This window comes from Urocitellus parryii, chromosome 16, assembly GCF_045843805.1.
Source record: "Urocitellus parryii isolate mUroPar1 chromosome 16, mUroPar1.hap1, whole genome shotgun sequence".
Taxonomy (NCBI): Eukaryota; Metazoa; Chordata; class Mammalia; order Rodentia; family Sciuridae; genus Urocitellus; species Urocitellus parryii.
Window position 1 is genome coordinate 3505101 of NC_135546.1, and position 143603 is coordinate 3648703.

A 143603-nucleotide genomic window follows, 5' to 3' on the forward strand; every position below is an offset into this window, starting at 1 on the left:
CGCGTCCCAGGCTGCTAGGGGAGACCTGGGCGTCCACTCCGCCGCGTCATTAAACACACCCCCGCACCCGGCGTCTCCTGCCCTCCCACGGCCCCGGGTGGCCGGCCATGAGCAGCGTCTCCATTTGCAGATGAGGAAGAATGGACGTGGACTCTCTGCCAGGGTCAGGGCCAGAACGCGGCACGGCCACGGTTAGACTCCAGGCCCGACCGCGAGTCCAGTACAAGCGTCAGATCCCACCTGGGCTGGGCCCGCGCTTGTCCCCTTGACCCACAGAAAAGGGTGGCTTTGGCTTCTGCCTGCAGCCCCTTCCTCCAAAGACTCAGGGTCAATGTGGGGGTGCAGGGAGGACTGACCCTGGACCTGAACCTCCCTGAGCCAGAGCTGGGAGGGGACCGGCACCTCTCACCATCAAGTGGCCACTGTCATGATCCGTGGTCCGCCAGGCACAGCCTCGCTGACCCTGGGACAGCTGAGATGAAGAGGGCTCCGTCTCAGCAGACAGGAGCCGGCCCCTTCCCTCATTTGTTCTGTGACCTTGGGTAAGGCAGCTCACCTCTTGGAACCTCAGACTCTTCTTCATCTCAAGGAGAGGGTTGGGGTGATAGTTGGCGCTCTGTACTCTGATTACAAATCGATGCCCTGACCGTCAGAATCGGGACTCAGACTCCAAACCCTGCAGCTAAAGATACCGTGACTGCGTACCCCGCACACATGGGCTACGTATCCATGCCAGTGAAGTTGATGGTAGAGGCAGCTTCCAACTGGTTCCAGAAGTTTCCAGAAGCATCTGGGAAACAGACAGATGGGCCCTGGAAGTTTTCCCCTCCAGTGCCCAGGGGTCCACCTCGGGCCCCACCGGGCAGGCAGGTGTGATCTGTGGCCTGCCAGGGGTCCCGGGGTGCTCTCCATGGAGGGGTGGCTGGGGGCAGGGCTGGACAGTGGCCTATGGGGGGATGGGCAGGCCTCTGGACACCGTGCTGGCCATGGGGAGCCTTTTTCTTCCCAGGCTTGTCACTCAGCAGGGTGGCCCTGAGAGCTGGCCCTCTTCCTCGGAAGCAGGAAATGGCCGGTCTGTGGTCAGCAGGAGAGGAACAGGCTTCTGGGCCCTCGGGCCTGCAAATGAAGGGCTGCTGCTGCCACGGCCATCCCCCCCACCGCCCTCAGCCCTCAAGGGTGTCACCACTGCCCGGCATGTTTCCAAAGACACAGGGGCTTCACAGGGCTGCCCAGCAGGCGGGAAGGCAGCCCCTGGGCACTCGGCCCCGTCAGGGGCACTGGCCAGCCCTGCCCCACCCCGCCACTCCCAGGAGGGTCACAGGTGAGACACTTCCGGTCCTCTGTAGAGCGATTGTCACCGGGAGCCCTGCCCCCAGACCAGGATGCCCTGTGCCACCCCTTCCTCCGCAAGAAGTGGACTCCTGCCTCTGTCCCTCTGCATTCCTGGCCAGGCCAGTCCCCAGAGTGCCCGCAGCCCCGGCTGGACTCCCCACCCCAGCTCCTCGGCATTCCCCCACCGCGCTCCCACACTGTCCTCCACCAGCTTTAGGTGACCACCAGGGACAGCCCAGGTGCTGGGCCCCAGGGGAGCCGTGATGAGGCCGCGCCCCAGGCCCCAGGCTCTCCGGAGAAGCTTACGTGAGGTCTAAACCCAGGCTGCAAGAGGAGGCCGTCACGGACAGGCAGGGTCACCCGACAGGGGCCGCGTGGCCTGCTTTGCTGGTGGTCTGCCATCAGGGCCACCTTAAAGAGGAGGGCGGGAGGACCCCAGCCTCACCGTGCCCGTGTCGGCAGAGCAGCCCCGGGGTGGGAAGGGGTCAGGGCCCCCTCTGCCAGGAACACGGCCCTCCAGTGGAAGGCAGCCCTGCCCTCTGAGGTGGACAGTGCTCCCCAGCCTCAGGGACCCAGGTCTCTCCCTGCTGGACTCCGGCCAGTGCTGCTGGTACCCAGAGCCCCCGGGAGCCCCTGCCCCAGGGAGAGCCTCCGCCCAGGGGACGGGGAGAGACACCTCCCTGCCCAGCCTTCCCGCCAACCCTGCCCCAGGAGCCAGCCGGAAGGAGCAGAGGCCCAGCAGGCGGGTCCAGGACACCAGGCCCTGGGGAAGGAGCCCAGAGGGCTGGCTGCTGGGCAGGCGGAAGCCCCAGAGCAGGGCTGGGGGAGGTGGGGACAGGACGTCCTGAAGTGGGCAGGCAGCCAAGGAGAGGGTGTGGCCGTGGGGGGGCAGGGGCGTGTGGACGGGGTGTGACTGTGAGTGTGTGTGGTGGGAGGGGGGGGAGGGTATGTGGTGGGCACCAGGGCAGGGCCAGGAGGAGGAGGCAGCCTGGGCCTTGCTCTAGCCAGAGGGAGGGGAGGAGGAGGGAGAGGAGGGAGGGAGAGGAGGGAGGGGAGGAGGAGGGAGGGGAGGGAGAGGAGGAGGAGGAGGGAGAGGAGGGGGAGGGAGAGGAGGGGGAGGGAGAAGAGGAGGAGGGAGGGGAGGGAGGGAGAGGAGGTGGAGGGAGAGGAGGAGGAGGGAGGGGAGGGAGGGAGAGGAGGGAGGGGAGGAGAGGGAGGGGAGGGAGAGGAGGAGGAGGAGAGAGAGGAGGGGGAGGGAGAGGAGGGAGGGGAGGAGGAGGGAGGGGAGGAGGAGGGAGGGGAGGGAGAGGAGGAGGAGGAGGGAGAGGAGGGGGAGGGAGAGGAGGGAGGGGAGGAGGAGGGAGGGGAGGAGGGAGGGAGGGGAGGAGGAGGGAGGAGGAGGGAGGAGGGGAGGGAGGGGAGGAGGAGGGAGGGGAGGAGGAGGGAGGGAGGGAGGGGAGGGGAGGGAGGGAATGGGGAGGGGGAGGAGGGAAGAGGGAGGTGGGGGAGGGGGAGGAAGGAGGAGGAAGCGAGGCCAGTCTCCCCAGTCCCCTTGCCCCTCTCTACTGGCAGTGGGCACCCAGTTGGGTGGCAGCCTGCCCTGTGTCTCCTTGCTGGGGGCAACAAGGTGGGTGGGCAGCAGGGCCCTATGTCTCCTGGCTGGGGGCACCCAGTGGGTGGCAGCGTGTCCCGTGTCTCCTGGCAGGGGGCACCCGGGTGGGTGGGCAATGTGCCCTGTGTCTCCTGCCTTCTGACCCAGCTGACCCGTGGAGTCCCCTGAACTCTCCAGCAGGTCACCCACCTGTCCCCGCCCCATCCTGCCTGATGAATCAGGAGCAGGGCGGCACCCTGAAGGCCGCAAGGCAGGCAGGGCGTGACTTGAGGCTCCTGTGGGAGCCTGTGGGTGCCTGGTGCTGTTGACGAGGTGGGGTGACGGGCTGCTTGTCACAGACGGGCTTTCCAGGGCAGACGGATGGGGGTGGGACTGACCAGGCCAGCGAGGAGGGCGCCTGGGTCATCCCAGCCAGCTCTCTGCTTCGGTGACTTGCTCTCCCAGCAGCCAGAGGCCTCACAGCTGAGCGGTGGCTCCGCTGGCCTTGCCGAGACGGCACCTCTGACCTGGGGCGCGGTGGCCACAGGAGCAGTTTTCCAGGACAGTGGGGTAGTCACACTGCTGCACGCCACCCGCCCCTCCTGCCCGCACAGTGCCCTGGGTGACACTGTGACTTCGGAGCACTGCACCCCCACCACCTTCTGCACACGTGTCCAGGAGGAGCATGGAGTGTGGGCACAGGTGTCCAGGTCAGCACCCACGGTCTGCCTCGCTGGCCTCACACTCCCAAGCCCAACGGCCCTCCCGTCCCCACAGGCCAGCGGTCAGTGACTTTCCCTTCCAGTGACCAGTGACTGGTATACCAAGGAGCCAGTCAGGCATGGGTACCTGTCCCCTAGGCTGCTTGCAGCTACATGAGGGATGGCACCTGGCTGGCCAGGTGACCTCTGACTGGCTCCCTGCCACAGGAGGCCGGCTGGCTGCCCACCTCCTCCAGACCGACCAGCCAGGGAGCTCCCTGGGAAGGACTGTCCTACTGCCCACTGTGGCTGAGTCAGTCGGTGTGCCTGGTCAGTGGACACAGGCTGATGACCGCCTGGGTGACCTGCTGAGCTCTGCCAGTGCTGAGTGACAGTGTCCCCAGGCGCTTGTCGAGGAGCCCGATGGATGGCTGGAGGGCTGCTGCCCCTCAGGGTGCCTGGGTGGCTTCGTGACCCCTGGTCAGCATTTCTGCTCCCGAGGAGGGGCGGCTGGCTGCCTGGGGCTTCTTCGTGGCCGTTCCCGGCAGGGCTGTGGACAGTGGGCTGCCTGGGACTAATGGCCTGTCCACTACAGGCCTACAGAAGGCCTGGCCTCTGCCTTGGTTATTGAAACCTGGCTGTCCACTGCCCAGGTGGACCAGCTGCTGGGAGAGGGCTGGCGCCCTGCGGTGTGAGCGGTGGTTTCTGATGGGACAGCTGTGACGCCTCCCCTGGACGGCGGGTGGAGCGTGCAGACTGATCCAATTGGCTGTGGCGGACTGGTGGCCACGACTGGCTGTTGGCAATGACCACCTGACCCTGCCTTGGCTGATGGACTGATGGTGGGTGGTCTGAGGTGACCAGGTGGCCCGAGACCTGCTAGGCCGTGACTCCAGTGGGGGAGGCTGTGCCTGACCTTAGGTATGAGGTGGCCCCCAGCAGCTCAGTGGGGGGCAGTGCAAGGTCAGAGGAGGTGGCCGGCTGTGGGGGCCCAGTCTGGTCCGTGGGTTAGTCCACCTGGGGATTGGCTGGGTGGTGACTGTGGGCAGTGGGCGGGTGCGGGAGGTGGCCCCTGGGGCTGCCGCTGGGGTTCGCACTTTGTCCCCGGTGAGCGGAGTTCCCTCAGCTCCCTGATGGCTGATGGCCACCTGGGTGACCCTCTGAGCTGCCTTCCTCCTGCACGCCCTCCGCCATGAGGAGACCAACAGGGGCCACCTCGGGCAGAGAACCACGGAGTCGGCCATCGATGGACGAAACCTCTGAAACCAGGAGGGCCAAACTAACTCTCCTTCCTCTAAAATCGGGCTCGTGGGGTCATTCGGTCACTAGAGCAGAGTGCCAGGAAGCTGACCGTAGACGGTGGCTCCACAACAACCCATCAGCCGAGATCAGGGGGCTTCCAGGTGACCCACCACAGCTGTGACTTCCCCTGAGCCTCTGGGGCCCTGACAAGTGTGGCCGTAAGAGCGGCCACTTAACTGACTGGCCGAGCGTGCTGACCGGCTGACCGTGGCTGTGACTCACCTACATGTGGCCACACCATGCTGGGTGGCCCTGGCTGTGTCTGGCAGTCTGACGGGGACAAGGGCAGACGGACTGGCTTTCCCTGGCTGACCGCCTCCCGGTCTCCTTCCCAGAACCATTACAGGGCCCGAGTGGGAGCTGGCCAGCCCGAGGGGACACAGTGGCCTCTGTGGAGTGGCAGGGCAGGAAGGGGGAGGCCGGAGCCGAGGGGAACAGGAATAGGCCCTGCCCAGGGCCGGGCCCAGATGGAAAGTTGTCCGGCTGGCCCGCGGCCGGGCCCTGGCAGGCCTTCTCGGCGGCTGCTGGCCATCTCACTGGGCCTTTGTGGGGGGAAGGTGGGGAGGGGGCGGGGACCCGCCTGCGGTGTGGGAGAGGGCCGCCGGGAGCCGGAACCGTGCGGGTGGGACTGCGTTTATGGGCTTGGACCGGGGCCAGCGCTGTCCTGCAGAACCTGGCAGAGCAAGGGGAATGGGAGGAGCGGACACTCCCTGGCCACCGCCACGCTGTAGCCCAGGGAGCAGAGGCCCGCAGCCCTCAAGGGCCCGGAGGACCCCCCAGACCTGGCCCTCGGGGTGGCCGCAGAGCCCACAGGTGGTGGGCCCCAGGACCCTCTCCGGCTCCAGGCCTGGGGACCCAGGGGACGGCCTTGGCTAGCCCTCTGCCCCTCTGAGCCCGGTTTCCCCACCTGTTGGAGGGACACTGCTGATGGGACGGGCACGCAGCCGTCGAGGGCACGCGCTGAACGGGTGGGCTCCAGCAGGGAGGCTTGACCCTGGTGCCCAGTTTCCTCGTCCACCAGAGGGAGGGGTCGGGGACAGCGCCTCTTGCGTAAGCTCGTTGGGAGGCGAGAAGACACGCTCCAGAGGCCACAGACAACCAGTGACCACTGGCACTGGCCTCTCGGGAGGCGCTCAGGACATACCAAGGCCTCCCAGGCGAGCATCCTGGGGACCCATGACCTCAGCCCCTGGGAGCGGCCAGGCAGCTGGTAGAAGCTGATCAGAGGGCCAGCAGAGCACCCCCAAATGCCCTGCTCCCCCAAAGGACCCCCGCTGCTCCTGCCACTCAGCCACCGAAGCCTGTCCCTGGGACAGAGCAGGAAGCCACAAGGTCATTCCCCAGGGCCCCCTGGGAAGGACCAAAGGCCCTGTGGGGAAGGGGAAGGGGAGGCCCAGGGTCCCTGTCCCTGCAGGGCAGGGGAAAGGCCTGGCTCTTCTCTGGAGCTGATGGGAGGCAGGGAGGTCCAGGAGGAACACTTCCTGTGGGAGGCTGGGAACCTGGACTTGGGATCCCTCACGTCCAAGGGCTGCCCAGGAGGGGGCTCAGGACGGCACCTGCCGCAGGCGGAAAGGCAGCCAGCCGGGTGACGAGCACCCTCAAGGTCAGGGCCAAGGACCGCTGCAGGCCACGGCCACCCGACCCTCCCTCGCTGACCTTCCTGCAGGAGACTGCTAAGTGCTCCCGGCTGCTCCCGGCTACAGGGCAGAGGCTCCGGCCCACCCCACAGGGCACCCCACCTGGGGCACAGCAGAAGCAGGAGACCCCAGCGTGTGAGCCGGCTCAGCCACAGACCAGACCTGCCCAGCTTCTTCCCCTCTGCAGCAGGGACATGGCCTCCCTCCCGTCCACTCCTGCTGCCTCCAGAGCGGGCAGGGCCGGCCGGGGTCGTGAGCAGCCGTGGGCCTCCTCCCCCGGCTCCCCAGGCGCTGTGCAGGTCAGGTAGACCTGACTCCATGGGAGGTCCACGGTGGTCCTGAGGGGCACAGAGAGGGGCTGTGGACAGGCTCCTGGCCTCTCCCCTGCAGGGGGGAAGCAGAGAGGGCAAGAAACTCTGAAATGCGGACGGACACAGCTCAGCGGGGGCACAGGAATGGGGGGCCCAGGAATGGGGGGGCAGGTGCAGAAGGGGAGAGGGTCCCGGGCGGGTCTGAGCCCGCGGGAGCTCCTGGGCAGGGAGCCTTGCTCAGGCCTGGGGCCAGAGAGGGGGAGCATCTAGGGGCACCTTGGACCCAGGAGGATGAGGCCGGAAGAGGGGCCCTGCTCTGGCCTGGGGCGGGGCCAGCGGAGCAGGCGCTCTGGGCTCCCAGGCACCTCCTGGAGACCTTGCCCGGGGCGGGTGCAGCTGCTCAGCCAGCTCTGCAGCCTCAGCTCTGAAGGCCCAGGAGGGAGGGTTTCCCTGCCTCTGCTCCCAGGTGCGGCTCTCCCCAGGTGGCTTTACCCTCTGGCATGGCCCGAGCCAGCTGGTCCTCTGACCTTTGCCACCTCTCACGAGGGTCCTCCGATGGCCTCGTCCCTGGACACAATCTGCTCATCTCAAGATCCTTAACACATCTGCAAAGTCCCTCCAGCCCCGGGGACTTTGCACCAGCTGTCCTCTCTGCCTGCGGGGCCTTTCTCCCTCAGGCCCACACGGCTCCTCCCTTCACCTCCTCAGGATCCAGCCCCATCCCAGTTCTCCTCCTGCCTCTGACAGGGCTTCACTTTCCTGTGCTCCTCTGGTCTCCAGCTGGCATCTTAGAGACTCGCGTCTTGGTTGTGGGTGTCCCCTAGAGTGTGGGTGGCCCCACGTGGGCCCTGTCCTGCGGATCCCAGGGCCCGGCACAGCACCTAGCTCGCAGCAGGAACTCAAGATAGATCAGGGACACAGAGGTGGGGCGAGCTGCCCAGGCCAGCAGCGGAAACCCGGGACCTGCCCTCAGCTGCCCGGTGACCGGGCTGGGGCTGCCCGTCCAGCTGTGGGCACAGCTTGGGGCCTACCCTGCCTCCTGGAGCAGGACGGCGGCCGATGGTCACCTGAGAGCCAGCCGCGGGGTGGCCAGGGCCAGACCCTGCTGTGGCACCCACACTCGTGAGGTCTGAGGGTGGGTGCAGGAGGCCATGCATGGGGACGGGCCATCACGCTCGGGCCGTCTCCACACATCATCCATTCATCACCCGTCCACCCGTCCACCCTTCCATCTCTCTAGCCGTCCATCTGTCAGCACAGTCCTGCGAATTGGGGGGTTGGGGTATGTGGTGGGTCCCTCTCCTGCCCGCTGATCCTAGGGTCTGGGTGAGCAGACTCGGGAACAAGTGGGCATCGGCGATCCCGGTCTTCTGCCCCCAGGTCCTGGCCCCATCCCCGGGCCCCCTGCCCATGGCTTCTGGTGCCCCTGGCCTTAGCAACAGGATCCAGCAATCCTGAGAGGGAGCCCCCTCCTGAGGCACCCACCGCCGTCCAAGCCTGGGGCCGGTGACAGCCACCGCAGCCCTCCCCGCTGCACTGGGCTGGGCAGCCAGGCGGCGGGACAGACGTGCTGTTAGACTCTGGCCAGACGCGTCCTCCCTCCCCCGGAATTTAGAAAACCCAAAGCAGACACTTGGCACGTCTCCCGGCCTCCTCCCTCCACACTGCAGGGCGGACTTGCTGTCCCTCCTTGGGAAGAAAAAGGCCACAGGAAGGCGGGGATCCCTGGCCTCCGTGGCCACCCCTGCAAAGACGGGGCCAGGGGAGAGGCGCCAGGGTCCCGGGCTGGCCGTGGCAGAGGGCAGCTGGTGGCCCTCCACGCCAGAGGAGCCACCGGCCCCAGGGCCAGCTGCCAGGCCCCTCTCCAGGCGAGATGGTCCTGGCCGGGCATGGAGTCATCAGAGTGGCCCCTGCGGTCGCGGTCAAGGGGTCAGGGACCCACAAGGCCAGGCCCCGCGCTCTGCACCTGGACATGGCCCTTCCGTGGGTTCCCTGTGCAGGGAAAGTGGCAGGAGCAGGATCAGGTGGCTCTTGCTAACCTCAGGGCCATAGGACGCCTCTGTCCACTCTGTCCCCTGCAACAGGGCTCTGCAGGCCACCGCGCAGCGGCTCCAGCCCCCGACTGTTTTTATGAAATCTCTTAGGCACTGGCTGCTGCTCATAGCCTGCCCCTGGCACTGAGATACCTGATCCCCATGGACAGGACATCAACCCTTGGACAGACAGCTTGCTGCCCTGTCTGGTCACTGGGTCTCTGCCTGGTGCCCACTGGCACATGGCAGCTGGGCAGATCTCCAGGGACCAAACCCAGCCCCTTCCTCTCTCCTCAGAAACGGCCACCCAGAGAAAGGGACCGGTGACAGCCGCTTGGGAGCCAGCTGACCCGAGGGCCCACTCAGTGTCCCCAGGATGCATCCTCGAGAGGCTGTGGGCTACGGCTGGGCTTCCCTGGGCAGGGCGGCACCGTGGGTCAAGTGTTGAGCAGGGACTCAGATCCCAGGCGCAGTGCCTTGACCGGAGGCCCCCAGAGCAGCACATTCAAGTCCCTGACCTCTGGGACCTCTGTGTGTGGCTTTAGCTGGAGAAGGTCTTTACAAGATGTCATTAAATTAAGGGTCTCAAAAGGCAGTTTCACTGCCCTTGCCCCTGCCCCTGAAGCCAGCTGACCCTGCAGTGTCCCTAGAACCGTGGAGAGGACATCTCCTGGCGGTCAACTGTCCAGTGTGGGCAGCCAGGGAACTCACCTGCCGGGGAAGAGGGAGTTCACCTTTTTCTTCAACCCCACAGGGAAGCTGCTTCCAAGAGTCACGACTTCTCTTCTGGACAGGACAGCAGCCAAGTCCCCTGACCCGGTCTGTGATACCCAGACAGGGTGGTGCCCCCAGGAGGAGCAGGGTGGACATGGAGACCACGGTTTGCATTCCCAGGTGCCACAGGGACCCGCCTTCCCTTGACCGTTGCCCAACCCACCCTCCTTGTCCACTGTGTCCAGGAGATGGGCTCAGTGGATGAAGAGCAGGGCTGGCGTCATGGTTTAGATGTGAGGTGTCCCCCAAAGCCAGTGCACGAGATGGCAAGAAGCCTCAGAGGGGAAGTGGCTGGGCTACGCGAGGCCAGCCCCGTCAGCGGTCAGTCTCCCGGTGGGATCGGCCGGGCGGTGACCAGGGCAGGTCCCTGGGGAGAGCCTGTGGGGCTGATGTTCCGTCAGCTGAGCTTCGTCTCTCTCTGCCTCCTGGTGCCACGTCCTTCCCTCCTAGCCCCTCCCACCAGGATGCCCAGCCTCACCTGGGCCCAGAGCTGACCAGGACTGCTACCGCTGGCACCATGAGCCCCGCAGCAAATGGCTCCTCCTTGAATGTCCCTGTCGGTCCTTTTCGATCACAGTGGCAAAAAAAAGCAGGCAGCCAGAGGATCAATGGTCAGTGTTCTCATTGTCCAGGAGTGGACCAGGTATCAACCTCCTACCTCCAGATCACAGGACTGAGGAGGAGGAGGAGGAGGAGGGTCCCCAGAGGTGAGGTGGCCAGCCCACCAGCAGAGGAGGGTCCCAGTGAGCAGACCCTGGGCACTCTGAGCCTCTCTGCTTCTCCCACTACTCTCCAGTTAGGGTCCCTGAGAAACGTCCAGCCCCCCGTCATGGACAGAGGCAGCAAGGCCCTTGCCCACCATGGCAGGACCAGATGGCCTGTGCATGGCGGGAAGTGCCCTGCACGTCCCTGTCCCTGGTGTGGGTATGGCCATCGGGCTCCTGTGGCCCAGAGTGAAGGTGCGTGGGCAGCACGGGCTTCTCCTGTGCCCCTGGGGCGGGACGTGGACCTTGGTCCCCGGGAGGCGCTCTCTGCACAGCCTCGGATTCCAGGAGGAAGAAGCACCCTTCACCCCCAGGGCCTGGAGCCCAGCTGCCCCGGGTGGCCCAGAGCCACGGGCCAGGCAGGTCCTGGTGCTGGCCACAGCTCCGAGAGCCTGCAGGGCACTGCTGGGGCCTCCTCCCAGGGCCGTGCCAGGTGACCCTTGGACCCTGGAGCTCTGCCTGAGGGACTCTGCCCTTGGTAGCTGGTCATCTCTGAGCGGTGGCCATCTGGGCCTCCTGGGTACCCCCAGGCACCCGCACAGGCACAGTGATTAAACGCAGCAGCCACATTTCCAGTCCCGACAGAGGACGTCCCCAGAGGGGCTTCCGGGACTTTTCTGAAGCCCTGGGATTTGTCCCCCCCCCCCACCTTGTAGGATCTGGACACTGCGTGACCTGAGGCCAGCATTCGTTGACACTGCTCTTAGCTCCGGGGACTGGAGAGAGGCAGGGGAAGGCCCAGGATTGTGCCCGGCACCTGGGAGCCGGGCTTGAATTGGGTTTGATTTTTTTTTTTTTCTGTTAGTTGCTGGGTTTTGTTCCAGGTAAACTCAGGGAGTTGATCCCTTTGATGACATACAAGGAGTGCAAAGAGGCCAGGCGCGGAGGCGCACGCCTGTCATCCCAGCAGCTGGGGAGGCCGAGATAGGAGGATCGTGTGTTCAAAGCCTGCCTCAGTAACAGCGAGGCCCTAAGCAACTCAGTGAGACCCTGTCTCTAAATAAAATACAGAATAGGGCTGGGGGTGGGCTCAATGGTCAAGTGTCCCTAAGTCCAATCTCTGGTAACAACAACAAAAGAAAATACAAGTGTGAAGATTAACAGCCTCTGTCACCCTCAGCTCCTGGGAAGGGCCGTGGCTGGAACAGAACCCAGTCCAGCAGGCGGGGCCCCCGGAGCTCCACGTGAGGCTGGATCTCAAGCCAATGGACAGACCCGCCCAGTCGAGGCTTGCTCAGGCCCTGCCCTTCCTGCCCTGGGAGGTGGCTGCTGCATGCCATCTCGGCTGAGGTGTGTCACACTTGGGGACCCTCCACGAGGTGCCACGTCCCACAGCCAGCTGGGGTGAACCCGGGACCTGAACTTGGCTCTGATTCGAAGCCTGAGCCCTGGGTCCTGCTGAGGCCACACAGCATAGCCCTGGGTCTGTCCACCCCAGTGGACGCCAGGTCATCTTGTAGGTCCTCAGTGTGGGAAGATAAATAGAATGGGGGCCATTATGGAGAATGGAGTCCAGGAAAGCAGAGCAGCACTTGGGGACATGGAAGTGTGAATGTCCCCAAGGCCCAGAGCCCACCCTAAGGAACTGTGAATGAAGCAGCCCCCAGCCAACAGGGAGGTGCTGATCCAAAAGCCGCCCCAGGCCCTTCCTGCCCAGACGACTCCTCCAGGCCATCTGTCCCCCACCTGTTGGGCCTTCCCACCTGCATTCCATCAGGGAAACAGAGGACAGGAGGGTGGGGAAGCTGAAAGAAGACCTTAGCTGTAAAAAGGGAAGACCTCCCCCTTCCACGGATTCCGCCTTTTGGGTCCCCTTCTTCCTCGGGGACAAGTCTTTTCTGCTGTCCTTAATAAAGCTCCTATTTTCCACTGTCCACTCGCTCGGCAAGGACTCGTCCCGGTCAACAGTGGTATCAATCTCAGCCCCAGAGAGCAGCTCGGCCTCCTGACGGCCTGACTCCCTCTCTGCACCTGCTCCAGGGGTGCGGATGACCAGGAGGCTGCTGCCCCTTCAGAGGCCCCCCCTGGCCACATCCGGGAGAGCACAGACCTTCTGCCCTCCTACCAGCTCCTCGGCCAGGGCTTTGGAAGCAGGTGTCCCTCCCCCCAACACCAGGCACTGAGCAAGGAGCTGCAGAGCCTCAGCCCACGCCCAGCGCCACCCGACCACCCCGCTGTGTGGCCTCCGCCCAGGGCCTCGGCTCCCCTGGCTACAAGACGGGCCACAACTGGGCTCAGTGGTTTCCTTGTTCAAACCATTTGGACACTCAGCTGCCAAACAAGGGCTGGACCTGGCCACGCCGTCTCCTCTTCCTCAGCCTCCTCCTGGAGAGCCGGAGGGAACCAGTGACCCTCCGGGCCCCCACCCAGCACAGGAAGGAGGCCCAGAGCTGGCTCTGCTGGGGGGAGGGGCCGGGGGAGGGGCCGGGGGAGGGGCCGGAGGAGGGACGGTGGGAGGGGCTGTGGGAGGGGCTATGGGTGTGTCCGTGGGAGGGACCATGGCTGTGTTGTGGGAGGGACAGTGACAAGATCCGTGGGAGGGGCCGTGGAAGGGACCATGAGAAGGGCCATGAGAAGGGCCAGGAGAGGGGTGGTGCCGTGAGTGGGAGGGACGGTGGTCAGGTGGAGCGCTGGCCCAGGCCCCCAAGGTGGCCTCGTTGGGAGACGGGCTCTTTACCGAAGCAGTTCACAGCAGGTCCTTAGCTGACCTCCAAGCCCATAGGACTGGGGCCCTTACGCCCAGGGGACACCTGAAAAGGCAAGAGGATGTGGGGACTCAGGGCAGAGGGCAGCCACAGCCAGGGCCAGCAGCCTGGAGCAGGTCCTCCCGGCACAGCCCCAGTAGGAAGCCACTTGCCTGAGCCCCGCCCCCCCACACACACCTCCAGCCTTCCGACCCGGGGCCAGGAGCTCCGGCCATCCAGCCGTCGAGCGACAGGCAGCCTGGTGACAAGGATGGCCACAGGAGGCACCTGTTTTCGCTAGCCTTTCCCACCCGATGGCCCACTGGAGCTTCGCCTCCTGCCCCAGGGGCCCAGGCACATGCCCTGCCACCCCGCGAGGCCCCGGGCACGTGAAGTCCACCAGGGAGTCGCTCTGGGGGAAGCTGAGGTCAGACAACCAAAGCCGGGGTTCAACGATGGCTCAGAGACGGGCCTGTGAGGTCCCAGACTAAAGGAGGACAGGGCCTGGAGCCAGGACCCCTCTGTGGCCCAGAGAGGCTGCAGGACCCGGCTGGTGCGGCCAAGATGACGTTTCAAAGAAAGGATGGAGGGATCAGCCTCTACCTGCTGTCCACCGGTCCCTGCACACGGCCATGGACACCGAGGCTCCAGTGGGCCATCCCAGGTCACCGGCACAGGCTGACCACAGGTCCCCGAGCGCTGTTTCCCATCTTCTCAGGACGACTCCTTGAGCCCCCCTATTTGGGGACACAGACCCGAGCGGGCTGAGCACCACCCTCTCCTCGTTCCGGGAGACCCCAGACGCAGCGCACCTCCCCCCGGAAACCACCTCAGACCGCCCACCATCCCGAATGGGGGGCTGCTGCCTTTTCTTTTCCTTCCAGACCAAAGACCCCTATCTTTTCCCCACGTGGTCCTGACTGTGAACCTAAAAGGGTCTCAAGTTCTGGCCCCGCCGCGGGAGTCACAGGGCCGCGGTGGCTGTTCCAACCAGGCCCAGCCGCTTGCTCCAGCTCCAGGGACCGTTGGGCCGCGGGTACCCCTCAGCCTCAGGAGCTGGACAGGCCTGGCCTGGTCCTGCAGGCCTCCAGCGGTGGCCACGCCCCTCCCAGCAGCCGTCTCCCTGCCCCCCAAGCCTCACGTGGGTGCAGAGGGCCCTGGGTCTGTCTGCCTGGCCCCTCCCCCGCCTGCTGGCATCTCACCAGGCTGTCACGACGGTGGCCAGTTCCTGGTGAGGCAGGTCCTTGATGCAGGAGGAGGCCATCCTAGATCTGTGTTCAGAGGACAGGCACATGGCCCCTGGGACTTGCACTTGGTGGGTCAAGATCGTGCTTTCTGCTTTATGTTTTTTAATCTCTGTGCACCAGGGATACCAAGAATCAAGTCTTTCCCTGATGGACGGTCCAGACAGCAGGCGGATCATAAAGTCAATACTAGTAATGATCACGACAAAATGTACCCAGCACGGACCGGGCCGGCACTCAAAGCCCATCATCTCGCTGGATTCCCAAGACACTCCTCTGAGCTGAGATCAGCACTCCGGAAAGATGAAGAAAGCGCAGCGATGGAAAGATTAAGGAACTCGCCCAACATCAGGTGATGGGTAAGACGCCAATCCAGGCAGTCTGGTTCACAGTCTTCTGACCAGGAACACGGAGCAAGCAAAGGAAACGGGAGGGGATGACATCGGTTGAGCCCCTGAATCCAGCCACGCCTGAAGCTATCCCCACATTTCACAGTAAATACAAGCCAATCCATGCCTCACATTGGCTCAAGCTGCTTGATTTCACACCTTCTGCTTGGGCAGAAGATGGGAGAAAAGGATGTTGGTGTTTCCTGGAGTCCACGTAACAGGGCTCTGCCCATGAACACAACATCTCTCCTGTGGTCCTACTACTAATCCTGCCCTAGGAAACTGAGGCTAAAGAGATTAAGCTCCTCATCCAAGACTATGCAGCCAATCAGTGACAGGTGGGCCGGAGTCCCCTCGAATCTGCCTGACCCAATGTCCCTGACCTTGACCTCCTCCATTAGAATCCAGAGCGTCCTTATATCGATTTGTAAGGCACAGCCCAACCTCCCCAAAAATTGGCATCAAGGATTCCCACAGAGGCCCAGAAGCCAGGGCAGCAGATAAAATGGGGCTTTAAAGAGATAATAATAACAGCCGGGTGTGTTGGCTTGAGCCTGTAATCCCAGAGGCTGAGGCAGGAGGCTCACAAGTTCAAAGCCAGCCTCAGCAACATAGTGAGGCCCTAAGCAACTCAGTGAGAGACCCTGTCTCTAAATAAAACACAAAATAGGGCTGGGATGTGGCTTAGCAGTCGAGTGCCCCAGGGTTCAATCCTGTTTACCCCCTGCAAAAAAGAAAATAATAACAGACTTAACCAGTAGGTGATTCACAGATCCTGCAATTCATACATTAAAGTCAATTTGGTGGCTTTTAGTACACCCCAGGGCAGAACCGCGGTCACCCAATCAGCTCACCCTGAACACGCTGCCCCTGAGCAGCTCTGGGCAGCTCTCTCCATTTCTCTTTGACCTCCTCCCCGGCCCCAAGCTACTACCAGCACACTACCATTGACTCTGCCATGGTAGACATCCCACAAAATAAAACCCCGCCGTGTGAACTCTGCATCTGGATTCCTGCAAGTGTAGACACACGGCATTGTCTTGGGGCTTCCTTCTCGTTATGGTCCACCCTGGAAATAATCGGGCAAAGATTTCATTTTATTGACTCATTCATCGGGTTGAGGGAGATCGGAGTTTTCACTTTGGGACCCTCATGAATCAAGTTTTTAGGTTTTCGTCTTTTGGGGTTGCGAATCCCGGAGTTTCTGAGTTCCACGGTAATTCTACGGTGAACTTTTGAGAAAGTCCCCGACTGCCTTCCAGAGTGGCCGGACCATTTTACATGATAGTTTTAATCAGCTTTTTTTCATCAAAATACCCAACGAGAACGATTTAGAGGAGGGAAGGTGTATTTTGGCTCGCGGTAGGTTTCAGAGGTCTCAGTCCATAGACTCCAAGGCCCTGGGCCTGAGTGAGGCAGGACATCATGGCGGGGGGGGGGGCCCAGCTGAAGACAGCTGCTCAGTTCATGGCAGCCAGGAAGCAGAGAGAGAGGGGAAGGGGCCGCAGGAAGATGCACCCTCCAGGGCAGCCCCCAGTGGCCACCTCCTCCAGCCAGGCCCACCTGCCCCCAGCACCACCGGTCCTTCCAGTCACCTGGGGTGGATGGACTGGGTTTCGGCCCTCACAGTCTAGTCCTCTCCCCTCTGCAGATTCCTGCACTCACAGGAGGCTGGGACCACTCTGTCCAGACCACAGCAACCGTCCTTAGCAAGCCAAGTCTCCTCGCTCTGTTGTTCAAGTGCAAAAGCTTTCCATCTTATGGCGTCCGAAGCATTCCCAGTTCCTTAGCTGCCTTTGGCCTCACGTAAGAAAGCTTGCCACCTCAAAGGGACGAAGATACAGCTGCAGGTTTTCTTCTAAGTGTTCTATGTTTGTAGCTCTTGCAGCGAGGTCTTTTGAGTGATTTTGCACTTAGTATGAAGTAGGGGTCTATTTCCATTATTTTGCATGTGGCTCTACTGTGGTCCCAGCAAAATCTGTCAAAAAAAAAAAAAAAAAAAAAGACTTCTTTTCCCTGTTTAATGGCTTTGGCCTCCCTGTCGAAAATCAATGGACCGTGTACGTGAGGATTTATTTCTGGACTTTGGATTCTGTCCCATCGACCCACACGTTGACCCTGATGGCACCATCGTAAGCATCCTGATTACTGCTGTTCTGCATGAGGTTTTCAAACCGGGAAACGTGGACCTTTAACTGCGTTCTTCTTTTTCAAGATTCTTTTGGCTATGCCGGGTCCCTTGCGTTTCCACGTGAATATTAGGATTGCCTGTCAATTTCTGCACAGAGGCCACCTGGAATCCTGACAGGGGTTACACTGAGCCTGCAGATCCGCTGAGGAACATCGGCCATCAGGGAGTCTCTGGCCCGCGAACTCGGGGTGTCTCTGCCTTATTTATTCTGACTACTTTAGGGCAATTCTTTTTCTTAAAATTGTTCCTGTTTTGTTATTTAGGATGCTATTATGGGATGGAATTGTTTTCTAAGTTTCATTTTCCGATGGCTCATTGCAAGCGTACAGAAAGCTGATTGATTTTGTACATTGATCTTTTCGCATGCAAACTTCTGGAACCTGGTCATTGAGACCTGGTTTGGGGAGCAGCATCGTTTGGATTTGCTATAGACAAGATGGCGTCATCTGTAAATGTCACTCTTTCCCTTCTAGGCCACACACCTCTTATCTCATTTTCTGAACTAAGCCCTGGCTGGAGGCCCAGGACCGAGGTGAGGAGGAACAGCGAGGTGGACACGCCTGCCCTGCTCCTGACCGGGAGGTCACACTTGCCCTTCCACCCTGGGTCTGCCATACCCTGCAGGCGCATCCCAGCCAGCTGTTCTGCTGGGTGAACCGCAGTCTTATAAACAGACCTGAGATAAAGGTGAACCTCCCCTACCGCAAAATAACCACAGCTTTGTGGAAAATGGAAGGAGATAAAAAGAACAAGATGGAGAACAGATGGCCCTGACCAGAGAGAGCCCGGTCCTGAGCCAATCTGTGAAAACCAAGAAGAAACCAAATCTTCCAAGAGGCCAGGAACTGATGGCTCTTGTAATTCCAAAAGGGAGGTCAAGGGTGGCCAGGAGAAAGCCAGGATTGGGTGGAAGCTGTCCAAGAAGGAGGCGGCTCTGTGCTCCTGCCCTGTCCTCCCCGCCCACTGCTGGGCAGCTTTACTTACGCCTGGAGAAGCAGCCCTGGGAGGCCTTGAGGCTCCGCACAATGGAGGCCAGACACCCACAGACATTTGCATTTGGGTTCCCGGCTCAGCCCAGCAAATCCTCCAAAGCTGCCCACTTGGGGCTTGGTGTTGGGGCTTCTCCTCCTCCATCCTTCAACAGGAGGTTTCCAGAGACCTGAGCCAAAGCCCAGGGCAGAAACTAACCAGAACCTCAACCATCCCAGGGGCCAGCCCGGGCAAAGACGGCTCCACATAGACACAGCCTCCATTCTCTCAGAGCCACGAGAGAACGTATTGCAGAGAGGAAAGAAAGAAGAGGGTGTAACGCAGAGGAAATGCGCCCAACAGAAAATAGCGTGGGAAAGCCGGAACAGGACAGCAGACATGGGACGCTCAGCCGTGAAAGGCAGAGGTGGCGATCCCCAGAGCTGCCACCACGGGGTGGCTCAACAAGGGACATCCAGCTCAGCGGGTGCAGGGTCCTTCTCGTGGGAGAGAGGGTTTCATCGCTGGGGAAATACCCGAGAAAACAACGTGGAGGAAGAAAGGCTTCCTTTGGCTCACGGCTTCGGAGTCCACGGTTGGCCGGTCCCCCTGTCTGGGGTCAGCGAGGCCGAGCATCATGGCGGAGGCCTGGGGAGGGAGGCCCACTCAGTTCATGGCAGCCAGGAAGCAGAGAGGGGAGGCCAGGTGAGTCACGCCCACCTCCAAGGCCACGCCCACTCCCTCGCCCACGCCCACCTCCAGGGCCACGCCCACTCCCTCGCCCACGCCCGCCTCCCAGGCTCCACCCACCTCCAGCACCAGTGAATCAATCCACCAAGGAGGTCGAAACCCTGTAATCCACTCACCTCCCAAAGCCCCACCTCCCGACAGGCTGCAGCCCTGGGCACTGGGGCCTTTGTGGGACCCTCCAGGTCCATGCCACAGAGTCCCTCCTGCAGGCTCTGACGGGGAGTCCATGCCAGGCCGCCCTCCTGGGGTCTGGGGTGGCTGGTGATGGTGGAGTCCCTGCCCAGACCTCTGCCTTCACCTTCACATAGCAGTCTCCCTGTGCGTGTCCCTGTATCCAGTGTCCCTTATTACGAGGACACAGTCATACCGGATCAGGAGCCACCCTAATAACCTCATCTTAACCTGCTCATCCCAAAGAGCCTATTTCTGAGAAGGGCACGTTCACAGGCCCTGGGGTGAGTATGCCAACATCTTCTGGGGGCACAACTCAAGCCGAATCACAAGGAACTCTCTTTCCAAGAACAAAACCCCCAAGAGATGACAGAGCACCAAAGAGCAGCCACAGGAAGGTGAGAGGAGATGCAACATCTGAATAACGGAGCTGAGATAACCCAGGGAAGGAGGCCAGCCCTGAGCCAGCCCCAGCAGCTGCCCAGAGTCCAAGGCATAGCTATGAAGTACCAGTGTCAGGGCCCCTGACCTGGTGACGCTCTGGCTTCCCAGGGACGCCAAAACCAAAGCCACGCTGTGTTTGGGTCTGTGGTCAGGATGCCCAACCTTCCCGTTCTGCAGCCAGGTCGTGTTTGGTGCCTGAGATTGGCCCCCATCAGTCCCTTGAGGCCCAGGATGCAAAATGAGCTATCACTTTGCAAGCTCCCGGGGTTCCCAAGGGGCCCCTCCAGTGGGAAATGCAGATTGCAGGATACCAGAGTTCCCAAGGGCAAGAAGTTTCTGTGTACAGACCAGGAGGCAGGAATTTATCAGCTCAAAGTCTTACAAATTACCATTCTACAGAGAAAGACATGGGGGTTCAGAGAGGCTCCATGGTTAGCTCAAAATCAGAAACGTCATTCGTACCTAGTAGGCTTCAACTACAAGCCCCTCGCTCTGCTCACTAAAGCCTTGCTCCAAGTCGTATCTGTTGGTAGAAGGTACTCATGTGTCACCACCATAGCAAAGAGGGTCAAGTGAGTCTCTTTCATAGACTTTTCAATCACCGTTCCAATGAAACGATTTGCAGGCATTAAAATCTGAATGTCATATGATTTTCACATACCTATTATTCTTTAAAAATATTTTCAGCCACCCATGCCGGGCACAGTGCACACGCCTGTCATCCCAACAACTTGGCAGGCTGAGGCGGGAGGATTGCAAGTTCGAGGCCAGCCTCAGCGACTCAGCAAGGCCGTAAGCAACTGCTAACAAGAACCTGTCTCAAAAAGGGGTGGGGATGTCGCTCAGTGGTCAAGTGCCCCGGGGTTCAATCCCTGGCACCAAAAAAAAAAAAAAAAAAAAAAAAATTAAATAAATAAAAATTTTCAACCACTTGAAACTGTGAAAGTCCCGTCCGTGCAGCGGGAGGCCTGCTGTCCTCACTGTGGGGTTACATGAGTCGATACATGTAAGGGACCGAGACGGAACCCATCAAAGCTGCCTCCCTTATTGCTAAGGTAAGTCGGGCTCTGGGGACGCCCCTCCGCGTCCCGCAGACCTGTCACAGGGCTGGGAAGGTACAGCGGTCACCGGGAGGTCCTGCACCACTCGGCCCCAACACACCCTCTCTGTGTGGCCCTCTTCCCGTGGGGACATTTCTGCCTCTAGGAGGAACGATGTGCCCGGCTGTCCCCTCTTAGCAGCCCCCAGAAGTGGCCCCCGCCTCTTCCGACTGGTGGCCTGGCGATGGGCCACCTGCTCCAGGGTGAGTGGGGGCCGCCCGGCTCCTCTCCCTCCCATTACCTGATCTGTTCCCAGGCTCCGTGGGTGCTGCCACCGAGATCCCCTGGTCTTCACGGCATCGTGTATCAGCAGGTCTTGCCCCGTGGGGACGTCTCAGACTCGCACGTTTTTCAGACTGTCACCCCTGTGGCCAGTGGGAGGTCTCCGGCCGACCCCTCTAAGTGGGCACACCCCTCCGTGCACAGGCCAGGGGGCGTCCCTTTATAACTGCCTCACTCCACACCTGGGCCACCGTAATGGCAGGATATAGGCTGCACAGGTGCCCCTTGTCCAGCGTCCACTCTGCAGACTGTTGGTGGCTCATCCAGAGGCGGTAGCTCCACCATCTCTTTCCTGGGGGCTTGGGGATTTGTGCAGGGCACGAGAAAATCCTTCTCAATGAACAACAGGGACTATGATTGCTAAGCGTGAACCAAGGCTTGCTAACACTGAAACAGTGGCGGGCGACCAGGGATAATGAGTTCTCCCACCGACTCCATAAACTGTAAAAAATAAGAGAGACAGTAAACATCACTGAAACAGAAAAATGAACTTTTAGTGACGAGAAGAGAAGCCACATTCGTCCCCATGTTGCTTGTAAACGCAGAAACCTCAAGTATCTGTCAAAAATATGACAGGATTGGGCTGGGAGCTGGGACTCAGTGGCACAGCGCTTGCCTGGCCTGTGTGAGGCACTGAGTTCGACTCTCAGCACTGCTTATAGATAAATGAAATAAAGGTCCATCAACAAGTAAAAAACATTAAAAAAAAAAAAAAAAAACCCATGGGATTTCGTTTTGCATGTGGCCCTGAACAGATTTGCTCCTTTCTTTCTCTGGGCCACACAAAATAGTGAAATTAAACAGCCTAAGACAATCCCAAAACGCTTTTCATCCCTGGTGTTATCAATAAAGCACCAGAATCAAAGTGCAGGGGGGCGGAAATGGGAAGAACAGGCTCCAGAGACTGTTAGAGCCACCACCCACTGCGGGGTCCCCAGTCCGGAGCAGAGGCCAGGGACACACTCCTGGGGGCCTGAGGTGGGCCTGGGGCTCCGACCACCTGAACAACATCCCTCTGTGTCCTGTGGTGACTTCTGGGGCCAACAGAGCGGGGGGACAGCCTGGGCAGGGCCTTGTCCACAGGGCCTTGGGGTCTGGGGCTGGGGACTGCCCTTCCAGCCAGTACTGGACGGAGGCCCCTCCACCCTGGCCTTGCTCTGGACAGGAAGCTGAGCTCTTGAGAGTGACTTGACTCCCCTGAGGTCTCCAGGGGCCCCTGGTTTCCAGTGTCCATGACCGAGGACTGCATTCCCAGATTCCTCACGGGCCCCCGCTGTTCGGGTGGGTTCTTCCAGGGCAGGAATGGCTAACTTGTGGCAGGGGCGGGGACAAGTCTGGACTCGGCTGGAAGGGAGCACTCTGCTCCGTGATGCTGGGCACAAGCCCGAGGGTGGACAGGGCCCACGGGTGGACGTTTTATGCCACTTACTGGCCTTGCAGGTCCAGCTCACCAGTCCCTGCCTGCAGGGAGGGCCGTTTGTCCCGCCCCCTGCCCCCTGCACACACCACAGCCACCCTGTGCACTGTACTGGGGCAGCCCTGGAGCATGGCTGGGACCAGGGACACGCTCAAGGGCTGGCTGCCTTCCTGTGCCCAGCCCGGCCCACACCACCCCTGCAGTCCCCCTGACCCAGGTCTGCCCAGCCCCAGCCCCCTCCCGTTTCTGACCATCCTGTGTCCTTTCTGGGAAGTCGGGGCCTTCCCTGCAGTGCCCAGCTGGGCAACACATCTCCCTCCAACCACCAGTGGATGTGCTCCACCTCCAGTCCCACAGGGCAGCTCCAACTCCACCTGGACACCACCTCAAGGCTCTGAGCGGCTCTCTCTGCACTACTGCTGAGAGGTCAGGGCAAGAAGCCCAGGACCTGACGCTGACCCTGCCTCCTGCCCCAGCAGAGGTGGCCAACTCACAGGACCGTGGCAGCAGATGGTTGGCACCGGCCCATGCACACCGCAGCTGGAGAGGGGTCTATCTTTAGTCAGCGTGGCTTCAGCCAGGTCTTTCTGACCATGTCACCTGGCCCCACACCTCAGCAGGGGCCTGGACGCTGGCCCTCAACGCTGGAGCACTAGACCAGAAGCCCAAGGAGCCGGCCCTCTCCTAAGAGGCACACCTGCACCATGGGGGTCCAGCACTGGTGCCAGGCCAGCCTCTGGCAGGAAAGCGAGGGGAGGGCTTACAGATCACCTCTCATCTAAAGCTGGCAGGAGAGCGCTTGTAAGGTTTCCTTCCAACAGAACCTCTGCCACTCAGGAATCCCCATCAGGGTCCCCAGGTGGGCACAGTGGTGGCACACATCTATAATCCCAGCTCCAGAGGCTGGGGAAGGAGGACTGCAAGTTCCAAAGCCAGCTTCAAGAGATTTAGCGGGGTCCTGGGTAACTCACGCCGTCTCAAAAAAAATAAAGGGCTGGGGACATGGGTCAGTGAGTGGTTAGGCGCCCCTGGGTTCGATCCCCAGTACTGAAATGGAACCAACAGGGCAGCAGCCGGTGACCCCGTCCACCCCATCCCCTGGGGCTGGACACCCTTTCTTCCACATTTCCCAGCTCAGCTGCATTTTCACCTGCGTCTCAGAGGCACTGGCCCTGGCCCTGGCGATCCTGCCCGGGCTCACCCCATAGGGGCAGAGGGGAGCCGATCTCCTAAGGGCAGGCGCTCTGCGCGACACAAAAATAAAGATTTCCGATGTAAATTTTTACTATTTTATTTGTGAAAAAACTACAAGCAGAATTCATAAATAGACATTTCTATTTAAAGCAGGAAAATGATAAAGTGGCTTCTAATAACATAGTCGTGCACATGCCAGTAACAGGAATATATTAACATCTTTTATTTGCTAGACAAAGAGCAGTGTCCAATATAAATTTCCCCAAAACATTTAAGACCTGTGAATTTCTGACCAGTTCACAAAACCACCAACTGACACTTTAGCATGAAGAGAAAACAAACCTAACAGACCGTCAGCTCTAGAGACCTTACAGAGCAGAAACTTCCAAAAGCGTTATACAAGCTGTCTTTCTGGGCAAATGGAAAATAGAGCTCGTATAATACATGAACAAAAATTCACAAGGTAAGATTATGTTTTGACATACTTAACAAGCATTCTCTATTTGTCTCCAACAAACAAAGCTAAGGAAATAATGTAACCATCTTTACACAGTAAATTAAGGTTACGAGTCATACACAAGAACAGAACTGCTTGCGCATTAGAAACTGTCCGGCTCCATCGTCCAACTCTAAATGTCGGCTCTTACACCATTTTCGGTTACATACAAGCAAAGGTTATTATATATTCAGCAATTAATAAACTTTCAATAATTTAAGATACGGTAGCTTAAAAAAGTAGACTGAGAATGGTCTCGGTAAGGCAGGTGGAACATCGTATGGAAGGACTCACAGAAGCTCCTGCCGACGTTGTGTTTGAATATCCAGATTGGAACGGAAAGGTTTGGGTTCAAATAGTGGGAGTCGGAGGTCTTGACCTCTGTCTTAACTGCGCGACGCAAGCAGAGCGGACAGGTCAGCTGCCGCCCGCGAGGGAAATCGTGGGAGACCGTGTGGTGTCCAAACAAAGGGAAACTTGCGTTAACACTGTGCTTTTTGTTTTGATTTTTCACCTGCTTTCTGTGCCACTGAATACCGAGTGTTTCTGGTCCCTTCAAGGTACATCCTCATCACCTACGCTAGCTAGTGTTCTAGCTAGTGTTCGGACGCACTGCCTAGGAACCGCAGGGCGGGCCGCAGCCGCGGGAAGTGGGAGGAATCCCATTTCCAGAGATCATGCCTGAGGGATGTCACCAATTTTGGAAATTCAAGGTCTGGGGTACCCACCACCTTGCTGCCCCAGACACGCGGCAGCTTCGGGCTGGTCCTGTGACGTCTGGTGCTTGGACAACCCACCCTTCCGTCTTGCCCCAATGGCAAGCTGGGCCCACTCCTCCTAAAGCCAACCCCCCGCCTTCCTTCACCTCTCCCCATTCTTTAATTGATCACGGAGGCAAAACCAAAAAACCAAGACACTGGCGATGGATCACTGAGCAGCCTCTGAGTAGCTGGATCGTCAGCTTTTCCACTCATTAGGGGTCCAATCACTTTACATGAAACTGATTTGCGAAAGCACACAGTGTTCGTGAACAAAGTGCATGCCAACACTGACTGGTTCCAAAAGCAGTGCAACCCACGAGTTTGGTGGCATTTAATTTTTTTAAAAAAGTTAATTAAAAAACTTAGCAATTCCTTACACCTCTGGAAAATAAATATGGCTGACTAATTTACCCTCCCTGAGACCCGTAATAAAAGGAATATTAAAACTTTTTAGAAGGAATGTCTTTGCAATATCCCACTAATATTAAAACGTGGATTTAAAATTCATAGTCAAATCACTATGTATTATATATTCTGATGCTTATAGAAAGCACCTGATTTCCTTTGGTTCATTAATAAATACTTTAAAAAGGTATTTAAAAAGATAAGCACAGCTTGCATCCCAGATACAAGCATTATTTTAAAAAGAAGGGAACATTGTCCATGCATTTGAGAATAGGACCACAGCAACGAATGGCACTGCTTTATAATCTATACCTTTGAGGACAAAATTTAAATTATGGTACATTGGTGACTACAGCATCGTTTTAATGTAAATGTGAGAGGAACCTTTCCTGCTGGCTACTCAATTCAAGCTGTTAAATTTTTTTTTCCTTTTACTTGTTGCCTCCAGATAGAAATTAGTTCTATTATTAAGGAAACCAGGTTCTTAACACCAAAATGTGGTGCTTCATTACATCACACACCCTCCCGTGAGTCCTTAAAGCAAGATCAAATAAAGGAAGGTTAACATCAAGTTCCCACGCCCGAAATGACTCTGGTGTACTACCAACTCAGTGGATGTGAATGGGAAAGTCGGGGAGAAGAGAGACCCCCAAATCCAAACAAAAGCAAAGCAAAGCAAGCAAAGGCCGTGAATCAGGGAGGATGGTGTCGCTAGATCAGATGAGTGGCTGTTCCTCCCCCCAGGACAGTCAAGAGAGGACAAAGAACTCTGGAGCACGCGCTCTGGCCAGGGGAGGCCCTCGCAGGGCAGGCAGCATGGGCCGACCCTGCGCCTCGGCCACTCAGCGCCAGAGTCCCCGCCCTGGGGGATGGAGCCGGGTCTCCAGCACGGGCTCCGCTGGGGGCCTCTCGTGTGGCCGTGACCTTTGCGGAGGAGAATGAACCACAGTAGGTTTTAAGAAAGAACAGGGAGGGAGTCTCACGTCTGCACCAGCAGGGCGAGGGTCTGAGTGACGGGGACGTGAGGCAACCAAGTCCAACTGTAAAGCCCCCACTGCCAGGCCCCGGAGGTGGAGGCCAGGGTGGGCCTGGAAGATGGGTGGACCCAGGGAGAGCCCGTGAGGCCGGGTGCTTGTGCAGAACAGCAGCGTCAGCGTGTGGCCGTGACTTACGCCAACACGTGGCATTCTGGAGCTCCTTCAGGTACTCCTGGGTGACAGCCCCCCACTGCACCACCTGTGATTTGTCATCACCCCTGCCAATGAAGGCCATCTGGAGCAGTCTTTACCTCTGAGATCACATTGTTTAAAAAATAGAGAATCTTTCTATCGTCAGGACTTGTTAGATGAGACGTCAGGTTCCCACGTGGGTGGGACACACTCCACGCGAGACCGACCGTGACTCAGTCTCAGCACTTTCTGGAAGGGACTGTCCCAGATCTGCACTGTTCCATGTTGTCTTCACAGTGTATCAAGCACCAGCGCTGCCGTGGATTGGTTTCAAATAACCCTTTATATATAATTTTATATTTATATATATATAGTTATATCAAAACTGATAGTACATAGTATAACTGGAAGAAAGAACTAAACTTAAAGGATATGCTGAAAGGATGGAGTTGTGAACACAATAAATAAAAGTTCCCTCCCCCCTCCCAACGCCCCCTCAACAAAACAAAAACAAAAAACCAGTTGTCATGTACATGGAAAATTGTGCACAGCAGATTTTTTTTTTATATAAAAAGTAGATTCAGGAGCACATCCAATTATAAATGATTGTTAGGAAAATCATATAAAACAATGGAATACATAAAAGTGTCACGAGTAACCGTCAGGGTGCGAAATTCCTGGGTGGCCAGATGCCCGTGGCGAGCAGGAAGCATCCTGCAGAGAGGCGGTGGCCGTCCACAGAGACTCCAGGCGCAGGCGCACGGGCAGGTGGCGGGCTGCATCCTATACCCTGATGCGAGGTCCTCACTGCCCCACGTGCGGCCTCAGAAGGACTCGTCCTGCACTGCCGACATGTCGCCCTTTGGCGTGGAGGAGCGGGAGGAGCCCTTGTCTGTGCTCTCTGACCCCGAGCTGCTCTGGTTCTGCTGTTCTGACCCTGCACTGGAGGTCACTGTGGACGAGGACGTTGAAGAGGAGCGAGTCTTTTCTTTAAAGTCTGTGATAATGACGGTGACGTTGCCCACCGTTACTGCCAACTGCTGTGCGGTGCTCCTGTCCACGTTTTTCAGCCGGGGCCTGAAATGCCAGGGGGAAGAGCGGTTAAAAAAGGTGTGGTTTAACAGCAGCTTCCAGCAGAGCGTCACCCCACCAGGACCTGCTGGCACCAGGGCTCCAGGGGCCTGTCACGGATGCCAAAGTGGCCACTGCCGCTGCCTGCCACCCACCCACCCACCACGGGTGCTGTCAGCCAGAGGAGCTCCGCCCATCACAATCCTGTTCCTCTCTGTCCCCACCCAGCTCCTCAGCCCACCCCCAGGGCGGCCCTGGGCTCTGCACTGTGACTAAGGTCAGCGCCTGGCCCTGGCCCCGCCTACCTCGAGGTGTGATTCGCTTCGCTGGTCTTTGCCGTGGCGTTGGCAGACTGTATGCTGTTGGCTTCGCTAGGAGGGTCTTTCAGGATGTCCGACTTTGGTCTGGGGAAGAGGCGGGGCGTTAGCTGTGTGCACCCCAGGGAGCAACCCCAGTGGAGCTGCACCCCCCCACCCCGACTCACTTGGTTTTCTTGTTGGTGTTCTTCTTGGTGACACTAGGACTGATCTCCTTCTCCTTCTCAGGCTTCTCCTTGTCCTGCTTCTCCACCTTCTCCTTCTTCTCCTTCTTCGGGGGTGGTGGAGTGGCATACTGCTGAGCCACCTGTTGTGCCACCAGCTGAGAGTTGATGCGAGGTTTCCTGAAACATTCAAGGAAAGGTGGCGTTCAGTGGTTTTTTTAAGTATTTTAAACGCTCACTTTTGCTTTGCTGCCTTGTTAGGTATTTCATTACAGACATCTGGCGACTCAAAGCCAGATTCTGTGGTGCTGCTTGAACGTTCATTTCCATACAGATAGATGAGGCACAGAATTTCTCCTTGTTCAAAGGAGGTGACACACTCACTGCTGTGTGGCCAATAAAAGAGGACAGTATTCTCAGAGTGCCGAGAACACTACTTCTTTTGAGCTGTCAAGATTATACTGACTGACATCTTTCAAACACTCCTGCAGCACAAGGTTAATCTCGTTTTATTAAATGGACATCAGTAATCCCTTGAAAAGAATGAAATTAGAAGTGTGACATCCACTCCTCCGTCTAACTGCTCCGGTGCTCCCTGCAGCTATGAGTGACAGGGATGACCCACAGGAGCGAGGGGATGCCGCAACTGCAGCTCACACCAGCTCCCAGGGGTGCAGACTGGAAGTCACTATGGGAAAGTCAGACAGTGGCATATTCATCGTGCCATCAGCCGTCACGTCTGTGCCAATCTCCAGCTGACACTGGTGTGCAGCACTATGCTTACAGAATCCGCGTGGTGCGGAGCGCTTTCCAACACGTGACCACTGGGACCCGAGGGAGAGAGGAGCGGACTCCTGTGCAGTTCCTCCTCGGGCGGCCCTCCTCACCTGCCACGAGATATCCCAAGGCTCCCCACGGGTGCCAGAGCCACTCGCTGTGTGGAGATAGACCTGATACCCCCACAACTACCAACTGATCTCAGGCCAAACAGCTCACACAGTGTGGGGATGCTGGACAAAGGGACAACTCGTGTCCAGGTCAGGACAACATGCTATGGTGCAAGTTCTTTGAAAGACTTGGGAAAGTGTGCAACTAAAAATCCATGAAAAGTTTATTTCTGGAATTTTCCACTTGAGTTTTTTTTTTTTTTTTTAAACTGTGGTTGACCACGGGTAACTGAAACTGAAAAGTGAAAGCTGGGGTAAGAGGACTATGTAATACTAATTTCCAAAGACCCCCTCATGGACACAGACATGCCCTGCAGAGAACACGCTCCCCAGGTGCGAGCCAACTGGGCCATCCACAAGCTGAGGGGCTGGGGGCCTCAGACAAGGACCACCCTCCAATCTCGAGCTCCCCTCCATTCCCCAGCACAGACAAGCATGGCTGGCCCAAGAAAGGGGGCGCCTGGACCAGCGTCAGAGTTGGTCTGCGAGGAAAAGAGGAGGCTGGGAAAACCCAGGCGACTCTGCTGTTCTCCCTGGGGTGCAGCTTGTGACGGGGCTCAGTGGTGAGTACACAGCTGCAACCTCTCTGCTGGTGCAACCCAGCCTCCAGGTGTGCTGGCTGGAGAGCAGGCCACAGGGCACCCAGGCCACGGGGCACTACGGCCAGACGCGCGCACTCATGGACCTAGAGGCCCCCAGGAGGGGAGCCAAGGCCCTGCAGACACTAGCCCGTCCTCTAGGCCTCTTCCGTCTCTTCATACAGTCTAACAACTGAAGTGGCAGCTACTCTGACCCATGCCACCATCTTTAGAGGAGGATGGCCTGTTAAGGCTCACAGACGACAGTGACACTGTATGACTCTTCACAGCCTGCGCGGGGATGCGACCTATCACAAGCCTCAGGGAGCACCCCGAGTCCCAGCAGGGTCACAACAAACTGCCATGCTTAAACCAACCCTCAGGTGCTCAAACAAACTGCCTCAGCCCATTCAGTGAAAAAGCGGCTTGAATTTTATGCCAAAGAACCCCTCGAGGGAGATTTTCAATTAAAGCCACCATGGATAGTTTCCTCCAGAGAAAGGCCACTCAAAGATCAGAGGGTGGCCGACCCTGATGCACGGGCTCCCACAAAAGAGAATCAGAGGCCACAGAGAGTCCCCCAGCAGTCACCAGCCTCCCCAGCCCGAGTCCCGAGTCTGAGGGGCTGCTTGAGTTGGGACATTGGGCCATCACAAGCTACGCCTTAACTGCCAAGCCACCATGCACCCCGATGGCAAGGAGTGCACGTGTTCAGCACAGTGCTAGGCCAACCTAGGAGGTAAGTGAGCACGGGACAGAAAGGCAATGTGGGGTGCAGCTCTGGACTGGGAGGAGACCCAGGCACGTGGGGTCACCAGAAGCCAGGGACAGGACAGCAGAAAGAGCACAGAGCTGTCACTGAGCTCTTCCTGAGAAGAGTGGGGCCAGGACTGAGGTGTTCTGCTGCTGAGCGGCAGGCACTGCACAGGCCAGCTCCTGGGTCATGAGTTCCAGAGAGGGACAAGGCCAGGTGAGAGGGGTGTGTAGGGCAAAGAACAGTCCATCTTGGGGAAAGGCTTGGTCCCTTCCAATGAGTCAAGAGGATGGTCCGAAGAGCCTCTCGGCTAGCTGTTCCCACCCATGAAGTGGTAACAGGAGGAGCTGGGTGGGGTGGCGGGCAGCATTTGGGAAAGTTGGAGAAGAGACCTGGAAACCATGGAGATGGGAAGTGGCACCAGGCTTGCTGGGTTGTACGTGGGAGGAGCTGGACATGGAGCAGCAGGAGGCGGCTACCTAGCCCACAAGGCCACAGGGCGCTCTCAGCTCCCCAGGGCTCAGGGCTCGCCCAGCTGCAGCCCGCTGGTGAGCGCTCTGCCTCTGGAGGTGCTGCGCACTGCAGCCAGGAGGCTCCCAGAGTCAGCTCCAGCCCCGCCCAGGTAAACAGTGGCCACAGCCCTGGTCGCAGAGGAGCACAGGGCTGCCAGCCTCGCCCTCCCCGCCCCTGAGACTTCCGACCAGAGCAGTGACAAAGTGCGTGTTCCTTCCTCTGCACACACACCAAAGTTTCCCAAAAAGAAAAGGACCCAAGGCTGTGTGGGATCTGACCATCACCAAGAATGGGGCGTCTGCGGGCCCTCGTGTTGTCTGGAGACTCTCTTGCTCGGGGGTTGTATAAACGTGGCATCCTGTGGGCCCTCTGATGCCCTGACAGCAAAGCACATAGGCACTCACTACTTCTGACCAATTAACTGTCTTCAATCCAGGCGTCCCAGCAAGAGCGACAGTACTTCTAGGATCAGGGGCACTTTCCTAAGAGGAAACCCACCTTTGGGAAGGGGGAGGAAAGCCACCAGTGGGTACGCACTCTCCGAGGAAAGGTGCTCCTGCCCCTCCCTTCTTTCCAGGCCAAGACTCTCCGGGCTGCCAGGAGAGCAGGATGAGCAGCCCTGACGGAGGGAGCCTCAGTCCTCACCCGGCCCTTCAGTCCTGGGGGCCATCCTCCAGACAAGGCATGCCAACTGTGCCCGGGCAGGAGAGGCCATCACAGGGCAGGCACACAATGAACAAGACTGAGCACAGCATGCTCCAGAGAAGGACTGTCCACTTCCTTTTATGAATTCAGAATGCAGGAGGACAATGTTAAACTTGGCCATGGTTCAGTAATGAGGCGTTCAAACCCAGTTCTGCCCGGACTCTCCAGCAACTGCTCTCAAAAAGGTGTCCACAAACTGGCCTGGCACCTGAGACATCCCAGCAGACTGTGTGTGTGTGTGTGTGTGTGTGTGTGTGTCTTGGGTGAGGGGGTGACTTGGGCACAAGGTACTAGGGATGAAAGGCTCTGGTGAAGGCACAATTTAGGCGGACACCTCCCTGAAACCCCGGGACCTCATTAGTTTCCCCTCACCACACTTGGGCAAGAGGGGGCTGCTGGGTTGTCCCTGAAGAAAAGAAAAGGGCGTGGTAAGCTGGCCAGGGTGCATTCCTTGCTTCCTACTGCACTTGGAACATTCCCTTAAGAAATGAATCCCATCCCGACAGTGAACCCTGCTGATCAGTGAGAAATAACTTCTGACCAACCCAGGTTGCTTCATGGAGTCCCCACAAGCGACAAGCTAAGCCGCTGTGTTGACAGGCAGAGCTTCCTCACATCTGTAGCCGACTGCTTCAGAGCCCAGGGCTCCCAGCGCACAGCCAAGCCAGCCCTGTGCAGCCGTCGGCATGGCTGCAGCTCCCAGCATCTCTGCCTCAAACTGAAACCAAACACAGCAACCACAACCACCACCGGCCAAAACCAAAACCACGCGTTTCCCGCATTAAGTGTGGCACAGGCAAGTTTCCGGAATCTTCTTCAAGATGACAACTTCTTATGAAAAAATACCACCTTCTTGAAATTAAAATGTGCTATGAAATTTCAATAACAGGCATCGTGAGGAAAACTCGTCTATTTGTTTGCATTTAAACAACAAATTTTATTTCACAAGAGTCCATTCCATAAAAAGTAAAGCAAATCTTTACTTGGGGACACCCATGATTTCTGAAGCAGCAGCATCCCAGAGAGTGCCCGTGAGCACAGGAAGCCTTTCTGGACGGCCTGGACCTGTGTTTACTCCTGGGTGCACTCAAGTGCCTCTCACAGTTCAGCCACAGGAAGTGACAAGCACAAGGCCACCTTCTGGTGTCAGCAACACAAAGCCAGAATTTTTTCAATGAACTGTCTTCTGTGCATCCTTTACTGAATGCACCTTTCAATGAATGAATGCCACCTTTCAATGAAACTACCTTAAAGGCTCTGGACCCATACCATCAGCTCAACTGCGGGGCGGGCGGGTGGGGGGGTTGTGTGCAGGGGGTGCTTTACCATCCTGAAAACTCACATCTTCACCATCAACCTTGAGTTCTGTGTCCTCCCTGGCACTGGACATTTGTAGTGAAGAATGGTCAGCTAGGAGAGGGCCCTTTCAGAACAGGCACTCTCTTAGCAAGAATAGGTGGCACCCCCCCCGGGGGGGGGGGCACTGTACTGCAAAGGAGCCTCCTCTGGGGACTCTATTCCCTGTGTTCAAATGCTCAGGTCACACCCACACACAGGGTTTGACTAGGACGCATTTGACCATCAACACTAACTGGGTCTTTGTATTACTGACACCCCCAAATCTGTTATATCCCAGCAAGAAACATCCCAAAGCATTCTGTGTACAGTTATTATTCGGTGGCACCTGCTAATGAAAGTATCTTGGGTGAGGGGACAGTAAACCGTGAATTCAGGGAACTGGTAGGCCAAGCAGGAGAACATGCTATCATAAACTGCAAAAGTGTCTTGTTAAAGCCACTCTGGAGCTAAATGAATCCGATCACTGTTGGACTGGCCTACATAATGTTTCCCAAGTTCTAAGTGACCAAATTACAAATACATTCTGGACTACAAACCATTCTTTAAAATGGGCAATTCTTACTTGGACCTCTAAGGCAATCAGGTGTTAACCTAAACGTGCCCGTTCACAACAGCAGCATCCACTAAACACCAATGGCCCACAACTCGTCCTGTCAGTTGAGCCCGCCAGGCTCCTGCGCCACTGCACTTTTAAGTATCAAGGAGGCTCTGTGGCCTGGTGGTTTCATGTCAGCCCAGCCATCATCACCACATGGACAATCTGAAACCTCAAGGGCCACTGAACTTGACTAAGACCACACTCGGTGGGACAGCATTGATGTCTTGGGCTCCCAAACGGTGCCTCTTTTACAGGGCTCTTTCTTTCCTACGCCTTTCCTCTTGCAAGGAAATACTGTCCTCCATGCCTCTACTCCCTGGGCTCATCTTTCAGAAGCCTCCACTGGGTGACCCTGAGAGAACTCAGTCCACTTTAGGCTACTCTTTCCCACAAGTACACATCTCCGAGTGTGCTCTGTATTAGAAATTAAACGTGGACCGGGTACTGCTCACTTGGTAGAGTGCAAAATGCACAAGGCCCCTGGGTTCAACCCCCAGCACCAAAAGAAGGGAGGGAGGAAGGGAAGGGGAAGATGTGGGGAGGAGAGGGGATGGGAGGGGGAATGGAAAGGGGAGGAGGAGGGGGAGGGGAGGGAGAGGAGGGGGGAGGGAGAGGAGAGGGGAGGGAAGGGGGGATCGACCAAATGTCTCAAATTTAAAAGCCCAGGCCACACCCCCCCTTTTTTTTTTTTAACCTCATATCCTTCCTTCTGTTGCAGGCAGAAGGCAGCAGAAAGGGAGAGTGGAGACTGGAGGAGACTGCCCTCTGGACCACCAGACCCTGGACTGAGTGCACACAAGTCCCCTGGCATGGGAATGGGGCTGCACCTCATCTCCCAGGGCTGGAGTTGAGATGAAAGAGGTGACTGGCAGGGCCCCACACCACAGGGCACTCCTGTCAGAGCACATGGAGACATCTGACAAGAGGACTCCTGGTGAGACTAGTATAAGCACTTGAAAGCACTAGTTTCCAGCTGTAGATGTCTACAGCCCTTGCTCAGATCCTGGGAGGCAAATGGAGACACACATCCTTTGGGCATGGCAGTGTCCTGAAGTTAATTAATTGTGCCACTGCAAGGGCAGCGCTGAGGACGCCGCCTCAGCCCAGCTGCCAACCTCCCTGCGTGTTCAGAGAGAATCTTGGTGGTTTGTGGTTCTCCCTTAAACGAGAGTGCCTTCGGGGGAGGCCACCTCAACAACTCTCGTCTATTACAGCCTCATTGGAGGCAGCTGGTCAGAACCAGCGGCTCCAACAGAACTAGCAGGCATCCTAGCAGCAGATCAGTGTTCAACTCTGGATTCAAAACTGTCCCTGTGAATACTGACACCTCTCCTGTGCCCTGAGAACACACTCACTATTTGAGTGCCAGGAAGGGAAGGCGCTGTAACTTTCCTGCAACTCAGAAACACACAGTCACACAGCAAGCATGACGAGTGGATTGGATTATTGGAAACAAAACACCTAGTTCATAAAGCAGTCTGGTAGCCACTCACAAATATCTTAAGTGTGGTGGCTCTCCAAAAAGGGGAAAAAAAAAAAAAATCAGCCTGGTATCTCCTGAGGTCCCCAAGACTTTTCAGAAGGACCTACAAGGTACAAACTACTTTCGCAGTAATTCTAAAATCATGTCTTCTCCCTTTCATTATCTCACAAGTTTACAAGAAGCTTCCCGAAGACTCGGCGACATGAGACAACACCCTGGACAGAGCTCAGCGGGATCTCGGTGCCCATACCTGAGGTGAGAGGCCCCAGCTCTCCCCTCTGCTGTCTGTACTCAACTCTGGTGCCCTCACTCTGTCTTTGAATAACTCACACAGACTCTTCAAACCTGACTCCTCACTGACCTATGGAAGTGAGCTCTAGGATTCTTTTAAGTCAGACACTTGCATTCAATATTTAAGAAAGACAACTTAATATTAATAAAGTTATGTTTATTTTTGTTTTTGTACTTGAAATTGAACCCAGGGGCACTCTTACACTGAGCCACATTCCCAGACCTTTGTATCTTTGGCGAGGTGGAGGGTACCAGGGATTGAACTTGGCCACTGGGTCACAACCCCAGCCCTATTAAACTATTATTAGAGACAGGGCCTCACTGAGTTGCTTAGTACCTTGCTTATGAAGAGGCTGGCTCTGAACTTGAGATACTCCTGTCTCAGCCCCCCACTCCTCTTCAAAGATGGAGAATTACAGGCATGCCCCCAGCTGTACTTTTTGAGATAGTGTCTCCTTAAGTTGCTTGGGGACTTGCTAGTTGCTGAGACTGCCTTTGAACTTGAGGTTCTTCTGCCTCAACCTCCCAAGCTTCTAGGATTACATGCTTGGCCAATATACCCAGCTATGAAGTATTTATTCTTGAGAGTTTGCTGTTCAAGCTAGTAACTTGGTTTGCCTATTTTCAAGTCAAACAAAAATATCGGATGTTACAAACATGCTTCAAACTATGTGCTGTTACAATTATTTGGACATGACCTCTCCTCCTTCCTCCAAATGATACACAAAATTACCTTATGAACCAGGTCAGTGACCAAAATGAATCCTAGAAACTACAAATCTCTAAGCTAACTATAGTTTCAGATGTAGGAGAGTAAAATCAATTCTTTCTCCATGAAATACTCCATTCAAAGCAATTCAATATGGTCTGCAAATTACCTCACAGTTGTCAGTGTTCCCATGTAAAATGTATTCGACCATTTTCAAAGTACAGCTCATGCTACAAATGCATTTGTAAACCACAGAAGAATCACTCAGTAATTCTTAAAAAAAAAAAAAAAAACTATGATAAAGAAATTCAAGCTCTAACAAATACTTAATTAGCTGACCTCAAGTATGCTTCCCCACCCACCTATTAAGTCAAGGGTTGTATGCCTAAGGTAACATAAGGTCTCCTTCAAATCTAAACTTTAAAAGAAAACAAAAGCTTTGGTACTAGAAAATAACAGTTGTAAGAAACAAGTTAATTCCTGACCAAATAAATGCTCAGGTTGGGATGGTTTTCCCACTGCCACCCAGGAAGGACCAGCAGCTCACCTGCACAGCCACTCAATGGCAGCAGGTGACACTCAGGGGCCTTTGTGCTCTGTGGCCTTATCACATGTTCAGCAGCCCTGCAGATGCCGGCAGCACCACCACCCCAGGTTAGAGACAAATGGAGGGGGTGGTAATTGCAGACACAAAACCACACCCAGGTGAGAATCACCTTTCTCATCTTACCCAGGTGAGAATCTACCCCTACCACAGAAGTGCTGCATAAGGGACAGGACTCTGTCCCCCAACCAGACTCCCTGGGTTTCACAGGAAGACACCACAGGGGCTGACTCGGATCAAACTGGGCCACACTCTGCTCAGCCCAGGCCCTGGAGGGCAGGCTACGCCAATCACCCCAATCACCACCAGCTGCACTTCAGACACTCCTGGTCTGCCACAATCTTCACTTCTAGTGAAGGAGGAGACTCTGAGGGCATCTTTACTTCAAATGGTTCAAGAACCAGAGGTGAATGGAGGCCAACACTGCAAAACCCTTCAGACAGACACTAGTACCAAGTTGGGGGGGGGGGGCGCGCACATGTGGCCAGGTAGACAACGGGAACTCACACTTCAATTCAAACAGTGTGATCTTTGTTAACAAGGTCAATCACATTTATTACACATGGGCAAGTTACTTCTCAGAATGATGAAAATAATTACTTGCCTAAAGTACAGAAACCCAAGTCAAGATGGAAACATCAATACGCTCACCATGCATATATTCCAACATGCCCAAGCACACACTAGGCCTCAGCGCCTTAAGAAAGCCACAAGTATGAAGTCCGCTGCAGCTAAAGAAGGCATTTCAGAGAATCTTGTAACCAGCTCCTTTCTAGGCTGTACTGACCCTGAGGGACGACAGGAAGCAGCATTTTAACATTAACAAGTATTTTCTATAGGGGGCTAGGGCAGGAAGATGCCAAGCAAGGCCTGTCTGGGCAACTGCATGGGACTCTCTCTCAAAATAAAAGGGCTAGGATGTAACTCCATGGTAGAGCACTTGCCTGGCACACGTCAGGCCCTGAGTTCAATTCCCAGTGGTTCAAAAAATAATAATAATAAAAAATCTATACAAAAAGTCAATTCTCTGTACCCCCTGCCTTCAAGTACTTTTCTTGCCTAAGCAAAGTTCTCAAAGCAACTTGCCTGCAGTAAATGTAGCAAGCTGATGCCAAATGCCCCTTTCTAGGGTGCTGGCCCGAGTTTTCACACTGGGCACCTGTGCGCCTTTTCTGGCGCACCAACTCTTGCCCTCCTCCTCATTCTGAGCACACAAAGGGGACCACAGAAAAGGCTCTCCAAGGGCTGAGGCTCTAATTCAGTGGTAGAGTGCTAGCCTAGCATGTGTGAGGAACTGGGTTCGATCCTCAGCACCACATGAAAATGAAGATACTGTGTCCACGTATAACTAAAAAATAAATACATATAAAAAAATAATTACCTTAAAAAAAAAAAAAGACTCTTTCCAACGCACCCCACCCTCGTGGTTCTCCTCCATCCTAGAAAGGACCTAGCGGCTTCTTCCACAAGGTCCCTTTTGGTCCCTTTTGATCTTCCATCTGTCTTTCATGCTACCAGATCATGGATCCTAAAAAGAAAAGGTGATCTGATTGCCGAGACCACTGAGGAACACCTCTGTGGCCACTGAGGCTGCCATCTCCATCCCCAGCGTGACATGCTTGGGCTCCTGGGTTTTGCTCAACCACCAGTCTGCACTGGCTAAAAGTCACACTGGACTTCTCCATACCTCTCTCACAAGACACTTCTCGCCACTCGCCGTGTTGCTTGCTTGTCTGCTACTTCTTCCTTTTTTTTTTTTTTTGTTAAGTGTCTCCCTGCATTGCCCAGGCTGGCCTCACACTGCGGTCCTCCTGCCCCTGCCTCCCAAGGCACTGCTACCCTTAGCTTCTTAAACACCCTTCTCCATACTTCACCGGCAACACCTTCACCTCCCAAAGACCACACTTGAATGCCACATCCTTCCCAAACTCTCCTGGGCAAGGAGCAGACTATGGCCAGGTTTTCAGAGTTTCCAAACATCCTGACATCTGTCTACCACTTAACACTTCTCGTTATCATTCACCACTTATGTGTCTATGTCTCCCCTCTAGACTCTGAACATCTCCAAGGCAGCACTGACCCTTCCAATGTTATGCAATATTCCATAAACCTGCTTCAAAATGATGGTTTCCTGACAATAGTAGCTCGGTTAATGCTGGCTGCAAGTATGCATATCCTCTGTATAATGTGGCTGCTGTCTAGCAGATGCCATGTCAGCATGTGGCATAACATCGCAATATAATGCTGTACTTAACTGTTTGGCTGAGCCTCAGAACAGAGCCCTTCAGGGATTTTATACAGCTGCTTCATCTTCTATACTGCCATTCCCTAGCAAAAAGCCTGGGACACAGTAGGCTCTCAACTCCACAGATGAGAAAGGTCAGGGGAGGAGGCACCATGCCGAGTGTCTACACACAGCCTCTTCCTGGAGTTATTAGAGGAAACAAAGGCTGGAGCTCCAATAGGAAATCCAGCACCAGACTGGTCAAAGTTAACTTGAGTTGAACCAAGTTTCTACTCCTTCCATTAAACCACTCTGCCCACCCAGAAAACTGTACCTTGAGAAGGGAAATAAACAGAAGCCCATGAAAGGAAGCGAAGGAGAATGGAGCACCACTTCAGAAAGGAGGGAAGAATGGGAGTGCTCAGAGTGCAACACGGAGGACAGCAGGCCTCGGTTCTGACCTCAAGGCGGGGACTTCTAAACCCTGGCTTTCCTGACCCCTGCACTAGATGAGGAACATGCCCCTTTAGTCCTATCTCCACACCCCAACCTAACGTCCTCCACTTATACTACAGTAAAATGTGAAGAAAGTGACGTCCCTAATCTGCTTTGTATGTCTGCAACTGTGAACACATAGGGCCAAGGAGCCAGGAGAAGACTCTTAGAATGTGATCTTCTGGGAATGCTCTTCACTCCTTTCTATGTCTCATGCAAGTAAGAAAGATCTATGGGGATAGTAAACACAGAGCCTAGCACATGAATACACCTGCTCACACTGTCACCAGTGCAACAACTCTGCCATCAGCTGGGGTTCCCATTATAGACTGCATCTGCCTTTGGCATCAGAGCAATTCTACTTCCATTCCTTGCGAAGCTCTTGGCCATTCCAGGAGTCTGTATTCCTTAATGACTGAGAAGGACTCTTCCCCTTCTTAAATTTCTACAAGTACACTTTCTGCAAAGATTTGCCAAAATTTTAATTTACAAATTTGAGGACAAAATAGATCTTTTCCAAATGCATTTTTTAAAGAATTATCATTATTATTTTTTAGTTGTCAATGGACCTTTAAAATATTTATTTATATGCAGTGCTGAGGAGCGAACCCAGTGCCTCACACGCGCCCGGCAGGCGCTCCACCACTGAGCCCCAGCCCCAGCCCTGGGAGTAGAAATTTTAAATGTTTCATAAACAGCAGAGTTCCCACAACCTCACCCCAGTTCCCGAAGTGTTAGGGGCTTACAGAAACACAGCACAACAAACCACACCAGAATACCTGTCCCATACTGTCACCTAAACTGCAGGCCCTTTTAGGATGTCCCCCGTTTTCTCTCTGAAGTCCTGTCTGTTGCAGGGTCTGGCCTAGGCTGTCACACCACAGGCTACTGCTTTCATTCTTTCAGTGTCCTCCTGTCTGACAGCCTCTCAGTCCTCCCTGGGCTGGTGCCTCTGAAGCCTGCTGTTCAGTCTGTCTGTGTAAAAGCCCCTCCTCGGGGGCCTGGTGTTCTCTTGGGATGGGATAGAGCCACATTTCTAGGGTTCAGTGCTGCTAAGTCTTACTTCTCCACCTTGAAGTTTCTTTCAAATAAACATCTTGGTGGAGATGCGTTTAACTGTACAAAGCACTTTTTCCTTAAACTCTCAGCCACTAATTCTAGCATCCAAATGTGGGCTCCACACAGTGACTACTATTTTTAAGTCAGTGGGTTTCCTTCCTTATTTCCTTCCGTGGTTTACTAGTGATCTTCCAGTTCCCTCTTTCCTTTCACATTCATGACTGCAATTTTTCTTAAGATCCATTTCTTCTCTCCCATGTACTTATTTTATTCTATGGGTCAAAACCCAAAACTATCATTATGTGTTTTCCCCCTCAAACTGTTCGGCTTTGGCTCTGAGGCTTTGGCTTCTCCTTTCTCAGGCTGACCCCTGTGGTCTTCTTTTAGAGAAAACCCCCATCATTGTTTGAGGGCTTAGAAGGCCATTAAGATTTTTTGGATCAAATGATCCTTGCGCTGCGATCCATTCATGAGCAGTGTATTTGAAAACTAATGCAGACCATATAGACAGAAATAAAACATTTTTTAAGCTCGTCAATTCGGCACGGTGGTAAATCATCACTCCATGCAGCCCAGTCCTGACAACAGCACTGTTATCAAAAGCAGGCAGGTGTCTACGTACCTCACTCAGTCCTGGGATATCACAGCCACATCTTCTGAGTTTTTTTTTTTTTAATATTTATTTTTTGTAGTTGTAATTGGACACAATAACTTTATTTTATTTATTTTTATGTGGTGCTGAGGACTGAACGCAGGGCCTTGCAGGTGCAAGGCAAGTGCTCTACCGCTGAGCCATAACCCCAGCCCATCTTTTGAGTTTTTTTTTTTTTTTAAGAGAGAGTGAGAGAGGAGAGAGAGAGAGAGAGAGAGAGAGAGAGAGAGAGAGAGAGAGAGAGAGAGAGAGAGAGATTTTTAATATTTATTTTTTAGTTCTCGGCGGACACAACATCTTTGTTGGTATGTGGTGCTGAGGATCGAACCCAGGTCGCACGCATGCCAGGCGAGCGCGCTACCGCTTGAGCCACCTCCCCAGCCCATCTTTTGAGTTTTAATCTAAGTTACACCACTAATGTAATGCCTCTACTCATGAAAAACTGGTGCTGTGTTAGAAAGACACTTGATCATCAAACAATACGTGGCCAGAAGTAGAGTGCTGAGAGAATCAAGGACAGATTCCAATTACATGAAGTGTTCTCTAAGACGTAAAATACAGTTGAGACACTCGGGAGGAAAAAGAGAAGATCTCAAACTTCAAGAAACTGAACGTGGTCTGGAGAGAGCCAGCAGCCTGCTGTGTGGGAAGCAGAGGAGAGAGAGAGGGCGTGCTCTTCATTCATGCGCAGCCCCTGGGCATCACTAACAGAACTGAGGGTCAAGGGGGCTCCAAATACCCTTCTCTCACCCCTCAGAGGTGCCTCCAAACATGGCCATTCAAACAGAAGCTGAGGGCAAGACCAGCAGGTGCTGCAGTTTACTGACCTGCTTGACTTGGCCCATTTTTATCTAGGATAATTTTTAAAAATTTTTGTTTTACTTAGCCGTACATGACAGCAGAATGCATTTCAATTCTTCATATACAAACGGAGTGCAACATTTCAATTCTCTAGCTGTACATGGCGTAGAGACGCACCACTTGTGCCTAGGACAAATTATAACAGGGTCCAATTTACATGTGCAGGGGATTTTGGGTGTGTTGTTTTGTTTGTGGCAGAAAGGATACAGGGACTTGCCATGTTGCCCTTGAACTCCTAGGCTCAAGCAATCCTCCCGACTCTGACTTCTGAGCAGCTGAAACTACGGACCATGCCTGTACACTGTATGTACACACGTTAAGAAGTTGTTACAACAAATGTATACAGCAGTTGAACCGCCACCCCAGTCCTCCTTTGTGCCCGATCCCAGACAATCCCACTCCAGCTCCAGGAGGACAGTGATCCACTTTCTGTCACTATGAATTAGATTTGTCTCCTCCAACTTCACATGTGAATCGTACACTATATACTATATGCGCTCCTTGTGATGGCTACATTCTCAGAGCACTATGTTCCTGAGATTCATTCATGTTGCGTGTGTTGTTTACTGATAGACGGTTAGGCTTTTTCCAATTTTAAGCAATCATGAATAAAGCTGAGATGAGCATTCAAGTATAAATCTTTGTGTGGACATATGTTTTCATTTCTCTTGGCTAAAAGATCTACGGCAAGTCTATATTCAACTTCTAAGAAACTGCCAAGCTCTTTCAGAGTGATTATGCCATTCTCGTCCCTCCAGCAAAGCCTGAGCATTCTGAAGGCTGCGCTTCCTCAACGGCACTGGGTACTGTCAGTCTTTTCAATCGGAGCCCTGTGAGTGGGCGTGCAGCAGCGACTCGGTGTGCTCTAACTGGCGATTCTCTGGTGACTGGCGATGAGGTGCCACCTCTTGCCTCCATGCAAACAGCACAAGCCTGGCCTCCAGAGCACAGGGCCTGTACGCCATTCATGAACACCAACAAGACCATCTGGACAACGGTCAGGCTAGCCATGAACAGGAGGCTGATACTGTCCAAGTTTCAATTAGATCCATTCTTAAAAGTCAAAAATAAACAGGCCACAAGAAGCCTGATGGACTACAGGCCTAGAGAAATTAATGTCTTACTTCAGAGCTCTAAACAGTTAAAATGACACCTGTCCAAGGGAGGGAGAGAGTAAAAGAATTTAGCATTTCTTGACTTGGGATGAACAGCTTTACAAGAATCTAAGATCGGGCTGGGATGTGGCTCGGTTACAGAGCGCCTGCTTGGCCTACATAAGGAAGCCCTGAGTTCGATCTTTAGCGCCACAAAAACCACCACCACCCTACAATCAACAATGTCTTCAAAATTAACCCACAGAGCAGGGCAAATCACAAGCTCAAGGCCAACCATAGCAATTACCAAGGCCCTGCCTCAGAATTTAAAAAAAAAAAAAAAAAACAAGGCAGGGGAAGGGGGAGACGGACGACGGGGACGGGACTGGGTGTAGCTCAGAGTAGAGTATTTCTGGGTTCCAACCCCAGTACCAGCACCGCCACCCCACTGAGTAAGAACATGTACTTAGACGAAGGTTTGCAAAATCAGTGAGTTAGATGTAGACTCAGTGGACAAGTGACAAGGCTGCAAAAGGATGGCTGGAGGGACACTTAGATACCAGAATCAAACCTGAAGGGCTCGGTGAGCTGGATAATGGATTTGCGATCAGACAATAAGATTTCACAGGACAGCAATATTTATGGAGATGATCTGCTTGCTGTAATTCCCATTCTGAATGTAAATGGTCTACTGGAAAGAGTAATAGGATGTTAAGAAAATGGAGGTTCAGCCCTGGCCTTTCAGCAATCTGCACATGAATTACAACAGGGACCACAGCTTCAGTCTTGGTTTTCCTAGCTGTTAAAAAGAAGAAAACAGCAGTCCTACATTACTCTCACATAGGGTTGAGGATGAAATGTTGGAACTCACAAAATAAATCCTTGAGGGAATACAGAAGGACAATTTTGTTTACCCCATTTTTGGATATATAGTCATGAAACAAATTCAAGTTGAAAAAATCTTTGCTTTTGCTGGTCCTCGTGGCACATACCAGTTATCCCAGCAACTAGGAGGCTGAGACAAGAGGATTTCAAGTTCCAGGCCAGAACCTCTTGGGGGTGGGAGGTTGCTGGTGGTGGAACTCAGTGACAGAGTACCCCTGGGTTCTGCCCACAGTACCACCTAACTACCCCCAACACCCACACACCCCACGTCCCCTCTTGGTTTTAGTGAAACCAAATGAACATTTTCTGCCACACTCAGATAAATAGCTTAAAGGGTTGGTATTGCATAATCAATTCCGTAGCAGGAAAGGGAGGTAGGGAGACAAGCCTAACAGCTAGGCCGGACTTACCAAGCGCCATCGGCCACCACAGTTAATCCACTGCTACTCCAGTACCACAGGGAGCGCCACCGGACCCTTCCCGACGGCCTAGGCTGCTATCCAGCCAGCACAGTCGTACCACTGCTTTCACGGGGTCCAGCTGAGTGCACGGCACAGCTGTGCCACCTCTGTTACACCAGCAGCTGTCCATGGTCCCTGCTGCTATTTTAAAAGTCTTCCACACTGGCACCCAGCCGTCATTCTGGGAGACTGGAATGCATTTAAAACAACATGCTGCTCCTTCAGAAGCAGACCACAGTTTTGTTCCATTTTTCGACCACTAACTCAGCATTTTCTCAAGTGTCTTTTTAAGAGTCTCATTCTCTTCAATGCTAGATTACTGCATTCAATCTATTGCTCATAGAACTCCAGTCAAAACTTTCTTATACTTAAATATTATTAATAAACTAGCCACGGCCATGTTATCTGCGCATGTATCCACATCCCAAACTGAATCTGTTAAGAAACTCAAGAAGAGGCGCACACACATCTAAGTCCTATTCATCTGTAAATGTGAAGTACTATCTCATGAAACCCGCAGGTCACAGCCAACAGGCCCAAACCCTTTCCTTCCTTCAAACAGTAGCGAGGAAACAAGTTCCTGGTTCACAGGGGTGGCAAGCCAGGACCTCTCATGACTACTAAATCTCAACCATAAGCAGGGCGCAGTGGTGCGTGCCTGCAATTCCAGCTAATGCTGGGGGCCGGGTGCTTGAAGCCAGCCTCACCAGAAACCATCAACAAAAACTCATAACCATAGAAGAGGTGGTGTCTATCCAAAGAACTAGAAAATTCACATTCCTAAATCCTTGAAAAGCACAAAATTCAAATTACCATTAAAAACACACAAAAAATGCACACTTAACAACTAATCAACTCTTGGAGAAGATGACAGACCCCTCCAGACTCAAGGGGAAAAATATGGTCATGTTTAAAACACACACAGTGATAAGGAGACAAGCAGTTTAGTTTAGTTGTGGGGGAAAAGGTCAGCAAACAAAAGCCCCCTGCACCCTAATTTTGAGTTGTGATCCACAAGCTACAATAAGTCCAGACAAGAGCTGACAACCAAACTCTCCAATATGCACAACTCCTAAAAAGCCCATCTCTGGATGTTACAGTTTAGATATGAGGTGTTCCCAAAAAGCTCACATGTGAGACATTGCAAGAATGTGCAGGTGAAATGATTAGATCGGGGACGGGGCCTAATCAGTGGGCTGATGTGGTGGTATGGGTTAACTGGGTCATAGCTACAGGCAGGCAGGGAGTGGATGGATGGCATGCGTCTTGGGGTGTGGGGGCTGCTTCTGGGGTACACATGTTGTCCCTGATGAGCAGAGCTCTCTGTTCCTGGCTGCCGTGTCCTCAGCTGCTTTCTTCCTCTGTGCCCTTCCCTGTGCTGCCTCACCTTGGGCCCAGAGCTATGGAGTAGGCTCTCTATGGACTGAGAACTTTGAAAACTGAGCACCAAATAACCTTTCCTTCCTCTAAGTTGTACTTGTCAGGTATCTTAGTCACAGTGACCAAAAAGCTAACTCTTGGGCAGTCAGACCCTGTCTGAAACCTCAGTTCTGCCTGAGCAAAGCAAAGCACCGAGGGGAAATACAAATGGAAGCACCCTCACTTGAGCTCCTTGCCAGGGGTGGGGGCTTCACATTCAGGCTTATTTAAGGATCTCCTAAATATAGAGGCGGCCTGACACTGACACTGCAAGAAAACACAAGATGGGGACTAGTGCAGAGTGCAGTGGTGAACATCAAAAGAACACAAACTGGACCAAAATCTCAAGCAAAGTGTAAAACACGTCCCGTCGGGACAATGAAAGCCAGCTTGGAGTTTCAAGTGGACTGTAAGGAACTGCACAATCTGCAAACCTCTGAAAACGAGCTTAGCCTTGTGGCCATAAGGTGACTCACAGAAAACCAGCCATCTCCAGTAGTGCTTGGTGAGGTGTGGAAAGGTGACGTGTCTTCAAGAAGGAAATCTGAGGGTCGTCTGTCACAGAGCCCTCTGTAAGGTTCAGTGTCCAGTGAGCACTGAAGGCTGAAAAGCGCTCCTCCATGACATCTGCAAGACTGTTCTCACCCAATGAGCCTGCACCCGTGTGCTCGGGCCTTCCTCCGTCTAGTTCCCCTGTTGTGCAGGCTGATGCTCTGTTGGCTTTCTGTGGGACAGTGGTGGTATTCCCTACTACCCTGAAGACTTGGGGTTCTTTGTTTTCCCCTTTTCCAGTAATCAAAGTTCATCAAAGGTACCCAGCTGGGTGAGGAGTTTACAGCACCCCACTCCCAGGACAGGACTGCTAAGTGCCACTCAGGAGGGACGCACCTGCAGCGCTGCCTCCAGGACACTGGAGGTGTTCCCTCCTGTGCTGTCACTTCCTAATTCTCAAGAACTCGCCCATCTACAGAGGAGTGGACAGGCTGAGAGAGAGCCAGTGATTTTCACAAGAGCCTCAGCTTTAACCTGCTATACACTATTAACCAGCAAACAGGCGAAGCACCTCATCAGGACTCCCCACATTTTTGCCAGTTTAGAACAGAAGGGGCAAAGCCTAAATGGAATCCTTGGTTCCTCTATCTAAGCTGCATCTGATGTCCCATCTTCTTAAACTTCCCAAATGTCAAAGGGAAGTTTTTACACAATTACTTCACACTCCTACTTTCTACGTCTGACTCTGGTGCCAACCATTTTAACATGTCACAATTTCAGAATGGTGGAATGTGGAAATGACATTTCAAATGGGGGGATGCTCTACTTGTGTGGATCACTCTGCACTTAGTTACCACTGCAAAATATGACAAATTAATTTTAAAAGACCGGTACAGTCATTTCCCCTTACCCAGTTTTGCTTCCCAAGGTTTAGTTAACCGGTCATGACCTGAAAATATTATATAGAAAGTTCCAGGAATAAATAATACCCAAGCTTTAAATTCTTTTTATTCCATCAGACTGTTACAATTTTTCTAAAACTGTATTATCCATGCTTTCAGGCAACAATTGGACAGTTGTGGAACATGCTCTTTAAAGATATGGGGGACCAACGTATTGAGTCAGATGGATTTCTTTGTTTAAAATAGTTTACTTTTCCTACCATTTAATCCAACCCTTTAGGAAGTCACCATGTCTATCACAAAACAAAGAACTTCTTAAATTATCCTAGAAAAATAACTCCTGGGCAGGGGCTGAGGCTCAGCAGTAGAGCTCTTGCCTACCATGTATGAGGCACTGGGTTCAATCTTCAGCACCATATTTAAAAAAAAAAAAAAAAAGAGTGAAGGCATTATGTCCATCTACAACTAAGAATATTTTACAAAAATAAACAACTCCCTTAATATGTGCTGCATTTAATTCTGATGTTCCAGGCTTACACAAGTAGAAACAAGAGGCAAAAATACAGGTTTCTGGGGGAAAATATGGGGCATCTACAGTTATCTTTCCAGAAAAAGATCAGGCTTGTGTCCCTGGGAAACATGTATTCACGGTGCTAAGTGCTGAGAATATAGATGAACACAATCTATATCACAAATAAAATCTTCACTGGTCTTGATTTGGGGGCTGGGTGAGGTCTCTTCTAAAAGCCTTTGTGCATAAGATGAAAAGAGTGCACCACAAGTTGGCTCCTGAAAAGATTCTCAGGATCTGGGGGTTCCAGGTCACGAATCTAAGGTCCAGTGGACACAAGTTTACATAAAAAACAAGCAGAAAACAGGTTAAGACTCCATGTGGGATCTGCGGAATCTCACTATGTGACATTCAAGATGTCTGATTTTTCTCAGTTTTTCAACTCTGAGAACTACAAAACGTGGTAAATTAAAATGACTGAAAATGGCCACACACAAACATCATCCTACCTCTTTCCTAGAGACCTTCATATCTGTTATGTGCCCAACAGCTGAGGAACAACTTAATATGTACATCCAAGAATCATGCCCACCCTCCCTCTCAACCTCTGGCCCATCACTGCTTTTGATTACAGAAGGATTAACAGAGAGAGAGGGAGGTTTTCTAACTCCTGAACTGAGTTTGCACTTGACCATTAAATTTCTCTCAATTTTGCATACCCCACAATCAAGGACTGTAGTTTTCCCTTTTTACCATTAAGACCTGCACCTCTGTAACAAAGACCTTGAAGACAAGAAGATATCAACGCCCACTATTAAAGAATCAAGAGCTGTCTTTCTTTCCTCCTCGAGGACCTTGAACAACACTGATAAATGGAAAGCCCGTACTATAAAGTGTTCCCAGGACACAGATGCTCTGGAATGTGCTCCAACAGGAAAAAATAACTCTTGGTATATCACTAGTCTCCTTCCTAACTGAATTTATTGGGCCCACCTTGAGAATGTGAAGCTTAAGACAGTCTGGAGATATCTCACGCACATCCTTGAGTTGATGACAAGTCGACTAAAATGGTGACTTGGGTAACATTAATTCCACAGGTCTGTATAGCACAGTCCACAGATCTGTGTCATGTAGGGAATTCACAGATGTGTGTTGGTACAAATACGTGTGGGTAATAAATTAATTCCAGTTATAGCAAAAGTAAAGGTAAAGGAAGTTTCCAAAAGCAGGTGTGGCCTCCCAAGAGGGTCTCCAAATGAAATGTCCACCTGCCTGGTGATAGTGAGGAGCTACCCCTTTCCCACCAACCAGCCTTCCTCCCACAGGACAGAGCACCCAGCGTGACTCTGCACCAACCTCAGACATACTAGTACACACTCCCTCAAACACACATCCCTGCTCACGCCTGTGAGCAACCCCAAAACACACTCCACACAAGTGTGCCCCTCAAATATACCTACCCTTCAGGCATACACACCAAGACCAACAAAATACACACAATCCACCACTGCATAAACCAGTGTCCCTAATGTCACCTAAAACACAGATGCTCCAGCAGCCCTCTCCCGGCCTTCAGCTGCTGACCATACAACATGCAACACAACCCACCTTTAATCCACACACTTTCCAGCTGGTGCTCCAACTACGCTTAGGCTGCCACCCCAGGGAAGCAGACTGCCACAGCCTTTAAGTTTGTCCATAGAGTCTTTGGTACACCTCCCTCTGGGAAAAGAAAAGTTCAGGAGCCAAAGTCTCTCCTCCTCTGCTGTGGGCCACACTTAGTGACTCTCACCTAACAGAACAGGAGCTGGCCCAGTAACTACACTTTAAAAGGAACGCTGGCTCTCCCCCTGCTCTCTCTTGGATCACTGGGGGCCAGAGTCTCATCAAAAGAAGAACACTCACAACACCTATGGAGAGGCCACCCAGTGAGCAACAAGACCCTCCAAGGGCCAGTGCAGCTCTGAGGACTTCAGCAAAGCCTTACACATAAATCAGTCCCAAATCAGTCCCCCTGAAAGCTCCCTGTGGAAGCCACGGGTCAAGCCTTCAGAGACTGCTACAATGTCACTAGCCTGAGCCAGAACCACCCAGCTAAGACACTTCCAGATCGCCAACTCTCCAAAAGTGTCAAGTAATACTTTTTTCCATCGCTAATTTGGACATAATTTATTATACAGCCACAAGCAACTAACATACAGAAAAACACCCACATACCTCAAATATGCAACTCCTTTTGATTAAGGAGAATGCCAGAGAAGAGGGTGCAGGGTCCAGATCATGACCCAGCTATTTCCCCAACCACTCTTTAAAGTTCTATGCACTGAGCAGATCTACTCTAGAGGGAACAATGTTTAATCTGAGAAGCTACAAGTGGACCTTAATATTTCTGCATCACTACATCCTGAGAAACACACCACTAGGCCACTTCATCATTGTGTGAACATGAACGTACAGTGACACAAACACTGCCAGCCTCAACGCTGCACAGGTTGGGTGTGTTGCGTACAGTCTATACTCCTAGGGCCACAACTGGTGAACAATGACTGGAGAAAAGACAGCCTCTTCAACAAATGGTGCTGGGAAAACTGGAAATCCATATGCAGCAAAATGAAATTAAGCCCCTATCTCTCACCATGCACAAACTCAACTCAAAGTAGATCAAAGACCTAGGAATGAGTCCAAAGACCCTGTACCTAAAAAGTAGGCCCAAATCTTCATCATGTCACATTAGGCCTACTTCCTTAACAAGACTCCAAAGAAATAAACATCGAGAATTAATAAGTGGGATGGACTAAAATTGAAAAGCTTCTTCTCGGCAAGAAACAATCAGTGAGGTGAATAGAGAGCCTACAGAATGGGAGCAAATTTTTACCACACGCACAGATACAACACAAATCTCCAGGATAAAGAACTCAAAAAAACCTTACCACCAAAAAAAAAAAACAAATAACCCAATCAATAAAGAACCTAGGAACTGGACAGACACTTCTAAGAAGATATACAATCGACCAACAAATATACGAAAAAACAGTTCAAAATCTCTAGCAATTAGAGAAACGCAAATCAAAACTACTTTCTAAGGTTGCATCTCACTCCAGTTGGAATGGCAATTATTAAGAATACAAGTAATAATAAGTGTTGGTGAGAATGTGGGGGGAAAGGCACACTTACACATTGCTGGTGGGACTACAAATTGGTACAGCCAACATGGAAAGCAGTATGGAGATTCTTTGGAAAACTGGGAATGGAACCACCTTTTGACCCAGCTATCCCACTCCTCGGTCTATACCCAGAGGACTTAAAAACAGCATACTACAGGGACACAGCCACATCAATGTTTATAGCAACACAATGCACAATAGCTAAACTGTGGAGCCAACCTAGATGTCCTTCAATAGATGAATGGATAAAGAAACTGTGGTATATATACACAATGGAATATTACTCAGCAATAAAAGAGGATAAAATCATGGCATTTGCAGGTAAATAAATGGATGGAGCTGGAGAATATCATGCTAAGCAAAGTTAGCCAATCCCCCCCAAAAAACCCAAAGGCCGAAAATTCAGTGGATGCTGATCCATAATGCGGTGGGGGGCATGGGAGGAATGGAGGAACTTTGGACTGGGAAAATGGGAGGGAGGGGACATGGGGGTGGGAAACATGGTGGAATGAGATGGACATCATTACCCTAGGTACATATACGAAGACACAAATGGTGTGACTCTACTTTGTGTACAACCAGAGAAACGAAAACCTGTGCTCCATTTGGGTACTATGAATCAAAATGCATTCTGCTATCATGTATATAAATTAATTAATTAAAACACAACTAGGCATGAGACCCATGGCTACTGCTGGCATAAATAACACAACATATTCTTTTACAGAAAACTATTTTTAATAAAAAGGAGTACACTTACGCACATAAGGCAGTAACACTCATGTGCTGTCTGTTATCAACCGGCCAAGTGTTCTGACCTGAACATAACTGTCTGTGCTGTACTACACATGGTGGCTGTGCCCTGGGTTTGCTTACACCAATATCCCCACAAACACAGCACACTGTACTTCCATAGTTGACACCTAGGATGTCACCAGGCAACAGCAGTTTTTCAGCTGCCTTACAATATTACGAGGCTCTCACTGTGGATTTGGGCCCTTTGCTGACCACAATGACACCAGGCAGCACATGACTGTGTGAGTAACCCAGTTCAGAGTTCACAGTCCAACTTCAGAAAATGAATTGCTTTGTCATCAAAATTTTCTGTATTCCTTTAGATCAGGGATCAAAAGGTTTCTCTGCAACAACTAAACATAACTCCTTTAAACTCTAAAGGACAAGAGACAAAAACCAGAATAGTACGTATACAATTTACATTTTAAGTGCTTGTTACGTAAAAGAAAAAAATTAAAATACGTTCTTGGGCTGTGGACCATAGTTTGTCCTCTAGAGTCCAGACTACAACAAGAATGTGTTCTCTTAGACGGCAGTCCTTAAATGCGCGCTTCCTTCAGCCAGGAAGCTGGGGTCAGGGGACTGCTGCAGTCTAAGGTTTCCTCCCTCCCTAGCCCTAGGGGGAAACCCTACCCCCCAAGCAGTCAAACAGGAGGCAGGACCTTTGGGAAGTGCCTAGGTCATGAAGGCAGAGCCCTCGGGAATGAGGTTAGTCCCTCCCCTTCCAGCATGGAAGGAAAGAGAGGGTACCACTAGTGGGGGAATGGGCCCTCCCCAGGCAATGAATCAATCTGCTGGCACCTTGATCTTGGACTTCCACCTCCAGAACTCTGAGGACTCATTTTTTGTTTGCAAACCACCAAGCCAATGGCATTCTGTGAGAGCAGCACAAAGAGACTGAGACAGGGGTGGAGGTGGTCCTGTTTGCAGCCATGGACCTAGCACCAAGCAAGAGGAGCAAGGCCAACCTACACTGCCACATCCTCTGGAGTTAACCTTTTGTTCATCTGTTTTGCTTTTTGTTTGCGTCAAAGAGCACCGAGCTCTGTAAACTCACTGCATCTGAATCAATGGATGCCTAGAATGAGGTTAATCAGATTACATGAGTTCTTACAGCAGTCAAGTCGGGGAAATGGACAGCCAGCAGCTAGCCCTCTCTCCGTGACTAGTGGGTGACCTTCTGCCCACTCATCTGGTTTCTCCAGGATCCAGGCTTCATGGTGGAGCTCTACTTTACTATATCTGACTCCTTTGATGCCACAAATCCGTGGCCCTAAAATAACTTAATTTTGTCTCCTTAACCGACACTGGGTGGTGAGCAGGTATTCTTATACTAAAAAGGGGCAAGAAAATGAAAAGAATTAAGGCCTAGGAAATGCCATTGTGTTTTGATTTTCACATTAGGACGAGTCTAAGAAACCAGTGAGGTATTTCCAAAGAGAATACCAGGCTCCTTGTTTAATTTGCCTTAGAATTTATTTTGTCTTTGTCTCTAAAATTAGACACCCATTAATCATCTTAACAGAACTCTCTTTCCCCTCAATAAAAGCTTCCCATTACATGTCCCTTTTCAGGTGAAAACATCACTGAAGGCCCTTGAAATCAGTCTGGTGGGCCAACCAATGACCATGAAGACACCCACAGGACAAGAAACAGGAACAGCTACAGCTAGCACAAATGGAGAACCAGGTGCTGGTTGTGAAATCCCATACAGTCTCACATTCACTGGGCTGCAGTCTCCTGCATGGTGGCTTCGAGCACTTGGGGAAGACCGCACTTCCCTCCGGTGTAGCATCTGATAACTAGCACGAGATCAAGATGGTTCCTCGAAGTGCACGGACGTCTTCAGTATTTCAGACATACTCAGCACGAAGTTGTGAATGTATTTAGAAGTCCATACCAAAGTAAAGGTTTTTAAAAACTGAATTATAAGCACCTTAGGAAAACAATACTTTAAGAAAAATCACATTTTCTTAACGTAAAAATGAATTTAGTATTTCAACATGAGTAATCACCTCTCCTCCAATGAATTTATTCTATATATTACTTTAATGAAGCTGAGGAAAGAGAAAAAGAATCTAAACGTATCAAAGAGTGGAAATGAAACTAATATTTAAATGAGCTTATTTGGAACTTAAAATGTAATCCAACCAACATTCCTATCCATTGTTTTACAAAGGATGAAGTGGTTTACACAAACCGACCAACCAAAGAAAGCCTAAAACCAAGAAACTAGGGCTGGAGTCAACATTTCTGCTAAATGTAGTTGAACTTCAAGGTTGGCTGCAGGTAGCTGATGAAAACAGAGACAAAGAGGGGGGGAGCGGGCATTCCTTAATCCAAGAAAAAACTGGTCCTTGCAGACTCAGAATTCTGAGACCCACCAGGCTTTTACACAGCTTCTGCAGAGTCACTTGATCCCCAAGGAAAGAGATCCTTGGGGCAAATGTGCTACATAGCCTCTAATCTTTCTTATCATTTTTGACAATTTTGAAAAAGCTGAATAGAACAATCAGGTGAAAGAAGGAATTTGAGGTCCAAGAGATGGGAAACCAGATACAGAGGCAGGTGCATGAAGGCACTCCAACCAGGCCATTCACCTGCCCATCACGGGGCAGACTGCAGGTGGAACTTCCTTTTTTTTTTTTTTAATTTTATTTGGAGAGTCCACCTTGATGTATGTATAAAAACCACAACCTGGCCACTTAAAATTCTGTATGGCAAATTTTCAGAGCAGTTGCCCACCAGGATCACAGAAAAGCCTTCCAAACCTGGTAGTGGAGGACAGCCCGCTAAATAGGCTCAGGCTTCTTGCAAGGGTAGTCATCAGAGATGAACACTGGCCAATCCCAGGCATTCTGAGCCTGGGGCCATCCACAATTAAAACTGCCAGCCACAATGATCTTTCTCTTGAAGCTGTGAGGTCAGTCTAGACAATAAATAACAAGACAACAAGTGACCATGTTCAGTTGCCTCTTTCTGCTGAAATATATTCAGTGCACTTCTATAAGGAAATGAAATCCAGATGCTCAGTGATTTGTCAAAGGGTTAGCTGATATTTATTGTGTATCAAAACCCTGGTGTTGCTTTTAAATTCCATAATGCTGCTTTTCTTATAACATTCATATAAACATCCTGACATTATGGTCATAGATAAGTGCTAAAGTATCAAAAATCTGTCCTACGACTGATCTGCTATTAATTAGCAAGCATCATATTAATGAACAAGCGGCTTGCCTGGCATTTAGAACTTGGCTTAGCCCTTCCTTCTGGAAAAACAGAGGGAGAAACCCAACCCTAACTAGCTTATGTAAGTCAGGTAAAATCTGTAACAGCAAGCACTGGCTCTCATTTGATAACAATTCCTCTGAAAAATAACTCTTGGTCAACACTGCTTCATTTACTCCACCTCCAGTTTTCATCCCACAGTTGCATCTTTTAACTCATGCCTAACCTGACACCTGCCCATCGAACACCTGCTTTTCTGGCAAGGTCCCTTTACCCAGAACAAACAGATGGGGCTGCCTGATCCTTTTCTGAGGAGCTCCTGCTCACCAACCTGCTAGCCATCACTCCCACTCTGCTCCTGCCCCAGGCCTCTGCACTATGGCTGTGTATATATCAGCAGCCTGCTAGTTCTGTTCTACACACACATGGAGCTGGGTCCAGTAACCTTGCACTTTTCATCAATCAGCATATGCTCTGACTCAAGCACTGTGGAGCTGCCAGAAACACAGACACAGAGGTAAGAACTGGCAGAACCCTGCTCTCAGTAGAGTTGATCTAATAATGGAGCCAAGGAAGCCAGTAATTGCAAGTTCATAGAAGACTGCACCTGAGGAGTGTCCTGAAGGGAAGAGAGAAACACAAGACAACATTCAAAGAAAGTGTTCCCCTCCCCTGTTTAAGCCCAGGTTTAAGGGGGAGGGAAGTATCAAGGATGGGAGATCTGGGGCAAAGGAAATATGGAAATAGGGTCCTGGTAGGAAGGAAAATCACCACCTGTTATTGAACAAAACTCTGAAGTTACTGAAGAAGGAAGCAGACTGGTGGGAAATCCAACAGGATCCCACATTCACCCTTAAGAGAGCAATGGCTTGCAAATCCAACAGCACACATCGGCAGGGATCAGCAGGGGAAGCTTTAGAAGAGCCAGGATGCTCTGGCCCACCCACAGAAATTCTGACTTAATGGGCTGTGAGAGAGGGCACACCTAGAAAAGGGGACTCTCTCTCACACTATCCTGGGGAAGATGGATCTCTGCTCCACACAGCCTCCTAAGCAGGAGCAGCTCAGAAACTGCCTTTTGCTTTTTGCAACACTCCTCACACACCAGGTGTGTTTCCCTCCTCTTCTTCCTGGACTTTGCCCAGCTGCTGGAGTCCCCACACAGGTGAGGAGCCACCCTCACTGTAGTCAAACCCTTCCAGACAAGGACGTTGGTGTCAAAACACAAGCGGGTCTGTGTACTGGGACAGATAATAAAACTACCCTGAAAGTAAGCAGTTTGGCCCTGCATTTTTCCAGCTGAAACCCGGGCTTTTGGGTAAAATCCCTCAAACTGGCATCAAACAAAATGAGTGACATCTGTCCAAGAGACACATCTTTTCATCCCCATCCCCCCCCCCAAAAAAAGAACAAGAGAAAGGAAAGTACTTGGATTAACATGTGCTTGTTATGCCCCAGGCAGAAAGCTCTTGAGGATTTGACAGGCACAAGGTCCCAGGCATCAGGATGGGGAGTGCATTCAGAATCTCTCAAGCTGCAACCATGTCACAGTTACAAGAATCCAAAAAGCAAGTCAAATACAGGTCAACCAATTATTAAAACTGCCAGAATGTAAGTAGAGACTTGAGGACACTAGAGCAAAACATTTATCTACGCAAAAAAAAAAAAAAAAAAAAAAAAAAAACCAGCAGATGCACTGGGTACAAATACATGATAAAAATTTTATCTCATTTCTTGTTTGGGTGTTTAGTATCAAGTTGTTCAATGAAGTGGGAAGTTAAATTACTGGACAGAGTACTTACTTTACCTTCAAAAAAGTATATAACTGCTATTTTACTCAAAAAGTTCAGCTTTCTCAATACAATACCACCACCACCCCATCCAAGTGCTCTCTTTTTAACAGGTGATGTGTATTAGTAAAGTGTGATCCTTCCTAACAGTAAGACCACTTATTCCAAACAACAGAAAAAACTTAAAGGTCTAACTTCTTCAGTAAACAATCAGAACAAAAACAAGGTACTCATTGCTCAAGTAAGCAAGACCAGCTCTGTCTCTGTTGCAAGGTGCAAACCTCTATCAATAACTACTAGCTGCCCACCCTGCTCTGCTTCCTGGAACTGCCTCCTGGGTCACATCGTGGGGCTACTATCTGTATTTGTGGATGGGCTGCTTCCGTTCTCCTCTTTAGGGTTACAGTGGCTACTGTAAAGTTAAAAAAAAAAACACCCCTCAAATGCTTTGCATTGGGCCTGGCTTTTAAAAACATCGATAAATGATTATTATCACACCTCCTGGGATAGATCAAAGTACACCTCACCTGTGCTTACTTATCAGAAAGAGGGGCAAAGTTCATTCTTCCATGGTCACTGATCAGACTCTAACCTCCTTCAAAAGGAAGGTCCCCACAAGCACTTCCAGCCAGACCTCAGGTCCTGGACCTTCACAGTGCAGTGTCGCCGAGAACCATTGGTGCTACAGCCCTCCTTTAAGGGCACCTTTTGCCCAGACCACTCCTTCTGTCAATCTTGTTAATTACATCCTGAAGCCTCTTTTACTGACTCACAGAGATTTACCTCAACACCACTCTGTGCCAAGCTTTATTAGCCCCTAGATACCACTCAATAATTCAAACCTAGGATCTGTGAGGTTTCTCTCTACACTTGACACATCTATTTTGTTTTCTCATTTTCCACACTCCCCCATTTATTTTGAAGAAGTCCTTTCAAAAGGACAATGTCACAAAAGAGAAAACAGCATGAGAGGCTCAAAAATGATGGTGACCTTTTAAGACATCAATCAGCCAGTGAAGATGCAAGCACTCCCAATCAGGTCTGCTGAGAGCTTCATCCCTCCTTCAAAGCTCTCCCACCTGTTTTTTAAACACTGTGCTGGCTTATTCTCTGCAATTATATACACCTAGGTCTTCCACCACTCAGAACATGCTCTAGTGTCTCTGCGCTCCTGTCAGGTGGTGCTCGTGGGTTCAGCTGGTTTGGGCTTGGAGTTAGTGAGGATACAACTATATTCCTCTCCCTGTGAAGGTCTGGGTTCTGGGGGCCCAATACCAAGCTGCCGTTCCAACAGCACAACCTCACTGTACATGCCCGTCCTCAGGCGGCAAGAGCGCACAGGAACCACTCTACTCTCACCCATGTGCGTTAGGTACTGACTATCTAACAAGCCCTGCTCTCCAGGGATGGAGGGGCAGGAATGTGAGGCACTTCTTAAGACATGTATGGGCGACAAAAGAGTTACGTCAGGAGCCTACACAGGGTGTCACAAGAGGGACTCCCAACTTTGTACTGGCAAACAGGACAGGACTTCACAAAGGACCTGACCAGGAAGTCAAGCTCAGTGGCACTCCACTAACGCCATTTCACACATACTTAGCTCTAATGCCTCTTTTTTTTCCCACATGACATAAAAAAGAAAAGCTTTGGTATAGCCAAGCACGTGCTTATAATCCCAGTGGCTCAGGAGGCTGAGACAGGAGGACCGCAAGTTCAAAGTCAGCTTCAGCAACTTAGTGAGGCCCTAAGCAACTCAGTGAGACCCTGTCTCTAAATAAAATACAAAATAGGGCTGGGGATGGGGCTCAGTGGTTAAGTGCCCGAGTTCAAATCCCAGTACAAAAAAAAGGCTTTGTTAAAAATACATCCAGTTGGCCCTTCCTAGTCATAGGTTCTATATTCATGAATTCAGATAACTGCAGATCAACAATGTTTTTATTAAAAAAATCCCATCTGTACAGAACATGTACGCTTTTTTTCTTTAAAAATTATATACCAAATCTAACATGTAAATTAATCTAACATGTATTACATGTATGTATAAAGTGAGGGACCAAAAAGAAACGTGAAAACTCCAAATAATTTGGGTAGGCAAAGCACATTACCATCAGTGAAAGAAAGAACGGTGGTGTTTACTGTGTGGGTCACTAAAAAATGAAAAGCGAGTGGCAGGTAATGTCGCAAGCTCAGCGCTTGTGAACTCACATGAGGACTGACTGGATCAGTGCCTATTTATGGAGTGTCCCAGCCTTTCTCATTTCTCAGCCTGAACCACAGAATACCAAAGGACAGGAGTTGACCCTTTTGTTTTACAGATTAGAAAAAAGCCACAGAAGCTCAGGCAACTTGCTGGTGGACACAGGGTGCTTGGGGCAGAGCCCTCAGAGAGCCCAAGGATCCCCACACTCCCTTGCCAGGTACTATCTGTACCCTCAATTCACTACACTACCTTCAGACAAAAAGTCGGAGGAAGCTGAGGTCTCCCAGGATGATCAGCAACAGCTGATTATGGAGCACCATGGGTGTGCAGGGGCATCGCTTTACACACTTCCCAGCTCAGCACAACTTACCTCCTCTGGGTGCACTGCAGACTCAACTTCTTCAAGTCTGAAACTACATTCAAATTTGTTTACTGTGTCACTGGCCCTGCCTTGGTCAGTGGGAGACCCTGTTACTGTCAGGAGAAATACTCTATGGTGCAAAGGACACCTAATGCAGATGCACCCTAGTATGCATGTAGTAATTTCTTCAAAAAAATTGAAGTTAAATGAAAAATGACTTCAATCTTTAAGCCTTATAAGAACATATTTTATAAATTCAACTTTTTTTTTAGTTGTAGATGGACACAATATCTTTTATTTATTTATTGTTATGTGGTGCTGAGGATCGAACCTAGTGCCTCATATGTGCTACTGCTGAGCCACAATCCCAACCTTTATAAATTCAACATCAATAGCATCTTAAAAATGTTTTTTGGTTATACACAACATCAGGATACTCCCTGGCATAATCACAAAACCATGGAACACAGCCAGCTGCAATTCTACCCCGAGCACTCCCCACTACTCTCCTCCTACTCCACGGATTCTCCTTCAATCCATTTAGTTCAGTTTTGCTTGTTTGTTTGTTTTTTAATTACTATACTGCGGATACACCAGATGCCAGGAGCCCACAGTGCCCTACACCCCGGCACGCGCGCGCACACACACAGAAGTTTGACTGAGTTCATTCCACTGTCTTTCCCTTTGCCTGTCCTCTCTTCCTCCTCCTTAACCCCCCTTCTTCTACTCTACTAATCTTTCCTCTATTTTAATGAAATTCTCTCCCACTTTTTTCCCTGACTTCTTAATAGCATCTCATATCCATTATACCTTTGCTTTACCAAAAGGGATAAAGCAAAGTTTGAATTCACATGGCTCAAGCAAAAAAAAAAAAAAAGAAGTAGTATATTTTCCTATGCTACAGATTTTCACCAGAGTTTCTTACTTCTCTTTTGCTGTGAGCTACTTAGGAATTTTAGTCTATCATAAGCAATACAGACATCTCAGAACACAAATCTAAGCACATTATACACATGGAGAGTGAGTGCTCACCCTTAACAAGGATGACAAATTTTAAACCAAAAATAGCAAAGATTATTGATTTGCCAATTTTTAAATCCATGGCAAGAAGCCATCCCAATGTTAATCGATGGAAAGTAACAAAAAATAGTACCTCCAATATTCCACTGAAACCACCTCCCAGATGACGAGGACCACAAAAGCACCTGAGAAGTCATATGTCTGCAGAAGCCACCGCGAGGCTGGCTGCTCTTCACTCTGCACAGATTACAAAGGGAGCCAACCAGTCCTTGAAAGCTGCACTATTAGTTTCTCAGTGAAGTGTCAATGAAATTCATATTATTTTTCCCCATATCACCAAAGTTTAGATGACTTATACCTTTTAGCTAGGTAAAAAAAAAAAAAAAAAAAAAAAAAACCTGCAGTTTTCCCTACTTTGGGCTTGGGATCAAATCCAGACAGTCTGGGTTCAAACACTGAACTATATCCCTGACCCTTTTTCTTTATTTGGGGGACAGTGTCTTGCTAAATTGTTGAGGCTGGTCTTGAACCAGCTATCCTCCTGCCTCAGCCTCCCAAATAGCTGTGATTATTAGTGTGCACCACATCCCAAGATAAACTTCTTTATAAAATTATCCAGCTTCAGAAATTGTTATAGCAGCACAAACTAAGATAACACCAGAGTTCATACTACCCTGTGCCATCTGGAAGATGATTTCAGACCCCTACAGATTCTCACCTCTTACAGTCAGATTTGCGAATATGGCAGGTGGTCCACATATGTTTACACAATGCTCAAAAGACCAGGACACTTTTGCAAAGACCAGACTGGAAGACGAGAAGACAACTGATGCACAGAAATGCCAAGGAGACAGGAAAAATAATCAAATGCTCTCTTTAGCTTGTTCCTTGTTCTGAAACCCACCAGAGGCTCACTTTAAACTCAGTGTCTCCGTGTTGCCCAGGCAAGTGCAGATGCTGAGAGGGGAAAGAAATCCAGTCAGTCCCCACGCCATAATAAGAGCAGATTTTGTATTCCTTCCTTCAACAGACTTTCTCCTTGTTTTAAATAGTATGTACTCAAGATCTATTTCCCACTTTGATAATTAGTACTAGTGAGCTAAAAGCAAAGTGGGACATCACTGAGATATTCAGCATGAAGGGAGAAAAAAGATGACAAAAATCTGGCAAATCTCATGTCAGATCTACATTGCTGTACTTGATCTTCAGACAGCAATTTCAAAAAAAGAAACTCAAATAGCAACAATATCGTCTTTACTTGGAAGTCTTAAATGGAGAAATTATAGACTTTAAAAAATTTCCTTTGCTATCAGTGTCTGAACAGAGTAAAGATAGAAAACAGACCTCAACGAGACACTGGTAAGTCTACATTTCTAATAACCGGATTGTATTGGCATTAGAATAAATATGTATTACAAACATATTAAATATTGTATAATAATAAATATACTTAGTGTATCTCAATCAAGCTTAATTACTTGCTTACTCTTCATAAAAATGTCCAGAGCGGTCCTAGGCTAAGAATATCACTTTTTCACTATAAGATGATGAAAAAAAAAAAAAAAATCAAACTTTCCACATAAGGTTTATAATATAACTAAAAGGGTCTTGGAGCAAAAAGTAGAGACGTGCAGATTCTTTCTTCATTGTGTGGGTAAGAGAACTAAACACCAAGAAGAGTAAAGGTGATATTCCAACACGGTTTAGAAACAGACTTTTAGAAGGCAATTTAGGTATATATCATTCTTTCCTACCTAAATTTCTTCCTTTAAAAAATGTAGTTCTAGGGCTGGGGCTCAGTGGCAGAGCACTTGCCTAGCACAAGTGAGGCACTGGGTTTGGAACTCAGCACTACATAAAAATAAATAAGGATACTGTGTCCACCTACAACTTCATATATATGTACGTGTGTGTGTGTGTAGTCCTATATAAGGGGGAGAGATTATAACCTGGACTCTGTCTTAGACCCTTCAGGCTACTAGAATAATACCTTAGATTGGGTCACTAGCAATAAAAATGGATAGCTCTCAATTCAGAGGCTAGAAATCCAAGATCCAGCCAGGCTCGAGCGGGCTGGGTCTGGTGAGGGTGGGGCCTTCTGTGCTGGGTGTTCTCACACGAGGAAAGAGGCAATGACCTGCATGGGCACTTGGTAAGGGAGTACACGCGCCACTCATGAGTGGGCCCTCACCACCTCACCTAACTCCTCTAAAGGGCCCCACATGCTTGAATCACAACAGACTCTACCAAAATTAATACCTTTTGCTCTTCAGAAGACACCAACAGGGAAATGAAAAGGCCCATTTGTCTTTAAAGGATGTACATACCAGAAAATAGACAAATTAAAAAAAAAAAAAAAGCCAAATCCTTAAGTGGGCAATAGACCTGAATACAAATTTGACCAAAAAATGATCTACAAGTGTCTACTAAGCACGAGAAAAGATGCTAAATATCCTAATCATTTGAAATATGTATATTAAAACCACAAGGAAGTTTCACAATACACCCACTCAAAAGATTACAATAAAAAACAACACTAGGTATTGGTGAGGAAATGGAAACTGGAACCCTCAGGTGTTGCTGGTGGTCATATAAAATGGAACAACTATTTTGGAAAACTTTTCTTCCTTAAAGGTTAGAAAGTTTCCTAAAAAGTTAAGCCTACAATTATTAAGCTCAGCTATCTACTCCTAGGTATCTACTTAAGAGAAACAAAGACATATGTCCACACAAAGACTGCTACACAAACGTTTACAGCAACATGATTCACAACAGCAATAGATGGGAAAGAACGGTAATATCTAACATCTAGAAGACAAAGAAAATACGGTGGACATCATACAAAAACATGCTACACAGCAATAAAAGGGAAGGAAGTATCAGTAATACAGGCAAATATCAAAACCATGCTGAGTTAAAGAAGCCAGACCAGAAAAAGACTGTATGCTTTGTGGTTCCAACAGAGACTACAAGCCAGTCCCGGGCTGCACAGACAGAAAAGGACTGGCTGCAGACGGACACCAGGAAACCTTCTGGGGAGCTGGAAGGGATTGTGGTGGTGGTTGCACAACTACATAAAATCACTAAAAACCATTAAATTGTGTAGGAAGCAATTTTTATGGAATATAAATATACCAGAATGAAGCTGTTAAATAAAAATTTTAAATTCAATCTTCAATTAATACATAAGCTACTTTAATTTTCAAAATATTCACCCATTTTGTTCTGTACAAGTTTCATTTTCAAGCACGCACTGTAGGTCAGATTAATGAAAATCGAGAGAGTAAGTTTCTCATTTAGAACATAATGATCAGAAATTTCTGACACAATTCATCCTTATCACTAAGGTCTCAGCGGGTGGAGAACCCATGCACTACCCAGTGATTATACAATAAGAGCAGTATAAACGACTCTTATGAAAAGACTATCCTGTATATTGACAAACTGTACAAGACAGTACCCACAGAAACAAGGGCACATACTAAGAGTACAGGTAAAACCAGGAGAAGCTGAAAAAGTCTATGAATTGCATAATGTTCACTTCCTGGATGGCATGCTGTACTACTGTTGAGTAAGACAGCATCACTGAGAAAAACAGTCAACAGTACATGAGAATTTGCTGTAGTATTTCTTACAACCACATATGGATCTACAATTATTTCAAGATTTGTTTTATTTATTTATTTAGGTACCAGGGATTGAACACGAGGATTGGTGCTTAACAACTGAGCCACATTACCAGCCCTTTATTTCTGATACAGGGCCTCAATAAATTGTTTTGGCTGGCTTTGAACTTGTGATTCTCCTGCCTCAGCCTCCCAAGCTACTGGGATTACAGGTGTGCACCACTGTTCCCAAAAGAAAAGAAATGGGAAGGAAGGGAGGGGGGGAGGACAGGAACAGATCAATGAAATGTATTTGCAGTTCTATGGAAGACCAAGACATCCTAAGGTTGAATTATGTTTAAGATCTGCAATACCTTTTTTTTTCTTTTAATGAAACGTTTCTTGAATTGAAACGGATCTAAGAAATGCTGTGACAAAAATCAAACATTATTGATTCCTAAAAGCAGGGGGAAAGTCTGGGGAAAAAATTTAACCCTTAAAACTTTCACACCAAGGTGCATTAACGATCTCTGGAAGTGGATTTACGATGTTCACGGGGGAGCTCCAGTGGTACAACTGGTTAGCATGCTGTACTTGTAAAATGGACACAGAGGACAATAACAATCCCATTGATCCGAAAGGTATTCTCTTTCTAGTGTGGTAAAAAGGGCCATGCCTTCAAGTCCATACACAAACAAACACACCTGTCCTTCTGAATGCCAGACTTAGCAAGCTCACTATCCAACAGGCTTCTAAAGACTTCACATCTAACAAAGGAGATCTGATAGGATACCTTGAGCACCTGAGCATTCTGCTTATAATTCAGACTGTTGGGAGCCTGTAAATCTTAGACTGCAAAGGACAGCCACCAGAACAGGGAACAGAGTGTGGAAGCACTCCTTCTATTCAGAGAAAGGAGCCACTGGAGAAACTGCAACCTCACCTGACAACTTCAACAGAGAGAAAAATAAGAGGAGCTCACACTTCTGTCTTTTGTCCCCTAAACTAAGAGGTAACTAAAAACAAAGGATGAAGGACATAAGAGGAGACACTATGAAATGAGGAAGGAGGGGTTGCTGAAGTTCACATTGGATCTCAGGAAGGATGCTCTAGACAAGTGCACCCCGGCCATGTCCTAATCCCGCAGCTCAACTCAGAAGCATTCCAAAGAGCATAAAAACTGTTTAGCCCCGGGGCTGGGGATGTGGCTCAAGCGGTAGCGCACTCGCCTGGCATGCGTGCGGCCCGGGTTCGATCCTCAGCACCACATACCAACAAAGATGTTGTGTCCGCCGAGAACTAAAAAATAAATATTAAAATTCTCTCTCTCTCTCTCTCTCTCTCTCTCTCTCTTAAAAAAAAAAAAAACTGTTTAGCCTTCTTGGTGAGGGAAGATACATTAGCACAATGAAATACTATTCCCCGCCCTTTAGACCTACCCCCGTGAAATCTGACAGCTTCAATGTTGGTATCTTGTAGGAAAATGGGAATCCCACTGCGGAACAGACACTCTGCGCCATTTGACAAATGGAAGAAGCCCACAGCCTGCAACCAGCACCACCACTTGTAAGTATCTTAGCTGAAAAAATCTGCCGACTGTCAGAGGACATATTTACAAAGGCATACGTAACAGCGTGTTACAGGAAAAGACAACTATGATCTAGCTGAAACAATGGACAAGCTGTGTTTTACCCAATGAAACACTACACAACAATTAAAATGTGCAAACTTGACCTACTGTCAATATGATTACGTCTCAACAGTGCACAGTAAAAAACCAAGATGCCCAGGACCGTGTACAGCACACCATTTAGCAGACTTTCAACATCCACACAACAGGGACATGCTGAGAGTAGGTTCAGAAACACAGGTGTGAAAGATAGGAAGCTATGGGTAACAGGAGTGCAGTGTACCTACTGCAGGGACAGGCCTCCTCAAGACCCTGAGGAGGAAGGAGTCAGAAAGAGGTGGTCGTTGAAAACAGCAGATGATGTGCTCTGTTTAAGAAATTTTAATTAAATTATCAAAAAGTAAATGTGGAAAATGTTAACATTTATTAATATTAGGTGGTAAACAAATGCTCTTAGGTTGCTTCTCTAGGCTTTTCTAGTACTTTGAAGCATTCTGCTTTTTCTCACATTTCTAGAAAGAGTAGCATATTAAAAATCAAGAAAAAAAGATACTAATTCTTACAGACATTTGAAAATGGTAAGGAAGAGATTATGAACAATTCCATATTTACTAAGGCTAACAGGCTGGATTCGATGGGATGCAGCAGAGGTAAAGCACTTGCAGGGTCACCCCAGTTCAAGCCTCAAGCGCTTCAAAAGCAAGCAGTCATCTCAAGTTCTTCCAGAAGACCACAGCTCACTTAACAGCAGATCAAGAAGCCTCCCCAACAAACCAATTAGCACTCCCCCAAATCCTCAGCACTTAAAACATAAGAAAAACATGTGACCCCCTCCCCCCAAGGCCAAGTGACCTGCTTTTAGGAAAAAAGAATTCTACAGGATCTTCAAGAAAAAGGAGGGGTGGAGGAAGGAACTGGGCTTCCAAAAGGAGAAGGATAACTACAAAGCAATCTATCTCAGTGAGATGGATCCAATTTTTAGACTGAGCACCCCTAATCTGAAAAGCTCCAAAATGCACCAACGTAATGTCACAAGTGAACAATTCCTCGCCTACCCTCATGTAACAAGCCACCCATCAGAAGGGAGACCTATTTAAAATATTGTATAAAATAACTTCAGGTGTTTATGAGACATCCAAACTTTGTTCTCATGCTTAGGGACCATCCCCCAGTCATCTCATTATGAGTATGCAAACACTCCATAATCTGAACTCTGAAATGCGTCTTGTCCCAGATACTTTAGATAAGGGATGCTCAACCTACACTTGATACCACATACCACCCCTGTGAGTAGGGAGAGACTCACTATGAAGAAGTCAGTCTGCCATCTTTTGCTGTTCTATCCCATATAATAACCACTAGCGACATCATTGTACCTGAACTTAATTAAAATCAAAGAAACTTTAAAATTCATTTCCTTAATCTCACTAGCCACATTTTAAGTAGTTAACAGTCATGTACAGCAAGTGACTAGGATACAGTGGACAGTGTAAATACAGAGAACACTTCCATCATTACCAGAAGTTCCTTTAGGGGGTGTGGCTTAGTGGTACAGTGCTTACCCAGCATGCCTAAGGCCCTGGGTTCCACCCCCAGAACCACAAAAACAAAACAGAAAGTTCTTTTGGACATTACAGGCTCAGTACAATCCTGTCAAAATCCCAGGAAGTCTCACAGAAACTGACAAGCTAATGAAAATTTACATGAAAAGAAGAGGACTTATTATAGTCAAAATAATTTTGAAGAAAATGAACCAAGGTAAAGTGCTAAAGATATTTAATTTCATGACTTACCTTGATTATTTATTTACAATATTCAAGACAGTGTGATACTGAGAAAAACTCAGGTACAAAGAATAAATGAACAAAACAAGGTCCAGAAATATAGTCACCCATCTGATTTTTGACATGTCAACGTAATTTGATGGAGGAAAAGTCTTTTCAACAAATGGAGCAGAAAACTTAGAATGTCCGATTAAGAACTTCTAACCCTACCTTTTCTCCATTAACCCCAAATGACCACAGAATAAATGTAAAACCTTCAACTTATAAAACTTCAAAGACAATTCAAGGGAAATCTTTATGTCCCTAGTTTAAGGAAAGCTTTCTTGGATAAAACTTTATTACTGGATCTCATAAATATCTAACACTTCTGCCTTTCAAGCGAACTATATTAAGAAAATGAAAAGCCACGGACCAGAAAATATTTACAAAACACATACCAAAATAAGAACTGTCATCCAGAGTATCTGAAAATCTCTAATATCTCAACAACAATGAATGAACATAATTTAAGAACAGGTAAAACAATCTGACGTTACCTCACCAAATATACAATGACTTACACATGCACACAGGAAGACGCCCATTGTTGGTTACAAGGGAAATGGAAAAACTACAGTTACCACTGCACAGGCACTATGATGGCTATTAAAATCTAAAAACGAAAAAAACAACGATCTGGAAATATTAAATACTAAGGAAGATGCAAAGAGATGGAAATTCATACATTACTGGTGACAATATAAAATGGGGCTTTCCAGGAGAACAGAAACAACTATTTCTTGATTAGTGTTTTCAGGATAAGCTCATCAAAATGTACAGACCTGTGAACCTGAAAGAGCTTATCTTACTAGATAGAAATAGCTCAATAAACCTAATTCAAATAATAATAATAAATTCAGTTAAAAGAAAATAAAGGAGAAGAATGGGTTGGGGAAAATTAAAGGACAAAAATTTTTCAGTTTTCCATTTACAAACTCCTCCTGTAATTCCAAATGGTCTTCCAAGAACCTCACATACCTGCATTAACCCTGTACCCTGCAAGGTAAGAAGGCAGGGTGTTCCAAATCAGGCAACCTGCATCTAATGCATGGGAATGTACAGGCAACCAATGAAACTTCACTAAGGATGAGGACTTGTGAGTCCTCCGCTGCTGCCAAAATGCTCCAGATGTTCCACAATCATCTACACAGAAAGACCCCGAAAAGAACCATCAATATGAAGGGCTTCTAAACACAAAGCAAACTTCACCAAGGCAAAGAACCACTGTGGATATGCTACAGATGGTGACCATCCTACATCCATACACACTTCCCACTGGGGGAAATGAGGTGGGCAGAAAAAGAGAAACATATGTCAAGAGAAAATGAGCTCTCCCTCATATCTAACACAAAGCTTTACCTATCCAGCCCAGCCAATCATGGACTTCCTAAAAGAGCACGGAAGAACTCAAGTGTGAGATGGGTCCCACGGTTCAGGCACTGTGAGCTAACCAGAAGTGCCTCACCGCAGCACCCAGCTAGAGAAATGGGAGAGCTGGGAACTGAGAAGACATGTCCCTGTTGTATGATGGAACCTCGTGTCCACCACAGATCTGACAGACAGGGAAAGGCTGGCTCTGGGGGAGGGAAGCCCACTGTTTCCTTCTGTCCTACAATGGTTAGGTGAAATCATCTCCAAGGCCTATGTATAAAGAGATTTTTTTTCCCAAGAAGGGAAGAAATAGTAGTGTAATCAAGGGCAATTTAAAGGATTCTATCTCTTCTTGGCTAGATATGCTATAGCATATTTCTTATTGTAAGTGAGGATTTACAGCATATTATAAAACTCATAGTTATTTTGCAATAGGATGCAAACAAGCTTTAAATAAAAAAGGTAAAATGCTGCTCAACAAACCCCAAGCACAAGAAACACTTAAAAAAAAAAAAAACTTTACTAAGCCTCATTATAACCAAACTGCTAAAAACCAGTGATAAGGGAAAATCTTTTTAAAGCAGAGAAAACAAAACATTTTGTAGAGAAATAAAGAATACAGTGCTGAAATGATGTGACCCTGTCAGGTACTGTGGCACACATCTCCAATCCTAGCTCCTTAATAGGGAGGGTGAAGCAGGAAGATTCCAAGTTCAAAGATAACCTGGGCAAGTCAGAAAGACCTTGCCTCAAAATACAACAGAAAGGACAGGGGATGTACTTCAGTAATAGGGTGCTGGCCTAGCATGGGCAAGGCCCTGGGTTTCAGGGGGAGGGGAGGGGAGGGGAGGGGAGGGGAGAACCAGAAGACAACAGTCAATCTCTGTGATATAATGTGAAAACCTAAAGCTAGAGTTTTTCACCCATTAGAAAAATGTTTTTAACAAGGACAAGAAACTGGAGGCCTCATACACTGTGGGGGAAATAAAATGGTGCAGTTAAAAATAACTAGAACTAGTTAAAAATAACTAGTTAAAAATAACTAGAACAAAACTAGAACTGGAAGGTAGTTCCTCAAAAGGTTGAATATCTACTGCAGGATTCCATTTATATGAAATACCCAATTAGGCCAATCTTCAGAGGTGGAAAGTGTATCAGAGACTCCCTGAAGTCTTGTAGCAGGGTAGGCTGGCAGGCAGCTGATTTCTTGAGTGCATGTGCTGTGGGAGGGGGGTGTAAAATGTGGCCATGGTTTATAACTCTGAATATTTTAACCCCCAATTACAAACTTTTTTTTTTTTTAGTATTTATTTTCTAGTTCTCGGCGGACACAACATCTTTGTTGGTATGTGGTGCTGAGGATCGAACCCGGGCCGCACGCAGGCGAGGCGAGCGCGCTACCGCTTGAGCCACATCCCCAGCCCCCCAATTACAAACTTAAATAGATGAACTGTATGATTATATGAATCATATCTTAATAAAGCTGTTAGCAGAAAGAAGCAAAGTTTAATCCTGATACATTAAACATACACACACACACACACACACACTGAAGAATGACCAGCAGATCTGTACTCTAAGAACTATGGGGAGGTTCCTCAAGCAGAAGTCAAGTACTACCAAGTAGAAACGTGAATCTATGTACAAGGAATGAAGAACCCAGGAAATGGTGAAATGTGGGAAAACATAAAAAAACCTACTGTGTTATATTTTTAAACCTTTAAAAAAGATTGACTTCTTAAAATTTTTAACAACATGGTGGGGATCACAACAGAAGTCGTAAACGTATGACAATAACAGAACGGAGGCCAGGAGGAAAAATGGTTATTCCACTACTACACCTTTACACTGCGTGTGAAATACAGTTACTACTTGAAGATGGACTGCAGTGAGCAAAATGGGGAAGCAACAAATCAAATAAGTAGAGTATAGCTGATAAGGAGAATTATTAAAGGAAACAAACCCCCAGTTAAACCAAAAGAAAGCAAAGTGAAATGTAGAAAAATGTGTGGGAAAACCAGCAAAATAGTAGATTTAAAACCATTCAAATATACACATTAAGTGTAAATTGGCTAAACACTGCAATTAAAAGGCAGAGATTGTGGTATCCGATTAGAAAAGCAAAACCCAACCATATGCTGTCTACCAAAAAAAAATTCAAATATAAGACAAAACTACAGGAAAAAGAATGCCATGCTAACAGGACTGAGAAGAACGCTGGAATGGATAGGTAAACAGAGGACACAATGAATTTCAGAGCAAATAATAATATTACTAGGGATAAAGAGGGTTGTTTCAATTCATCAAGAAGAACCTAACGTTCTAAATATTTAGGAGCCTAATCACAAAACTAAGCATAATTAAATTTAAAAACCAGAAGGGTATATCTGAAAAATCCTCACATCAGTAGAAATCTTTAAAGTTCTTCAACAACCTACCTGACCAAAAAAAAATTTCTTTAATGAAAATAAGAACGTATTTTGTGCTGAATAAAAATGAAAACAATATAGTATAGGGTAACAACTAAATAATTAACAGCAGCAAACATCTGCACTTGGAAAAGAAAGGTCTCCAAATCAAGATCCTCAGCTGACACCTTCAGAAAACACATAGAAAGAAAGTGAAAGCTAAAGATTGTTTAGATCAATGAAATCCTGATGAGCGAGACTCAAAGAGAACACAAATTATCAGTAAAGAATGAGGTAACAGCTGCAGACTCTATAAATAATAGAAAGATAGATGAATATTTTAAACTTTATTTCAATAAAACAGACAAGTTCCTAAATTTCTTGTAAAATATGAACTGCCAAATTCACCCGAGAAAAATCTAAATTTTAAAAAATATATTTACAAAGTAACTCAAATTGTAGTTTATATATAAAGAAAATTCTAGACCCAAATGCCTTCACCTGTATATTCATTAAAAGTTTTAAAGTAGAAACAATTACCAATTCTATACAACCTCTTCTAGAAAAAGGAGAAGGAGGGAACATTTCCCAACTCATTCTATGAAAGTTGTATTACCTTAAATATAAAACCTGACAAATATTTTAGGAGGGAGAAAAAAATTGCAGGCCAATGTTCTCCATGAACACAAATGAGAATACACTGACAATTGAGCTTTGCGCCACTGAATGTCAAATTGGGTTTAAAATTTCAAAATCAACCAATTTAGTACTAAATTCAATTTCTACTCTTTAATAAAAACTCTCAGCAAACTACTATAGAAAGGAGCTTCCTAAACCAGGAGGCAGGGGCCTACAGCAAACAGCATAATTAATGGTTTAAAAACACTACTGCCCAACAGTTTAGACACTGTGTTGGAGTCTTTCTAGTATGAAGGCAGTTAAAAGAAATACAGGGCATCCAAAATGGAAAGGAAGAAGCAGCAGTGTGTTAATTCAAACATGATTGTCAATGGGGCAAACTCTATGGAATCTACCCAAAAAGCTACTGAAATTAGTAGGCAAGTTCAATAATGTTATAGGGTACACAATTAACAAAAATTTGTATTTTCAACAACTAGCAACAAATTTTAAAAATATAAAATACCTAGTGACAAATCTGATGGAAGAGAAGTAAAACTTGTGGAAGAATGAAACCATGAACACTGCTAAGACAAGACCTAAATAAATAGATATACCATGTTCATGGACTGCAATACTCAATCTAATGTTCTGGATCATCAGTTTCCCTCCATCTTATCTAAAGTCAGCAGATACTAATACAAACACTAGCATGCCTTTTATGTAGATACTGACAGACTTTTCAAAAGGCAAAGGATCTAGGATAGCTAAATAATAACAAAAAAGTTGGAGGTCTTACATTTCCGGATTGCAAGATTCACTATAAAGCTACTTAAGACCACAGAACAGACGTTAAAAAAAAAAAAAAATGGAACAATGGAGTCTAGAAACAGACTCACACATATATAGTTCACTGATTTCCATCAAAGATGCCAACCAATTAAAGAAAGAATAATCTTCTTGCCAGGCAGGGAGGCAATCTTAATCTTTAATCTCAGCTACTCTTGAAGGTGAGGCAGGATTCCAAGTCTGAAGACAGCCTGAGCAACTGAAACTTAGTAAGATACTATCTCAAAATAAAAAATAAAAATGTGGGGGATGTCGATCAGGGGTAGACAGAGCACATGTACAAGCCCCTAGGTTAAATCCCCAGTCCCACCCCACCTGCCAAAAAATAAATAAATAAAAAGCACAATGTCACAATTTACTAAAATCCAACTAAAAAATGAGTAATTGGGCTGGGGATGTGGCTCAAGTGGTAGCGCGCTCGCCTGGCATGCGTGCGGCCCGGGTTCGATCCTCAGCACCACATACAGACAAAGACGCTGTGTCCGCCAAATACTGAAAAATAAATATTAAAGTTCTCTCTCTCTCTCTCTCTCTCTCTCTCTCTCTCTCTCCCTCTTTCTCACTCTCTCTCACTCTTTCTTTAAAAAAAATGAGTAATATGAACAGATACTTAAAAGAAAATGCACAGATGGGAAGTAAGCATGTGATACATGTTCAACACTCTTAGTTATTAGGGATGTATACAAGTTAGAACCACAATAAGGGATCAGTAGAAGCCTAAAATCAAAACCATGGACTGACTATAGGAACTTAGGATGCGGAAAAACAACAACTCTCCTACAGTGCTAGCAGGAATTTAAAATGATAGAACCACTTTAAGAAATAGTTTGTGGGCTGGGGATGTGGCTCAAGCGGTAGCACGCTCACCTGGCATGCGTGCGGCCCGGGTTCGATCCTCAGCACCACATACAAACAAAGATATTGTGTCCGCCGAAAACTAAAAAATAAATATTAAAAAAAAAAATTCTCTCTCTCTGTCTCTCTCACTCTCTCTTTTAAAAAAAAGAAAGAAAGAAAGAAAGAAAGAAAGAAAGAAAGAAAGAAAGAAAGAAAGAAAGAAAGAAAGAAATAGTTTGTAAATTTCCTAAAAAGCAAAACCTAGGGCTGGGAATATAGCTCCGTTGGTAGAGTGCTTGCCTTGTATGCACAAGGCCCTGGGTTTAATCCCCAGTACCTCAAAAAATAAAAACAAAAAAAAGCAAAACCTATCTTAGGTAGTTACTCAAAGAGAAATAAAAACATATGTTTCTACACAAAGACTTGTTTGGGAATACATTGCAGCTTTATTTCTAAGAGCCAGAAAATGCAAACAATTCAAATGTCCACCATCTGGTGATTGGTCAGACAACCCTGCAGGTTACCCAGTGGAATACTAATCAACAGTAAGAGGAATAAACAATGATGACCTAAAGACCAGCATGCTGAGGGAAGTCAGGCACCCCACCCCGCAAAGAACACATGCATTCACACAGAACTGAAACAAGGCTGGGTGTGGCTCAGCTTGGAACTCTTGCCAGGCATGTGAGTTCCATACCAAGTTTCCATACCAAGAAAGTGCCAACTGATCTACAGTGAGAGAAAGCAGAGGTACCTGGGGACAGAGAGGAGCAGGAAAGAAAATGTCAGGGGTAATGGTTGTGGTCATTGCATTCACTGTGGTGGTTTTCCAGAGTATATTTATATGTGAAGTTTCTTAATATGCTAATTATACTTTAATGGGGCTGAAAACAATAAAACAAGCAAGGTAAATGCGGCACTTTTACTAACTGCAGTAAAATACTTCTTGATTTCAGTTAGAGACTCAGCAATACTGAAATTGTACATCAATCTACAAAATTTACCTTAGTCAAGTTTTATTATTTGTCACCTTTAAAAGAGTAAAATTTAGTCATTTAGTGCTATTTGAGAATGTATTCTAAAGTCATTACAAATTATTTTTGTATGACAAACCCCACTATCTTGTATCTTCAAAATGCCACAGCAATGTATTCTAACGTTTTGGTCCTTAGTTATCAGGACCCTCATTACCATCCTATGCACACAGGAAACACACCACATACATTCTGAAGTGCATCTTCTCAGAAACAACCCATGCTGCGAGGAATTCACCAAGGAACGAAGTGGTTTAGTGACAGAGGGAAGTGATCCTCAATCTGGCTGTTCACACTGGAGCAGTTTCATGTACTTTGGGGTTCCCATGCTATTTGTCTTGTTTCTACTGATATCCTCACCCCAATATCTGGTTCAAACGTTTTCTATCTACGACGTTATGTCTTGCTTCACATTCTCTGACCTCTTGCGGCCAGTACACAGGGAGGTGTGGCTTCTTTCATTGAGAAGGTTTTTTGGGGGGAATGGGGGGGGGGGTTAACAGGGTCTTGCTAAGCAGCTGAGGCTAGCCAGGAACTTGCATTCCTCTTGCCTTGGCCTCTCCCATCCCTGGGATTGCAGGTGCACACAGGTGTGCACAGTTCAAAAAATTCTGTAGTCCATCTCTTGAAAATCTCTTCCTAAGAGAATTACAACTACTCTGAGTCCTATTCAGCTACAAAACCTCTAAGAAAAAAAACACAGATTGCTTGGTCTGGTTGGTTTTAGTCTACCTTTGCCTTCTTAAGCCACTTTCTGTGTTTCTAAAACCTTCAGCCAAAAAGCAGAGAAGAGAACTTCAGGAGCGCACTCTCTCTCTGAGAGTCTTCCTGAGAGATCATCTTCACTGACTGCTTCACAGAGTCCTCTGTACAACCAACAGGCGTCTCAGCAGAAAGCAGAAAAGCAGGAATGAAGGTGGAAGGGAAACTGATCATGGGAACCATCTTTAGAGTCAAAGCAAAGAGTAAAATTAGAACCTCGAGTGAGGAAGGAACTAGTGGCAGTATTTCCAAGGCATTCAGGTTTTCTAAGTGACCACAACCCATCTGCAGAGAAGGCTAATCAACATCTGCCTTAATTTTAGTTTCTTAAAAAGAGTACTTAAAGAAGAGATCAGAGAAATAGATTGTCCATTATATTGAAGAATACAAAACACAGCACTTCAGTAAGCACTGGAGATTTAGCAAAAATAGGTCACTGTCTCTGTTCCTGAGGGTTTCTGGGGCAGCAAATGTAAACAAGAAATTCCAGGAAGAAATGATTTTCAGGCCATGCTGGAGACAGTGCACCCCTGCCCCCCCCAAAAAAAGTGTTAATGATGAAAGAAGAATCCAAAGACAGTGTAATAAGAGCTGGGTCTTAGAGCAGATGCTGGAGTTTACCTGCAGTTTTCACACAGTTAGACACCTAGGTGGCAAGCAGCATGGTGGCAGAAAAGCACATGTACCCAAGAACATCATCAGCTTGTCCAAAAAGTGCATGCAAAGAAGAGGAAGACCTCACTGAGCAGTGAGGTAGCACCCACAGCAGTTGCACAGACAGGTGACATGATTTACATTTTCTTTAGAGTTATCTCTGGGCAACACAAAAGACTGGACGTGGCAGACCAGGCTCAAGGTTACTGCAACAGGACAGGTCCAGATCTGGGCAACAGAGGCTTAAAATTAATTGAACTGTACTGAAATTAAAAGTGAAATAATGAGGACCTAAAATAAGGTAGTAGCAGCCACAGTATCAGAGGAATAAAAAACAGTGACATTTGGTATCTGCTACAGGTGTCTACAAATTGTTCCACTGTGTGGATGATAATGCCATTATCAGATAAAAAGACTAAATGACACAAGTGATCCTATGAAGATGGAAAAGACCAAGTCAAGTGCAACTCTACTGATCTGGGGTTAGGAATGTGAGCTCCAAATCTCATTTTCTCATCTGTAAAATGGGGACCAAGCCATGCATACCTCATTCTTCTAATGATTAAATGAGAAATGCATGAAACAGTGTCTATTCTGTTAAATGCCCTTAAATGGTGGCCCTTATTAGCGCTGGCCAGGCTGCAAGATCACTGCTGAGGTCTCCATGAACTGTGCCCCACTGTTCTTAATGAGCAGAGCCCCTTCCTAGTCGGCTACACTCACAGCACCTCGGACACCCAGGAAACAGGTTCAATAAATGCTAAGCAAGAAAAACATGTAATGTACACCTGTTCTATTAGAACCAAGCTTTGCTGTGGGCACAATTCAGTATTAACTATTTCAATAATAAAAATTCCTTTCAAAGAAAAATTTATCAGTGTCATTCTTTTAATTAAATAATGTAACAAAGTTCTATATATGCATTGCCTTAGGGCTGCAATCCACCAGTTAATATTTAAAAACACACTTGCCTTCTACACCAGGTTTTTGCTCTGTCGTGACTCCCCCATCTCAGAGATCCTAAAAGACTGAATTTAGCTTTGAGTCAGACCACAATCAGTTAAATTTCTTAGAATGGGAAAATCAAAGACAAGAATTCCAAAAACAAAACATTACCTACAACTATATATTCAGCTACATATAAACTCAACACTACCAAAAATTTTCAGTGATCCCAAAATGCACAAATAAATATCCATTTATACATCACTGGGTGGACTACATTACAAATATATTGGGGGGGGGGGGATGATCAGGAATTGAGTTCAGGGGCACTCAACCACTGAGCCATAGCCCCAGCCCTATTCTGTATTTTACTTAGAGACAGGGTCTCACTGAGATGCTTAGGGCCTCACTTTGGCTGAGGCAGGCTTTGAACTTGTGATCCTCCTGCATCAGCCTCCTGAGCCACTGGGACAGACACGCGCCACCATACCAGGCTACAAATAAATTATTTTTACATGTTTTTACACAAGTAATTTAGCACCATGGTATTTTAAGATTCATTTTACTATAAATTGCCAAAACTGACAAATCTCAGTATTTCAAATCTGGGAAAGACAGAAATCAACCAGTTCTTTTCATTTCAAATTTAAATCCCAACCTAGCATATACCTCTGTACATATAAAAAGTTTCATCTTACAATAGTGGTATTTTAAAGCTTTTATTCACGACTTGACTGCAGTAACAGAAACTGTACATAGTGAAACTTACAAGAAATCTTGAACACGGAGATTCCCGTGTTCAAAAATCTTTGAAACATGATTCCATTATATAAAATTTCTCCCCAAAAGCCCATTGGATAGTCATGTTTCACAGTTCTTATACCCTTTAGTTTAAAAAAAAAAAAAAAAACACAGAATTTAAGATTCAAAAAGATGAGAAATTATGAATTCTTTGTAGAGGATCTTATGGATGCTCCATGTAAGAACTCCAGTTCTCAACCTATAGAAAGGAGAACAGGCAGAAAGGAAGGTGTTGCCAGGCCAATCATATAGATCCAAAAGGGGGTAAATCTGAATACCAAGCATCAAATAACACTCTACCTACCTACCTTCCCTATTATCACTCTCATCCTGAGCATCAAAGTATGATTCCCCTTCTTACAAATATGCTTCTAGGGTGCACACCAAGACTTGCCAACATCGAGCTGTTCACTGACACGCAATGTCCCACGGTACCCAAGAACAAAGTAGACATGCTATGGCTTGCTAAATATTTTAACTGAAGGGCTTGGAAATAAAGCTAGGTCCTGCATACAAAGGAGTGCAGAGCCTTCCTCCTGGAACAGAGAGTCTGAAAGCCAGTGATACCTGCTCCATCTGACTCTGGCACAAGGCACTCCAGCCTGGGCAAAGTCGATCATTCAAAATCACTACTTGCCCAGGAATTTCATGGTGACATGTAATGTTGTTTCAAAAAGTTGTATAATTTTAAAAGTAGTCAAGTGTCGAACAACACTTCAAAGAACCTGATTTAAGACAGTGAGTATATATTCCATATTCTCAGTCTGTGTTTATGGGTAAATCTAAGAAACAGGATGAAAAACCCTGAACTTTATAAAGAGAAACACAGCAAAAAGCAAAATAAGTCAATCTAGACAGCCTCCACTCACTTTATACATTACAAGCGATGCAATTAGGCTAAAAATCTGAGCAAATAACCACTCTACTGGCATTATATTATTGTCCTCCTCTAATTCAAATGGACCTGAAAGAGGGCGATACTTTCTCCCTTGAAACGATAAGGATGGAAGGAAAAGGAGGAGATGAGAACACTGGTAATCAAGCTCCCTTGTCCATTTAATTCAGTCAGTTTTTTCTACTTTACCTAGTAAGAAATCAAAGTTGACACTTCTGAGCCTCCGCTTCTTCCATTTAAAATTAGTAACTACTACCTCTCAGGTGGCTCGGAATATTACACTGGGAGAATACACACAGCTGGCATGCAAAATGTAAAGCACTATGCAAACAAAGCATCTCGGGATGGCCTAACCATCTAAATGCTGAAGGGCCATTCAGTCAAGTCATACTCTACAAGTTAAGGCCCCAAGCTTTACATCTGGAAAATGAGAATTAGGTCATGCACCACACATTTGTGGTACACATTCATGATCCCAGCTACTCAGGAGGCTGAAGCAGGAGGATCCTAATTCCAGGCCAGCCTCAGTAACTTAACAAGATAATGTCTCAAAATAAATTTTGAAAAGACAGGAAGTGTAACTTAACAGTGGAGCACTTGTCCAGCATCATCATGAAGGAGGCCCTCAGTTCACTCACAAAAACAGCAAAAATAAATAAATATGTAAATACGCCAATCGCGCTTCATACTGTTTACAGTATGTATTCTGTGCCAGGTCATATGCTAAGTACACTACAATCATTCAATCTTTCTTTTTTTAGGGGGGGGAGTTACAGAGGAGAGAGTCCAGGGGTGCTTAATCACTGAGCCATATCCTCGGCCCTTTTTTCTTTCTTTCTTTCTTTTTTTTTGAGAGAGAGAGAGAGAGAGAGAGAGAGAGAGAGAGAGAGAGAGAGAGAGAGAGGGGGGGGGAGAGGGGGAGAGGGAGGGAGGGAGGGAGGGAGGGATGGAATTTTTAATATTTATTTTTAAGTTTTCAGCAGACATAATATCTTTATTTGTATGTGGTGCTCGCATGCCAGGCGAGCGCGCTACCGCTTGAGCCACATCCCCAGCCCCTTTCTTTTTTATTTTGAGACAAGGTCTCACTAAGTTGTTTCGGGCCTCATACTTGTTACCCTCCTGCCTCAGCCTCCCAACAAGTCTGGGATTACAGGCATGCCCAGCCTTATTTATCTTTACATAATCCCTACAGAGAAGTTGATGCCCATATTTTATAAATGAAAAATGAAAGAAAAGGCTCAAGTAACCTGACCAAGGCCAGTAGGCCAACAGCAGAGCTACTGTTGTCAAACTGCGGTTGACACCAAAACACCTTTTCTCGACTATTGCTCTTCCTCTCCAATATGGCAGCCACTAGTCAAACATTCCCATTGAACACTTGAGATGCAACCTGTCTGAATTAAGAGCTGTAATTACAAAACATACACCAGATTATGAAGACTTTTATGAAACTATAAAATATGATATTTTTTATTGGTTACAGGTTGAAACGATAACATTCTGGAAATAACTGACTAAACAAAATATATAAATTTCACCTGCTTTGTACTTCCTGCATGTGGCTACTAGAAAGTTCAAAATCATGCATGGTCTGCAATATGTCTACTTGGACAGCACTGATTCAGAACATCATCTACATATCTTGTAACGAAATTTCAAACTCAAATACAACATATTCGATTCATTCAGATACTTTCCAATGTTAATGGTTTATTTCCATGGTACAGGAAGTTAAACCCAGCAGTGCTCTACCACTTAGCTATATCCCTAACTGTTTTTACTTTTTTTGTTGTTATTTTTTTTGTGTGTGGTTTTTTTATTTTGTGTTTTTTTTTTTTTTTTGGGGGGGGGGGTACTGGGGATTGAACCCAAGGGCACTTAACCACTGAGTACCACATCCCCAGCCCTTTTTTCTATTTTATTTAAAGATAGGTTCCGGCTAAATTGCTGAGGCCGGCTCTTTGAACTAGCGATCCTTCTACCTCCTCCTGAGCCACTGGGATTACAGGTGTGCGCCACCATGCCTGGCCTCATTTTTCTGTTTAATTTTTTGAGACAGTGTCTTGGTAAATTTCCAAGTCTGGCCTCAAACTTATGATCCTCCTGCCTCTGCCTCCCAAGTAGCTGGGATTACAAGTGTGCGCCAGCACACCCAGTTTTATAGTTTAATACAGTATAACTGATAAAAACAATTTTAGTCTTCAGGCAGAAACAGTTTCACTTAAATTTCAATGTCTCAAAATAATTTTCTTAAAAATCTCTGATAACTGCTTTCTTCCCAACTACAAAAGTGATACAGACATACCAACAGAAATTATGGGGGGGGGATCACCGTTTCTCTCGATGATAGTTATTATTTTGATCAATCATTCCTAATACAAATATTAGGAATACTAATACTCATATTAGGTTGAATGGTACGAAATATTGAGATTAAAGTGGGACCATAGTTTTATCATTCTGAAACTTGCCTTTTCTAATTATTATACTACAAATACTTGCCTCCATCATTACATATTCTTTCTAAACAGTTTAACTTACTTTGAAATAATCAGACTCACAGTAAGTTACAAAAATAATACAGAAAAGTCTCATGTAACCTCCACCCAGTTTCCTCACCATGTGCACCTTCTGGATTATAGTAAAATGTCAAAACCAGGAAACTGACTATGGTATGTGTGTAAATAATTCTCTGCCATTTTATGTGTGCTTTACCATCTTAAGAATAATTTTAGACCCAATAACTTTACAGACTTATAGGATATGAGGATAATTTGACACCTGTGTGCAATGTACAATGAGCAAGTCAGTGTGATTATACTATTTCCATCGCCTCAAATTATGTCGTTTCTTTACTAAAAACCTCTGAACTCCTCTCTTACACTTCTCTGGAAATAACAGTGGTGAACACCAGTCCCCTACCGTGGTGGACCACCAGAGCTCACGCCTCCCGACTTTACTCAGCTACCTGCATCCAACCTCACAATCCTCCTCACCAACTCAAGCCATTTCTTCACACCTGTATATTCACAAAACCACAACCACAACCAAGACACATATCACGTGAACGCCGGCCTTTTAAACTCATGCCCTCCTCTCCCAGTCCCTCCACCAGCCCGGAGCATTGGGAATTCTGTCATTTCAAGAATGGCAATGGCACCCTACAAAATCTTTGCGACTGGCTCTTTTCACTCTGCAAAAGACCCCTGAGGTCCATCCAAGTTATACTAATAATCAGTACATGTCCCTCGGTATTGCTCAATAGCATTCCACAGCACAGATGTTCTAGTCACCTACTGAAGAACACCTAGGTCACTTCTAGTTTGGGGCTATGACCAAAAAAAAAAAAAAAAAAAAAAAACTGACCAGATTTTGTGTGAACCCAGGCTTTCACTGCTCTGGAATAAACATCCAGGGTTGTGACCACTTGGGTCACGTGGTAAGTACTGTTTGGTTCTAAGACACTGCCAGACTATTTTCCAGAATGTAAAGCATACTGTTCTACATTCTCATCAGCCATGTATGACAAATCTCAAAACATTTTTTAACAGCTGCAAAATATTCTATCATGAATATTCCATATTTTTAACAACTCTGTGCTGATCCTTATTTAGGTAATTTTCAATTTGTTGTTATATACTGAGGAATTTATGTGGTCACACAAATTCCTAGAAATCATTTTTTGTTGGGTCACAGGATACAAATATTTTACAAGCATTTGATACCAACTGCCATACTGGCCTCCAAAAACTTAATCAATTTATGTAGAAGGTGAGAATGCCCATTTCCAAACCTCACTAAAATTATTTTTTAGTCTTTACAATCTGATTGGCCAAAATGTTAATCTTATTTTGTATCTCTCTTAATAATTGGGGAAGTTATATTTTTCTCAAGTTTGTATTTTTTTTCCTAATGATTACTTGTTCAGATTATTTGCCAGATTTTTACTAGAATGTCGGTTTACTAATTATAAAACCTGGTTCCATCTAGAAACAGGATTTGTTAAAAATATATATATAGAGAGGGGGGGGGGAGGGAGAGAGAGAGAGAGAGAGAGAGAGAGAGAGAGAGAGAGAGAGAGAGAATTTATTTATTTATTTTAGTTTTTTTCGGCGGACACAACATCTCTGTTTGTACGTGGTGCTGAGGATCGAACCCAGGCCGCATGTATGCCAGGCGAGCGCGCTACCGCTTGAGCCACATCCCCAGCCCCCCAAAAAATATATTTTATCTGAAATCAAAGTGTTAGTAAAGTAAGGTAACAGTTGACTCTACAATGCAGAAAAGACACCAGGTTAGAACTCATATGGCCCCCCAATTTATATTCCTATACTTTGCACAGAATATTCATTCATTAAGGTATCACCTCCAATGCCAACCTAGGTCAATAATATGGTCCTAAAATGTTGACCACTTAAATAAGTTCACTCTGAAATACCAACACATCATGTTTCCATACAATCAAAACCTTTGCTGGGAATGGTGGCACACACCTGCAATCCCAGCGGCTAGGGAGGCTGAGGTAGGAGGATCACAAATACAAAACCAACCCCAGAAACTTAGCAAGGCCCTAAGCAATTCAGTGAGACCTTGTCTCTCTAAATAAAATATAAAAAGGGCTGGGGATGTGGCTCAGTGGTTAAGTTCCCCTGGGTTCAATCCCCAGTACCAAAAAAATAAACAAGTAAATAAACAAACTTCCCTGGAAAAACCGGCTACTCTTTAGGAGAGCCTAGGGTCATGTAAACCAGTAGTTTCCCAAAGTGCAGAATCAATACTACCTGCAAACTTACTAGAAATGCAAATTCTCAGATCCTACACCAGTAAATTCCAAGGTGACACTCAGCAATGTCTGTTCAACAAGACACTGAAAAGACAGCAAATGATACTGGCAAAACTGTTCATATGCAGAAGAATGAACTAGATCCCTCACATTCTGCACAAAAGTCAACTCAAAATGGTCAAAGACCTAAGAATTAGACTAGAAACTTTGCAACTTTGCAACTGCTAGAAGAAACCAAAGGGTCAACTCTGACAGAGGCACAGGTATCAACTTCCTCAACAGAACTCCTAAAATTCAGGAATTAATACAATAATTGATAAATGGGATGGCATCAAATTAAAAAGCTTCTGACAGCAAAGAAAATGAGCAAAACAAGGGAGAAAATATTTGCCAGCTCCTCTTCCAACAGAGAATATTCAGAATATATAAAGAATTCTAAAACTTACCACACCAAGGGAAGAAAAACCCAATCAATAAATGGGCAAATGAATTAAACAGACCTCTCACAAGAAGAAAATACAAATTGCCAACAAAAATATGAAAAAATGTTCAAAGCAATCAGAGAAATGCAAATCAAAACACTGAGATTTCATCTCAGTCTAGTTAGAATGGAGAACACAGAGAATAATACTGGAGAGGATGTGGGCAAAAAGAATACTCAACTGTTAGAGGGACCATAAATTAGTACAACCACTATGAAAATCAGTATAGAGGTTCCTCAAAAGACTATGAATGGAACCACCATATGACCCAGCTACACCACTCCTCCATATTTAATCCTAAAGAATTAAAGCCATCATACTATTATAGCAATACACGAATATCAATGTTTATAGCAGCACGATTTACAACAACTGTCAATGGAGGAATGGGTAAAGAAAATTCGGTATTCAGAATGGAGTTTTATTTAGCCATACAGAATGAAATTATGTCATTCACGAGGAAATGGATGGAAAACTAAAAGCATTATGTTATGAGAAATAAGCCAAACTCAGAAGGTCAAGCTGTGGATGTTTTCTCTCCAATGTGGAAGAAAGCGAGGAAAAAAAGGGGGGGAGGGGGGTCCTCCTGAAAACAGGAGGAGGACCAATAGAAGAAAGGAGCGGGGAAGAAGGAGGAAGGGAACAGAGAGGTGCAGAGAAGGAAACTGCCCAACTGCACATGTACAAACACATAACAACGAAGCCCAAAGCTTTCAGGTGATTGTGGTGCACATGAAGGTCCCGGAACTAGCACTCTAAACACATCTAGAATGAAAACATTAAATCCGCATACCCAAAATTGTTCTTTAGTGAAGGGTTTGGACAAAATTATTATGCCTTTGAATTAAGAATTTACTATTCAGTTTTCACCCCAAAATGAAACAATCTTGAAAAAAAAATAATTCCTGCTTTGCTCTCTACAAATAAGAAATCCTAAAATTGTAAACTGTTCACAAACTTCTTCTTCCTTAAAGAATCCAGACTGAACCAGATCAGAAGTCTTCAAATCAGACTTAAATTTGTTTCACATCACACATAGCCTGACCCGTCCATTCCCACATGGAATACCTACTGCTTTAGAAACTCAACTGCCATCACTCAGATATTTGTAGTCTCGTGAATAAATAAATTACTCAATAAACAAAAATATTTATCAATGGCAGGATTATGAGTGATGTTTATTTTTTTTTGTTTTGTCCCCATACTTCCTAAAATAAATGTGTTACCTTCATAACCAAAACAAAGGACAAGGAATCATTTACCAAATATAACTACAAAATAAAATGACCTATGGAACATTACCTTCTTTGGGTTCTAACCAGCCTTCACTGATATTTCTTCTTCCTTTACCCATACAATAAAAATATACAAATAGTTCACAAAGATGCCGGGCTGATACAAGATAAATGGAATCCAGCTCCCACCCTGGAGGACCTGCGCTCAGCTGTGGTGGGAATGTCCATCCACCTAGCAAGTGTCCCAGCTCCTTCACCCTGAAGACAAGTAAGGTGGTTTGGTCACAGAATCCCCACCTCTAGGCAACAAAGAGTGACCCAGGGACTGGGCGAGTGACAGCAGACCTGATTCTTGTAGTTCTTCCTTTGATTCCCTGAGTCCAAATGGATATGGACCTCCTCATTACTGGCCATGTGCACCATAAGCTGTCTTGTCTTTTGGCTGAAAGAAGTTGGATTCCTACTTCTTATGACTTTGACCACTCTTGCAGCATTTATGATATTAAATCAGGTTTAGTTTTGTAAAAGCATGAAAAGGGTAGCTATAAACCCTCGTGTGACATCTCATCTCTTCTTAGAAGAAAGCAGTCCCCAGGTTCACTGTCGCCCATGACTAACCACCATGCCCGGTGGAAGACCCAATATGCTGCTGAAACTGGAGGATGCCACTCTTCATTTCTTGCCCCCTCTAAAATCTGCCAAAGTTTCTCTTCGTCTGTATTGCTAGTGCTCTTAAATTGTAGAGAGAAATATTTTGGAAAGTTTTAAGACACTTTTTTTTAAACATATCCCTTCTGCTAGTTTCTCTTCCCAACCACAGGATAATTTAAACAGAGGGAGGAAAGCAGAGGAGATAGTAGCATCAAACTCTCATGATTTCTGAGTAGTACAATGGTACATGTGCATTACCTTTACTCAGAATTCATTTTGGCAACATTTGACTGTTTTTGTCAATTAACTATACGGAAATGAAAATACAGCTAAATAAATGAATGAATTGCACGAGTCAAGACTTCAACTTAACAGAAATAATCCAAATTACTTGACAGATGTCCACAGTGTCCAAGGTCCAACTATCATGCACAAAGGGTCCAGCTGTCAAGTGAAGTTATTAGGGCAGAACAAGAGCATAACATTTCCAACACTACTTAGTATGTTTTGTAAACATTTTTAAGTCCCCTTAAGGTGACAGTTTACAAACATACAACTTCAGGGCTGGGGATGTGGCTCAAGTGGTAGCACGCTCGCCTGGCATGCGTGCGGCCCGGGTTCGATCCTCAGCACCACATACAAAGATGTTGTGTCCGCCGAAAACTAAAAAAAGAATAAACATTAAAATTCTCTCTCTCTCTTAAAAAAAAAAAATTTTAAAAGAAGTTCTTTAAAAAAAAAAAAAACAAACATACAACTTCAGTTCCTTAGTACCCACCAAAATAAGTTTTGTACCACACGATCAATCCCTTGCTTCATTATTACCAACCAGACTTTCCAACGTGATTTCTGGCTACTGACACCACAAACTGGACAACCAGAAATAAGGCTTTTCACAATTAATGTTACTTAGGTAAACATACCAATGATCTGAAGTTCAAAAACCCCACTCCAGGAAGTGAGTTAAATGCACAGTCTACAGCCCCCACATCTGTAATCCTGTTTTAATTTCAAGTACTTGTTTAGAAAACAAAATCAGAAAAACAGGAATACTACCCAGACTTCATAAAGACCACCTGTGCCTAACCCAGTCACATTAAACAAACACACAAGATGACAGCCCTAATATATGATATATAAGAACGTTTAATAGAACTTTTGGGGGATGGGGGGTGAGAGACACAGGGTCTCACTATATTGCCCAAGCAGGGCTCCAATTTGTGAGCTCAATGTGTCCTCCTACCCCAGCCTCCCCAAAAGTTGGGATCGGCGGTACATCCCCCCACAGCATTAGATTTCTTTCTGGAACTCTTTTCTTCCAGTCCTCATTTATTCTGTACAGTATGTATTTACTGAACCCCTACCAAGTGCCAGGCATTGTAATAAACATAGGAAAATAAAGACACAAAAGAAAAGTCCTGCCCTCAAGATAAGACAACACAACAGAAGCACACTGAAGATCCCATAAATATAGTTCAAGTGTTATGACAGAGGTATGCATGACTGCAGGGGAAAGAAAGGCTTCCTGAGGCCTGAGAGAGGACAGAGAGACATCTAGTCAGAACACAAGAAGAAAGGAAAAGGCCAGGCGTGGAGGCACATGCCTGAAATCCCAGGAGCTAGGGAGGCTGAAGCAGGAGGATCTCAAGTTCAAAGCCAGCCTTGGCAAAGGCGAGGCCCTAAGCAACTCAGTGAGACCCCGTCTCTAAATAAAATACAAAATAAGGCTGGGGATGTGGCTCAGTGGTCGAGTGCCCCTGAGTTCAATCCAGGAAGGAAGGAAGGGAGGGAGTGCGTGCGTGCATTTCAAAAGAAACCACAGAAGAGCATGAAGGCATGCAAGTGAGACCCCACAGTCCACACTCAGAACACACCATACTAGGTATGTGGAGGGCAAATGAGGTAGTGGTGGCCTGCTCACAGAAATTCTAAACAAAGACAGAGGAAAGGAACCCAATCCCAAAGCTCTTCGTGATAGTCAGGATTTGAATTCTATCCTAAAGACAATGAGAACCAGGTCATAATTTTAACCAGGAACTGGAATGATCTGGTTGGCATTTGAGAAAACACTTTTACATTAATTCAGCTTTTCAACCTGTGGGGTAAAAACTGTCTTTAAGTGGCCCAAGTAAGAAACCCAGGACGCAGTGGCTTTTCTAACCCTATGTACACAGGCGGAGGTAGTGATGGGTGGATTGTAAGTAGTACCTGGGCAGACACGGGAGAAGTAAAAAGTGTGGATGATGTCATCTGAATAGAGTGATGAAGGTACAGGAGAGGAGTTGGCAAAGAACTATGTAACTTGTATCTGCCTACGGAACAAATCTGACATGCAAGAATCAGGGAGGCCCAAAGTTTCTCTCTGCCCTCTTTCAAAAAGCACTTACTTAAAAAAAAAAAAAAAACACTGTCTGTCTCTATGTTGAACTCAATTCGCTCCACTCTCATCCAGGGTGCTATCCACCACTGGCCATCTTCTTACACACTAACTTTCCAACAAGTTTGTTAAGTTCCCTGAAAGCAGGAGTTTCCCACTTATTTAACCAATGCCTTAAAACTGAAGTGACTGATGAACATACTACTGATGAGAGGCCATGACTGACTCCCTTTATGACCACTGCAAAGTCTTCCATACCAGGCCCCGCTCCTCTCACACTGGGTGCTATGCTGCCAGGAGGTAGGTTAGTGAAGAGGGCGGGTCCTCCCTCTACAATGTGTAAACAAGGGTCTGCATGCCAAGAGTGAGCTTTAAGAGATTCTTAGGGATAAAACTGGGAAAATCAGAACTGCACACAACAGATAGGAGTCTTGCAAACACCACGATGACTGAAAGAAGCCAGAACCACACTGTGTATACTCTTTAAGATTCCATTCAAAGAGAATTCAAACACAAGCAAAGCCTTATCTCCTGTGCTACAAGTCAGGAGAGCAGGGGCAGGTGGCAGAGTATAAGGGCTTCTGGGAATGTTCTCTTTAAGAATCTGATACAGAATCTGGTCCCAGTTATAAACACACAATCACCTTGTGAAAGAGCAGCAAATCTTTTTTTTTTTTTTAAAGAGAGAGTGAGAGGGAGGGAGGGAGAGAGAGAGAGAGAATTTTTAATATTTTATTTTTTAGTTATCGGCGGACACAACATCTTTGTTTGTATGTGGTGCTGAGGATCAAACCCGAGCCGCACGCATGCCAGGCGAGCGCGCTACCACTTGAGCCACATCCCCAGCCCTGAGCAGCAAATCTTTAAACTCACGATACATGCACCTTCAATTCAAACAACTCTTTAAAAAAATAAAAAATAAACTACGGGGCAGGGGTTGTAGCTCTATGGTAGAGCACCTGCCTCACACATGTGAGGCCCTGGATTTGATCTCGGCACCATATAAAAATAAACAAATAAAAACAAAGATATTGTGTCCATCTACAACTTAAAAAAAAAAAAAACAACTACGGTTGCTTGACAATTTTCTAAATCTTAGAGTTTCTTCACACCTACTGAAGTACACAACCCATGTATGCCATGTAAATAATACATAAATGAATCCGTTCACACCCTCCCAACTCAATGACTAATAGAAACTGGTTAGTCTGAGCCTAGTCTACAGCATGTAACTCACTTTAGTAGGTTCTGCACCAATACTGCAGCTCTACGAAATGAGCTAACCTGCACAGGTAAAACTACACCTTAATTATCCTCAAGCATCAAAATAAAAGTAGCCCATTTCCTAACAGTGAAAATGCATACCTCAACACTGGTCCAAAGGAGGCCTCTGCCTGATCTTCCTCACTCCACAGTTCCCAATCCTACCAATTTCTTCACAGCACTTGTGGCCTGCTGAAGTTATCTCATTTTTCTGTCCACTTGCTTTTCTTCTCTTCCTCTCCACAGTATTTCAAATCCCATGAGGATAGAGACCTTGTCTGTCTTTACACCACTATATACCCAGAGCCCAGATGGTGGTATGCTCAATAAAAACATGTCAAATGACCACAACTACCCAGGTAATTTACTTTAAGGTCATCAAGTACACACAGGATCAAGTCAGTACCAATAAATCAGTTAAGTCCAATGCAACAGCAAACACAAAATAAATTATCACTCCATTCCTGGGTAAGGTAATCTTTGAAACTGTACCAGCTTTTGTACCAGCTCTGAGGTTGAAAGGTTTGATAAGGTTTGATGATTTGGAAGACAGAGGCAATTTTTCCATGTATTTTATGGAGTATTTCTGTAAAAGACAAACACAACAAAACCAAGTACCTAAAGTGTAAAGCCACGGTTTGGATCCTCAGGAAGCACTGTTAGCCTGGCCTTCCTCTGTCCCAGTGCAGGTACCTCCTCCTCTTTCGGGGGGTTTCCTTCCTAAAAAGCATCACCAGGTGACACCCTTACAAAGCTTCCAGCAAAAGTCATAACTAAGTTGTGTTTTCCCACAAAAAGTCTGCAACAGTTCATAATCACCTAAGGTGTTTTGAGTTGGCAAGGTATCTGCATTTAAGGGGGGAAGATTCCAAAGGTACAAATGCAAAGAATCAGGGAGTCTAGAACAAGAAAAACCACACACAACACTGCTGCTGCCTCTCCCTGCACTCCAATATCCTGAGTTCCAGCTTTTTCTAAAGCAAATTATTTATTCCCACACCACAGCACTAGCCAAAGTCATTTCTTCGCTTCTACTTGTCTATAAAGGCTCCCAAAACAGTGAACTTTTCAGAGGTGCAGTAGTCAAATGATCAGGAATTAAATAAAGCGTGATTTCGATTCAACATTACAAGAGCAAAGTTCTAAATCTGTGGCAATTAGCCAAAACAAAACTTTTCTAATTTTTCAAGTGAATGCAACATAAACAGCAGTTGAAAACAAAAATTACAGCCCTACTAGCAAAGAAACATTCATTAATAAGAGCATGGAGCAATGTTTTGATAATTTTTATTTTAAAGACAACGCTGCACTCACAGTCATAAGACCACAAAAGCAAAATGCTTCTTCACCAGTCTAGGAAGTGCCTACCAGACACCTGCAAGTGCAACTTAAGAGAACAGTTAGGCAGTTCCCAACATTCAGCTTTGCTTCCCTTCCTCTCTTAAGGCAGCATCTTCTTTTTGTGTGTCTGTCAAAGCAGGAAGAGAAGCACTACTACAGCGATCACATAGGAAGGGATAGGATTCTCTTCCTACCCACCTGCCACCTCTCTTAACACCGAACCCCCCTCTTTATTTTCCATCCAGCAGCACCGCGAAGCAACTCTCTGGCAGCCCCTGACTCCTGCATGCTCCAGGGTCAGAGACTTTCTATCAGAGAACAGGCATAAGGTAACCAGCTTAGGTGATGAAAGGTTCTAAACTACACTGTGGTGATGACATCACAACTCTTTAAAATGACAAAAAAAAAATTAATTGCAGCATTAGCAATGGACGAATGTTATATGTAAATTACACCTTAACAAAAGTTTATGGGTTCGCTGTTGTTGTTTTCTATTGGGGATTGAACTCAAGGGTGCTTTACCACTGAACCACATTCTCAATCCTTTTATCATGAGGCAGCATCCAGCAAAGTTGCTGAGGTTAGCCTCCAACTTGATCCCTTCTGCCTCAGCCTACAGAGTTACTGATGATAGGTGTGCATCACCAAGCAGAACCTCAAAAAAAGATTTTAAAACAAATAATGACCAAGGGCTAGAGAGTGGGATAGTGTGCTTGGGAAAGAATTGCATAAAAGAACCAGAGACCCAACACGTAATTAATAATACATCTAAAACATGTATCTCCATTGCCCCTGAGCCTTCCAAGGGGACTATTACAAATTCCTTAGGACCTTAGCATATTCCTTACCACCTTTTTATCTCCCTTTCATTCTGCTCCCCCGAAAATAAGAAGCCCTCACTCTGAATCACCTTCATGATTATACCTGCAGAATTAAAAACATCTGATGCACATGGCAATAACAGTGTAAAGCTGGCAGGTGATTCTAGAGAAATCAATTCTAGTTGTCCAAAAGAAGTGGGGGGAAGGGAACCATGTGATTGATTCCCCAAGCCAGACTGCTTCAATCCCATTTTTTATTGCCTCTCAGAGTCTTTACAACTTGAATTACAGTCATCTGGATACATGTCTTGCCATCCTTTACACACGTCCCTCTCCTACCCAATGCCTTCAAGAGTATCTTCCACAGCCTAGGAAGAGTGGCAGTATTTTCCTAATCATATTTAGGAACATCAACTCTGTCTTCATAGGGCAAATAGAGTTCTGTTCCCTGCTGGGCTGCCACTAATTCAAAGCTGTTCTTCCAGACTGACTGGTAGATGACAGTGACAATAAAGAAAAGAATGACCAAAAACTTCAAAATAACCATGTAAACTTTTGAGTTTGGCTTAAGTTTCTATTCACCAGTGAGATTCTCAAGTTCTTAGGAGTTTTCTAGTCATTTACTTGACTAGGCTGTTAAAATACAGCTAAAACAATTTCTATGTCAGTCAACAAACTGTTCTAAAATCCCTGATTTTTGCCTATTACCCACTTCCAAAACCGAACAACAGGGCTGGGTTGTAGCTTAGGGGTAGGGCACTTGTCTCGTATGTGCAGGGTCCTGGCTTCAATGCCCCCCAGACTGGAAAAGAAAAAAAAGTTTTGTACGGCTGTCAATACCAAGTCTGATTAATACCAAACAAGACAGAAAACCTCAAGTTCATATCAAACCTGTGAGGTACCAAAAAAAAAAAGACCCAAGAAAAAACAGCGCAGTGGCAAGTATCACAGAGAAATTAACCAAGCTAATGCACAGAAGGACAAGACGAAACCTGTCAAAAACTCACTGTCCACATGACGCCCATCCGTAATTGAGGAAAGCCAAGGTGTTAACTGAATTCTGATGAATGCCTTCTGCAAAGATCTAAAACACTAAAATAGTGATAATTAACCAAAGTCAAAGAAATCTCAGTCAAATAAGAGTATCACAACTTGGTGAGAGTTCAAGTTCTCAGACTTGTGAAATGTATGTTCAAATACTACTCAATGACAGACATCAAAAAAACTGCCTGAGGATCCATAAAGGTACTACACAAGCAACTTTTCCTGAACTTACTCTGAAATACTTCACAGTATTTGTTAAAAAATGAATTTCACTGTCATCATCTGTGGCCCTAAAAAAACCTTATTCTTTAAAGTCAAAACCTTCCACGTGCTTCCAAAAACTTGATGAGTCAGGTTTTTAAAAAACTTTTCTGTAGAAACTGAAATGCATTTCATTATGAGATAATTATTCCCAGCAATAAATCAGATGTAAACTTTTGAGTTTGGCTTAAGTTTCTATTCACCAGTGAGATTCTCAAGTTCTTAGGAGTTTCCTAGTCATTTACTTGAACACCATCTACAGTAACACTCAAAGCAAAACCACAATAGAGAGGTTTGGCCTCTGAGGGATTCTACATGTAAAAAACATTACTCATAAATAATACACAATCACTATTGCTTTAAGTAACAAATATGTTTCTAAAGTTTCATGCCATCTGATGGAATCCCCTATTTTAGATAGCAAAACAAAATCCATGAAACCACGAACAAAGGTTTTGTTTTTTAATTTTAAGTAAGCCTATGATGAATTTTAAGTAAATCTATGATGATACGAAAAGGTGACATGAACTTACTTTTAGGAAAGCTACTTATGGGGAAATATCTTCCTCAAGTTCTATACTATTTTTATTGAGTGGTTTCATTACTTAAGAGTTAGTGGAAATCACAGAATAGTTCTACGGTGATTGGACCAAATAACCCCACTTACATGCTTTTAGGTTGTCCAGTATCCTATTTAATCCCAGGTATAAACACAGCAAGGAACCCTCAACAGGACACATTCAAACAAGTACATCCAGTTGGAGCACTACTACACAGACACATTGGAACACCACCAATCAAAAACAGGTAGCTAGTGCAATGAGACTCCTGGCCACCGACTTTAAGTTCTAAAGCATACACCAAGAACTTAATGTCTTCCTTTGACACACACCCCAACGCCTGTCCATTAAATGATACCAAGAACAGTTTCACTTCAAACACGACTGAAATTCCAGATAAAAGTTTAAGGATGACCGGAAGACCACAAAATCAGTCTTGACATTTCCTCCCAGGGGATCTAGAGTAGTTCAACTCCGTTAGGTAAGTATAGTCTACCACCTTCATTTACATGAAAAGGAATTCTTTCAACCAACATTATTTTCATCACAATGATGCTTAAAACACAAACTTCAAAATAGTCATCCCATTCACTTCACATTTTGCAAAACCCCATCACCACTCTGCATAAGCTAATCATGCAGGGGAAAGAGAAAAAAAAAAAAAAACCTGACAACTCGGCCTTCCAAAACATGCACTTTCTTTATCATGCCCCCAACGTCTATTTTCAAGTGCAAGAAAATAACAGACATTTGCAGCTCCAACAAGAAAAGCACAACCAGCCTTTCTGTACTACCACCATTAAATTTCCCAAAGAGGAGGAAAATAACTCAGGACAGGCAAATTAAAACCATTCTGCACATGGCAGAAATTTTTTAAAAAATTAAAAAAATTTTTTTAAAAAAGGTCTCATGTCCTACAATCCATAGCAAGAGCACTGCTTCCTCTCTTTCCGAGCCAACACCAATAAGCCAAAAGGATACAAGTGTCAGACCCGGCGTCTGTATGAAATAAGACGAAAACCTGGGAAAATTCCTTCCCATAAATCATCCCGCGAACACGAGGCACTGCACCCAACGCCGAAGACACACGACCCCAAACCCGTCGCCCACCCCCAGGGCGCAGGAAAAGCCGCGATCAACAAGTTGGAGCCGGGGCAGAAAAGTACAGCTCGCCGCCCTCCCCCCACCACCCCCCCAAAAAAGATTTTTTTAAAGCCCAGTGCCCGACCCAGGGGGCCGGGCGCCGCGTACCTGGTGGAGGTGCCTTTCCGCACGTCGCAGATGCTGCATTTGAAGGCTTCGGCGCTGTTCCTGAAGGTGCACACGCTGCAGTCCCAGAAGCCCTCGTCCGCGGCGGGCTTGGCTTGCCTCTTCGGCCTGCGCGAGCGGGGACAGGGCACAGCAAAACACAGGCGCGCGTGAGCGGCGCGGTGCCGCAGGAATCCGGCGCCGCAAACTTCGCGGCGCCCCCCGCCCACCCCGCGCGGCCGCCGGCCCGGCCGGGGGCCTCGCGCACCCGCGGCCGACCGGAGGCCGCGGCGGGCGAGCGGCGCGTCCCGGGGGCGCGGGGCGGCGCGGCGGGGCGCGGGCCGCCGCCGCCGCCCGCCCGCCCGCCCGCGCCGCCTCCTCCCCACCTGGGCAAATCTCCTTTGTCTGGGAGGAGCGGCGGCGGCGGAGGGCGGCTGAGGAGGAGCCGCCATGGCTGCGGCGCGCACGGCCCCGGCCCGCGCGGAGCGCCGCCGCCGCCGCCGCCCGCCGGTCTCCATCTTAGCCGCGCCTCCCCGCGCGCGCCGCGCGGGCCTAGTCGCCGCCGGCCCCCGCCGCCCCGGCCTCCCTTCCGCCCGCGGCGCCGAGCAGGTACCTGGTCGGGCTCTTCTTGTCGCCCATGGTCATGGACGGGCTGCGCCCAGCCCCCCCGCCGCCGCCGCCGCCGCCGCCGCCGCCCGCAGGAGAAACGCCGCCCGGGAGTCGTCGCGGACCGGCCCCCCTCCCTCCCCCGCGCCCGCCCGCCCGCCCGCCCTCAGCCGCCGGGGCTCGAGCTCGGCCGCCGCCGCCGCCGCCGCCAGTCTCCGGACGAGACTAGTCCCCGCCAGCGCCGCCTCCGCCGAGTGACTGACGAGGGGCGGGGCCGGCGCCGCGCGTCACGCGCCTGCCGGCCAATGGGAGCGCGGCGGCCGGCGCCGCGGGGGCGGGGGCGGGGCGCGGGGGAGGCGGGGCGTGGCGGACGTGGGCCGGCCGGCGGCGTGCGTGCCCGGGAGCGTGTGCGCGCGGGGGGCGCGCGTGCCTGCCGGGGGCCTGAGCGGCCCGGCGCGGCGGAGCGTGCGAGCCCGGCGGGGCGCACGTGGCCGCGCCCGGGGGCGGGCAACCGGCGGCGGGGCTCTGGCACGGCCGCCCCGCGGGGCAGCCGCCCAGCCCCCGACCCCCCGAGCGGCGCCCGAGAAGTAGTTGTGCGCAGTTTGCGCGCGCCGCGGGGGCTGGCAACAGCCGCGCCGCTCGCAGCGCCTCGAGGCTGGCAGCTCCCCGGCGGCGGGCAGGGCCTCCTCTGGCCCGCGTGCCCGGACGCACTTGTGCTCCTCTGCCACGCGGAGCTCCGGAGCCGCCTCCTCCAAAGTCCCGGCCTCGGGTGGAGACGGCGGCCCCGAGCCCTCCCCGCCGGGTCGCGGGAGGGAACTCTGCCGAGAGGGTGTGGTGCACCCAATGCCCCAGGCCAGACCCCGGGCTGCGGGCCGTCGGCTCCCCCTCCGACTCCCCCGGAGCCTCAATAGGGCGTTTCCCCCGAGAAGTTGCCGTTCCGATCCCGGCGACCACATGCCTGCCTTCCAACCTGGTGCCGCAGCTCCTCGCCTCCAAAATGAGGCTCGCAACCCTCCTCCTACGGAGGTTTCGAAAATTCAGAGACACAATGGGTGGGAAGCGCGCAGAAACGCGCCGGGGCCCTGCCCGTGCACCTCGGGGGGTGGGAACGGGCGTGCCCCTCACTTTGCCCGGCTCCGGATCGCGCCAGCCGGGCCGACGTGACTTGGGAAGGGACGTCTGCCCAGGGGCGCGGGGGAGAGGCTGGGGGCCAGACCCCAGAGGCAGAGGCCGCGCAGGCCGGGCCCAAGCCCCAGGTGGGGGAGACACAGGACGTGCAGGAGGTGGCGGCTGGGTGCGGTGTGGGGGGCAGATAAGACGGGCCTAGGCCCCGTGGACACACCGAGTGGGTCGTTATCAAGCCTGGCCCGCGGAGGGTACGCCGGGGAGCAGGAAGTCCTAGGATCAGTCCAGGGATCAGAAGAGAGAGAATAAAAGAGGGAGGCAGTGTGACCACGATAAGCTTGATCAGCACGCGCTGTCCTCTCCAGGCAGGCACGCCCAGGAGGGCCAGGAGGAGCAGCCTGTTTAACAAGGGTCAGCAACCTCCCGGCCGCCTGCTCAGCGGCCTCCTCAGGAGGAGAGGAGGAAGAGGGAGGCTGGATCCCTTGGGGCAGAGGGGCCACAGAAGCCAAGGAACAGAGCCATGGCCCAGTGCCTGCCGCCCTGGCCTCTGGCGTCTGCCTGGCATGCTCCCAGGACTGTGCCCCTGGTGGGAAGGTACTGGGCATGAGGAAATGCCCTTGGAAGACGAGGAGGCACTTCAGTGGTAGAGGCTGCCTAGGAGTCATGAGGGCCTGGGTTCCATCCCCTGAGCCTCAAAAAAAAGACAGAAACCACTGGAGGAGTGGCCTCGGGGAGAAAACCCAGTTGCTGGGAGTCAATCCTTGGTGGAAAGGAGCATGACTTTGTTATTATTATTTGTAAAGTAAAATACACACGCCGGATGCGGCAGGGCAGGCCGGCGATCCCAGCAAGTTGGGAGGCTGAGCCTGGAAGATGGCAGGTTCCAGGAGACTCAGCAACTTAGCAAGACCCTGCCTCAAAAATAAGAAGGACTGGGGTGGAGTGTCAGTACCAAAAAAAAAGTAAAATACACAAATCATTCTGTGGCCTGGTGCGTATTGTGACACCCGTGAATCCACCATCCAGGGGAAGGTAGAAGCCGTTCTCATCCTCCCGCTGAGCTGCCCACTGTTCCAGCCTCGGCTCCAGAGTGCCGTACCCACGGCTGGCACCTCAAGGTGATATCCATCCTGGCTGTCACCTACATCCGCCATGCGTCCTTCTTTGTTTGCTTAATTAAGTGTGTGGAGTCCCGTTTCAGTTACACCACGATTTACCTGTCCATAGGACGTTGACTTTTTTCAGTCTCCCCTCCTTTGTCTCTGTTAACTTTCCAGAAAATAAATCATCTTTCAAAATATAGACACTAAGGGAAAGAGAGGTTCCAGAATACAGAGCTAGTCACCAGGAACTTATCAGGTCCACAGATCACCCTGCAGCCGGAACTGCAGAGGCCCTGATTGGGTTCAGAGGTTGGAGGTGAATGGTCTCCTCCTAGTTTACCTAGTTACGGGGCCGGCCGATGGGACTCTTCTGAGTGTGTGTGCCACCGAGGATAGCAGAGGACAGCCGTAGGTGTCGGGAATGTCAAGAGGAGCCTGGTGGCAAGTTCAGAGACCCACCAGATTCCCCAGGTTGTCCCAGGGTGTTGCCATGCACCAGTTGGGAGGGGGGGACAAGTAAGAAGTAACAGCTCCTCTGGGCTCCAATCTTGCCTCTCCCTGTCACCTTTCATTTGCTTTTGGTGGGCTATTTGGTGGAGGGGGCATTCTGGGGATGGAGCCCAGGTGCACTGAACCACACTGAGCCAGATCCCAGCCCTTTTTTATTTTATTTTATTTTATTTTTTTTATTTTAGGACAGAAGTCTCCCTAAGTTGCTCAGGGCCTCACTGATTTTACGCTGGCCTCAAAACCTGCGACCCTCCTGCCTCAGCCTCCCCAGTTGCCACAGAGGCCAACCAGATGCCAGAAGAGGGGATGCAGAGGAAGGGAGGGTAGGGCTGTGTTCGTTCCCTGGAAAAGCGAAGGCCGCCCAGGAGAAGACCAGGCCAGAGCTCTGGGCAGCTAAGGCTCATGGCTGTGGCTGAGGCTCGGGAGGAGGGGCCAGGCTGGAGGGGCAGCCCCGGCTAGGCCCTGTGGCAAGAGAAGGAGCCTGAGTTAGGTGGCAGGGCTGTCCCCTGAGTGCCTGGGAACCACTCAGGGCTCACCAAGAGGCACCTCCACCTGGGGCTGAATGCAGAGCTGGGAGAAGGCAGACCCCGGGGGAATACGGGAGATAGGGAGGAGGGTCCTTTGAAATGGCTGGGGAGCTGGGCCAGGAGGGGCAGTGTGGGTGGGCCTCCCTCCTTCCTTTGGCTCAGGAGGGAGCCCTGTGCATGCCAGAGGAAGGGTTTGCAGAGTGTCCAGCTCAGCGGCCTCCTGCCTTCAAATGAACATTGCCACCCCCAGGCAGGAGCCCTGCTCACCCACCACGCCTGAGACTCTGTCCTTAGGACAGAGAAGCTAGCCTTTCTTCAAGTATTTCAGGGCTCACCCTGCCGCACCCCTGCTTCTCCAGAGGGTCTGAGCCCTGCACCGTGCACTAGGCTCTCACTAATTTGCAGCGAAAGGAGGAAAATCAGGAGTGAATAAAGGAATACTTTGACCCAGTAAATCACCAACAACTGATTCCTGGGAAACAGTATTTTTCATTCTGAGGTTATCTCCTTCCAGTTCACAACATCCTGTCTTTAATGGAGAGGTGGCATTAATCACCGCTGTGGTCTGAATGTGTCCCCCACAATCCATGTGCCTCTCTTAAAATGTCCTCAATCCACCAAGTCGGCAGTTGACAGCTGTGCCTTGGTCCTCTCCCCTCACCAACGTCATCCTTGATGTTTCCAGGGGACCAAGATGTCAATGACTTTGAGGGAACTTTCAGAGCCGGTGTGACTGAGGAGAAATCCGGATCTCAGGATGACCAGAGAGGTCACCCACGGAGGGCAGGAGCTGGGGAAGCCAGGCTTTGCACCCTAATTGGTGAGAATTAACGCGCTGCTTTGCGGGAACGCTGCTTCGGTGGTTTAAGAGAGAAAATTGCTTCTTGGAGCATCTAACCACTTGGTTTCCCGAAGGACACACACGGGCTGCCGTGGGTGGACTCTGGAGAGGGATGCTGCAGATAGGAGGGATTCCTAGGGAAGCAAGGAGGCCAGCTTCTGTGACCAGCATGTCAGGGAACCAGTTACAGTGTCACCTGTGCACGTGCTCATCCAGAACGTGCAGTTTTATGGACCTGCCTCTTCCGCAGCAGGAAATATCAATCCAAATTGTCCTGGGCCCCATTGCCCACCATTTGCAAAACTTAAACGACATCATAGACCTAAGTGTTCACCCTTAAAACTTCCAGAAGAAAATATTGAGAGAAAACCTTCATGGGCTTGGGTAGGCAAAGATTTCTTAGGTGCCAGGCACAGGGGCCCACACCTGTCATCCCAACAGCCCGGGAGGCTGAGGCAGGAGGATCGCAAGTTCAAAGCCAGCCTCAGCAACTTAGCAAGGACCTAAGCAACTTAGCAAGACGCTGTCTTAAAATAAAATAAATAAATAAAAAGGGCTGGGGATGTGGCTCGGTGGTTAAGCACCCCTGGGTTCAATACCCAGTGCCCACCCCCTCCAAAAAAAAAAAAGATTTTCTTAAGAATGACACCAAAAAAAAATTGATGCATGAAAAAAAAAAAGTTTAGGCTTCATCAGAACTGAAAACTTCTCTTTGAAAGACAGTGTTAAGAAAATGAAGAGACAAGTCAAAGTCGGGTGTGGGGGGTGTCAGAATATTTACAGGACACGTACCTTACAGAATCCCACTCCTAGGGATCCACCAAGAGAAGTGGAAGCATAGGTCCAAAACGTCAGAAGAACTTGAACTGGACAAGGAGAAGGCAAGCAGCCTCCGGAAACGCAGGCCAAGGTCATGAACGGACATTTCCCCCCAAAGAGAGACGTGTGGCTGGTGACCACATGAAACCAGGCCCGGCGCCCCTGTTGGGTAGGGAGCGCACGCGTACCACCGCGGCGAGGTGGTGTCTCTGCATGTTGGAATGGCTGAAATCAAAAAACCTGTCCGTGCCAAGTGCTGGGGAGGCAGTGGGGCAGCCCTCCCACATGGCGAGGGGGAGTGCAATATGGTACATTTCCTCTGGAAAAGCACTTTGGCAGTTTCTTATCAAGTTAAACATACACTTACCATATGAGCCAGCAATCCCACTCCTAGGATCCACCAAGAGAAGCAGAGGCATATGTTCACGCAGAACCCCGCGGCAGACACTTGCCGTGGCTTTCCTCGTGGGCGCCCAAACTTGGAAACAACCCAGATGCCCTCCGGCTGGCGAACGACAGCACATCGTGGTACATCCACGCCATGGAGTACTACTGAGTGATTAAAAGGAACCGACTGCTGGCCTGGCCCCAGGAGACAAGCACAGATCCCAAATGCCCTCTCTGAAATGAAGGAAGCCAGGCTTTAGAATACAGCGACCCGTGGGACTGATGGCATCGATGTAGATTTCTGGTACAGGAGAAGCGATGGAGATGGAGAAGGGGTCGGGGGGTGCAGAGCTTGGTGTGGGAGGAGGATTTGGGAAGGAGACAGAAATGCAATACATCTCAATTTGAAATTTTGTGTGTGTGTGTGTGTGTGTGTGTGGTACGTGGTACCAGGGATTGAACCCAGGCGCCGTCAACCACTGAACCACATCCCCAGCCCTTTTTCAATATTTTATTTGGAGAAAGGGTCTCACCGAGTTGCTGAGGCTAGCTCTGAACTCACGATCTTTTGGGGGGTCTGGGTTACCGGGGTTTGAACTCAGGGGCACTCGACCACGGAGCCCCATCCCCAGCCCTATTCTGTATTTTATGTAGAGACAGGGTCTCACTGAGGTGCTTAGGGCCTCGCTGTGGCTGAGGCTGGCTTGGAATTGGAGATCCTCCTGCCTCAGCCTCCCGAGCCGCTGGGATAACAGGCGTGTGCAGCAGACTGGATGGTGGAATTCCTTACGAAAGGAAATGGATCAGTCAAAACTGAACCTCGTGCACCAAAAAGGCTAAGTTTTAGTGAACGTGAGTTGGACCTCAATAACTGTCACTTCCAGTCATTCTGGGTCGAGAAGTTCTCCAAACCCGTACCTTCCGTCTCACTTTCCCTCTTAAAGTGGTTGCCCTGAGAACTGGCACTTCGTGGTCTTGCTGTGGGCCTGGCCCTGGGCGACCTGCGCTGTCCCCAGGGCCATCCCAGCCACGGTCCTGGGAGGTGCCCTGGACTCCTCCCTCCCTCCCCCCCCCCCAAGTCCATCTGCACTTGACCTTCAGGGTGCGTCCTGGACCTGGCCCCTTCTCCTGACCTCCGCTGCGGCCACTCCATTCCGAGCGAGGCTCACCTAGCAGCCCCCTGAGTGGCCTCCCCAGGTGCCCTCCTGCTCCCTGCACCTGTTCGATATGCCATGGCGACAGCTTCCAGAACTTTCTGATCGATCTCTGTCGGAAAAGACACGCGCTGCAGGTCGCCGCAGCTCCACCCCGAATCTCCTCACCCTGGGCCCCAGAGCGCTGTGGTCTGAAGGTGTCCCCCAGCACCTTGACCCCCTGAGTCCCAGCCTCCAGGGGCCTGTCCTCGGAGAGGGGTTTCACAGCGGCTGGCAGACAGACCCAGACGGAAGCCAGCGGAGCCACGTCCAGCTGGAACCCAGGGGGTCACTGAGAAGGGGCTCTGGAGGGCCTCCCGAGGGCAGGGAGCAGCTGGGCCTGGAATGAATGGCTTGGTGGGCACAGGGATCTCGGCCTCAAGGTCACAGTCAGCAGGAAGTTCATTCCACGTGTCCACCTGTGCCTCCAAGGTGCAGAGCCAGAAGTATCCGGCCATTAGCTAGTGATGACCACGGTGCTTCAAAGTCTCTTCTGCAAACAGTGGCCAGAGGGATCCTTCAAAAACGTCTATGACCAGAAGGCGCACGGTGGCGCACGCCTGTCATCCCAGCAGCTCGGGAGGCTGAGGCAGGAGGATGGCGAGCTCAAAGCCAGCCTCCGCCACGGTGAGGCCCTAAGCACCTCAGTGAGACCCTGTCTCTCAATAAAACACAAAACAGGGCTGGGGCTGGGGCTCCGTGGTCAAGTGCCCCTAGGGTCGATCCCCAGCACCGAAAGAAAATAATAATAATCACAATGTCTAGGACCAGGAAACTTCCCGGCTCAAAATTCTCCAAGTACTTCTCTGGATACTTAGAGGACCATCTGAAATCTTGACCTGGGCGCTCAGGGGCCACGAATTTCACCCACTTACAGCTTCTGGGCCCCCAACTCAGCTCTAGGCCCATGGGAACTTGCTGTTTCCTGCCAAGCCCGACCCCCACCCCCAGGCCTGCCTACATGTGGAGACTCATCCGCAGGAGGCACTTAGGGTTGGGATCTGTTTAACATGTTATGGACTCAGTCCTGTCCCCTGTAAATCCCTCTGTTGAAGACAGAGTTTCTGCTACTTCAAAAGGTGATTGGGTTTGGAGATGGAGATCTTTAAAGAGGTCATTCAAGTCCCAGAGGCTTGGGAGGCTGAGGCAAGAGGATCGCATGTTCAAAGCCAGCCTCAGCAACTCAGCGAGGCCCCAAGCAACTTGGCGAGACCCTGTCCCTAAATAAAATATAAAAAGGGCTAGGAATGTGTCTCTTGGTTAAGTGCCCCTGGTTGAATCCCTGCTACGGAAAAAAAAAAAAAGAGGTGATTAATGTAAAATGAGCTTCTGGGGTGGGCTGGATCCTCCCAGTGTCCGTTTAAGAAGAAATTTGCCCATACACAGAAACACCCAACGTACCTATGGAAGAGGCAGCCATCTGCAGGCCAGGGAGAGGCTGAGGGGAAACCCAGCCTGCCCACGCCGTGGTCTTGGATTTCCGGCTCCAGGATGGGAGAAAACACATTTCTGCTCTTTAAGCTTCCCCGCCTGGGGTATTTTGTTATAGCAACCCTCGCAAACCAACACTGGTGTCATGAGTCTGTGGGAGCTAAAGGGAGGCTGCCCCGGATAACAGTGACCCCCAGGTCTGGAGTGTTTGCTCAGGCCAGGTGCTAAGCACCTGAGGGGTTCCAACTCAGGGATCACCTTGCGAGATAGACCCTACTTGGGTGTGCTTGGTGTAGATAAAGAAACTAAGACAAAAAGAGAAAGGTCAGTCACTGGTCCAGAGTCACCCATCTGGAAAGCACCTGGGCCAGGACTCGAACCCGGCAGCCTGGGCTCTGGAGCCCTGGCCTGGGGGTAGGAGTGAGCTCAGTACCTAGCACTGTGCCCAGCACCAGAGGAGGCAAGTCGGACCCACAACAGTGCGTCCCACTTCCCGCAGCCGCCAGGTGTAGCAGAACCAGAATTTCAGGTTCTCTGGGCTTCACGACCAACCAAATCCCTGGAACCCGAGAACCCCGCGTGCACTGGAGGAAGGGAGGGAGCCCACCTGGAGAAACTAGAGCCAAACCCCTGGCGGTGCACGCCGTGGTTTGCAGGAGACCCACGTCCCTGACTGGAGAGACGGGGCCACCTGAAGGGTGGGAGGACCTGGTGAGGGGGGGGCGGCATCTGGGAGGGCAAAGAGGAGACCGTGTTGAAGACCATCCTGGCCAGTGCTTCCTCTTCAGGGCCCTCTGCACCCCGCTGCTGCACCAGGACACAGAGAGGGCAAGACACTCGCCCAGGGTCATACAGCTCCAGGGCAGTCTCAGGATCTGCGTCCCGACTCCAGAGTGCATTCCCTTCTGACTTCTGTTTTTAGTTTCGACAGGCACACATGAGGCCCCTACTGTGTACCAGAGGCCAGGAGCGGAAAGGTGCTGGGTACAGGACGCTGCAGGCCTCTGCAACTGGGAGAAGCAGCGTGTGAGCTTATCTGCACTGTCCCCTCCCCTGGGGCAGCTGGGCTGTGCTCTCTGTGTGGAGGAGAGAAGGCCCCGGCTCTCTCCGGTGCTGGAGCTGGACTCCACGTTCCCAGAGGGACACTGCCAGAGGCCAGGCAGAGGAAGGGGAGGCCGGGCTTCTGCAGGCACAGAGAAGACGCCCGGAGCAGGGGGCACAGGGGGCCTCGGCCAGGCAGCAGAGGGGACGGAGGACCTCGGCCGGGGAGCAGGGGGACGGAGGGCCTCGGCCCGGGAGCAGGGAGCCCACCTGGCCACCAGGCCCCGGAGCGGGCGCAGCAGCCTGGCTCCTGTGCCCACAAAGCCCACAGCCACCCCGCGGCTCCACGGGTGTGGGCACTGCCAAGATGGCTCTGGGGCTCAGGGGGCCAAGAAGAATGCCAAGTACGTCTCCATGGCAACTGGTGGGAGACAGATGCCCTGGCCCCAGGTGGACGCCGCCCGCTCTCCGAGGGAGTCGTCGGATCAGGGAAATCAGGAAAGGTACCGTGAGTGGGGGCATCTGGAGCACCTGGGAATCCGCCTGCAAAGGAGGGACCAAGGTGTGCCAGGCGGGCCTGCCAGAGGGCAGCCCAGGGCAGGGGACAGCAGGTCCAGGGACAGGGGAGCCGTGGCCCTCCCAAGGAGAGCCGTGGTCGGGGCTCACCTGCAAGACAGTGGCAGGCGGGTCACGGGTGTCGGGGGAGGGGAGGGACTGGTGATGAATTTAAAAACCTCTGGGACTAGTGTCGATGGCAGTGACTTGGGGTCTGGGTAGGAAAGGGAGACCAAAACCCGCAAAGAAAACCCCAAACAGACGGAACCAGGACGGGACTCAGGGGTGAGCAGAGGGAGGGGTCCAGGAGCAAGCGCAGGTGCTCAGCCTGGACGGGTCACTCAGGTTGCGTTTGGCTGCGGGAGACGGGGCCACCTAACACGTCAACCAAAGCCCTGCACCAGCCGAGGGGGAGGTGCTGTCTAACAGGGTTGAGGATCGCGATCTCCCCTTCAGTGTTCCTGGGGGAATTGGGTCCACTCCTCAGATAATGACTGGACTGGCCAGCCATCAGGAACAGGAAGGACAGTGGGGACACCCCACCCCACCCCTAAGAGACCAGTGTGACCCACGCAACGCAGAGAACTTCTCTGTTTATTTATTTGATACGGAGGACTGAGCCCGAGTCGTATCCCCAGCCCCTTTTTCTCTTTGGAGACAGTCGCTTAGGGCCTCGCTAAATTGCTGATGCTGGCCTCACACTTGCAATCCTCCAGCCCCAGCCTCCAGAGCGGCTGGGATGGCAGGCGCGTCCACTTCCCGTGGTCAGTGGAAAGATGCTGAGAACATCTGGAAAGAAGGACCCAGGGGCAGGTTGGGGCTAGGGAAGCACACAGCCACCTGAGGATGAGCGACGCGGCTACGCTCCTACAGGGGAGGAAGAGGAACCACACAGGGGACTCTGGAGAACGCCTCTGGCCTCTGCTCGCGGAAGGGCCACCACGGAGAAAGGGAAATCAGAGCTGAGGCGCGGAGACCTCGGCTGGGATCCCGAGTCTACCGCTGCTCACTAGCTGCAGGACCTCGCGGGAGCATCTGTCCGTCACTCGGGGTCTTGGTGCCTGGGTTGCCGTGAAGACGCACACTGACCGGCCCCATGGCCTCGCGGTGGCTGTGACAGCCCCAGAGAGCTCAGAAGGAGCGACTGACGGGGAAAGCCAGAGGCGGCGGGGCGGGTGGGGTCATCAAAGCCGCGGGAGACAGCCTCCAGGAGGAAGAGTGGACAGTCATGTCCTCTGCAGAAGGGCCTTGCATTTAGCAATTAGAAGGTCACCGGGACCCTTGTCAGGGCTCTCTGAGTGACACACTGCGGCGGCGGGAGCCAGGGAGCAGGGCCGGCACTCAGGCCCGGGGCCAAGTGGCCCGGCTGCCAGCACGTGCCGGGCCGGGCCTCTGTACGCCAGGAGCTGCTGGTTCTGAGAGTGGCCGGGGACGGTCACAGGGGGACCCCGCCAGGCGCGGCCGAAGCCCCTGTCCTTCAGTCTTCGTCATGAAGCCAAGGTGGCGGTCCCCGTGTTAGAAATAGGTGGCATCTTTTCGTGGGCTTTCTGTTGACGTTGTCGTTTCGTTGCTGTGTGGTTCTTCTTCCTATAACATATTTTGCAGAAATAAAAAAAAAAAAAAAAAAAAAAACCCAAACAACATCTGCGTTTGGCATTCGATGCAAAGGAGAAAAAAAAAAAGAAAGAAATTCGAACCCCACACCCTGCGTGCAGGTTGGAGGCCAAGTCTGCGGCTAGGAAAGTTCTAGAAGAACCGTGCGATTTGGCAGGTCCTCCCTTAGCCAATGAGAGCGGCTGATTTTGAGACTGATCTGGTCCTCCGGATCGGATCGGCCAGGACTGTCATCAAAAGCCTGATGTCTTTCCACAGCAGAAGGTCCCCGGTGAGCCCAGTGTGGGCAGTGGATCAGCACGGTCAATTCAGTGACCTCTGACTCTCCCAACCCCCAGGGGATTGTCCCTCACCCCGGGCAACAACCAGCTGCTACCGTTTCTTGACTCTGGCCAGGAAAGCGGGCCTGGGGCCAGCCCCACCGTCCAGAGTCCCCGTGGAAGATGCTAGAAGGCACCAGTGCACCCCCTCCCACCGGCCGGGACCCGAGTGCGTCCCCTTTGCCCAACATCTGGATTGCGACACGGAGAGTTCAAAGGTCCCCAGCGTGTGTCTGCACCTGGCCCAGCTATTGACACGGAGCTGACCTCGCCCCAAACACGCGGTGGTTCTGCTTTTATTTATGCACAGGGTCCTCCCCTGACAGACAGCAGCGCCTCCCCCACCATGACTAAAGACGCACATCCACCACCTGCTGGGCAGAGAGAGCGGCAGGTCACTCTCAGCCCCCACTGACTTGGTCCCCCAAGCAGGCGGCTCTCCTGTCCACCCACCAGGCTGAGTGGCTGTTGACTTGAATGACATCTCGGCTCCGCAGCTGCCTCTTGCACCTTTGGTCACATCTGGTGGTGGCATGCTGCAGAGGAGGCGTATCCATCACCAGAACAGGCTGGTGACAAAGTGCCTTGTCACCGGCACCTCTCAGGAGTCCGTGCCGGGCCGGGGCAGAGTCAGGGGAGAGCAGGGCCCAGGGAGTTGGAGCGGAGGCCATGGTCCCTCGGCTTGGCAGCTCTGGGTGACCCCTTCTCTTGGGCCAGGGGGTACGGTGCACGTGGCTCAGAGCGGCCAGGACCGGGCAGGGGTGGCAGCACAGGGACAGGTCAGGCCCAAGATCCCTGCCCCTGACCTTGACTTTCTGCTTCTGGAAAAAGGCCTCAAGGTGGAGGCTGATTCGATGGCACAGATGGCAGCGCACATGTCACCTTGATGGGCGTCGACAGAGGATGCTCCGAGTGCTGGGGGACAGGGGACAGCAGGAGGGGCTAAGGGGACACAAGGCCCACGACCTAGAGTCAACACTGCGTGAAAGTGTCAGGTGGGACCTTCTGTCACTCCTTCCCTGACCGCTGCTTACTGCTCCCAGTCCTACCCCAGCACCGAGCCGCGTCCCGGGAAGACAACATCCCTGCCACCACCCAGAGCCCCCTCCCACGGAGCCAGGGGAGGCCTCTTAGAGGCCGTCAGCGTGGAGGAGACCCTCCCACGGGTCACTACTTGGTTTGGTCAGTTTCTTCGTTGCGGTGACCAAAAGACCTGACAGAAACCATTCGAGGAGGGAAGTGGATTTTGCTCCTGGTTTCAGAGGTGTCAGTGCATGGAGGGCCGACGGCACGGCTCTGGGCCCAGGAGAGGCAGGACATCAGGGCCGGAGGGTGTGGAGGGGGGACACGGCACCAGGAAGCAGAGAGCTCTGCTCACCAGGGACAGAACAGAAACCCCAAGGCACCACCCAGGAACCCCTCCCTGCCCCCAGGGGCCACCCAGGAAATCCTGCAAGGGCATCAGTGGCCCTGAGCTGAAGGCCCAGTCAACCCGGCTGTTCCACCTCTAAACTCTCTTGTGTGGTCTCCCAGGAGATTGGGGGGGACACCTCACGTCCAAACCACGACGTGTGCGTGGGACGGTAAGAGGAGGACTCGGTCTAGCTCAACTGGAGCAGCTCTGCTCCCCAGGGACACTCGGCAATGGAGACATCGAGTCTGTCCCACTGGGCAAGGCAGGGGCTGCTGGCCTCCGGTCCTGGAGGCCACCAGTGTCAAGGTCAGAACTTGGCCTGATCGGAGGGTCCACAGTGCTCTGGATGGGAGATCGGGTGGTGGCCGCGCCGGGAACTGGCATCCAGCACCATTTCAGAGGGAATCTCGGGAGGACAGAGGCGTTGGCAGCCCCTGTCCCCAGAGCACAGGGACGGAGGGTGACCCGGAAGAGGAGCAGGGGAGGGTCTCAGATGCTGTGCCATGACGTGGGGGCTCAGCGTGGCGGGCTGGAGGGCACCTGACCCCTGGTGGTCTTCTGCCTCCTGCACGTGTCCGCCCTGAGGGACGGTGCCATTTGCATTTAGCAAATCCACCCGACAGCAGCGCAGCGCAGCGAGGCTGGGCCAGGTTCCCGTTCACAGTCTAGAAGTGACAAATGGGGGCTGCCGCGGGGACACAGGAAGCAGCAGCCGCATCCTGAGAATAAAGTTTTGCGCGTGGTGATTAATGGCACGCCGGGGACAAGGGACTCCGTGGCACGACGCTGAGGTTTCTGGCGGAGGGAAAGGGCCGGCAGAGAAGGCACGTGTAGGACCCGGGTGGGGGCGGCCCCCGGGAACCCGCATCCGCGCTGAAGGTCGGCCTTGGGGGTGAGGATGGGAGGTCACCGCGGCCCCGGAGGGTCACCAGTCTTGGACATGCAGGCAGCAGTCACAGGAAGTGTCCAGCCAGAGACAGGAAGGCACAGGGCAGGGGGTCGGGGCTTGTTGCTACTTAGGGAGCCCAAAGAGAAGGGACCCCAGGCAGGGACCAGCAAGGGACAAAGGCAGCAGGAATTCTTGCGGGGGGGGGGGGAGCCCGAGAAGATGGCCGAGGCGTCCAGTGGAGCAGAGGCTGAGCAGGACGAGAACAGGAAGCGGCCGCGTGTGTCAATCAGGAGTTGGTTGGTGACCTTTTCAAGACCAGTTTCACTCTAAGAGTGGAGGGAGGAATTTACTTAAAGCCTCTTGATTATCCCCGTGTAGAGGAAGAAAATGGGAAGGGGATGTCTTCATAACCAGGCAGAATTTGCATACAGTCATTTTCCAGGATCGGCCAAAAGAAAAGGAGAAGGTCAATTAAGTAGCGGAAAAGCTGATTAACAGTAGTTCAAAGCCTGAGAAGAGTCGTGGTGTCCTAAAGAGAAAAGTCTGGAGACAAGCAGCCTCAGAGCTGATTTGGCAGCTTAGCCATATCTTTAAGAACCCGGGTTGGTTCTTATTTTTCCCTTCTGCCATCTTAAATGTGTTGGGGTTTGTCCTCGAACACACATGTCCTCATGGTCACAAAACAGCAGCTGCAGATCCACGCATCACATCCTCACAGGACAGTACCTAAAGCAGGAAGGAAGAAGGTAACTACCAAAAGGAGGCTCATCTCAGGCTCCTCCTCCTTTTATCAGGGCCCATTCTCTCTCGTCTCACGGGACATGACTAATCCACTTGCCTTCCCGGAGGCCAATTAAGGAACTTAAGGAACGGGGAAAGTGAGTCTGTCACAAGTGGCTGGCACTGATCATGACTCCTGCCCTGGGGCTAGGCACAGGGCCGTCAGAACCAAACCCACGCTCTGCTCACGAGGAAGAAGAGAAGCGGCATTGGTAGGGCACCACCAGCGACTGCGTGGAGAATCCAGCCATTCACGGGGTGGTAGCAGCCCTGGGGGAAAGCAGAGGCCTCCCAGAGCCAGAGAGGGCTCTGAAGAGAAGAGTGGGCTTCCGGAGTTGACACGCAGGACAGAACCCTTGTGCCAGTCGGGCGCAGTGGCGCACACCTATAATCTCAGCGGCTCGGGAGGCTGGGGCAGGAGGATCGCAAGTTCAGAGCTAGTAATGACGAGGCCCTAAGCAACTCAGTGAGACTCTGTCTCTAATTAAAATACAAACCAGGCCTGGGGCTGTGGCCCAGTGACCAGGTGCCCCTGGGTCCAATCCCTGGTATCTCACTACCACCCCCACCCCACCCCCAAATAGAAACCCTGTACCCCCCAGCCTCATTGGGCACACGCTCCCCCGCGGGATGTCCTCAGATCTTCCGTCTCTCGCTCAGCAGCACCACAGGCTGCTCATGATCGTGGCAATGGCGCTGGTGATAAGGCGCACGGGACACAGGCTTACGGTTGCCGGGCACTTTACCCTCATCGGCTCAATCCCCAGAACACAGGGAGGTGTCCCTGATGTCCCCATTTGATGTAGAAGAAAGTCAAGGCGCACGGAGGTTCCATAACTTGCCCAGCGTCTCTTGGGCAGCACCAAACCCACAGCTGTCTACACTCCGCGTCTGCGAACACGCGGGCCACGTTCCACCTCCTCGCTGGGACCTTGGGGTTCGGCTGCCGGGGGTCCTCTGTCCTGCCTTTCGATATTTCATTTTCCCACACAAATTTGCGAACACAGCGGCTCCAGCTCTGCACCTTTGTTAACAAGCTGGCCTCTCCAACCCAGTGTCCCTGGGACCCGGAGAAGGAGACTGCTAAGTGTGCTCACAGGTGTCCAATCACCAAGGTCACCAGCCCTCCCGGGAGGCTTTGAGCGGGGCATAGTGGTGCACACCTGTCCTCACAGAGACTCGGGAGGCTGAGGTGGGAGGATTGCAAATTGGAGGCCAGACTCAGCAACGGAGCAAGACCCTGCCTCAAAATTAAAAAAAAAAATAAAAGGACTGAAGATGTGGCTCCGTGGTTAAGTGCCCCTGGGTTCAATTCCCAGTACCAGGGGGGGAAAAAAAAAACCTGAGACTTGGGACTATTTAAGCAATTTGTTTAAGGTCACTCGGTCAGTGAGTGGCAGAGATGAGACTTGCACCCACCCAGCCAGTCCCTCCAGATGGGTCATTTCTAAACAGTGCCCTGTATCACTCAGGTGCCGTCATCCACAAACCTCTCCAGGGACCGCGTGCGCACCCGGATGGATGTTCACTCTATCCCTGGAGAAGCAGGAAGAAGGAGATTCGGAGACTCACAATCTCTCTCTGTCTTTCAAATCCTAATTCTGTTCCAAATCTAGTCCAAAGCATGGATTCCAAATACACCTCGGCTGCATTCCACACGAGCACCATTCAAACCACCGTCGCGTGTTGGGCAGTCCTAGTAAAGAGGCCACAAACAGCCCTGCTCCTCGGCCGGCCGCAGGGCTCTGGGCTGGGTGGAGGCCCTGCCTCCTCCTCACGGAGGAGGCCCGGAGACCAGCCAGGGCTCCCCGGCCACCGCGGTCTTCCCAGTGCGTTTTACCACCAGCTCCCACTTCTTCCCCTGCCATTTCCAAGGTGGGCCCTGCAGGTGGGACGGGGGCCTGTGGCCGGGGAGGGGAGGCCACAGGGAGAACTCCGCCCCGCCAGCTCATGGAAACCCTGTTCTGGGGTGAATGTCCCATGGGAGCGACTTACAGAGTTTGCAGCCATGATCCGCCAGAAGGGGATGACCAGGAGCCGTCCTCAACACGGACGGCGGGGTCAACCTGAAAGGCCGCCCCGGCCCTCAGCACCCAGCACCAGGCCACTGATGAAGTCCGAGGAGTCCGTTCCACGGGGCGGGAGTGATGGAGCCTCCAGGGGTGGAGCCTGCAAGTGTAGACATGCCACTTATTAGGAAGTGGACGTTGGGAAGTGGACAGCTCCAGACGAGAGGCTTCTCATTTCCCAGGCTCAGATTTCCTTTCCTTCTGGGTGCTGGGATAGAACCCAGGGTGCTTCCCCGTTACCACTGAGCTACGTCCTCGGAACTTTTAATTGGTTCTTTTGAGATCCGGGCTCATTATTTTGCTGAGGATGGCCTCAAACCTGCCGTCCTCCTGCCTCGGCCTCCCAAGCACAGGTGTGCCCCACTGTGCCCGCCTTCCCAGGGGCTGTTTAGTTCTGAGTCCTGGTCACTCTTTCTTCAGTGGGTTCCACGGGTCTTCTCCTCTGCTAACCCCCTTCTTCCCTGGACCAGCCATGGCCCCTGCGTCCACCCAGGCCGAGAGTGCGGTCTGCCCTGATTGGACATAGGAAACCACCAAAGGCCATTTAGACCAGTCCCTTTAATCAAATACGTGCCTCTCGACCGCCTGACTGAACGACCCATTTGGTCTCACCGCAACGGTCCTTTGGTCCTTTGGTCCCATGTGACCCTACCGAGCAGAACTGGAGAGTCACGACCTTGTCCTGGAAAGGCCAGGAGGTCATGCGAAGCTGGACCCCGAGAACAGCGCCCCCTGACAGACACCTGCCTGTGGGAGTGGAGTCCCGGCCTTCCCAGGTGGAGGCCGACTGCTTGGAGGCCTGCTTTGTGTTGCTGGGGACACCTGCTTGCTCCTGGGTCTTGGACCTACAGCCAGGGGCACACTTCCACGGTGGCTTAAGGGACACTTGATGTCGGTGCTGAAGACCACAGGGACATCTGCTCAACCTTGCAAGGCCAGCCTCGCCCAGCGGCCTCTGTGAAGCCCAGACGTGTCTGACGCAGGGGCCCTGCAGGTGGTCGTCGGCAGCACTGTGTGGCCTTCGCCAAGGCCCCTGCCCGGCCACCGGGCGAAGCCCTAGGAGGGGGCCGGTGTGTGGAGGACGCGCTCTGCCTGGCTTCAGCTGGCTCCTGGGACCGCTGCGGGGCACAGGGCTCGGAGTGCAGCGGTGCGTGGGGCTCGGTGACGCGTCCCAACAGCCGGCAGAAGCAGGCAGCGGACCCTGGGGCCTGCTCAGCTCGAGGCCAGGCTGCCAGGGCAGGACTGCCTGTCCCAGAGAGCCCGGGAGGCAGAGCAGCCAGCCCTCAGCCCGCGGCTGGACACAGAGGCTCCCAGATCCCCAGCGACGGCTCCTGCAGGGCGAGTGGGGTGGCCCACGGCTCTGAGCAACATCTGCACGGCGGTGGCCGGTGGCCGTGGGAGGAGGGTTCTGGAAACCAGCAGAGGCAGACGCTTGATCAGTCTCCTACTGCAGCCCCGACAACGGCCCAAACTCAGCGTCTGAGAAACAGCAGGCTCTTCAGTTCCGCTGCGCTCCCTGGTTGGGTTGTGTTTTTTTTGTACCAGGGATTGACTCAGGGGCACTCGACCACTGAGCCCCATCCCCAGCCCTGTTCTGTATTTTATTTAGAGACAGGGTCTCACTGAGGTGCTTAGGGCCTCGCTAAGTTGCCGAAGCTGGCTTTGAACTCCCGATCCTCCTGCCTCAGCCTCCGGAGGTTCCGGAGTTAGGGATGGGCCGTAGGACAGAGGACAGAATATCTGGCCCCCCTCCCCAGGTTCTGCCTCCAAGTCACCCTGAGACTTTGAGAAAGTCCCTTCACCCCTTAGAACTTTAGATGGCTCATCCATCAAAGGGGCCCGGGGGTCAGAGATGGCACCACCTGAAGCCTTGGGGTTGTTCCTCGGGGAGGCACAAGACCCCGGAGTCGGGACAGGAATGATTTCTAGTCCTTCAGCCCAGAAAATGCAGGTGGATCCTTCTGAAAGCACCCTGAGTAGCTGTCAGCTGTCACACAGAGAGCATGGGGTGTCCCCGTAACACGGGGCTGGTTGGCAAAGCAGTTAGGGTTCCAGGATCCAGAAGGCGGGCGGGCGGGCGGTTCTGATGGGGAAGAAGTCCCCGCACGGGGACAGACCCAGCACTGGGAGCCTCCCGCACAGGGAAGGAACCACCCAGGGCAGTAGGAGGGCCAGCCAGCCACCGGGCACAGCGCCACCCTCTTCCTCACGTCCTGGTCCTCGAATCACCCTCCGAAAACCTCGGCCTCCCTGTGGCTTCAGCTTTGGCTCCAAGAACACGGACCCCGGCTGTGGAAGGACCCCCTGCCCCGGCCCAAGCTGAAGAAGAAAGGAAACCGGAGGGCAGAGTGCGGAGGTGTGAGCTGCACCCCGGGAGTCTCTCCAGCCTGGAGGAGCAGAGGGTGTCCCTGGGACTCCCCAGGGGACCACCGGGCCCAGAGCCTGGAGGTGTGTCCACCTGTCCTGATCTCACAGGGGCACCACTGAAGAGGGAGGCCGGTCCACGAGAGCTGTTCCTAGGCACCACTGACCAGGGCCCTCCCCAGACAAGGACCCCGGGGCCGCTCGCCGGCACTGCTCTCTGATTTCCAAGGGGAAGGGAGAGGTTCTTCCAAGGGGAAGGGCACAGACGTGCAGGGGCTCTGGAAGACTCTCCCGTCTCATTTAAACACCACCATTCTGCAAGGGGCATGCCATGATTCCCATGTGACGGAGGAGGAAACGGAGGCTCAGAGGCAGCAACAAAAGTCCCCCGGCTCACCCCACTGGACCTCCGATGACCTGGCACGCGGTTCTCAGTTCTTCCAACTCCAAGTCTGACGCACCTAACACTCTGTCTCAGACGCTGCGCTTGCAACCAGTCTCAGACACGGAAGCTGAGCTCCATGGAACCTCATTCCCTCTGTCAGCACAGAAGGGAGGCCCAGCACCTTAGAAGACTGCTTGCACTTCCTGGAAGAAAGTATAACTGGCCCTTAGGGCTCCGGGGTGGCAACGTGACTTTAGGGTCCCGAGTTACCTTTACATATCAGAGGAGGTGGCTTGGCCTCTGACCTCCCTGCTTCAGAGGGGGTCTGGCTCCTAGATGAAGACCCCTGTGAGCCCCCCAAACGGTGCAGTGAATTTCCTATTTCAAACAGCTTTTCACAAACACCACCTTCTAGACACGGGGTGGGTGCAGAGAGGTAGGTACAGGTGAGCAGGCAGAGGAGCCTCATCCTGGGGCTGATGCTCTGGTCGGACGAGCAGCAGGAGAGGCAGTCACAGATGTGACATTGCACATGATAAAAGGGGGCCTTGGGGTGCCCTGGGAGCACACGGGGACCCACGCTCCACAGGCACTCAGGATGCCAGATGGAGGGAATGAAACTCCCTCAGCCTCCGCCTGTAGGGAACTGGAGCCAGACCAGAGCCAGCCAGGCCGTGTCTGTCACCTGGAACCAGAGCGGCCTCCGACCGGAGGAAACACCCCACCAAGCTCCTAATACCTTCCCCGCCAACGGGGCTGACTGCTGTCCTGCTGGCCTCTGCATCTGGGCCAGGAAGCTCTAGGAGCGTCCAGGTCTGCGGCGTGCACACCTGCACACACCTGCGCACACCTGCACACACTCAGGAGACCACCGTGCTTCACAGCCTTCCTCCCTGCAGGTGAGGCCTGCCCTGCCGCCGCCGTTAGAGTAATGGAGTTCGAAGCCGCGTCCCTCCTTCTATTTCCCTCCTCCTTGATCATTTCTTCTTGGTGACTCTTCTTGAGCCCTTTCTGGGTGGCCCTGCCCAGCGTGAGTGAGGCTGGCCTGGGTGACCAGTAGGATATTGCAGAAGGGGACAGCGTGTCCCCTGAGGCTGGGTCACCGGGCACAGGACCCTGCCTCTCGGACCCCTCATTCTGGAGAAGCCAGCTGACATGTCACGGGGACACTCCAATGACCTTACGGAGGGATCTGTGGAGCCAGCGTGCCTGCCCTGTGAACGAGCCACCTGGAGGCCACCTCCAGACCTCTAGAAGATGGTGGCCCCGGGTGGCACCAGGACTCAACCTCAGGAGCAGCTCCAGGCACCCAGCCAGCCACCCCCTACGCGGACCTGCAGAAACCGTGCTGCCAGTCAGTGTGGGGCCCACGTGCTATGCCACCCCCCGTGGGCGGCCCCTGGGCTTCCTGGCCATCTAGGGAGGCTTAGGGACCAGCACGGTGTCACAGAACAAGGAACAGTTCACTCTACGCCAATTTAATTTCCTCCATGATGAAGTGGCCTGGCCTGTGGGCGAGGAAGCAATAAGAGTCTCCACGCCCCGGGAGGGCTTTTAATTTGATACCACATGCCACTCTCTCCCAGGCCCAGGGGGGTGGGGGCTGAGCAGTGTTCATTGATCCGGCCCCTGTGGGGGGGGGGGTGCAGGAGCTTTCCAGGCCTTGAGGGAGGGGAAGAAGAGGACCCTGAGTGACCTGACCATGTCCCCAACAGCTTTTCCTGGACTGGAAAAGCAATCCAGGTGTGGGGAGGCGGATCTTTCTAGAAGGTGTGCAGGCTGTGTCCCGGGAAGGGGCTTGACGTCTGCCCAGTGAACCGGGGCCTTCAAGGTGCCCCATTGGAAGCAGAAACCTGGTCGCGCACCTGCTGGCCCCTTGACGTTGGGCTTCCCAGAACTGAGAAGTGTGAGAACTAAAGTCCTCTTATTTATAAATCACCGGGTTTGTGGTATTTCGTTACAGCCATACAAATGCAGAAAGGCAAATCCCAACACCAGCGTCGTGGCATCCAGAGGTGTCACACTGCACTGACAGTTACGCACCGCCCCGCCCCCTCGGGGAGTCCCGCGGTCTCCCGAGTTCAGCGGGGGGCAGCCTTTCCCTCCATCAACAGAGAACGCGGGGCTGGCCCTGTCTGCACAGCAGCTTCAAAACAGCACTGATTTCCAGAAAGCCGTCCCTTCTCCTGGTCAGTGGGGGCTGCAGCCGCGGTGGCTCTCCCCTGGCCCTCGGCCGTCCCCTGGCTCCCATGTTCCACACGGTCGGTCTCGAGCACAGGGCTTGCTCCCTGGAGTCCCTGTGCACAACTGCAAGGGCCATCACGGTCCTACCGAGCAGGTGAATTGAAACTCAACGTGGCCTCCGGGCTCTTGGCTTCTGGCTTGCCCGGGGCCACCCTGGCTGACCTCTGCTCGGAGGCCACCTCTCCGTCCCTCCCTGCTTCCCACACCTAAGCTCCTCGCTTGGCCACAGCCTCTAACTCCACGTAGACGGGGCCCCTCTGCCTGTTTCCCCCTTTCACACCTGGGTGGCATGTGCCCCCCACCCTGTAAGTCCCAGCCCTCCTGGGGCTCGGCCAGTCCTGCCCTGATTTGGCAGTTGACCACGCTGACTTCCAGGTGCATTTGATTTTGCCCAAGGCCCCGGGTGCGTGGGAACCGTGGGGGATAACTGCAGGTTCCTCCACACAGAAGGCCAGTGAGGGTCAGCTGCAGCTGCCCAGGAGTGTAGGAGGGAGGCCACGGTGGGCACTGAGTCCCTAGAGGGCTGAGAAATAGGGCCGTGCTCGTCGGCCACAGGGCACCTTCCCTGGGTGGCAGGGGACATGCCCTCCTGGGTCATTTCCAACGTGATGATTCATCAGGCAAATGCTGCCGCCGTGGGGTCAGCCCCACCCCACCCCCAGTAGACTTTCGGTTTTCGTTATGATTTGTCACCGAGCTGACACAAACCCGTTTTGATGTCATTTCCCTCCCCACATGCTCTTGACCAGAAAACATCTATTTCTTCATCTAACTGGGATTTTTTTTTTAAAAATTCAGTCCCTATAAAATTATGCTGCAGGTTTGCCAGTTTGTTTCAATATCTTTCCTTTTTTTAAAAAAATCTTTTTTTGATACCAGGGATTGAACCCAGGGTGCTTCACCATTGAACCACATCCCCAGCCATTTTATATATATATATATATTTTTTTTTTTGTTTAGAGACAGGGCCTCGCTAAGTGGCTGAGGCTGGTTTTGAACTCACGACCCTCCTGCCTCAGCCTCCAGTTGCTGAGGCTGGCTTTCAACTTGCAATCCTCCTGCCTCAGCCTCCAGTTGCTGAGGCTGGCTTTCAACTCGCAATCCTCCTGCCTCAGCCTCCTGATCCGCTGGGATGGCGGTGGAGCACCATCCCGTCCAGCTTTTCATCTCTTTAAAGATAGCATCTGTCAGGGTTGTCTTCTGGTCATAAAAATAACATACAAGGTCACTGCAAAAGAACCTGGAAAATAAAGAGAGCCCCAAGTAGAAATTTAAAGTTATATATGTCGTCACAGAGACCAGCCTCAAAGACTATAGTACGTTTTCTCTCCGTTTGTGCATCTATTTTTCATCCCCATTAGACCAAATACTTTCTAAACATCTTCTATTGGGGAGTGGGAAGAAGAAATGAGATTCTGACTTTGTCAGCTGCCGGAAAGTTCTACGCACCCTGTTAAGTGCGAGGGGAGGAGGGATGCTGCCCTTCATTTGCAGCGTCCTATTGAATCTGCACAGAAGCCCCTTGAGGGAGAGGTTAAAACCCATCCCATTTCCCAGATGTGGACCCCAAGGCTCTGAGAACATGGCCGAGGACAGTGAGGTCATCGGGCGGCCAAGATGGATTTGAACTAAGAGTCCTTACCCCACAGTTTGGGGTACTGATCTCCATAGTACACGTGGAATTTGGTTTAGGGACAGTGTCTCCACTAGAGATGCCACCGTGTTACAATGGGATTTGATTTAAAGCAGGGTCCTGCTACGTTGCCTGGGCGGATCCTGAACACGCGGGTTCCAGTGATTCTCCCGCCGTGGCCTTTGGAATAGCTGGCTCTACAGGCATGCACCACCCGCTAGGCTGGGTGGGAGTAGGAATCCCACCAGGACAGACTCAGGGAACACACTTCACACTTCTGCATTCTGACCCTTGCGCCGCGCGCGTTTGGCTTTTTAGAAACACAGGGAAAGCCAGCGACTCGGGAGCCTGAGGCGGGAAGACTCCAAGTTTGAGGCCAGCCTCAGCAACTGAATGAGGCCCCTGAGCAACTTAGTGAGAGCTTTGTCTCAAAAAGCGCTGGGGATGCAGCTTAGTGGCAGAGAGTCGCTGGGTTCAGTTCCGTGAGCCTGTCTCCACTTGCCTAGAAGCTGTTGCTATTTTAGTGCTTAGGGACAGATAGGCCAACTCATGTGTCCCTAGGCACAGGGGCAGCTGACAGATGCTGGAGGTCAAATGTTCTTTCTGTGACCATTAATTGAGCACCTACTGTCTGTCTCCCAGGCACAGTGCTAGGCAGTGATACCATGTGCAACCTCTATAAAGCCAGCCCCATCTTCAGAATAGTGCAGGAGTTTGATAATTCTCTCTCTCTCTCTCTCTCTCTCTCTCTCTCTCTCTCTCTCTCTCTCTCTCTCTCTCTCTCTCTTTCTCTCTCACACACACACAGAATCTGGAAATGAAACACTGTTTCAAAACAGGTCAAGATGTTACGCTGGTTGATTTGATTACAAGCATCAGAAATTGACTCCGGCCCATCTAGGCAAGAACAGGATTCCTGGAAGGCTTCGGGTGAGCTCAGCCCAGCAAAGGGAAGGCGGAGAGTCGGGCTGGAAGCCACCAGGCACCCAGAAGCTCCAGAAGGTTCTTGGACAATCTCCGGCAGCTCTGTTTTGGACGGAGTGCCTGACTCCGCTTCAGGGAGGGAGCTCCCTCTGGCCTTGCAATGTCACACGCAGGGGAGGGGGACTCGGCCGCTCCCACTTGACCAAACGGGAGCGAGCGGAAAGCGGGTAGCAGAAGCCGGGCTGGCGGCTGGGCGCTGACAGACAGCCAACAGGCTCACGTTCCCGAAGGAGGTCAACCAAATCCTGAGACTGTGACAACACCCATCAGAAACGTCCCTCTTCCTCTTCTGTTTCTCTCAGGGCCGAAGCTGCTCCACAGAACCCATCTCCAGGCTCACGTCCTTCACACCGCTGCGGAGCCAAGCGTGGCCAGGGGACCAGGGGTGCTGGCCTCCAGGAAGAACTGGTTAGAAATGCAGGACCTCGGGCTACAGCCCGGACCCTCCAATCCATCTGCATTTCAAAGGGATCCCAGGTGGCTCCGCACACTTGAAGTTGAAGACTCACTCTGATTCACTCCCCTGGCTCCCCCTCCTCCGTCCCTTCTTGATCCGGATCCACCCCTCTTCGGCAGCCTGGGGGAGGGGACGGCTGTCAATCATGAGGCTGAGTGTGGTGGGGTGAGAGAGAAGAAATGAGGACATTGCCAGACTGAATGATTTTTGTCCTGTAAACAAGGAAGGGGCAGACCAGGCTGTGACCTTGGTGAGCCCACGTTCTAGAGGGAGGAGCCGGACAGCCAGTCCAGAGGGACACGGACAGCGGCCCAGGGGCATGGGGCAGCTCTCAGGGCTCCGCAGGCCCCGTGTGGCTTCCCTGAGTGAAGAACCCTAGTGGCAGAGGGACAGCAGAGAAAATGAGGCTTTATTAGGCTGCACAGGAAAACGTGGAGGGCCATTCCAATGTCCTGCTGAGATGGTCCCACTGCAGTGCCCGGCAGCTGGGGGTGGCGCAGGGCTCCAGGCCCAGAGGTCACCCAGCATGGCTCCGAGTCCCTGAGGGTACGGTTTTGAGTTGAATGCAGAGTTTCCTTTTCTTTGTCCCTTTGGCTGTACCTGGGATGGAACCCAGGGGTGCTTGACCACTGGGCCCTTTTTTATTTTGAGACAGGGTCTTAAGTTGCCGAGGCTGGCCTCTGGGACTTGTGATCCTCCTGCCCCAGCCCTGCTCCCCAAGAGGCTGGGGCTACAGGGCGTGGCCACCCTGCCCGGCTTGAATGTGGGGTTTTGAGCGCTCTGGAGTCCAGGTGCCAATCTGTTGGCCTCTGGCCACACCGGCCTTGGGGACATCCAAACAGACTAGCAGCAGATTTCCCCAAAAGCTACAGTCTCGGTGAGTCATTTCTCTGGAACGTGGTGGCAGCCACTCAGCGGAGGGCAGCTGTGAGAAGGAATGTCCTTGCGGGGTGGCAGCGGCAGAGGGTGTGGCCGCGGGGGCCTCAGAGCAGCCAGAGACTGTGGCCTTGGCTGGGTGGCGGGGCGTGGCTGCGGCCAGATCTGTGGGCGTGGCTTTGGACCAGGGGAAGACTGCACTTAGCATGTGGGCGTGGCTGTGGGCCATGGGCGTGGCTGTGGTCAGGCATGTGGGCGTGGCTGTGGGCATGCAGGTGGGCGTGGCTTTGGACCATAGGATGGCTTTAGTCAGGCATGTGGGCGTGGCTGTAGTCAGGAGTGTGGGCGTGGCTGTGGCCCGTGGGCGTGGTTGCCAGCCTCACCTCTGCAGTGCTAACCCCTGGATGAACTACTGACTGGTTTCATCGCAGTGACACTCAGCAGGACCCAAAGATCTGAAGTCCCTGTTCCCCAGCACCGCTAGGACCCCAGGTAGACTCAGGGCAAAAACTGAGCCAAAGACAGCGAGAGTATCTACCTGGGCCCAGAGCCCTGAGCAGCCTGGGAAGAAGTCAGGGAACAGGTCCCGGTCACACACAGTGGTGTTCTCTGTGGCTGCTGGTGGCCATGCATGAGGGCGACCTGGAACCACCTCTGTCTGGGGGGGACCTGGGCGGGGGCAGCCAGCTGCCTGTCTGTAGGGGAGGGCAGGAGTGGGGCGTGAGGACCGCCCCTCAGCCCCCCTGGCTCTGCAGCTGGGCCCTCTTGCAACAGGAAGGTCCTTCCCCCAGCAGGCACCCCCTGCCCAGGGGCCCTTCCCCGGGTTTCCTGTTCACAGAATGGTCTCCTGATCAAAAGACGCGACAAGAACAACGAAGAGGAAGAAAAGTTTACTTTTGGCTCCTGGTTTCAGAGGTTGGGACCCCGGTCAGCCAGTTCTGTAGGTCTGGACCCAAGGTGAGGCAGACCATCATGGCAAAGGGCGTGGCAGAGGAAAGCAGCCCAGGACATGGCCACCAGGAAGCAGAGAGCGCTCTCCACTCACCGGTGGAAACCCCAGTGACCCACGTCCTCCAGCCACACCCCACCTGACTACAGTTACCACCCCATTAATCCACATCAGTGGATTCATCCACTGGCTCAAGGTCAACTCTCCTAGCCCAATCATTTCGCCTCTGAATGTCCTTGCGCGGTCCCACACACGAACTTTTGGGGGACACCACGGACCCGAACCACAACTGTGTGGTCTCACCATCCAGACCTTCTGCCAACACTGGGCTCACGACTGGGTTTGGGAACTGCTGGGACTCTTGGTCAGCAGCCAGTGAGTTACCGGTTGCAAAAGCTTTCAGAAAGACTGGCTCTGGTGTCACAGAGTGTGATTTACATGTCTTTGGCATTCTCCACTTTCAAAAGGCACTTGTGAATGCCAGGACTTCTGAGCTGTATTTCTGATACTTGCACCTACAGAGAAGGGCTCCTCCTTTTTTGTTGTTGTTGAAAAAAGAAAGAAAGAAAATGAGTGTATGAAGGACCCTGGCCACAAGTCCATGCCGTTCAGGTAGAAGCCAATGAAGGAGAAAACAAAAAGAAACAGAAACAGACGGACCTCATCCCATCAGTATTGCTTTATCAAACAGGAGAGGGGCACGTTTTCAAGAGGGAAATGTTGGTGGGTGACAACAGGTCTGAGTTCTACAGGTTTAGCAGGGCCAGGTCAGGGGACCATCTGGCCATTAGTTTGGGGCAGGCAGGGGGATTGGGGCAGATGAGGGAGACTGCAGCAGGTCAGAGTCCTGGGCTCCCTTTTTCCCTGAGGGTTTTGTAAGTTTCCATTTCCTTCAGCAGGGCCCTCCTCAGAGATAGCGATGGCAGAGGTTTATGGAGCTCCTTCCATGTGTCATCTCACGTGATACCCACGGTGTCTCCACAGCAGTGATCTTTTTTTTTTGGGGGGGGGGGTACCTGCCATTGAACCCAGGGGTGCTCACCTACTGAGCCACATCCTCAGCCCTTTTTATATTTTACTTAGAGAGAGGGCCTTGCTTAGTCCCTCCTGGATGGCACGGCCTGTGCTTCCTGAGGCCGCTTCCTGCCCACCTCTTCCTTATCCTCACCACATCTGCTTTCCAATTTCCCACCCCCCACACTCAATCTGTGGCTGGTGACGGTCGGCCAGCCATGGGGGGACCCACTGCCCTCCGACCGACCGTCCAGCACTTCTTCATCAGGCTGCATCTTGTAGGCTGAAGGAGAGGGCGGGGGCCAGTGGTCTCCACGTCCCTCCTGGGTAAAACCTCCCAACCGCAAGCCCAGACAAGGAAGGAGGCCAAACCGGGTGTCCACGGATGATGGGGTTTTAGAAACTGTTTGGTGGCTAAACAGCCCTCCACAAAACGAACCTACACTGCTTTCACGAGAAGCAAAGAATACTTTAACGAGAGTATAAAAGGAAAAAAATCCCCACGTAGCAGGAGACAGGAAGGATGTCCACGAAAAGGCTTGGATAGAAAGTTCTAGCAGCTTCCTCGTGGGCAACAGCCAAAATGGACATGGTCCAGGTGGAGCCTGGGAGAGCCAAATAAATTTCAGGTAAGCTGGAGGGGGGCAGGGTGGGGGGAGCACCCCCACATCCCCCACCACTTGGCGGATGCCCAGGTGGGAACATGACAGGTTTAAACCCAGCCTGGGCAAGTTAGGGAGATCCGGCCTCAAAATAAAAAATACAAAGGGCCGGGGTTTAGCTCAGTGGTAGAGCGCTCCTGGGTTCAATCCCCCCAAAAAGAAAGGACTGTGGATGGGGCTCGGTGGTGGCTCAGAGCGCTGGCCCTTGCACGCACAAGGCCTTGGGTTCAACCCCCAGGACCCAAGACAAACGCCTTCATCCATTACAGGTGTGTGGCCGCTGTCTGCAACACCGCGGGTGACCCCAGGGACCTGAGGCTGGTGGGGGGCATCCTGCATTATTGTATTTACATCAAGTTCAAGAACAAGCCGAGTTAATCCCTGGAGATTAGCGAGGAGCCTTCAGGGGTGGCTGGAAAGGCGGGCGGTGCCCTCTCCCCTTCCTGCCCAGAGTCACCAGGCTGGCCCCACATTTGCATAAGCCACTCAGCAAAAGAAAAGCCCTGGAGGTAACCGGATCCTGCCTTTGTGGAGAGCTGTGTAGCCACCCAGCGCCCGCTGCTGCAGGTCTTAGAGTGTGTGGCTTCTTGGGGGACTGGCCAGCCAGCCCACCCTCCGAGGGAGTGTCATCATTACAACGGCAGGAGGGTCCCCTTCACCCAAGTCACGCCGGTGGGCTTCCCCTTCCCACTTCAAACTGCCCGGCTCTCCTTCAGCCCCAGGGCTGAGCCAGGAGGCTCACTGTCCCCGGAAGGAGAAATAGCAGACAAGAAAGGGGCCATTGATCAGCCAAGCGGCCGCTCTTGACCTCCGCAGAGGGACTCGGGCCTTGAAAGCCGGCTCCAGGAGGGAGAAGAGGTGTTTCGAGTGACCCATTCCCAGCTCACCACGACAGGTTCACTCTAGGGAAGTCTTCCGGGTCGACACCAAGAGATCTGTCCCCTCTACTCTCAGAGTGGGCGGCCGCCTCTGGGGTACCAGACCCCCTCCAGGACAGACAGCCATCGGAAACGTGGCTTTTTCTGTAGGTGCAGGGAGGCCGCCAGCTGGGGGAGGGGCGTGGAATTCTGAAATTCCTCCAGGCCACCCCACCCACAGTTGGGGGGTGGGGTCTCTCTGGAGGGGAGGGGATTCAGAATCAAGCTGGAAGTGGTGGGGAGGGGGGAGGCCACCAGGGAAGAGGACCCCTCCCCCAGGAAATCTGAGGGAGTCTCTAGCCCCGGGGGAGGGGACCTAGTGGCTGGCTGGCACACGTCTCCCTGGTCGCACAGGTGGTGGTGGGGGGGGGCAGGAAGGAGGATGCCCGGCCCTCTGTGGCCTCTGCAGAGCCGTGAGGTACCCAGAATCGCCCCTGGACCTGGCACAGGACCAGGGAGAGGCCAAAAGAGCTGCGGCCTGTGGTCAGGACCCACGGGCGAGGGATGCAACGCAGGGGCAGATAACCTGGCACCCGGCTGCTACCAGGGCCCGTGCCAGCCCAGGGCCGCCTTGGCACAAATTACAGAAAGGATCACTTGGTGACTCACTCTCACAGTCCACGGGCTCACGGCCAGGCTGGCACTGCAGCCCCTCAGTGGCCGCACCTGTCCCGAGCCTAAGCCCCAGGTGATGAGAGATGGCGGTAGTTCTAGAACAGGAGGCACCAAGCTGTGTGCAGCAGGAGTGCCTCAGGGGTTCCCCGTCCACTTCCTGGTGTCCCCACTGAGTGTGTGTGTGTGTGTGTGTGTGTGTGTGTGTGTGTGTCCCCACCTCCCCAGGGACCATCCTAGGGGCTGGGGGTGGGTTGGGGGAGGGTGGGAGGTGGGCTTAGAGCTGGGAGCCCCTCCCCCTCCTCAGCCACGTGCTAACGGAAGACTGTTGAAATTACCAGACCGGCAAAAATATCCTTTCTGCCTTTTCCTCCCCAGCTGGGTGCAGACGTGCCTGGAGAGAGATCTATGATAAGAAAAGCAAGAAGCCACATCTTCCCCGGGTGGCCGGCCGCGCCAGGCAGGGGAAGCTGGACGCCAGGAGCAGCCTGCTGCCTCTGGCGGCTCTGGGGCGGGGTTGGCACGGCTCCTAGACGGGTGACGGGGTGGCAGTGGGACCTGGAACTATCCTGGATTCACTCATCCCCAGGATCTCTGTGGACAGCACCTGCTTCCCTCCTGGGGGGGATCAGGGTGGATGATGAACGGCACGGTCACAGCACAGGCCAGCTCTGGGGAGCTGTCCTTCCCTCTAGCTCCAGTGGACGCCTGAGAGGGACGGGGCGGGGTGGGCGGGAGAGACCCCTCTGGGCTTCGAAGCCAAGCAGGAGGAGTCGGGCCTTGTAGACGGGAGGGCCAGGCGGGTCTGGGAATGGTCTATTTCTGCATAACAAACCGCTGCAAAACTTAGCTGCTTACAGTGAAAGTCAGCACGACCTCCCGGTTTCTGTGGGACAGGAATTGGAAGGTGACCGGCAGGGGGTCTTTCCCCGAGCTGGTGGTCCCATCCGGGTGCAGGAGGGCACACTGGCGTGGCTGGGGACAGGAGCTGCTCCCAGGTGGACCTCAGCAGGGCTGTGGCCTCCCCAGAACCCAGACCAGCCCATGGAACAGCAGGATAGAGTCAGCAAGGACATAGTGACAGCTCTGAAGCCCCACTCCCTCTCTCTGAGTTCCCCCACCAGTGTCCCAAGTCTGCCCTAGACAAGTGTGTGCACTGGGAGGGGTGGCATCTCGGGGCCACTAGCGTGCACTAAAGCAGAGGCCCAGATGGCTCAGCAGGTGCTGGAAACCGGGGCTGAGACCTGCCCGGAGCGCTGACTTCCTTCTGCACCAGAGAACAGGCCTCTCTAGGAAAGTCCAACCCCGCAGGGCTGGGGAGCCGCGAGCCTCTGTGCATTTGATGTTTTTTTTCTTTTTTGGTGGTGCTGGGGATTGAACCCAGGGCCTTGTGAATGCGAGGCAAGCACTCTGCCAACTGAGCCGCATCCCCAGCCTCCTTATTATTATTATTATTATTATTATTATTTTGAACTGGGGATTGAACCCCGGGGTGCTCTACCACTGAGCTGCACCCTGAGCCCCATTTACTTTTTATTTTGAGGCAGGGTTTTGCCGAGTTGCCCAGGCCGACCTCAGCTGCCATCCTCCTGCCACCACCGCGCCTCACAATACTTGGTTTTTCCACCCTGAGAAAGGCACTGCTTCTGAAGCACTTTGTTTCCCCCGCCCAGGGGGTGAAGGTTCCCGCTTTTCAAAAGCACATTCCAGAAAGGAAAACACCACTGAGAAACGATTTAAAAAAAAATTATTTTTAGGCATCATTTTTCTTTCCTTTTGGTAGGCATTAAAAAAAAAGTGATGTATGACTTGCATAATTCTTAAAAGATTAAAAAGCACACAGAAAATATCCTCTCTGCAGAGTCCGCTACCGCTGACATTCAATCCCGGATGCTTCTGGAAATAAGAAGATGGAGCTGAAATTCTGGGGGTGGGTGGGACCGTGGAGGAAGGAGGGTGGCCCAGGCTGAGTCAGGAGGGGTCCCGGCCAGAGCCCGTCGGAATTTTAAGCAGATAGGGTAGGGACTGGGGATTTGGATTCTGGAATCACAGCTAACCTTTGTTCTCCTCTGCGATCCTGGGAATAGTAGGCTTTTCTGGATTCTTGTCCATCCTTCGTTAGCGTATCAAGGACACCTTGTATTCCTATTTTAAATGTTTTGGTTTTTTTTTTTTTGGTGTGTGTGTGTGTGTGTGTGTGTGTGTGTGTGATTACTTGAAACTGGCTTGGATTCCTTTTAGAACCTGTCATCCCAGCAACCTGAGAGGCTGAGGCAGGAGGATCGCCAGTTGGAGGATAGATAGCCTCAGCAATTTAGCAAGGCTCCCAGCAATTTAGTGAAACCCTGTCTCAAAATAAAAAATTAAAAAGGGCTGGGGATGCAACTCCTTGGTAGAGCATCCCTGGGCTCAGTCCCTAGTACCAAATTAAATTTAAAAAAAAAAAAAAAAAATATATATATATATATATATATATATATATATATATATATATATATATACTCCCCCCATGTGGGATGCTTGTTTATTTAACAGCTTATTTCTCGGTAAATCCCTGGGGTTGCTTCTTGGATGCCTGGTGCAGGCGGAGCTGACTTGAAATATCACTTATGGAAAAGGCACCTGAGGGCGCATTCTCTGAAGTGGTTTTAGGCCAGGGGAGTGCAGTACCCACGCCCGTCATCCCATCTACTCAGGAGGCTGAGGCAGGAGGATCTCAAGTTTCAGACCAACTTGGACAATACTTAGCAAGACCCTGTCTCAAACTAAAATGTAGAAAGGACCAGGGGCCGCAGCTCAGGGGTAGAGCGCCCTGGGTTCCATCCCCAGCCCCAGGGAGGGGCTCGGTTTTAGAACGAACTAGGAGGAGGACTGGAACGTCAAGACACCAGGTGGGGTGAACCATGGCGTCATGGCACTGGCCACTCACCCAAGTGTGACCGCTCAAGGATCCATCGTCTCCATGTTCCACAGACTGGCACAGGGAGGGCGTCCTCGGTGCCTGGCACCGGGCCAATGGCCTCACTTAATCATCTCCATTAAGTTCATGGCAACTACTTAAGTGGAGGTAGCTCCTCCTTTGACACCCTTAACAGATGGGGAAACCGCAGCTCCAGAGAGTCAGGTCTTCTGGGGCTGGGGCTGGGGCTCAGCAGGAGCCCACTTGCCTGGCCTGTGTGAGGCCCTGGATTCCATCCTCGGCATCACATATAAATGCATAAAATGAAGGTCTATCAACAAGTAAAAAGAAAAGAAAAAAAAAAGAGTCAGGTCTTATGTTCAAGGTCATAGTGGGACCCCAAGGACCCCTGTTCAAGGTCATAGTGGGAGCCCAAGGACCCCTGTTCAAGGTCATAGTGGGACCCCAAGGACCCCTGTTCAAGGTCATAGTGGGACCCCAAGGGCCCATGTCCAAGATGGTCATGTCACAGCCAAGGACCACATCCCAGGTGGTCATGGGCCCATGTTCCAAGCCACTGTGGTACGTCCAAGGTCATGGGGTTCCTAACGGGTAGGTCTGGGACTCAGGTCCTGGGCATCTGAGACTCTCCTCCACCACGACGTGGCGCCGGCTGGGACTGGGGCTGTCCGTGGCCCGTGGAGTCCGTCTGGGCGTTGGCAGACCTGAAGTGGAGCTCCCGCAGCTCTGAGCTCAGGATGAGGGAAGAAAGCAGCATGGAACCTGCCCGGGCCTGCGGGAGGCCGAGGCCAGACCAGAGTCAGCGGAAACCAGAGGCCAGCTGCATCCAGCCGCACTCACCCGGGGGAAGGGGCAGGGAAGGGCTTAATTGGATGATTATTTCAATTATCTAATTAAGAAAGATTACAGCTGCACAAAGACCGAGCGGGCCTCCAAGGTGATTTGGAAAAATGAAATAAAAAGTTGATTAGCAGGGTTGGCCCTCGGCGGAACTGGGAGGCTCCAGGGACTCCCCAGGGGAGGCTGAGGCCCCAGGGACAATTAGCCACCGAGGACCCCGTCCTCCCCTCCCCCGTCAAAGGCCGAGTCTCCACCGTGGTCACTGCTGGGAGTCCAGGGGTCCAGCTCCCTCCCTCCCTCCCTTCCTGATTATTTTTGGACTATTCCAGCTAATGGACGTGCAAAGACCAAAGGACCCTCCAGGCTTCCCTCCACAGCTTAGGAAGGGGTACGGGACATGGCCACTGTCCCCAGGCCCCATCCATGGGTGCAGCCCCGACACTTCTTAAAAATACAGAAAGGATCTGTCAAAATCAAAAAGGCAAAGCCTGTCACAGCCAAGTCCGGAGCTCTGGCTTCATTTGGAAAGTCAGATCCTACCTGGGGTCCGAGTTCCCGGGGACCAGGTTTAGATTCTTCAAGAGCAGAGGCCAGGCACGGGCCACCTGATCGGACTGTATGCCACAGGGCCGGAGTGGGGGACCTCCCTCCACCTGTCTCCTGGGTCACGTGCTCCCTGGCTCCTCCAGCCGTGCCGTGCCCTCTGTGATCAGGAGGTGAAGGTCACCAACCTTTCATCATCATGCTGACGCCATGGAGGGAGGAGGCTCAGCCCGGCCTCTGCCTCTCATCCTGTGCCTGGGCGAGTTGGCTGTGAGCGTGTGACCCTGGGCTTCGGGCAGAGGGAGTCCCCTGTGCCACGTGCTGTAGCAGAGCTTCTGGTGGCCCTGTGCCCAGCAGCTCTGCTCTGCCCGCCTTCCGCCCTGTTGTCCTGCCTCACCTCAGCCCAGAGCAGTGGAGCCCCTGGGCCTTGGCCTGGGACCTCTGAAAACAGTGGACCCCAAAGAGACCTTTCTTCCTCCGAGTCATTCTCGTGAGGTATTTGGGTCCCAGCAACCCAAAGCGGAGTGACCCATAGTCCAATTAAGAAATAACTGGAGTGAATGGTGGCAAGACCATGGGCGAACCTGGAGTCTGCTAGAGATTAAAGCAAGTACACGATGAGGTTACGGAAGGGACTCTACCGAGAGAAACCTGGGAAATTGGAAATGTGACTAGCGGAAGCTTGTAGAAGGTAGGACAGAAACATTTCAATAGGGTGATTCTCTCCTTGGACTAGACGGAGACCAGAGAAAGCCAGTCAAACCTGACATGTCCACATGAAATGGAACCTTAACTGGTTTTGGGGTGGGGGGTTGACTGGGGATTGAACTCAGGGGCACTCGATCCCTGAGCCACCTCCCCAGCCCTATGTTGTATTTTATTTAGAGACAGGGCCTCACTGAGTTGCTTAGCATCTTGCTAAATTGCTGAGGCTGGCTGTGAACTTGTGATCCTCCGGCCTCAGCCTCCCGAGCCCCTGGGATGACCGGCTTTTGCTACCCCAACTAGCAGAAGCTTAATTTTTGTTACAAAGATAGTCATAAAAAAAAATAAGATGCTTATCTGAAAGTGGGTAGTCTCTGTAACGCTCTGGGTTCAATCCCCAATTCCTCCAAAAACCAGATAAAATCAAACTAGGTCGTCAGAGAGAGCGAAGGAGGGGGAAGTAGGAGGAATTTTAGGACGTTTTATTTTGATTCATGGTAGAAAACTAACGGGCCACGCCAAAAGAAATGAGGGATACAGGGAATTATGAAAAAGTGTTCTAATGATAAGGAAGGTACAGACCTTAAGACTTATCCGAAGAAACATAGGCTCATATAAAAGACACAGAAAAGCCACACAGAACCATATCCAAAAGTAATAAAAACAGAAGCCAAACGAAAGCTAACATGACTAAGACCAAAAAATATCTACCATATCATCAAATGATCTAATCTGATGTATTAAAAATGTCTATACAGTAGAGCGCAGTGCCTCCTGCCTGTCATCCCAGCAGCTCAGGAGGCTGAGGCAGGAGGATCATGGGTTCAAAGCCAGCCTCAGCAACTTAACGAGGCCCGAAACTACTCAGCGAGACCCTGTCTCTAAATAAAATGAAATACAAAAAGGGCTGGGGATGGGTCCCTAGGTGCAATCCCCAGTTCCAAAATAAACAAACAAACAAAATAAAAGGGAGGGATCCGGATGGTATTACTCCGACACCTAGAATTCCCGAAGCCGTCTCCATCTCTGCTAAGACAGGAACAGGTTGAATTGGCTGTCCACCACCAGTCGAACTGAATTTTTATTGCTTCCAAATTAAAGAGTCCTGGTTAAATCAGGTCTTGGTTATCTACCAGGTAGGAACTAACCCCGTATTAGTTACCTATCTCTGCTCCGTCATTACCCCCCAAAACTTAGTAGCTTCAAACAACAACAGTAAACAGACATCATGTCCCACAGTTTCTGTGGGTGAGGAATTTGAGAGCTACTTGGTGGGGCATTTCTGGGCCAGACGCTGTCCTCAGGTTGTGGTCAGGACATCCATCATTGGGGACTGCAATTATCTGTGGCCTTGACTGGAGCTAGAAGATGAGCTTCCAAGATGGCGCTCGTGAGCTGGGGCTGGGGCTCAGTGGTGCAGCTCTTGCCTAAGCATGTGTGAGGCCCTGGGTTCAATCCTTGGCACCAAATATGAATGAATGAATGAACGAATGAATCAACAACAAATAAATAAAAAATGAAAGATTATATAAAAATAAATATGGCGCCTGTATGGTTGGAAGTTCCCCACACCGTCCTCCCACCAGGGCCTCCTGAGCATGCCCAAAACATGGCGGCCAGATTCAGAGAGAGAAGGTGAAGGAGAGAAAGAATCCCAGGTGAGGGTCCTACTCTTTTTATGACCCAACCTCGGAAGTCCCAGTACTGTTGGTAGTGGTGGGTCACTCAGCGGAGCCCGCGTTGGAGTAAAGGGAAATGACCCTCTCAGCTCTGGAACAGGACCTGGGTTCTCATCCTGGCCTTGCCACCAGCGGGCTGGGAGGCCCCGGACATGTCAAATGGGAGCTGGGCTGTGACCACTGAGCCCTAAAGTCCTACGAGTGTTTTGACCAGAGACACTGAAGGCTGCGTCCACTGACGTCCCTGGAGGGGACTGGTCAGCTTGGCTTCTCCTGCCATCTACCCAGTGACTCTGTGCACCAGGAACCTTGAGCTTACATTCCATCAGGAATGTCACCTGTCCCTCCTGCAGGCCCTCAGCCTCACGGAGCTGGACTCAATCCCAGTGGCCATCTCGCTGAACCACCCAGACGTGCGCACGCCGGATGCCTGTGCGTCTCACCAGGGCTGTTGGGGAATCATGGCCCCCGACGGCCGCTGACTGATGCCCAGCTCAGGGGGAGGAGATCTGGGCATGGGGAGGAGGCAGGGCAGCCACAGGCCGTCGGCTGATGGGATGGTTGGGGCGGAGGCGCCTGAATGAGATTAATAAAGATCATGATAGAGACGTGCGTTAAGTGGGCGTCGAAGGTTTGCAGCCCGGCTCTGAACTTGCCTTTTATCTCTTCCATCCCACAACCACCTCACGGGGAAGGCGACATGGGCACCATGTTGTGGGTGAGGCACTGGCAGTCAGGACCGGTGGCCTGATACGGGGCCGCGTGGACACATCTGGGCCCCCTGGACATACACGTCTCTGCCCGTTTCCCATAGGAGCCAAGTAGCCTCTCCAGACCCAAACAGAAGTATCCAGAATTGGTCAGATTTTGTTGCCATCTTCAATTTCACTTGATTGATTGATTGATTGATTTTTGGTACCAGGGATTGAACTCAGGGGCACTTGACCACTGAGCCCCATCCCCAGCTCTGTTTTGTGTTTTATTTAGAGACAGGGTCTCACTGAGTTGCTTAGGGCCTCACCGTGGCTGAGGTTGGCTTTGAGCTTGCGATCCTCCTGCCTCAGCCTCCCGAGCTGCTGGGATGACAGGCGTGCGCCACCGCGCCGGGCTTCGATTTATTTTCTTCCTCATCGACGTGGGGTTTTCCTCGACATTCGATCCCATGATCAGCCTGGAAGCGTGGCTCCTCACTGTAATGCATTCCTGAGGTCTCCCGCAGCGTGATCCCGGGCTCACCCAAGACGAGGGAAGCCCCTCGGCCTCAGACCCACCTGGGCCATACAGTGTGTCCAGGCCAGCCCAAGACGGCTCAGGGCCCGGTAGGGCTGCCCAGGCTCTGGAAGAGGAAGGAGGATTAATCAGACACACCAGAGCCAGATGGGTGGCCGGCGGCTAAAAGGGAAAGACTCCAAAGGGCCAGACAGGCCTGTCAAGTGTCACAGCCCGGAGGCCCCGCGGTGGGCGGGACAGCTGTGTGAGTGGCTGCAACCTGCCACACCCCGGGCATCCCGGGTGACCCAGCTGAGGTCAGGGTCGGTCAGCTTTCCTCCATGGCGAGAAACGCCTGAGAAATCAATGTAAAATGAGGGAAGGTTCATTTTAACTCCCAGTCTGGGAGGCTCCGGCGGTGGTCAGTCGGGCCTGCTGCTTCGGGCCGTGGTGAGGCAGGGCAGAGGAGGCCCGTCCCCAGGGGGTGGGCCCCGGGCTCACACCTGCTGGGCCAGCGCTCTGTGGCTGGGCTGGGGCAGGAGTTGAGGGCACCCAAGAGGGCCAGAGGCACTGCTGCCCGGCTCCACACGGCCACCACCGTGGTCCAGCCAAGGGTAGAGGGAGGGTCTCTCCTCCAGGCCAGCACCGTGTGCACCGACTGGACCAAGGACCCTGCCCGGCTCACAGGCCCGGCCTCATTGGCCAGACCTGGAACACCACCATGGTACTGGACATTGCCATGACTGGCACCTCCATCAAACCCACGGGGGAATCAGGCCATGCTCTCACTGGTAACATTTGCCCCATCCACGGTAATAAAGAAACGGCGACCCAGAGAAGGTGAGCAACTTTCCTAGGACACACAGCCAGTGGCTGTGGCAGGGTTCCATCCCGGGTCTTCCTCCGTCCTGGGCCCAGGCTTCCTTCCCCCAGGGTGGCCGGGTTCACGGCTGGAACCACAAAACTGCCCCCGGGCTTTACCTTAACGTGGTGAGGCTGCCACGGTGACGATGACGTTCTGAACCAGGTCAGCGGAGGCCTTCTGTCTCTGGTAATGCCATCAGTCCTAATGAACGGGCCCAGCGAGGCACAGGGGGGCGCAGACGGGTGGGGGTGGGGTCAGGTGTCCCAGCAGCCCCAAGAGCTGTCCAGAGCAGAGCCGGCAAGGTCTTGGGTCTCCCTCGAGTGCCCCACGGCCAGGGGAGGTTGGATGTGACACGAGTGACGGGTTTTCACAGAGCCCCACAAACCGGAGAGGGGAGGGGAGCTGGGAGCCCCAGGGAGGGACGGAGGGACTGGTCCCCACCTGGATGGCGTCACAGCAAAGACCCTGTGGCTCCTGCACCAGCCGCTCATGGAGCCACCACCCAGACGCCTCTGTGGGCGCTAAACTCCTCTCCACCCCCACAGCTGAGGCCTCAAGCCTGGCCCTGCCCCTGCCCACTGCCCCAGGCGCTGCCCACGCCCGCTGCCCCAGCCTCAGCGGGCCTCCTGCCTGGTTCACAAGGCCAGCTGCAGAGGAGGGAGCTGGCCCTGGGGCAGCCGGACCCTAGGATCTGTCTCGGACGCTTGGAGTGGACGCTGGTGATGGGGCCACCCCCGGGGGCCACGCCTGGGGCTCAGGATCGCTCGGGTATGGAGGGGCTGGAGTTCAGATCTGGAATGTCCCCACCGAGGCTCGGCCCCAGCCTGGGCCTCTTGGAGGGCTGGAGGGCGGGATCTTTAAGAGATGGGGCCTAGTGGGGGGTTCAGGCCACTGTGGGGGGGAATGTGGAAGGGCACTGTGGGACCCCAGGCTCCTCTTCTGTTTTTCGTTACTGGCCACGACTTGCAGGGCCCTGCTCGATCCCCTGCTCTTGCCTGGACGTGCTGCCACGGGCCCAAAGCGAGGGGCTGCTGGCCACGGGGTGGAACCTCTAGAGCCGTGAGCCCAGCGGCCCTTTTTTTTCTTCACAGGTTGATTATGTCAGGCCTTCGTGACCGTAACGGGATGGCGGCCCAGACACGTGTGCATGCGCTCCAGGCTCAGGGGCCACGTGGGTGTGCGCCCGAGGTGCAGGGTGCAGGGGGCCAGCGCCACACCTGGATTCCCACAGTCATTAGAGCCACTGGGGATGAAGCCCGGATCAGAGCTCATCTAATCCTGCCTTAGGAGGGGGTCCCCAGGGGCCTGGGGGCTGGCTGCGTGTTCAGGGGTGGGCTTAGGTGCAGGAGCAGGGGCCGGGGCAGGGGCTGCACACGTGACAGACAAGGGCTCTACCACCAAGCCACAGTCCCTCCGAGGACAAGGCAGACCACGTGCCCGTTGTCCCGGGTCTTCTGAGCGGATCCCCAGGAGCGAGTGGTCCCTCTCAGTCAGACCCCAAACTCCTGGACTCCCCAACAGAAAACCGGCCCAACCCTCAGAGCCTTCTGACACAAGACCAGCCTCAGTCAGTCCCAGGTGGTCCCCGCAGGCCCCGCCCACATCCCCCCTCTTCCCAGCTTGCCTGTGCCTTGTGACGAGGCGCTCACTACCTCCAGCAGCCGGATCCGCCATCGGACACCTCTGTTTCCCTCCAGGCACCTGGGCGGGCGGCAAGCGAGTCCCCACAGATGCAAAGAGTCGGTTCGTCAACACCCTTGGGAACGGCCGGCCGCCTGGGTGGGTCCCCGTCTTAGTTAGTCCTACCACCCTGTACATCTGGGCGCCCACACGGCAACCATGAGGAGCCGCGCTTACCCTGGCTTAGCGGAGAGAGTCCCCCATTTATCTGGCTGCAGATAAATGCTCCTACACGCTACCCCAGCATGATGTCACCCACCACAAAAGCCACCAGGACCTAGCAGAAGCCAGCGCATGCTCTTGAACTTCCAGAGCTGAGCCAAAGGAACCTTTTTTCTTCATAAAGCTCTCGGCCTTGGATGTTTTGATACAGCCACGGAAAATAGACGTTCCACCTGCCCCTGCACAGATGGGAATAGCAAGATCTAGCCCGCACTGGGCACTTAGGAGGGTCACCCTGCAATCTTGTCCAACAGGTGAAGAAACAGAGCTCTGTGGGGGGAAGTGACATCACGTGACTGGTGGCAGAGCTGGAAAGGCACCTGGCACCAGGAGCGCGTGATTGTTATCTGACCCACGGGTGGGGGCTCTTGGCCACCTCTTGTGTCCTGCTGGGATTTTCTGGGTCAAGCCTGTCTAATGTGTTCTGTTTGAGCCTCCCTCGCCCACCCATTTCTCCAGGAGGGGTAGAGCAGCGGGCTCAGGGCCTGCAGGATGTGCTGGGAGCCGTCAGCCATTGTCTGTCCCCAGAGACGGACTCCTCTGGGCTCTGTCTCAATCCCCAGAAATACCACTGGAGCGAGTCCTTTGAACAGGTGCGAAGGGGACTGGGGTCGTGGCTCTGGGTAGGGCGCCCACTAGCACCCGCGAGGCCCTGGGTTCCACCCTCAGCACCACGTGAAAATAAATAAATAAAATAAAGGTACCGTGTCCATCTACAATTAAAAAATACTAGAAGAAAAGATACCAAAGGTGGGGAGGAGAGAGGAGCAGGGTGCTGGGGACGGAACCCAGGGTGCCCCACCACTGAGCCGCCCCCCAGCCCTTTTTATTTTTTATTCTGAGATAGGGTCCCATTAAGTTGCCCGGGCTGGCCTTGAACTTGAGACGCTCCTGTCTCTGCCTCGGAGCGGCTGGGATCATAGACATGTCCCTCGGAGCCTCTTAGGCTCAAGTTCAGGCACCGGGTCCTCCTAGCTTCTTCCTCCCAGGACAGACGGGCAGAAAGGGGACCCCACGCCCTCGTCCAGCCCTGGTACAGGGCACCTAATGGCGTCCACGGGGGAGGGGAGCCCTTGTGCCCAGCCACCTCCTGGAGACCCCACCTGTGGGTACTGCCCGAGGGCAGCGCCTGGGTTTTGCAGGGGCGCATTCACACCACAGCAGCTCCCACGGGGAGGGAGGGAGGAAGGCGGGTCCCTGGGGCGCTCAGGACTTGGGCTGCAAACTGACCCACTGACCTTCAGCTTCGTGCAAAGGTCGGGTACCTGGTGACCCTACTCCCTGGGGTGCACCTCCGCTCCTCTGCTCCATCGGGTCAGGACTCTGAAGCCCTCGGAGGTTGGCCAGAGCCTGGAGCTGGGCATGCACAGGTGGGGATCCAGGGGGTCCAGCCTGTCCACCAGGTGTGGGGACAGGGCAGCAGCTGGCATTGCCACTGCAGTGCGCGCTTGCTTTCAGTGGGCAGGGGGTTTGAGCAGACGAGATCGGCCTTGTGTGGCTCTGAGTGACATTACTGGTATCACACCCCTCTCCCCATCCGGGTGGGTATTTCCTTCTTGGCTGGAAAAAAAATCCCTTAAAGTCATCCATTCAGATTCCTTAAAACCGGAGTCTGTGATCACTCCGCATCGTGGGATAAAGCCTGCTTCTATCTCCTCTGGGCAAAGTGATGAAATAACAAAGTCACATTGCAGTAGCCACGGCTTTATAAGGTCTTGGCACAGCCACTACTGGGGTCCAAGTGAGTCTTCCACTCAGGAACAGTGATCTCCCCGCTCGGTGGACAGGAGCAGAGAAGCAGACGGAGTGCGTCCGTCCATCCCGGGATCTCCAAGAGCTTCCCGGCAAGACCACCAGAGGGTCTTGCTCTGCGCTTTTACACAGCCGCCGGTCTGGAAGGCGCGAGGCCTCCTGACGCCGAGAAGCAGCCTCCTCCGACTGGGATCTGGATGCAGGAACCGTCTTGAGTCATCCCAGAGAAAGGACGTCCCCCAAGATGACTGCCAAAGTCGTCCTCGAAGACGGACGGAGACTCTTCTAAATAAGGAGCGCCAGCCGGATCCGGGCACAGGAAAGACAATGAGGAGTCCTTCCAGGGACACTTCAGCATCCGAAGGAAGAGCGAGTGGTGACCAGGTCAGGGTTCAGCTCTGGGGGGAGCACGGCCCCTTTGGCGTGGGGTGGGGTGGCAGGATCAGACGCGGGGACCGGGCTCTCTGTTCCGGGTGGGAGTCCCCGGGGCTGCAGCCTGGGCCTGCCCTAGCTTAGTGAGTAGGACATGGGTCCCTCAGCCCCGGAGACGACGTCGGCAGGCTCTCGGGGGAGCAGAGGGCCCAGGGCCATCGTCCTTCCTTACCCCCGAGAGCCACACACGGGGTCATCACCTTCCCGCTGACCCCCCACAGTGAAGGTGGCAGCTCTGCAGCAGAGAGCATGGGGGGTGAGGGTCCCCTCTGTACCCGGTACCCCATCCTGGGCAGCTGCAATGCTGCCTAAGGGGCCTCTGCTGCCCTACTGTGCGCACCCCGGGGAGTGTCCCCACCACATTATTATTATTATTTTTAAATATTCTAAAAGTGACTCATGCCTGGTGTCCGTCATGTGGAATCTTCAAACCTGGATCTCACAGAGGTGTGATGTGAAGGATGGGGACCAGAGGGGAGTGCTAGGGAGAAAAGGGGGTGGGTGGATGTTGGTCAAAGGCTACATGATGACAGTTAGATAGGAGGAGGGTTTTTGGGGGGCAAGCACTGGGCATTGACCCTAGGGTGGCTTTACCCTTGAGCAAATCCTCAGCTCTTCCTACTTTATTTATTTTTGAGACGGGCTCCCACTAAGCTGAGCAGCTGGCCTTGCTGATTTGGTGAGGCCGGCCTCCAGTGTGTGATCCTCTTGCCTTAGCCTCCCCGGTGGCTGGGATTTCAGGTGTGCGCCACTGGACACGCTGGCCAGGAGGAATGTTTTTAAAACGTGTGGCCAGAAGAGTCACATGAGGGAGACAGAAAGTAGGCAGGTGACCTCCTGGGGCTGGGGTTTGGGGAGAGGACCGCTGGGTGGGGGTAAAGAGATGGGGTTGGCAGGTGGCCACGGAGCTGGTTTTCCATGTGATGACAATGTTAAAAAGCTGACCGTGGTGGTGTTTGGGAACCTCTGGACTCTACATGGGCGCAGTGCCCAGGGTGGGCTGTGCGATGCCTGCAGCCTCCTCAGGGAGGCTGGCTTTAAGGAAGGTGACTTTAACTGCGAACATTCCAGAAGCCGATGATTCAGACGCTCCCTTTCCCTGGGGCAGGGCAGTGCCTGTGTCCTCTCCCTTCTTAGCCCTGGGCAGGAACAAACGCTGACGTTGGTCTGTTCTGTGTCCACCTGCCCCTCGAGCCCTCTGGTCGGCATCTATCTGTCCACTCCTCTGCCTGACCTTCTGGACATGATGTGCAGCCGATAGTGAAGAGGCGCAGAGGCCAGGCGAGGCCAGATGGAGCCCGCATCCCTGGAGATGGGTAGGCAACGCAGGACGGGGCTCCGTCCAGCTCCAGCCAAGGGGCACAGCGGAAGGCTTCCCTTCCATGAAAGTTTCAGGGCTGGTTTAATGTCACCCACGATGATTCAGAGGCTCGATGTCATCAGGACCCTCTGGGTGCCTCCCTGTCTCTCTCTTGGTTCCCAATGACCAGAACGTCCCTCTTGGTTAAAGTGGACGAAGACCCCTTTGCATGGGCTCTGGTTTGGATGTAGATGTCTCCCCAGAGGGTCCCATGCCGGTCGCCTGGTCCCCACTGGAACAGAGTCGAGGAGGTGGGGACGTGAGGGCCTGGTCTGCCTTGACCCTCCTGTGTGTCCTGACTCTGCCCAGTCAACAGCTGTGAATGACAGACATCCTCCTCCAACCCCCCCGGGAGAGGTCCGCCTTATCTCCGACAGCCTTGTGGCACCTTCCTGATGAAAGTCGGGAGACAGTGTGGCCTTTCTTCCAATTCATTTTAAAAAAACGAACACACGTCCATCCAGAGGAGCGGTCAGCAGACTTCTAGGGAGGGCCAGATGGTCCGTCCGTACTGTGGGCTTGCAGGCCATGTGGTTTGGGGGGCAAAAGCAGCCAGGGGCAGCAGTGGACCTGGCCCTGCTCCGAGGAATCATAAAGACGATGGACGGCGACAGTTGGACCAGCAGTGCAAAGCCACTCACCCCTGGGACGTAGCCACATGAGGATCAGCAGCTCAGATGGAGCCGCCGGCCAGTCAGCGTTTGTCCACCTCTGCTCTAAGTCGCTAAGATGCAAAGGTGACAGGAAAGGTCCCTCTCAGTGCCCACGGACGTGCGCCCTCGCAGGCCTGTGCTGGGGGTTCCCCTGGGTGCTGCTGCCGTTGATGGGAAAATCCAGACACGTGCAAAGGCAGAGGAAGTGCCTCCTTGGTGTCCCTGTCCCCCAGCCTCACCAACGACACCTGGGTGGTGACAGCGGTGTCCCCCACCCCTCCCGAGTCAGCACCTTTATCCAGGCTTCATATGTGTCCGTAAACGCTTATCCACGTGATTCCTTCTATCCATAGTCCTATGGAGCTTACCCATATCGATCACACCCATTGATCGTATTTATCCATAAATATTTTAGTGGGCGTTTCTAAAAGATGATGCTTAAAATATCAGTATCACACCTACAAGAAATAACGATTTTCCTTTAAAACAGCCCAGAAGCATCAGGAGCTCACCAGCAATGCTGCATTCCCGTGGTTTGAGACTCTGTTTAAAAACACGGGTCCTGACAGCAGACCGCCTGCCCCTGAGGTCTGCAGCCTCTCTTGGCTGTCCTGAGCTGCCTGCATGGGCTCTTGCCCTCTCTGGGCCTCAGTTTCCTTATCCATAAGGCTGAGATGCCAACAGCATGGGCCTCAGACTGTGGCTGTGTGCACAGGGGTCACCTGGGGCCTGGTGGCTCTCATGGGCTCCCTACATGTCCCCCAGCGAAAGCCCAGTCCACCAGACTCACAGATGCTCAGAACGTCCCTGCGCTGCCCACTCTGGAGAGTGGCCCACAGGTCCCACCACCCACCTCCAGGATCTCCTAGTGGGAGCTTTGGCCACTGAGGGCAGGTCACTCTCTACTTCGAGTTCAAGCTCTCGGCTGGCCTTTGGTCAGAGTGTCCGTCACCAGGCCTGGGGTGGGCAAGAGGGGGCCGAGGTCAAAGAGCACGTCGAGTGACCCTTCTCAGAGACCCTGGCGGGCAGCTCCCTCCGTCGCCCGGATGAGCTAGGTTGTGCTGCGGTAACAAGCATCCTGGAATCTCCGCGGCTGTACCAACGGCCCTTTAGCGGTCACCTGTGTCCTGTTTTGATGGCCGGCACAGGTCTTGCCTCCCCTGGAGCAGCCCCTCTGACACCCCGGCGCCCGCGCACACGCCCTGCAGAGGAGTCCCAGGGGCTTTCCAGCGTTCGCCTGGACAGTCACTTCTGCTCATGGGTCACTGGCCAAAAGCCAGTGCCACGTCTGGGCCCATCTTCACCTGACCACAGCCCCACTGTGCTCCGAGAGGGAAAGCCACAGCTGGGTGCTGCCGGAGTCCCTTGTGTGGTGCAGAGGCCAGAGCCGAGGGTGGACCTGTCCCCGCCGTCCAGCCTCACCGAGAACCTCAAGGGTGGCAGAGAAAGGCTGCTGGCCACCCCCTGGACCCCAGCGCCCAGAGCCTTTCCTGGGAGCAGACTCAGCCCTGACTCCCTGTCACCTAAGCCCCTGAGATGGTCGGAGAGCTCTGCGGCTGCCTCCCGTTCCCTTCAGATAAACCAGCTCAAGTCAGAGCAGCACGGAGCCCCCATGGGGACTCTCTGGGCACCTCTCTGGATGGGGGTGGCTCGTCCCAGCCCCCTGCAGGCTGCCACTCGGAGACCCACCTCTTCTGACGGCTGCTCCCAGATCTCCTCCGTCTGGGGCGTCCCTCCCTCCCAGGGTCCCCTCCAGGGTCCCCTCCCGCCCGTCTCCTTCCCGAGCGGGCACCGTGTGCAGGCTCCGTGCGTCCTGTGCCTCTGGAGCCCCGGCTCCTGTCCCTGGAGGGGAACACGGGGCGTTGACAGCTGTGCCCCCCACGACTTCTTTTGGCTTCAGAATGGTCTCTTTGGGGGGCTGGGTGTCACCCCGGTTCACGTTCCCTCCAGGGCTGATTCTTAGGTCTCAGGGTTTTCCGCGCCCTCCGCCGATCCTCAGGAGGGTGTCTGTGGTCAACCCCAGCGTCCCGCGGGGGGAACCCCCCAGCATCAACGGCAGGACCCGGCGTGGTGGGTCTCAGGGGCACAGCGAAGAAGAGTGGACACGGAGCCACACGCGGCCGGGTCGCAGGCCACGGTGGCCACGTCAGGAGTGGCTGCCTGTGGCAGGGGCGTGACGGGGGCTAGCCTGGCCCAGGCTGCCTGCTCCTCTGAGCGGCGGCTCCCTGGGTCCCGCACTTCATGGTGGGGACTGCTCAGGGGTGGGACCTCGCTGGCCTCCCTGGGACCTCTCCCTCTAATGCACACAGCTTTGCTGGTACCTCCACGTCCCCCGTCTCTCAGAAGCTCCCGACCCTTGGCCGCCGGACGGACCTCCTGTCCCGAGCCTCTGGGGTCAGCTCCAGACCTCTGTCCTCTGGCTCCACCTGCAGCTTGGAAACCCCCAGGCCCTCCAGCCAGGGCCCCGTCAGCCTCTCCTACCCGCCCACCTGCACCCACGCCAGTCTGCGCCGCGAGGGTGACGGCTGGGTCTCCCAGGGCCCAGGGGCTCCCTGCTGACCTCCCGTGGGGCCGGGGGCCAGGGGGACAAGCACAGGAGAAGTGCTTCCGTGCACATTGATGGAGACGGGCACAAACGTAAGGTCACGATGGCGGGGACTTGGAAGAGGTGACACCCGTCATCAATGCCCCGAGGCAGGGGTGGAGCCCGGAATATTTATTTCCTAGATAAGAAAACTGAAGCCCAAAGCAGAACCCATCCAAGCCGCCGTGGCCAAGCAGGGAAGAGCCAGTCTCCTGGTTTCTCCGTCAGGGAGATTCTTACGCCACCCCCTGACTTTCGGTTTAGGTTTGAGGAACTAAAGGAGGCTCCAAGGGAACTGGCTTCAGACTGAATTTCTGTTGGGTGCTGGCCCCGGCACTTCCTCTTTTCCTCCCTGGATACTGCCGGGCTGAAGGCCTGTGTCTGTGAAGTCGCTGTGGACACACCCAGTGTGGGCGGGGCCCGTGTGGCCACACTTTCCTCCCAGACAGCTCCAGGCAGATGTGCAAATGTCCCGTGGCCAGCCCTCGATCCACTGCCCTCCGTATCTCGCCACGAATCAGTGAGCACCTGGATCTGAGGCAGCGTGACGTCCATGTGAGGAGGGCCCAGTTCCAGGGCCCTGTGTCCTTTGGATCCCAAGAACAGGATGTGGAGCAGAGCTGGAGGAGACTCTGCTAGGGAGCTGGGAGCACCGCGGTGCCAGCCAGGGGTCCCCGGTCTACACACACTCGGCCATTCGTGCAGTGGTCTGTGTCTTGACGGAGCGCCACGGTGGCTGGTCCAGGCTGGGTGCCAGACGACGCTCTGGCAAACACAGCTGACCTGTCCCTCCTCTCGTAGATTTAGAGTCTTTAGGCTGAGCTCAAAATCTGGCTGCTGAAACCCGGAGTGGCCTTGGAGAGGTGACTTTATCTCTCGGAGCCTCTGCATCTTCACCCGTCAGAAACAACCAACAGGAGACGGAGTTGATGTGAAAGGAAGTGTAAAAAGATGGGCAGGGCCTAGCCCAACCCAGGCACCTGGCTGCGTCATCACAGCTCCCGATTCCCTGGAAATTGAATATTTCCTGAGTACCATTCCCCAGTCCCCCTGCCCACAGTCCGTCAAGGAAAGTTTTAGCTAAGAACTTTATGTTCTCCAAAATTGTATCTGAGAAAAGCAACTTTTTTAAAAATTTATTTTTTTATTAGCTCTAATCCGTCATATGTGACAGCGGAAGGCGTTCCGATTCACTGTGCACAAATGGAGCACACTTTCCTTTTCTCTGGTTGAACACGGTGCAGAGTCGCACCCCGTCGGCAGGCACACGTGTACCCAGGCTGACCAAACCCTTGACATTATTTGCCAGTGGCCCTGGGGAAACACGTCCTTCCCCGTGACGGCTTGCAGGCCCCTGTGGCCGCTCCAGCCTCTTCCCCAGCTCCCTGCCCGCGGGTGGGCTTCCAGAAGGCCCTGCTCTGGGTCACGGCCAAGGGCGTGCTCTGTGCTCTGCAGAGAGTCCGTTCCAAAGCCCAGAGACCTCAGCTTCTGCTCTGGTGAAGTGGGTTTGGGGGGGAGCAGGAAACTAGGTCCGCAGGATTATTGGGGTAACCAAGTGTCCGGTTGGAACAGCGGCTCACAAAGGGCCGTTCATGACCAGATAAACTGACCGCCAACACGGGTGGTGGTGGGGGGCTCGGCTGTGGGTGGGAGCCACCCCGGGGGGCATTTCCACAGCCCTTCCCCTGGAGAGCCTTCTGGAAGGGGGCAGGAGCAGGAC

The 143603-nt window shown here is 51.5% G+C and overlaps 1 protein-coding gene across 1 annotated transcript; it reads right to left on the bottom strand.

Moving 5' to 3' along the window:
• Nucleotides 1–26545: 26545 nt before the first annotated feature.
• On the bottom strand, nucleotides 26546–94792 carry Rybp (RING1 and YY1 binding protein). The gene is made up of 5 exons (XM_026392686.2): nucleotides 94732–94792; nucleotides 94122–94247; nucleotides 27667–27843; nucleotides 27488–27586; nucleotides 26546–27188 (listed from the first exon to the last, which is right to left on the bottom strand). The coding sequence occupies exons 1-5, from the start codon at nucleotides 94761–94763 to the stop codon at nucleotides 26936–26938; spliced, it is 687 nt and encodes a 228-aa protein (XP_026248471.1). The 5' UTR covers nucleotides 94764–94792; the 3' UTR covers nucleotides 26546–26935.
• Between the last annotated feature and the right edge of the window lie 48811 nt (nucleotides 94793–143603).

Bases quoted from the DNA above. Each gene is read 5' to 3' on its own strand.
- Rybp (XM_026392686.2), bottom strand. From the start codon at position 94,763: ATGACCATGGGCGACAAGAAGAGCCCGACCAG. The intron at 27,587-27,666 runs GTGAGTCGGGGT...CCTCTTCCCCAG, and splicing joins AACACCAACAAGAAAACCAA to ACCAAAGTCGGACATCCTGA. The intron at 27,189-27,487 runs GTAGGCGGGGCC...CTGGCATTTCAG, and splicing joins GAAGCGAATCACACCTCGAG to GCCCCGGCTGAAAAACGTGG.